Here is a 122,513-nt window from a genome sequence, read left to right as displayed (position 1 = left end):
ACCTGTCTTATGTCTTATAAAAGAACTTGCCTTACACTGTCAGGCCACCCTTCAGGGTTTGTGCTCTGCTGAGTAACTACCAAGGTCATCTAAGACCATCACCAAGTAGCACGTTTACATTTTAAGATAGGTCTTTGACACCTCAGCTTAAAGGAGCATACAATGTGAAAATTTTGAGTCGGGCAGCCGGGGTGGTTCAGTGGTTTAGCGCTGTCTTTAGCCCAGGGTGTGATCCTGAAGACCAAGGATGGAGTCCCATGTCAGGCTCCTTGCATGGAGCCTGCTTCTCCCTCTAACTGTGTCTCTGCCTCTTTCTCTCTGTGTGTCTCTCATGAATAAGTAAAATCTTTAAAAAAATTTTTTTGAGTGGCATTTTTGGGGTAGGAGACTCAATATATTAAGTCTCTTCTTGTGCCTCTTCCCTCCCCATCCCACACACAGTAATAGTAATATGATGATTTATATTCCCATCTATTTAATAATTTGGACCAAAACTTTCCCACTTGATAAAAAAGTTTTAAAATTCCATTCATTCTGGTGAACTGTGTTCAGATATAACTAATATCTCCAAAGGTGACCGAAAATATAATTGTTGGCAACAATAGAGAAGGGAAGTCTTGTGATTTAACATCAGGGATGTGACTGTCACGACCCTATAGGATAGCTCCAGAACATTCCTCAAAACAGGCCAGGCTTAATAAGGAAGAATGACCAGAGGTTGTCAGAGCACACAACTTCTCTCTCCACAGATATTGTGGAGGATACAAGAAAACAATTCATACCATCAGGTCACTTAAAATATACTAGGGGAAGTAAGACCTACATACAAATTAAATATGTAGCCAAATAATATTTCTTCCTTTTCCTCTCTGTAGGGCTCATTCTATTCCTTCCATCCTGGTAGGCTCCAGACTTATTGCCTAGGGGGAAGGATGTGTAGCAAGGGAGAAAAGACAAAACAGTTTGAAAGTAATGTTGCTCCTCCTTCCAAAAGATTAAGCCCTTAGGGAATCCTTGGGGTGGGGCATTGTGGGGGAGATTAAAGAGAGTCTGTGTCATCCCCAGACTGGAAAGGTTTCTTTGTAGGTGGGAGTAAAGGGGCAAAAATAAGAGTTCATGGATTCCACACAACTGACAAGAAAGCAGAAAGGACCTATGTCTGGCTTTGCAAAATAGTTACTACTAAGGAAAGAAAATCCCAGAGAAAATGGCTGTGTCCAGGCAGGCAGGATCAAAGGCAGCCCTGCCGGAGACTCCTTTATCCCCGTCACATCAGAAAAGCAGCAGAAAGCTGGAGGACCTACAGGGAACATATGGAGAAGGGATGACAAGTCTTGGCAGTAGCTGTGTGGACCAAGCCCAGAGGACCGTCCCCACCCCACCCTCAAGCCACACCACTCAACATCTTGGCACTGGGGAGGCTCCTGGAAACCCAGAAAGATGTGAGGCTGTTTTTTCCATCAGCTCAGTGGAACAAGGCTCAAGGTGAGAAAGCAAACTGAGTTATAGAGAAGAAAAGCATATTTTACACAGACCTGAGTTTATGTCCTTGATTCAAGGCAGAGAAGGAGGTGAGTGGCCTGAGGGAGAAGGCTGTGTGACTGGTCCCAGGGCTAGGGGAGATTAGAGTCTTGGCCATGGAGAACAGAGTTTGAATTCTCCTCAATTACCAAACTTCCACAGCAGAGAGGGCGTTAAGGAGCTGGTTCCCTCCTGAGCAAAAGCTGTGTGTTCTGATGATGAAGTTAAATGAGGGATTGCTGATCAATGAGATAGTAACAATTAAGCACTTTGCTAACACCTTCAAGTATGCTTGTTGATGTGGTGAATCCTTTAATAAGAATCACTAAGATACAGCCTTTATTTACTGAATACACTGAGGGAGATTTGGAACCTTTCCTATAAGGCTGAGATTGACTTCACCAAAGTAGATTGATTAATGTTCGTGATTGTCAACCTAATGAGAAAGCTTATTTTGGCAACAGGTGCGAGACATTCTATTGCTCTCATTTTGTTCTTTTATGCCCTTGCAAAATAAACAATGCACCTTTATGCAAAGTAAATGAAGAACCAAAAGCATGTTTTAGCCTGATTTGTGTTGGATGATTCAAGATTTCCCCAAGAATGTACCTACCATGCGGCAACCTCCTCTTCCACCCATTTGCTTTTTATCTTTAGTTAATACACTGTAATTTGGCGGGCAGTTTTAGGTTTTCAGAAAAATTGAGTGGAAAGTAGAATTTTCCCATATACAGGCATACCTCCTTTTATTGAGCTTCACTTTACTGAGCTTTGCAAATATTGTTTTTCATCAGTTGAAGGTTTGTGGCAACCCTGAGCAAGTCTATTGGTGCCATTTTTCCAACAACACTTGCTCACTTTGTGTCTCTGTGTCACATTTTGTTAATATTCACAATATTTCAAACTTTTTCATTATTATTAAATTTGCTATGGATGATTTGTGATCAATTATCTTTGATGTCACTATTATAATTGCTCCAGGCACCATGAACCACGCCCATATACATAGGATGGCAAACTTAACCAAAAATGTTGGTGTGTCCTGACTGTTCTACCTACCAGCCATTCCCCAGTTTCTCTCCCTCCCCTCAGGCTTCCTTATTCCCTGAGACACAACAATAATGAAATTAGGTCTATTAACAACCCTATAATGGCTTTGAAGCATTCAAGAGAAAGAAGAGTCACGTATCTCTCACTTTAAATCAAAAGCTAGGAATGATTAAGCTTAGTAAGGACTGTGTGTGGAAAGTCAATAGGCCAAAAGTTAGGCCTCTTTCACCAGTCAAGTTGTGAATGCAAAGAAAAAGTTTTTTGTTTTTTTTGTTTTTTTTTTGCAAAGAAAAAGTTCTTGAAGGGAATTAAAATGTTACTCCAGTGAACACACAACTGACAAGAAAGCAAAATAGCCTTATTGCTGGTATGGAGAAAGTGTGAGTGGTCTGGACAGAAGATCAAACCGACCACAACATTCCCTTAAACCAAAGCCTAATCCAGAGTGTGGCCCTGACTCTTGTCAATTCTATGAAGCCTGAGAGAGGTGGAGAAGCCACAGAAGAAAAATTTGAAGGTAGTAGAGGTTGATTCGTGAAGTTTAAAGAAAGAAGCAGTTTTTAGGGACCCTGGGTAGCGCTCAGTTAAGCATCTGCCTTCAACTTGGGTCATGATCCCAGGGTCCTTGGATGGAGCCCCACATCAGGCTCCCTGCTCAGTCAGGAGTCTGCTTCTCCCACTGCCCTTCACCTTGCTTGTGCTGTCTTTCACTCTCTCTGTCTCAAATAAATAAAAATCTTAAAGAAATAAATAAGCTGTTTGTATAATAAAAAGTTCAAGGTGAAGCAGCAAGTGCTGATATAGAAACTGTAGCTAGTTACCTAGAAGATCCAGCTAAGAGAGTGAATGAAGGTGGCTAGAATAAACAACAGATTATTGATGTAGATGAAACAACCTTATATTGGAAGAAGATGTTATCTAGGATTTACTAGTCAAAGAGGAGAAGTCAATGCCTGGCTTCAAAGCTTCAAAGAACTGGCTTTTGTTGGGGGCTAATGTAGCTGATAGCTTTAAATTGAAGCCAATGCTCACTTACCATTTCAAAAGTTCTAGGGCCTTTAAGAATTATACTGAATTGGGATGCCTGGGTGGCTCAATGGTTGAGCATCTGCCTTTGGCTTGGGTCGTGATCCCAGGGTCCTGGGATCTGGTACTGCGTCAGGCTCCCTGCAGGGAACCTGCTTCTCCCTCTGCCTGTGTCCCTGCCTCTCTCTCTGTCTCTCATGAATAAATAAAATCTTTAAAAAATAAAAAGAATTATACTAAATCAACTTGGCCTGTGCTCTATAAATGGAACAGCAAAGCTTGGATGACAGCACACCTGTTTCCAACATGGTTTACTGAATATTTAAGCCCCCTGTTGAGACCTAATGATCAGAAAAAGAGATTCCTTTGAAAATATTACTGCTTATTGACAATACATCTGGTCACCCAAGAGCTCTGATGAAGATGGACAATGAGATTAATGTTGTTTTCATGCCTGCTAACACAACATCCATTCGTGAGCCCATGGATCTAGGAGTCATTGTGAGTCTTATTTCAAGTCTTATTGCTGAAGAAATGCATTTCATAAGGCTATAGCAGTCACAGATAGTGATTCATCTGATGGATCTAGGCAAATTGAAAACCTCTGGAAAGGATTCTCCATTCTAGATGCCATTAAGAACATTTGTGATTCATGGGCAGAGGTCCAAATATCAACCTGAGTAGGAGTTTGGAAGAAGTTGATTCTGACCTTCATGGAGGGCTTTGAGGGGTTCAAGACTTCAGTGGAGGAAATAACTGCAGATGTGGTGGGAATAACAAGAGAACTAGAATGAGAAGTGGGGCCTAAGATGGGACTGAATTGCTGCAATCTCATGACAAAACATGAACAGATGAGGGGTTGCTTCTCATGAATGAACAAAGAAAGTGGTATCTTGAGAGGGAATCTTCTCTTGGTGAAGATACTGTGAAGACTGTTGAAATGACAGTAAAGGATTTAGGATATTACATAAACTTAGAAAGCAGCAGCAGGGTTTGAGAGGATTGATTCCAATGTTGAGAGAAGTTCTACTATGAGTAAAATGCTATCAAACAGCATCATGTGCTACAGATAAATCATTTGTAAAAGGAAGGCAATTGATGTAGCAACTTCATCATTTTCTTATTTTAAGCAATTGCCACAGCCACCCCAAACTTCAGCAACCCAAACCCCCATCAGTCAGTAGCACTCAACATTAAGGCAAAACCTCCACAGCAGAAAGATTGTAACTCACTGAAAGCTGAGAAGATGCTTAATATTTTTTAGCAATAATTTTTAATAAAGTTTTGTTTTGTTTTGTTTTTTAAGTAGGCTCCACATCCACATGGAACCCAATGTGGGAGTTGAACTCACAAGCCTCGGATCAAGACCCAAGCAGATGGGGCACCTGGGTGGTTCAATGGCTGAGCGTCTGCCTTTGGCTCAAGTGGTGATCCCTGGTCCTGGGATCGAGTCCCACATCGGGCTCCATGCATGGAGCCTGCTTCTCCCTCTGCCTGTGTCTCTGCCTCTCTCTCTCTGTGTCTCTCATGAATGAATGAATGAATGAATGAATGAATAAATAAATAAAATCTTAAAAAAAAAAAAGATATGTACAGTGTAGGAGTGCTTGGGCGGCTCAGTCCGTTAGGCTGCCTTTGGCTCAGGTCATGATCCCAGGGTCCTGGGATCAAGCCCCAAGTTGCTGTTGGGCTCCCTGCTCAGCAGGGAGTCTGCTTCTCCCTCTGCCTCTGACTCTCCCCCACCACCCCACTCATGCTCTCTCTCTTGCTCTCAAGGAAATAAATAAAATCTTAAAAAAAAATAGATACAGTGATTTTTAGACATAAATGCTATTGCACAGTTAATAGATACAGTTTGGTATAAACCTAACTTTTATGTGTACTGGGAAACTAAAAAAAAATTGTCTCTTTTTATTGCAATATTCACTTTATTTGGGGGGGGGGGTCCAGAACCAAAGCGACAATATCTCTGAGGTGTGCCTATATCCCAACACAGTTTAGTTTGTACATTAACATGGCTTTTACTATGCTGCTACCTTCAATAATATAGCTTTAGGAAACTCTTGCCTAAAACGATGAAGTTGCAAATAACTTTGTTATTGACCTGAAAGTATTCCACTAGTCTCATCAATTCTCAAAGGCTCTTTCAGAAATTCTTGCCTTGCATGGGTCTATTGATCCATTGCCCAATCCTAATGGATCCCAAAACTCATGAATACCTCATCGCCGCCCTTTCCTTACTAGATGCTGCTAACATTCTATGAAGGCAGCGATCTCCCTTATCTTACGTAAGCTATAAATTCAGCTTTGCTTTGTTCACAAGCTCTCTGGTGGTGCTTTGGGTGGAAATATTTGACTGTACTAATCCTTACCCCCATTTTACAAGTGAGGAAATTGAGACCCAGGGAGGTTAGTTATTTTATCCAAAGACACAGAGCTAGTAAGGGGTGGGTCCAGGGTTTATAAATCCTGCCATTCTTCTTCCGGAAAGTACACTCCCAGCCACAAGTCTATACTTCCTCCCTGTGTATTTGAAATCATATGATACAGTCACTGATTCTTTCTCCACCAGTGGTCAACCATGTGGTAAAGATCCCAAAGAAGCCAGAACTCAAAATGATTTCCTGAGTGAGGCTGTGCTTTAAGCTTGCTGGAGCCGGGACTGTGGTGCTTTTATACTCTCTAAACCCTGAGGCACCCCCACCTGCTTAAATCGTTCCACAAATAACTGGGGTCCATTATTGCTTTGCCTTGATGTCCGCCTGCCCTGAGCCACAGCCACTCTGACCCTTTACTCAGAGTGGCTGCCTGACTGCCACCATTGTGTCCCTGGTATCCTGGGGTGACTTTGCTCCCCGCTTGACTTCTTTCTGCTCCCTTACTTCACACAACCACCATTCTCCGTCCCCAGTCTTATGCCTGCCCTGTCTTGCAATCCAGCCCAGGATGCTCAACTTCCTGGAAGTTCTAGCAGGCCGCACCTTGGCAACAGAGGGCCAGAGAGCCGCAGATGCGTGCTGCTACGCGGTCATTTTGAGTTCTGGCTTCTTTGGGATCTTTACCACATGGTTGACCACTGACTGTGGAGAAGGAATCAGTGACTGTATCGTATGATTTCCAGTACACAGGGACGAAGTATAGACTTGTTGGTTGGGAGTGTACTTTCTGGAAGAAGAATGGCAGGATTTAAACCCTGGACCCGCCACTTACTAGCTCTCTGAATAAAATAACTTTGGGGTGGAGGAGTTTCCCATCTGGCAGCTCCACCCACAAGGAAAAGAAAAACCAGCGCAAATCAGGAAAGAACATGTATCCTCAGGCTCCATCTGTCTCCTCACTGCCTGTGGTATGTCTCTGCTGCTGAGGGAGGCCATGGGCCAGGACCTCCTCAGCTAGGTCTTGGGAGGCAAAACCCTCCTGACGGAGAAGTGGGGAATTAAGTAAGGTGGGATTACGTCAGCAACCAACACACCGCTCTGCCTCAGTTCACACAGGTTCCTCCCGGCCAACTGCGGGGCACCCAAGCTCAGGTCCGCTGTGGGTTGCAGGTCATCACACAAGCTGATCAAGAGGCTCAGAACATCTGAGGGAGAAACGTCTGCCTGCGCATTAGCATAAACAAGAGCAAGGACATGCTCCCGAACCTGGGGCAATCAGCCAGCTGCAGTGCGAACCCCTTGGCCCTCCCCACCCCCTTGGCGCCAGTCTGATGCTCCAACAGCTTATTACCTGCTTCAGTTAACCATTGCTGAATAACAAACCGACCCAAAACATAGTTGTTTTAAAACAATAACCTTTTTTTTTTCCTTTCTGACAATTCTGTAGATTTGCCGAGCAGTTCTCCCGCTGGGCCCCCTGGCTGCCTCACGTGGGTGCACTCAGCAGAGGGTGAGCGGGAGGAGGCCCAGAGGCGAGGCCTGACAGGGCTGAGGCTCCCCGGCGGGTCTCTCAGGGAGGCTGGGTTTCTTCCCAGGCAGTCCCAGGGCAGCGTCCAAGATGGCAGGTGTGGGAAGTCACAAGACTTCTGGAGGCCTGGGCTTGGAAGTCCTACCATGTCACCTCTGCCTCATTTGCTGGCTCTAAGCAAGTCACAGGCCAGCCCGGACTCCAGGGGAGGGGAAGCAGCCTCCACCTCTCAAGAGGACTGCGTTTCACTGCACTATCCAGGAAGACAGGAGAAGCTTCTTAATACCCGCTACTAAGGGGCACCGGGGTGGCTCAGTGATTGAGCATCTGCCTTTGGCTCAGGTCGTGATCCCAGGTCCCCGGATCGAGTCCCACATCCGGCTTCCCTCAGGGAGCCTACTTCTCCCTCTGCCTACGTCTCTGCCTCTCTCTGTGTGTCTCTCATGAATAAATAAAATCTTTAAAAAAAAGAAAAAAATCCATTAATAATGGTTAAGAAAACAAAACGCATTTCCTATGTACTGGATCAGTACTTCACAAGAACCCAATGAGGTGGGTGTTACAGATGAACATTTCTTTCCCAGTGCTCCTGCTTCCATGTGGAGGCAAAATTCTCCAGAAAAGAACTCCCCCTGCTTCTGCCCTCACCCAGCCCTATTTCCTCCTACCTGTGTGAATCTAGGAGAAGGAGTGCATTTCTTCCTTCTTGAGACCTCAGAGCCATAGGCATGGTACATTCTGTCTGGTTCTGGGGGACAGGGTTACCCTGTGGAGGGTTTTCAATTCAATTCAGAAGAAGGGGTATATTAGCAAAGCCATTTGGTTTACCAAAATCATCTCCAAATGGCTTTATCCTTGGTAAATGAATTATTTTGAACTCCATCTGCCTGGGTTTCTCAATGGTTTCTGAACTAAGGGAGGGAAGGGAAGGGTGTAATTTATTGGAAACTTTCAAATCCTAACAGTAAACACTATTAGCCCCTTGTCAAGGAAAAGCTAAATAATTTGTACCAGGTTGCATAGCTACTATTTGGTGAAGCCTCCTTCCTGGGCCTCCTCCACCCCCTCTCTCCCTGACTGCTGGAAGAAATTTAACATTTATGTCACCATTTTCCTTCCTTCAACCAAGTCCAGGTTAACGAACAAGTCTTTAATTTCTTCCCACTTAGTTTTTTTTCTCCTCCCCACTTACGCACGTCTCAAGCGTCAAGCCTTTGTAACCCAGAGGTCAACAGAAGCATGCTGACCTTTGAACATTCAAAGAGAACTAACTTGAAAACCCTATGGTACCCTTAGTGTGGTGAAAGTCCTGAGTCCCTCCCATTCCCCTGGATTTGGGTGAGAGTACCAGTTTGTCTTATATTACCTTATTCCTCGTGGGTTGTAAGCCCACAGTCCTACTGCCACCAAATTATAAATTAACTCACCATTTTGTTCATGCTATTTCTCCACACTGTGCCTAGATGTGGGATACAGACAAGTTGCATTGATTTCCCCCTTTAAACAGCCTTTACACGGAACCTTTGTGGGTTTGCTTGTTTTGTTTTGTTTTTAATTTTTAAATTTTATTTAAATTCAGTTAATTAACATATAGTGTATTATTAGTTTCAGAGGTAGAAGTCGGTGATTCGTCAGTCTTATATGACACCCAGTGCTCGTCACATCCCATGCCCTCCTTCATGCCCATCCCCCAGTGGCCCCATTCCCCCCATCACCTCCCCTCCGGCGACCCTCAGTTTGTTTCCTGTGATTAAGAGTCTCCTTTTTTTTGTATATTTTTTTTTATTGAAGTTCAATTTGCCAACATATAGCATAACACCCAGTGCTCATCCCATCCAGTGCCCCCCCAATGCCCATCACCCAGCCACCCCAACCCCTCGCCCACCTCCCCCACTACCACCCTCTGTTCGTTTCCCAGGGTTAGGTGTCTCTCATGTACACTGAACCTTTGGAAACAAAGCGGACCTGACTGAAAGTACTGTGTTGGGGAAGCTTTGCATTGTCCAGCATCCTGCTCCCCAGCCTTTGCTGAGACCTGTAACTGTCCATCTCTGTTCCCCTTCCACTTTGCACTTTATTATGGAAAGCTTGAGGCACATCAAATAGAAATGAGAATACTATAATGAACCCTATGTTCCTATCACTTAGTTTCAACCATCAACTCACACTCGCATCCACTCCCTTGTTGGGATTATTTCAAAGCAAACTCCAAATACCCCACAATACACAAGTATTTCAGCACGCACCTCTAAAAGAGCTGCTTTTGAAAGCAAAACCCTCATACCAATACCCTCCTAAGTGTAATTAATAGCAATCCCTTAATATCAGCAAATATCAAGTCGGTTTTCACACCTTCTTGGTCCCTCTTCTCTCACGCCCCACCCCTGGGTTTTAATCACACCTGACAGAGATGACTTGCAAGTGTTAATCTTCAGCAGACAGGTCTACTCGCAGCAACACAGATCCATATATGGATTACCTACCTGAACAGGGCCAGCTGTCTTACTGGACAACGTAGGTAGGCCCAATGCCTACAGCTCATTGTATTTTTAGGAGCTCACAAAAATGCTGTAGTTTTAAATGAGAAGGGAAAATCAAATTTTAGTTAAAAATATTTTAATACATGATATTAATATGTCCATCTTTATACCAAAGCAGTCATAAAATGTAATTTTTAATATTATTTTAAGGAAGAACCCAGAAAGGCAAAAGTGCCTAGGAGCCATGCAAGTCATAATATAGCCCTGCACCTGGCATCTCCTTTGAGCTATCTCAAAGGTATCCTCTAATCTAAGTGTCCAGAACAGAACACATGCTGCTCTACTCTCCTCTTCTGGTCCTCTCCAGTGAAGGGATAAATTGTGGAAATAAAGATTACCCAAATGAGGACACACCAGGCTATTTATTTAGAGCTTCTATTGTGAGTCAGCCATCATTACTTGCGGTTGGCAGAGACTCAAAGGCAGAGGAGTGTTAAATCTTTAGAGCAGACATGGAGGAAGCTTTGGGTATGCTCTGATTAAAGACTGCTGGCAAAAAAAAAAAAAAAGACTGCTGGCACGGGGCAGTTGGAGATGTGCTAACTAGAAATAGGGCATCCTGTGTGACTGGCTTAGGGAGTATATTTGGCTTTCTCTGGCTGGCCCTGACTTGGAAGTGGGGGCAAAAATAGGTACCAGTAAGGACCACTGACCAGATCCTAACCCTTCTGGGCTAATTGCTACAGAGGTTATGGTTTAGATTCCTGACCTGGCAGTCATTGTAAAGGTTGTGAGTCAGAGTTCTGTCATCATATATGGCCAGGCCATTGTCCATTTTTATAGTCAGACTCTTCTTATTTCTTAATTTAGAAATCCAGGAATTATCTTAAATGCTTCCCTCTTTCCCACACCACATCCAACCCATCAACAAATTTTATAAAAATTCACTTCCTCAAATCTCTCTCAAGTTTGCCACTTTTTTTTTTTTTTTAAGATTTTATTTGTTCTCTGTGAGAGACACAGAGAGAGGGGCAGAGACATAGGCAGAGGGAGACGCAGGCTCCCTGTGGGAAGTCCAATGCAGGACTCAATCCCAGGACCCTGGGATCACTCAAGGGCCCCTTGTCACTTCTTTCTATTTGCACTATGGTACCACAAAACTATTTTCATCTTGTGTCTGATCTATTAAATAGCCTCCTAACCTAGTTTATCTACTTCTATTGTCTCCTCCCCAATTTATTTGTCAAGGACATTTTTTTCAAAAGGCAATCCTGATTACATTATCCCTATCCTTAAATTACTCTGACAACTTTCATGGGTTTTAGGATAAAGACTAAAGTCTTCAACATGACCTCCAGGGCCCTGTATGGTCTGGCTCCCATCCTTCTGCTTCCTCTTGCATCATGTAACCCCTTTTTACCTCTCTTTTTGAGCCAAACTTTTTTTTTTTTTTCAGTCCCCAACACATCTGTCCACCTGCCATAGGAGCCATAGGATTTACTAGAAGGCTGTGGGCAGCTCCTGAGTCAAAGGAATAGGTGAAGGGCTAGAGTAGCTCCAGGGATACAGGTGGCTAGGTGAAAAATGAAGTCCCATCAGGGCACAACTGCTTAGCAATATTGGCTCCAACTATACCTCCAACCTCCTGCACCACTCTGCATAAGATCCAAAGCCCCAGGGGCACTTAGGTCACTCAGTTGGTTAAGTGTCTGCCTTCTGCTCAGGTTATGATCTCAGGGTCCATGGGATGGAGTCCTGTATTGGGCTCCCTGCTCAGTGGGGAGTCTGCTTCTCCCTCTCCCTCTGCTTTTTACCCACTCCTTGTGTGGACTCTCTCTCTCTCAAATCAGTAAATAAAATCTTTAAAAAAAAATACCAATCAAGCTCTAAGTAAGAAAGACCAAGTAATTCTCAAAAAGAAAATTAGGAGTTCTTATAAGAAGGAGGGGAAATGGATGCAAGATGGCCCTCAAATCAACCAATGTTCACTAAACACATGTTCCCACTACCTAGACTGACTTTCCATCCATTTGGTTAGTTAACCCTACTCAGTTTTTATTTTATTTATTTATTTTTAAGATTTTAACTACTCAATCATGAGAGATACAGAGAGAGAGGCAGAGGCACAGGCAGAGGGAGAAGCAGGCTCCATGCAGGGAGCCCGACGTGGGACTCAATACTGGGTCTCCAGGATCACGCCCTGGGCTGAAGGCAGTGCTAAACTGCTGAGCCCCCCGGGCTGCCCCCTACTCCATTTTTAGATTCTAGCCCAATAGTCCCTTCATTAAATAAGTCTTCCTTTGCCTTCCCAAGGGAGTCAAAATTCTCTATACTGTTATTTCATAGCACTTTAACCTCTCTGTCATGGCACTTTGCCACCGTTGTAATTTTATATTTATTTGTGAAAGTTTGAATTACATCCATCTCTTCCATTGGCTGAATAGTCCATGAGAGCACAGCCCATATCTGTTTGGGTTAGTATGATTATCTCCGATGCCTGGCACAGTGCCTGGCAAAGCAAAAACACTCAACAAACATTCATTTAATGTATGAATCAAGCCATAAAGATCTTTATTTTCTCACTGATATGAACTATGCTACACCCTCCTTAGAAGCAAAGGAACTACATTTTTTAAAAAGATTTTATTTATTTATTTATTTATTTATTTATTTATTTATTTATTTATTTATGAGAGACACAGAGAGAGAGAGAGGCAGAGACACAGGCAGAGGGAGAAGCAGGCTTCATGCAGGGAGCCTGATGTGGGACTCAATCCCGGGACTCCAGGATCACACCCTAGGCCAAAGGCAGGCACTAAACCGCTGAGCCACCCAGGGATCCCCAGGAACTACATTTTTAAACAAATTTTTCTAATTCATACTTTATTACACAATTTTATTTTTTTTAAGGATTTATTTATTTCTAGAGGGGGGGAGGGGCAGAGAGAGAATCCGAAACAGACTCCCCACTGAGTACAGAGAGGGACTTCCAACTCCATCTCAACCCTGAGATCATGACCTCAGTCGAAATCACAAGTGGATGCCTAACTCACTGAGCCACCCAGGTACCCCTGGAATTTTATTTAATCTTTATAATAACACAGCAGGAACCCATTTTACACGTAAAGAAACAGTCACAGGGTGGAGGAGGGGAGGGTGAGAAAATTTGTTCAAAATCACATACCTGGCAAATGATCCATGAGGGAGACTAAGCCAGGTCTGCCTGATGCCAAAACACAGGCTCAAAACTACTATATAATATTGCCTCTCCATAACACTAATTATCTCCTTAATACAAAGCATTGGAGATAGAACTTATCCATCTGTAAAACTGGCTTTCAGATAAGTTCATTTTCATGTAAATCTAGATATGTCATAAAAGTTTCATTTGTAAAATACTGATCCGTGGAGAGAATAAAACAACTAAATTTGAAAAACTCTGAGCAGATGCAATTTGACAGAGAATTATAATGCTTACCAAATGCCTCACTTTTTCTGTCACTCATGATAAATGACCCAATGTGAGTGAAGGGACAGAGATTGGTGCAGAGGTGATTATTTAAAGTAACCTGTTCTCTAAATTTAATCTAAAGATTATAAAAAGCATTTCAAGTTATCCCAAAAGGCTTCACCATTTCGATGTTATTTCTCAGTTAGGGAGGGGGGGTTGGAAAAGTAACACAAAGAATTACTTCAATTCTCAGGACTTATTAGAGCAGGGACTGAGCAGAGACCAGCTGCTGGGGAATATAGATCTCTCCAGGAAAAGAAAAAGAAGCCCAGCAAACATAAGGAAGAGTGTTTCTTCAGGTCAGTCAGAGCAATGAGATGGTCTCGATGCTCATGGGGAGAGATAGTAAGGAAAAGTCAGGCCCCCTCAGTTTCATTTTATTACATGCTCGAGTCCCCAAACCTTGCTAAGGACATGACTACAGGTAATAGCAGGAACTGGTGTTTCCTGGGGGCCTCATACGGGTTTTGGAGAGATAGGGGAATACAGAGTGATGGGACCAGTATAGGGAACTAAGTCACCTAATGTTTTCTAGATATATAACTAGAGTCTGACTGATGTGGCTTTCTGTTTTTAACGCACAATAGGTTCTGCCAATTCTTGGATCCTTGGAGTACACTGTGTTTTCAAAGCAGCTGGCTTGACTTTAAAGACATCTGGATCGTAGTATACAATATGCACAGGAGACCTGAAATGGGGAGAAAAGAATGCGACCTGAAAACAGATGAACAGAAAATGGAACTAACATTTTTCTCAACCATCCACTCTGTGTTAGGCTGTAGGATATTATTCTGTGTTGGTTTTTCATAAGCCCCCCATGAAACAGACGTTATGTCTCCCACTGTACAGATAAGGACATGAAGGCTCAGAGAAGTTATAAAAATGACCTGTAGTCAAATCCAGATTTGTGTATCCATCAGATTCCAAAACCTTTGCTCTTTCCACTGAAAGTTAATTCTGGAAAATTTTTTCAATAATTTGGCAATGTTAAAACACACCCAGTAGTCCTCTGGGGGACTTAAATCAAAATTTTGAAGTTTCCACTCTTAGCATCTTACCACCAAATAATAACTTTGCCACTGGTGTAGACCCTGAGTACTTGATCTTACTTTTTCCCTTTCCTTTGTCAATGAACAGAGAATGAGCTTCAGTTCACTGCTGTTGAACTTTCTTTTAAAGGCAAACACATCATAAACATTTAAAAATATTTTATTATATAAAAATGAACATATTTCCCTGTTCCCTGAGCTGAAGATTTCTATGACTTTTCCAGGTCTCTCCTAGGTTTTCCTTTTTTTTTTTAAGTAAACCTACTTTTAATTTTTTTTTAATTATTTTATTTATTTATGATAGTCACACAGAGAGAGAGAGAGGCAGAGACACAGGCAGAGGGAGAAGCAGCCTCCATGCACCGGGAGCCCGATGTGGGATTCGATCCTGGGTCTCCAGGATCGCGCCCTGGGCCAAAGGCAGGCGCCAAACCGCTGTGCCACCCAGGGATACCCTCTCCTAGGTTTTCCTAATGATGCTTAAAAAGGGGGATTAGGCATTATCTCAAGAAGGAAACAAAATGACCTGGTGTTCAGGCAGGTTAAGAAATCTTCTAAAAAGTAAACAGGAATTAGAAGCCATTTCTTCTTTGTTGAATGTATTATTTATTTCAAATAGATAATGCATGTACATGATGCAAAAACATGGAAAAATACAAAAGCATATTTAGAAAAAAAATAAATCTTCTTCCCATTCCAGTTCCCTCAGGCCTCCAAAAGTAAGCATTGTTACTACCTTCTTGCATAGTCTTCTGAAATATTATAGGCACGTGCAAGCAAATATATGGCACCTATCTATTTTCTTACATAAACTAGAACAGGTTTTATGCTCTTACGTAATTTGTTTCACTTTACAATATGTTAAATAATCCTATATCCATCCTTACAAGGTTGTTTCCTAGATCTAAGTTTCAAAACTAGTCCACTAACCCTTTAACTGCTGCCTTATATTTGTGTTAAGTCCATAGATTTATTACAAGTAATGTTACAAATGAGATGTTTTTGAAAATTTCTTGTATTTCTATAATTCTTTTCATTGGTCTTACTAGGTTAATTTTTCCCTCTCCCTAGCACCCCTAGCTTTCCTGTCCCAATCTTAGCCATAAATTGACATACCTTGTATTTGGATTAGCTAGTTCTTGAATTCTAGGAGATATTTTGCAATGGATAGCAGCATAAGATACTGGCCAGTGGGCATCACGGATAGGTAGATAATCTTGATGAAGAGGCTTGGCCTTAGCTAGAGCTATTATTCGAGGGCTAGGTTTGCATAGCAAGGCAGCGTGGGATATCTATAGTGGAAACAAAAAGATGCAAAAATATATCCCAATTTTCACATCTCCCTCTCTACAACTATGGCCTAATTGAATCACTATGGAACACGGATCCTCTTCTGGATTACTGCAGCAGACTCCTCACTGGTCTCTCTGCTTCCATTTTTGCTCTGTACAATCTAGCCTTCATATACCAATTACTGGAGGAGAGAATGAGTATTTTAATGAGTGTATTCCATGAGCCAGACAGTGTTCTAAGTGGGGCACCTAAATTATTCCCACCTAATCATCATAATAACCCTATGAGGCATGTACTTTCTGAAGTCCAAGTCAGATTATATCACTCTTGGAGTTTAAAACCTTCTAGAGGTTTTCCCATTTGGCTATGAATAACATTTAGACTCCTTACTATGGCCTAGAAGGCGCTACATGATCTGACTGCTATCCTATTCCTCTGACCTCATCTCCCTCCCTTCCTCACCTTGATCACGATGATCCTTGCTACATAAGGTCCTTCTGGCCCAGCTCTTTCCACCTTGGGACATTTTTACCTGCTATTTCTGCTTAAAATCCTCTTTCCTCAACCTTGTCATGGCTGCCTCTTCATGATTCAAGTCTCTAGACTCAAATATCACATTCTCAAGGACATCATCCCTCACCATCCAAGATACATCATTCTTTCTAATAACCCCCCTACTTATTTAATCTTCTTTTAGCACTTACCAACACCTCACTTTGCTCACTTATCTCTTTGTTGGTGTGTTTATTGTCTGCTTCTCCCCATTAGAATACGAACTTCTTGAAAGAAGTACATGTTTGCCAAAAGCTAGAATAAGTGCACAACTGGTGCTGAACATATGTTGATTGACTGATCAACTTCCCCTTGTCTTACTTTGAAAATCGCATCTGCCAGGTTGCCTTTGTTGGTAAAACTGGAAGGATGACATATAGCTCCTGTTCTCTCTCTTAAATTCTCACTCAAAAGAACCACAATGGATAATAAACACCCCTCGGTAGCCCTGAAAGTACTATTTTGCACTGGTATAGACCTGTTTTGGGTTCTAAGAGTACGATTTTCTGCAGTGGTATCACTTTTTTAAAAGATTTTTTTATAAATTCCCAAACAATTCTAGCAACTAAAGAAAGGTAACTAATCCCCATTTTATATACAAAAAAAAAACGGAAAATAAAGTGATTTGTCCACAGGTCACAAGGCAAGTCATTTTAGCAAACTCAAAATGCTCTCCTGAGGGGTTGTGATTCCCAGACTAGTTTTCTTTCCTAACAGAATTCCATATCATATCCTCAGTTTTTAGAAACAGGGTAAAATTTATTCAGCCTCCTTGGCAACATGGTCATTAAATATTTATTGAAAACCCAGCTGGGATTGAGCACTACAATGAATGGAAGGGAATGTCAAGGAGGAAGAGAGAGGGAAGCCACAGAATTTGCCAGGCTCTGTGCTGAGCACCAAAGTCTTATCTATTATTTCAAATCACAACAGTCCTCTAAGTGGGAACTGTTAACTTTATCATCTCTTTGTTCACCTTGTTCCACCCAACTTCAAGGCCATCTCTTCTTTAAGACTTCTTTTCTCAGGATCTCTCTTAGCTAATTCCTCTTGTCACTCAGATTTCATACCAAATATCCCTTCCTTAGAGAGGTTTTCCCTGACTACTATATACAATGTAGCTTATTCTCCACCCTCACCCATAGTCAATCATTTCCTTTTTTATTTTCTTCATAGCACTTATTCCTACCTAACATGATCTTATCTGTTTACTTATTTTTTGTCTTCATCTTGTTTACTGGAAATGGTATCTGGCACACAGTGGGCATTCAAATACTTGAATAAATAAATAAGCAGAAACATTCACAACATCACAGAGCTACTGGTAAGGCTGGAATTTGAACCCAGCTCTTACTGATTCCAAAGCCCATATTCTTCGCCTTCTATCCCCAGTCTCTCTACATATCTAGGTCTTCCTTCATGCCACTGACCACTCTTCCAAGATTATCTTTCCCAGTGACTTTGACCTGTGCCCTATAGCAGCAAAATAGCACCCTAGGAACAACTAGAAAGTGAAGTGAAGGATGCCAAGGCAATGGTGGCTTACAGGACGGATGGGCAGTTCACTTCTTTCTCTTTCAAAGCATAGACCCTCTATCTTGATCCTTGGATGAGCAAGGTCTACAATTCTTGGAGTTGCAACAGCAGTCAGGGCAGAAACTGAAATCTTGGTTTCAATCTAGGGGAGAAAAATAAAATAGTATCTGTAATATCAAATAATAAACATCATCTCCATCAAGATTATGAAGAACTGTCTGACCTCTGGACCAGACTTCTCAGCAAATCAAGCAGAAAGAATGAGAATCTTCAGTAACCCATGATCATGGCCGAAAGGATCAATTTCCATCTTTCTTTAACTGTTAAACTAAAGATGGGGAGGAACATGAGAACACTATAAAGGGGAGAGCTCTGCTTTGTTCTTAACTAGTTTGGCCCTTTGGAAACTGGGACTCATGTTATCACAGATCTAACGTGGTTCTCTTCTAACTGGAACAGATAAGAAAAAGAAATCAAAGCCAAGAAGAAGAAAGACAGAAAGAACCACATTCTCCATAGACAATGCTGTCCTAATCCCCCAAGTCATTCCTTACTATCTTAATTATGGAAGTGTGTTCAAATTACATGGACTTCTATTTAAATTACTAGTATTCAAACTCAAAACTTACCACAAGACTTCGAGAGGGAATATAGTCAATAATTGGAAACAAAATAAGGTTTTAACTGTGGGCAGAAAAGGAATACATGAGGTATGTTCCAAATCCCATGAAGGTGCTTCTGTGAATATTCCCAAATGAGTCTAGCCTTTAGGTCATATCAGCCAAGGTACCACATACAGATGTTGTTATGGATAGACTATTTATGTTCCCCTCAAATTCATATGTTGAAGTCCTAACCCTCAATGTGATAATATCAGGAGGTGGGGCCTTTGGGAGGTAATTAGGTTTGGATGAGGTCTTGAGGGTAGAACCCTCATAGTGGGATTGATGCCCTTATAAGAAGAGAGATAAGAACTCCTCTGTGCACACCCAAAGAAGAAGGCATGTGAGCACACAGCAAGACGATGGCTGTCTGCAAGATGAAGGAAGAGAACCTTCATCAAGAAAAGAGTCTGGTGGTACCCTGATCTTGGACTTCTCAGTCTCCAGAATTGTGAAGAATAAATGTCTTTCAAGCCACCCAGTCTCAGGCATTTTGTTACAGCAGCTCTGGCTCACTAAGGTATAAAGGAACTTTCAACCCCCTACCATTTCAGACAGACAAGTAATTAGAGATATCTCAGCTGAGAGTTCTAACTCTTAAATGCTTGAGTATAATGAAATGCTTGTTGTTTTATACTACTAAGTTTGAGGTATCTGTTGCTTTGGTATGAAGCAACAGATAACCAAATTGCCACTTTAAGAATTGATTCTCTGTATTGGTTCTAGATTACCTGGAATTTGTTTTCTGAGCCAATTGGATTTAAAGGTATTAATGATTCCTATTGGCAGTAACTAAAAAGAAAAACACTACTGGTAGTCCATAGTATGCAGTGGCAAAACAGAAAGCAAGACTTTGGTGACCAAGCAGCTGCTGCCAGAAATTATTTTAGTGAAATAAAGAGGTATAATGGGATTAGTTGTTTTTTTCTAAGTGCACTAGAGAAAGTGAGTTAAGAAATGACTGGCTCAGGCCTTTAAATTTCCACCTTAGTATCTGAGTAAGGAAGGGACAAGAAAGTTTTCTGTAATGTCCCTAAAATAAATCCTTATATTCTATGGTTATAGTGCTGAATATTCTGAAAACCAAATTCACAATCTAATTCTGTTCATGGGTAAATTACAGTGCAAATGGAATTACCAAATTTGTTAATTAGAGCAATTTTAAAGTTAGAACAATGATTGGGAAGGAATAGGACCTTGAAAATTGGAATGGGGATATATGCGCAGATTCAAACAAAGCTGGGGACTTTAAACCCTTAAATACTGCTGAGCCTTCCTTACCAATACAATCAGCCCTTCCCGAACCCTCTTAAACTGTTGGTGGTAATGCAAGCTGGTACAGCCATTTTGGAAAACAATATGGAGGTTCCTCAAGAAGTTAAAAATAAAGTTATCATACGACCCAGGAATTGCACTACTGGGTATTTATCCCAAAGATACAGATATAGTAAAACAAAGGAGCACCTGCACCCCAATGTTCATAGCAGCAATGTCCACAATAGCCAAACTGTGGAAGGAGCTGAGATGTCCTTCAACAGATGAATGGATAAAGATGTGATACACACACACACACACACACACACACACACACACACACACACAATGGAATATTACTCAGCCATCAGAAAGGATGAGTACCTACCATTCACATCGACGTGGGTGGAACTGGAAAGTATAATGCTAAGTGAAATAAGTCAATCAAAGAATGACAATTATCACACGGTTTTACACATATGTAGAATATAAGAAATAGTGAAAAGGACCATAAGGGAAGGAGGGGGAACTGAACGGGGAAAAATCAGAGAGGAAGACAAACCTTGAGAGACTCTTAACTCTGGGAAACAAACTGAGAGTTGCTGAAGGGGAAGCAAGGGAGGATAACCTAGCTGGGTGATGGGAGCTCTTAACAGGAGAGCATGTGATATGATGAGTACTGGGTATTATACCATATGTTGGTAAATGAAATGAAATGAAATTTAAAAAAAATAAATGAAAAAAACAACCTCCTGCTTGAGGAGGTTAGAGTTCTCTTGCCTGAAGAACCTGTAATACGTTTCCCTGAAGTAGATACCTTCCAGGTAACTGCTGACCTACCCTTACTATCTCTCATTGCTTCTAGATTTATAACCAGACCCAAGTTCCAACTGCCAAAACAGCCTTCCATGAACTTCTCTATCAGCTTCCATAATTGCTTAAGGTCTAATTCTACATTGTTGTTCTGCTTCTCTGATCAAATCCTAGGTGACACAGTAGGCATAGAGCAGGTAGTCAAAAAAGTTCATTTGATGAAAGGGGAAAATAAATAGGGAGAAAAAGGAAAATACACCCAGAAATAAAAGGAAAGTATGTTACACTTATAAACATGTTGCTACAAAATCAATCAGGAACTGTTTCTTTCACATAGACCCACTTACCCTTTTTGGAGGAACATAGTTTGGATTTGTGGCTTTGGCTATTGAGAGTTGTAATATCCGGGGAGAAGGATCAGAGCTTTGAAGAGCATCTCTTGATAAGTACTCACTGTAGGACCTATATGCAAATAGAACATGAAATATTATAATTATTGGAGGAAAAAGAACCATACTTTTTCATTGTTATATTCAATCTCTGATCAATTATGTATATTTCTTCCTATCTTAGAAAACTCTTTTCCCAGAATCATTAGTGTTTTTTCCACCAGATTGGTATTTCCAAAAAAATTTTTTACTATGATTCATGGTAAGAAGTTATATTGTGATACAGTATATGTAAATCTGTGAGTGTGTGTGTGTGTGTGCGTCTGTGTATGTTGTCTGAAACAAAATTATCATGAAACAATGCTTGCCCTGAGCAAGGCATTCTGGTTTTTAAAATTCCATTTGATTTCATTAAAAAAAAAAAAAAAAACAAACCTAGAATCAATTTCATGATCCACTGACAGGCTGAGATTTGCAGTTTAAAAAGCATTTCACAGGCAGCCTGAGTGGCTCAGCAGTTTAGCGCTGAAGGCGGCCTTCAGTCCAGGGCAAGATCCTGGAGAACCCGGATTGAGTGCCATGTCGGGCTCCCTGCATGAAGCCTGCTTCTCCCTCTGCCTGTGTCTCTCTGCCTCTCTTTCTCTCTGTGTCTCTCATGAATAAATAAATAAAATCTTAAATAGATAGATAGATAGATAGATAGATAGATAGATAGATAATAAATAAATAAATAAATAAATAAATAAATAAATAAGTAGCTAGCTAGCTAGCTAGCACTTCACTTCCTACCTAAACCTTATATGAAATCTCTGAGATAAAAATTCCAGTCACTACCAAGGACCCCTCTGTGATAGCCAGTTTCCTCTGCAATGCAGTTTGAGATAGTGCTGGTCATAATTCCCAGCAATTTGGCCAATTTTCATAGGCTGTTCCCCACATATTCCTTTCCTGGTACAAAAACCTATCAACCAACAAACCTACAAACCTAATATGAAAAAAAAATTTCACAAATAAATATATGATTACCCTCTAAGGGTAGTCTGTTAGTTTTTAAAAATTGTTACACAATTGGGGTGCCTGCATGGCTCAGTTGGTTAAGCATCTGCCTTTAGCTCAGGTCATGATCCCCAGGATTAAGCTCCATGTCAGGTTCTCTGCTCCAGGGGGAGCCTGCTTCTCCCTCTCCCTCTGCCTACTGTCCCCCTGCTTGTGCTCTCTCTCTGTAAAATAAATAAATAAAAATTTTAAGTAAAATACAATAGATACACAACTAGCCACAGAATTAATGTATATAATTTTAAAGTGTACAATTCAGGGGTTTTGGCATATTCACAAGGTTGTATAGCTACTGTCACTATCTAAATTCAGAATGTTTTCATCATCCTGAAGAGAAACCCCATACTGATTAATAGTCCCTCTCTATTTCTTCATTCCCCCACCTTGTGCCCCCAGAACCACTAATCTACTTTCTGTCTCTATGAATTTGTATATTCTGAAATTTTCAAATAAATGGAGTCATATAAATATGTAACCTTTTGTGTCTGGCTTCCTTCACTTAGCATATTTTCAAGATTCATGTATCAGCACATCATTCTTTTTTATGGCTGAATAATATCCCATCATATGATTTACTGTATTTTGTTTATCCATTCATCCATGATGAACATTTGCATTGTTTCCACTTTTTGGCAATTATGAAATGCTGCTATGAATATTCATGTACAAGTTTTTGTGTGATCGTATGCTTTTAATTCTCTTGAGTACATGCCTAGAAGTAGAATGCTGATCATATAACTCTATTCTTAACATTCAAGGAGCTAAAAAGTGGTTTTCCAATTAAGCTGCACCATTATATTCCAACCAGCAATAGATGAGGGTTTCAATTTCTCCACATCCTTCCTCACTCTCTTCTCTAAGCTAAACATGTCATTTCTCTTAATTATTTTTCATGTAACATAGTTTACAGAGGCCTCATCATTTCATTCAGCTCCTTCTGAATAGTATCAAGTTTATTATCAGTTTCTTTTTTTTAAATATTTTATTTATTTATTTATCAGAGAGAGAGAGAGACAGAGACACAGGCAGAGGGAGAGAAGCAGGCTCCATGCAGGGAGCCCGACATGGGACTCAATCCTGGGTCTCCAGGATCACGCCCTGGGCTGAAGGTGGCGCTAAACCACCTAGCCACGAGGGCTGCCCTATTATCAGTTTCTTAAGGTATAACATCCATAAGTGGACACATACACTTAATGTGTCTTGACTAAAGTACTATACAGTAGTACTATCATCTCCCTATAATTGTACATGATACATATTCCATTAATGCACTTAACATTTTTCCAAGAATCACATCACAATTTTGGTTCCATGTGGAAGTATCACCTAGGCTGTCCTTTGAAGACAAAGAGAAATTCAGCATTCAAAGCAAAAGGAAAAACATTTGGAAAGTCATAGAAACCGAAGAGAAACATCAAGTTCTACAAATTGCAAAAACTTGTAATGTTTCATTTTCGTATTTCCTTTTAATTGGCTGACAATGGTAAGTTCAGTGTGAATTTTAGCTTCACCACAGTTTGAATCAAATATAATTACAGGGGATCCCTGGGTGGCGCAGCGGTTTAGCGCCTGCCTTTGGCCCAGGGCCCGATCCTGGAGACCTGGGATCGAGTCCCGCGTCAGGCTCCCGGTGCATGGAGCCTGTTTCTCCCTCTGCCTATGTCTCTGCCTCTCTCTCTCTCTCTCTCTCTCTCTCTCTCTCTCTGTGACTATCATAAATAAATAAAAATTTAAAAAAATATATAATTACAGGTGGGGTACCCGGGTGGCTCAGTTGGTTAACATCCAACTCTTGATTTCAGCTCAGGTCATGAACTCAGGGTCATAAGACTGAGCCCTGAGTCAGGCTCATGGAGCCTGCATGAGATTCTCTCTCCTTCTTCCTCTGTCCTGCCCTCCCTGCTCATGCATGCTGTCTCTCTCTCTCTCTAAACAAACAAACCCCCCAAAATGTAATTACTGGTGATAACCCTCTGATTACTTACAATTACTGCATACATTTGAGTTTTGACTCCTGATCCTTTGAAACACAAGTGAACTTCTAGTTTATGAAACTGTATACACTAAAATAAGAAAAATATTGTGAGATTTAACCAAATTAGGTTAGAATTTATAGATTACCTATTTATTAGATATTCTTTCTTGAATCTGTTGGGCAGTGCCAGCTTCTGGATCCTTTTGGAAGGTTGGCTAAACAGTGCAGGAGAAGGGATCTCCCAGATTACAGAGTCTCTACCACAGCTGTAGTAATATTGAGCCCTGCAAGTCATAGAAGAGAAAAAGAACGAAGTAAAATGAGTATGAATTCCAAAGATTGTAATTTCCAACGCTGACCCCCAGCTCTAGGCCTAGAGGAGGTATGACAGTTTACCCCTTTGCTGCTGAGCTATGGGGAGAAATCAGAAATGGTTGCAGCCATCAAGTTTCAGCTGGCTTCTAACATCCTATTCCAAAACATTAGTTTTCTGTAATAAATTGCATTCTTTTAAATAGACCAAAAAATGACTAATGCAAAGGGAAAACTTGCTGTTTTTAAAACCAAATACTTTCTTAGTCTCTCAGATACAATCACTAGCGCTTTCACAGATATTAAAAGGAAAATAAAAGGCTATATGAACAACTTCATGCCAATAAATTTTAAAATTTAGGTGAAATAGATAAATAGTTTGAAGGACACACACTACCAGTGCTCATTCAGAAAGATATAATCTGAATAGCCCTTGTCAAGAGTTTACTAAGTATTCCATGGTCTTGCTGCCTCAGCACCCATTTTTTTTGACCAAGCAGCCTCCAGGGACCTTTAAACTGACCTTAGCCCATCTCACAAGCACATGCCCTAGATAACAGTCCACAGAGTCATAAGTAAATGTACATTCCTGATATGAATTTGCCAATAGCCCTGTAACCAACAGTCTCCTGACTCCCAATGCCTTCCTTTCCTTATGTATCCTTTAGATATGAGTCCCAAGGAGCTTACCAAAACTCTGCTCTTTTGTTTGAATTGGCCAATCTGGCCTTGGTCTCCACCTGCAGATCCTAATAAGAAATGTGCCGCAGTTCCTGTCTCTCTTTGCACTCATCTTTAACCTCCACATGTGACTCCTTGAGACATGCCAGGTACTTCTACAATCTATGAGTAATAAACTTCTCTCTTTCAATTTCTGTTATGGTCTATTGTTGAACTGTGGGCCCATGCTCCACTTAACAAGTGTTATTTTGACAAATTCATAACAGCCCTATATCTATTAAATTGAATTTATAGTTAAAAACCTAAACTAGGGATCCCTGGGTGGCTCAGCGGTTTTGCGCCTGCCTTTGGCCCAGGGTCGGACTCCCGGCACGGAGCCTGCTTCTCCCTCCTCCTGTGTCTCTGCCTCTCTCTGTCTCTCTCTGTCTATCATAAATAAATAAATAAATCTTAAAAAAACCCCACTAAACTAGAGGGTATTATGCTAGATGAAATAAGTCAGTCACAGAAAAACAAATACTGTATGATTTCACCCATATGTGGAATTTAAGAAACAAAACATAGGGGAAGAGAAGGAAAAATAAAATAAGAGGAAAACAGAGAGGGAGGCAAACCATAAGAGACTCTTAACTACAGGAAACAAACTGAGAGTGGGTGGGTGAGGTATAATTGGGTGATGGGCAGTAAGGGGGGAACTTGAAGTAATGAGCACTGAGTGTTATACGTAACTGAAGAATCACTAAGTTCTACCTCTGAAACTAACAATATAGTATATGTTAATTAAATAGAATTAAAAGGGGCAGCCTGGGTGGCCCAGCAGTTTAGTACCGCCTTCAGCTCAGGGTGTGATCCTGGAGACTCGAGATCGAGATCGAGTCCCATGTCTGGCTCCCCGCATGGAGCCTGCTTCTCCCTCTGCCTGTGTCTCTGCCTCTCTCTGTGTCTCTCATGAATAAATTTTTAAAAAAATCTTAAAAAAAAAATCATAGGTAAATAATTAATTAATGGAATTGAAATAAAAAATTTAAAAAGAAACAAAACAAAACCTTCCCATCAAAAACTCCAGACCCAGATGACTTCATTGTGGATTCTATGAAATACATAAACAAGAAATGCCAATTCTATATATTTTCCAATTGATTCCATGATAACAGCATTACCAAAAGCAAGTAAAGACATTACAAGAAACAAAGACATTGCCACAAAGACACCATTGTAAACAATCCAGACTAATACCCCTCATAAAAATAGATGAAAAAATTCTAAAGTTTTATTGGAACACAGACACAATGAGTTTTCAGAACGTCTATGGCTGCTTCCTGCCACAATAGTGGAGTTGTGTTGTTGCAAACGGAGACTTTGTGGTAAATTTTACTATCTACCCACTTCCTGAAAAGTTTGTTGATTTTTGACTGAAGTCGTATATCAAAAAGAGATCGAGAGATGGCCATCTAAATTATCTTGGAAACCAAACTTCAGATAAATAATGGCATCTGTGCCTTTTTCTTGTTACTTTAACCTCCTTCACTACTTGTGCTCATCCCCTTCCCCCCCTCCACAGTGTTTCCTCAAAGAACCAACCAGCAGAAAGCCTAGTCATTCAACAAACATGCACTAAAAGCAAATTGGCAATGGGTATCAAAAGTCTTAACAGTATTTTTTTTGTCTTAACAATATTTTTACCTTTACATGTAGTAATTAACTCATGCTAAGCCCATGGTGATATACAAAATCCACGAGAAGGTGCATGCATAAATAGTTCATGCACAGCAATGTTATGTATGGCACATAACCCAGTGTAATACTGCCGCTTTGTTAAAAATTCAGTGAGCACCTGGTGACTCAGTCAGTTGAGTGCCCAACTCTTGATTTTGGCTCCAGTCATGATCTCAGGCCATGGGATCAAACCCCATATGGAGCTCTGTGCTCAGCATTGAGATTCTCTCTTTCCCTCTCCCTCTGCCCCTCTCCCTACTTGCTCTCACTCTCTAATAAATAAATAAAATCTTTTTTAAAAAAACCCTCAAAATCCTAGTAAGCCAAAACATTGTAAGATATAAAACAAATTTGCAATTGCTAAATAGTAATTTTTCTCCGGAAAAATTTTATTGTAGTATCAGGTTAGGAAATATATGGAATCGCTAATCCTCAATAATTTTTTACTACAGATTGGATCATTTATGGCTTTGAGATAAAAGTGTTGGGTTCTGTGTTCATTTTCCCTAGGGATTCCTAATAATGTAACCTGATAACATGCAAACACTAACCTGTTAGGTACATATCGGTGGGAGATTTCTTTGGGATGGGCAAGGTCCTCAAGTCTTTTGGTCAGGTGAGCCTTCAAAGCAATATGGGCGATAGGGCAAATAGGATCTTGATTCCCCCAAAACAGTCTTCTGTTAAAAAGCAGAAAAATCAAATGGTAAGGAATTCACTACTAATGGACATCTTAGAAATGGATCTTGATGGCGTCCACATTGATTTTACTTCACTTCCAGAGCTATCTCTATTACAGAATTTAACAATTTCCAGTCATCAGAAAGAGATCAACTACTTATGTAGTTAAGATAAAAATAAAAGGACTGTTTTACCTACTGTCCTAAAACATGGTGATCAAAAATGAATCTATTAGAGTTCTGTTTCTGACATTGTATAATTAGCACTATAATTTATAACCAGCTCAACATAAAACAGGCATGCCATGTACCTGGCACTGAGCTCCTGTTGTGGGTGAAGCCCTGTACCAGGGGGTCAGAAAATAAAATAGTATCAGGGTAAAATTAATAGCTCCCATTAGTGAAATATTGTGAGCCAGCCACTGGGCTAAGTGCTTAGTGACATCAGATCTTTTAGTCTGTAAAATAGGCATGATCACTGAGCAGAGGGTGAAGAGAAAAGGAGAATCAGTGTGGGATTCACTTGAAAGTCTTCACAGAAGAAAGTGAAAGGCACAGACTGCCAGAAATAAGGTACATTCCATGTTGGGGTAACCGTGAGAAAAGAGAATAATCAAGTATTGATCAAGGCATGTTTGGACAGAAGCATGTTGGGAAATAAGTAGGTAACATTGCTACAATGCGTAGGAAAGGCGAAAGGAGTCAGAAGAAGGTACATCGGTACCAGTCAGAAGAAGGTACATCGGTACCTAACTTTGTATATAACTGAAATTGTTAATTTGTTGAGCTTAACTGTTTAAAAGGCACTGTTTTTTAAACTTTGTTTATATTTTTGTATGCATTTATTTCTCTACTTTGCAACCATCAGCCAGAGTCACCATTAGAAAGATTAATTAATGAATTAATATTCCCATCCTCTACATTCTGCTGATTCCATTTCCTAAATATGGCTTAAATTTGTCCACTTCTCCCTATGCCTGTTGTTACTTTCCTTGTCCAGATCTCATCATCCTCATCCTTTGTCCACAACACTGACAGAGTGATCTTTCTAAACTCCAATCTGATCAAAAGAATCTTGCTTAAAAAAAAAAACAAAAACAAAAACAAAAACAAAAACAACAACAAAAAAAAGAATCTTGCTTAATACTCTTTAAAGATTTCCATTGGCTTTTTAATGGAGTCCCAACTCCTTACTGTAGCTTATAAGCTCCTCCACAATTTTTTTTAAAGATTTTATTTATTTATTCATGAGAGACACAGAGAGGGAGAGAGGCAGAGACACAGGCAGAGGGAGAAGCAGGCTCCATGCAGGGAGCCAGACGCAGGACTCAATCCCGGTCTCCAGGACCATGCCCCGGGCCGAAGGCAGGCGCCAAACCACTGAGCCACCCGGGCTGCCCAAGATCCTTCACAGTTTTTACAAGAAGCACCTGCAACTCCAGCCTGTAAGTTCATCCACGGGAAGGAGCATGACTTAATCTTTTGAAGATTTCTCACTAGGATAGTTTAGTGCTTTACATGACAGGTACTCCATCACAATCTGATGAATGAAAAAAGGGTGAAAACTGGGGACTCACCTGATGGTGATGTAAAACAGAGTAGAAGAGAGGAGAGTATGACCACAGGGAAAAGAAGAGGCTGCAGCAAAAAAATTAAGGTCTCAGGTGATGAATGACAGAGTGGGAGTGAGATTGGGGGAAGATAGTAACTGTTTCCAAAAGAGAAGACTGTCAATAGAGGTAGGAACACCATGGAATGGGAGAAGAAGATTTCAAAACAAGATGCATTAAATATATCAGAAAGCATCAATTATAACTTAGACATCAAGAATGGAAACTGAAAAAAACAAAAGATGATGGGACTTGGCCAAGAAAATATCAGTGGTAATAGAAAAACACCACCAATAGAAGTGTAGAGCTTCTTAAGGTAAATACTAAAACTCTGGTGGAGAAAGGCTAAGGGAGTCAGGGATTAGGAAGCAGAGGTGACATATATACAGCTGACTCTTAAACAATGAGGAGTTAGGGGCACTGACCCCATGCAGTTGAAAATCTGCATATAACTTTTGACTCCCCAAAAACTTAACTATTAAAAACCTGTTGATCAGAAGCCTTACTCAGTCAATGAACACTTATTTTTGTATATGTATTATATGCTGTATTCTTACAATAAAATAATCCAGAGCAAAGAAAATGTTATTAAGAATCACAAGGAAGAGAAAATACTTTTAAGTACTGTACTCTATTTATTAAAAAAAAATATCTGGGTATAAACGGACCTGTGCAGTTCAAATTTAAGTTGTTAAACATTCAACCAATGTATATTTGTTTTGTATTTATTGCTGCAAATGCAAAACAAAAGGTACTTTAGACACAGTAATTATATCAGTCCATAATATATGGTCCTGATGAGGAACTGAACCCTTATGAGATGGTCCTGATTAGAGACTGAACCCTCATGGGATCATTATCCACTTGAAAATCTTGGCCATAAAAACTAGAAAATACATAATATAAACTAAAAGTATTGGGAACTATGTAAAAGAAAGGAGAGCCAGCTCAAAGTAAGTTAGAAGGAAAGGATCAGTGGGGATGAGAAAAAGCAGAGATTATACAGTCGAGAAAAGTAATGTTCATCAGAAAGTCAGGAAACTAACCGACATGTCAAAGTAACATATTATGCAGATGACTCTTCACTCTACTCTGACAGCATTGAAAAATCACCTATGTTTAGCTGTTATATAGCTAACAATATCAGGGAAATAAATATTTAATCTTCTATGGTCCATAATGAGGATTTGACCCCAAAGCATACAGTTTTTACCCATATTATACCTGTTTAATGGATCTGTGAGATATAACAATGTCTGACACAATCACACTCCTAGAATTCTAGAATAAGGGACCTAGTAAAGTTCTTGAGAGTTGTGTGTTCAGTCCCTTTTCTGAACAGTGAAGTCCCTAGTCTTACGTATTTCCAGAACCAGAAAACAAAAAACAGCTTTCATTAGTCTATTTCCAGAGTGTTATTGTTCTGAAATTCTTACACCTTCTCCTATTATAACATTTATTTAGCTTTCATTTCTATAAGCTGCTTTATGTACTTGAAGATTTTTGAGGCAGTCTTTAATCTTGCTTTGTCAGTCTGGCCAACTACAGATTCTTTGAATGTATCCTCATAGGTTCCCTTTTTCTTTCTTTGTCTTCCTTTGTCTTTCTTTCTTTCTTCCTTTCTTTCTTTCTCTCACTCTCTTTCTTTATTTATTTTTTCATTTGAGATAGAGAGAATGTACGCACAAGCCAGGAGGGGCAAACGGAGAGGAAGAAAGAATCTGAATGAGACCCTGTACTGAGCACAGGGGCCCAACCCAGGGCTCAATCCCTCAACCTTGAGATCATGACCTGAACTAAAACCAAGAGTCAGATGTTCAAACAACTGTGCCACCCTTGCCGCCCCTCCATTTTTCTTTTAATAATTTTCTTCCTTGGCTTTCCTGGTTCTCTCTCTCATTCATGCTCTCTCTCTCTCCCTCTCTCCTTCCCTCCCCCCACTCTCTCTTTTCGTTTTACTGAGAAATAATTGGTATACATCACTATGTCAGATTAAGGCATACAGCATGATGATTTGATTTACATATATTGTGAAATGATCACAATAAGTTCAGCTAACATCTATCTTCTTCTATTCTCTCTTGCTTACTCCTCAGTTTCCTTAGGTAGTGTCTCTTTTATATCTTAAACAGTGGCATGTGCCAAAAGTTTCCCTATTCCTCGAGATTTTTTTTCTTAATTATCACCAAAGGGGCACCTGGGTGGCTCAGTGGGTTAAATGTCTGACTCTTGATTTCAGCTCAAGTCATGATCTCAGGGCCATGGAATTGAGCCCATGCTGGTCTCCAAACTCAGTGGAGAGTCTGCTTGGGATTCCCTCCTCCCTCTGCACCTCCCCCTCATGCTTTCTTTCTCTCTAAAATAAACAAATCTTAAAAAAAAAAAAATACTAAATACTGATGTTTCCAAAATAGTATCTCCAAGAATTCTCAATCATCTCCTGACTTAAATTTATATTTCCAAATTCTAGATGTCTCAAAAACATCTCACATGACCAAATGTACCTTCCTCCCAAACCTTTCCCCCTCTTGCATTTCTTTTGGCAGTTATAATAACATTTTCCACCTTATTTCTAAAAAGCAGAAACCTAAAAATCAATTTGACTCCTCCTCTTCCTCAGGCTCTACATTTGTCACTAAGTTCTATCTATCTCTATCTTGACCCTAACCTTTCTTAGAACCCTGAAAGCCACTCTCCTGGGACAAAGACTTCATTATTTCTCTCCTGCATTATTGTAATAGCCCCAAACCAACCTTCTTGACTCTAATTCTCCATGCCATCAAAGGGACCATGCCTTTCTAAGAGAGCCATTGTGATATAATTTAAGGGCTATTACAACAATGCAGGAAAGAAATAATGTTATTATATTATATTATAAAATTAACTTGAAATGTATCATAGATCTAAATGCAAAATTATGCAACTTCCAGAAGGTAACATAAAGAAACTCTAGGTGACCTCCAATTTAGCAATTCATTTTTAAATATGACCAAAGTATGATCCAGGAAAGAAAAAATCAATAAGTTGAATTTCATTAAAATTAAAACTTTTGCTCTGCAAAAGAAACTGCTAAGAGAATGAAAAAATGAGTCACAGACTAGGAGAAAATATTTGCAAGACACATATCTGATGCCTAATAATCTTATAATATTGTAAGGTTACAATACTAATACCATAGATAGGATGTCTTATAAACAACAAAAACCTATTTCTCACAATTCTGGGAGTTGGGAAGTCCAAGATCAAAGTGTCAGTGGATTTGGTGCCTAGTGAGAACTTGCTCTCTGGCTCATAGTCAGGCATCTTCTTGCTGTGTTCCCACATTGCTGAGGAGCAAGGGAGTTCTCTGAGGTCTCTTTCATAAGGACATTAATCCCATTCATGGGAGCTCCATCCTCATGACTTAATCACATCCCAAAGGCCTTACTTCCTAATACCATCATATTGGGAATTAGGTTTCAATGTATTAATTTTAAGGGGATATAAACAGTCTATAGCATCTGATAAAAGATTGGTATTCAAAATATACAAAGAACACTTCCATTTCAACAGTAAAAAACAAACACCCAAACAAAAAGTGGGCGAAAGAGATGAACACACATTTCACCAAAAAAGATATGCAGATGGTATATAAGCATATGAAATATGCTCAGCATCATGTCATTAGAGAATTACAAATTAAAACAATGAGAGATACCATTATACATCTTTAGAATGGCTAAAATATAAAACACCAAATGCTGGTGAGGATGTAGAACAATAGGACCTACTTTATTCATTGATGGTGGGATTGTTGGACACTTTAGAAGATGTTTAGCAATTTCTTACAAAGCTAAACAGATTCTTACCATGTGATCCAGAAATTGCATTCCTGGGTATCTACCCAAATAGGTTGAAAACTTTTATCTACATGAAAACCTGCACATCAATGTTTATACCATTTTTATTCATAATTTCCAAAAAGTGGAAGCAAACAATATACCCTTCAATAGATGAATGGATAAGCAAACTGTGGTACAACCAGACAATGGAATATTAGTCGGTGCTAAAAAGAATGAGCTCCCAAACAATGAAAAGACATGGAGGAACCTTAAATGTATATTGTTAAATCAAAGAAGCTGATATGAAAAGGCTATATACTATATCATTTTAACTATATGACATTCTGGAAAAGGCAAAACTGTAGATATAATAAAAAGATCAATGGTTTCCAGGGTTTGGAGATGTGAGCACAGAGAGAAAGAGATGAATCGATAGAGCACAGGTAATTTTTAGGGCAGTGAAACTATTTGACATAATACTATAATGGCAAACACATGACAAGAATTTGTCAAAATCCATAGAGTTAACAACACAAAAAGTGAACTCTAATGTAAACTACAGACTTTAGTGAATAAAGTGTCAATATTTCTTCATGAATTGTAACAGATATATCACACTAATACAAGATGTTAAGATTGGGGTAAGCAATAGGAGTGGGTAGTGATACAGAAATTTTGTACTTCTGGCCAGTTTTTCTGTAAGCCTAAAACTTTTTTAAAAATAAAGTGTAAGGACACTTGGGTGGCTCAGCGGTTAAGCGTCTGCCTTAGGCTCAGGATGTGATCCTGGAATCCTGGGATTGAGTCCCACATTGGGCTCTCTGCATGGAGCCTGCTTCTCCCTCTGTCTCTATCTCTGCCATCTCTCTCTCTCTCTCTCTCTCATGACTAAATAATTAATCTTTAAAAAAATAAAAATTAAAGTATTTTTTAAAGCAATAGGGTGTCAGAGAAAAAGGAAAAAATTAAGGCTCTATTCAGAAGCCAAAGAAGGAAAGGGGGGTTCTGTGGCCAAGGATGGTCAGTGTGTCCTACTGGTTGGAGATCCAGAGAACAGGTGTGCTTTAGGCAGAGGTTTAGAGACAGTACATTAGGAGCAACAAAGTTGAACTCTAAGGATAGACAGAAGAGTTTCAAAGTAGTTTTCAAATCTGTCTACTTTTTAGAATTATCTGGGGAACTTTTAAAACTCCTAAAGTCTAGACTGGACTCCAGACCAAATAAATCAGGATTTCTGGGGATGGGGTTCAGGTCTCAGTGTTTTATAGGTCTCCAGGTGATTCCATTGCAGACTAATTTGAGAACTACTGACTTAGGGTTAGTCTTCCATGTGTTGACTTAACTGAGGGGACAATATTGATTCCGTGGATTCAGTTGAGCAAAGAGTGGATAAACCTGAGATGCAAGGTTAGTGGACAAGTTAGAATAATACTTACCTATTTAATTTAAGGAACATTATCCTCACAAAGAAGACTGTAATGTTGCCTTACCTATCTGGGGCTCCCCATTGTTTTTTAGGCCTAGAAAGATCTCGGATTCTCTTCCTAGAAAAAAAACTAACAAAAACCAGCTGATTAATTCAGAGAGAATGTTTAACAAGTATGGTTATATTTGGATAGCTCTTACTCAAACAAATCCCATCTTGGGAAGCGGGGACACAAAGCTCTGTTTGATAGGATTTGAAGAGTACTAAAAGCGCAAAGTATTCAAAAATATTGCGGACCCAAAATTCTCACTTCTAGAATCATGAATAATATAGAACATAGTGAAACAAAGACAATAAATATGCAATAAAACCAAGAGCAACTTGTCTCCAGAAGACCCCAGATAAAATGCACAGTTAATGGGTAAAATTCTCATTTCTCATATTAAGTGAATTTGTAAATGGCCTGATGGCACTGGATTCTGAAGCAACTGCACAGATAAATTTCAGACAGTTGGTTTTAGGAAAACTATGAAATAGACAAAATATGCTTTGAGTACCACTCAATCCCTTTCTTCCCTACTTTGCTCCTTTGAACCTTCTCTGATTGTTCTGAACCTACCTATAGCAGACAGTTTGCACTCACCAGGTGTCTATGTGTTGTGTTCCTCCACATTTCCAAGCCTCCTTTCAGTTCTTTTTTTTTTTTTTAACTTATTTATTTAGAGAGGGAGAAGGGAGGAGCAGAGGGAGAGAGACAGAGAGAACTTAAGCAGGCTCCATGCCCCCATATGGGGCTCAATCTCACAAACCTGGGATCATGACCTGAGCTGAAATCAAGAGTCAGATACTTCATCAGCTGAGCCACCCTGGTGCCCATCCCTTCAGTTGTTTAGAGCCATGTGAATAGTTCTGTCTTACTTCAGCAGAAGTATTGAATATCACTTCCAGGGCAAGCTAAAAGCTTAAGAGCTAGTGTGCTTCCTCCATTTCCCTCTTCTCCTGTTGCAGTAACTCTGGAAGCCACATATTCCAGATGGCACAGCTAAAAGACAGAAGAGGCCAGCCATCTCACACTGGACTGTGACACAAGGGAAAAATAACCTTTTCTTGCATTAAGTCATTAAGAGTTTTGTATCTTATTTGTTACTGCAGCATTGCTTATCCTGTGCAGATTAATATGCCACCTGTATTACTATAATTTATATTGTAATTATATAGGTACTTGCTTGGATTGCTTGGAGTTTGAAGGGCCCAATAAATAACAACCCTTTATTGCCCACAGGTAGGAACTAACTGAAAAATAGGTACAGTAGTCAGATAAATTGAATAAAAATACTTTCTCGTATGTATGTAGGTATGTAATTATTTATTTATGAGAGACACACAGAGAGAGGCAGAGACACAGGGAGAGGGAGAAAAAGGCTCTCTTTTTAGGAGCCTGATGCAAAACTCAATCCTAGGATCATGACCTGAGCCAAAGGCAGATGCTCAACCACTGAGCCTACCCAGGTGCCCCTGGTGAAATGGTTTTGAAGAGACTAGTGTGGATTCCTGACATCCCTGAATTGAACTTGTCCCTCAAACGGCAAGCCTCCCCCTGCAAGGGCTAAGTTTGATATATAAAGAAAGCAGATCACAAAGATCATTCACTATAGATAGGCAGGTCTCAAAGAAATAGGACCTTCAAGGGGTCAGTTCTCTCTCCCAACTCCATCAAACAGAAGTCATTCCTACCCACCCCCCTTCATCCCGGAGTCTAATTAAGGGATAATAAGGCAAGAGGTCAGGAAAATTATTCAAGGTAAGTGCTTCTAGATACAAAAAGGAAAAGCATTCTCCCTAAAATTTGTCTGAACTCTTGATAGACTTTATTTTTTTTTTTTTAGTTTCAAGTTTTTATTTAAATTCGAGTTAGTTAACATGCAGTGCAATATTAGTTTCAGGTATAACATTTAGTGATTTATCACTTACATACAATAGCAGGGGCTCATCACAAGTGTACTCCCTAATCCTCATCACCTATTTAACTCATCCCCCACCCACCACCCCTCCAGCAACTCCATTTGCTCTCTATAATTAAGAGTGTTTTATGGTTTTCCTCTCTTTTTCCCCACTGTGTTCATTTGTCTTATTTCTCAAATTCCACATATGAGGAAAATCATATGGTATTTGTCTTTCCCTGACTGACTTATTTTGCTTAGCATAATACTCTCTAGCTCCAACTATATCATTGCAAATGGCAAGCTTTCATTCTTTTTATATTTTGCAAGTTTCATTATGGTATGTCTTGGTTGCCTGCTTTTGTTGATTTTTGGTATGTCTTGGTTGCCTGCTTTTGTTGATTTTGAGTCTCTTGGACTTGAATGCCTGTTTCCTTCCCCAGACTGGGAAGTCATCAGCTATACCATGTTTAAATAGGCCTTCTGTCCCTTTTTCCTACTCTTCTTCTGGGACTCCTACAATACAAATATTATTGCACTTTATGGAATTACTGAGTTTCCGAAGTCTATATTCATGATTTAATAGTATCCTTTCCCTCTTCTTTTCAGCTTATTTTCCATAATTTTATCTTCTATACCACCCATTCATTCCTCTGTTTCTTCCATCTTCATTGTGATTACATCCAGACAGTTTTGCATCTCAGTTATAGTATTTTTTATTCCAGCCTGACTAGTCTCTGACACACGGTTTCTCTGGTGTCTTCTATGCTTCTTTCAAGTCCATTCTTATGACTGCTGTCCTAAATTCTTATTCAGGTATATTACTTATATCTGTTTTGAGCAAATACCTGCTAAAATTTCTTCTTGTCTTTTTTGAGAGAGAATTCCTCTGTCTTGTCATTTTATCTGTTTCTGTCTTTTGGATCTTATGAAAGCTTGTTATGTTTCCTGCTCCCAAGAGCAAAGCTATATTAAGAAGGGGTCATACACTATCCAGGGCCTGGCACTTCAGGAAGTGTTTCTGGTGCATGCTGTGTACACTCTGCTGTTGCATTTTGCCTGCTCTTTCCCACGGACCAGTGCTTTGCAAAGTTCCTCCTTGCTTGCCAAGGGGAGTTTTTGGAACTTTAACTAGGTGTGCTTTGATCTGTTTGTTAAAATGAGCCTGATTTAAAAAATAATAATAAAATAAAATAAAATATGAAAAACCTGATCCAAGAAAAGAGTAAAGGAAAAGGAACAAAAAAGCAAACAAAAAACTATAAACTTGATTCCAAAGAAAAAAGAAAGAAGGAAAAAAGAAAAATAAAGGAGGCTGATCCAAAAAATGAGAAAAGAAAAGAAAAAAAAATGAGAAAAGGAAACAACAAATGAACAAAAAACTATAGGCCTAATTTCAAAGAAAAAAGAGGGGGGAGAAAGGCCTGGTGCTATTTCCACCAGAACTGAAGCTGACACTTTGGAGTAACTCTGATCAGTAGCCTCAGTAGATGGTGAGGCGGATGGGGTGCCGTGTTGCTCCTCTAGGGGAAAAGTCCACTACACTGGCTCATAGTCGGACCTGTCCTAGGAAAAGTGTCCCTGAAGGGTGCAGTTTGATGTGAGCAGCTCCAGCCTCCACTGGGAGCACTGTGTTGCTCACTGAAGTCCAATCATGCCAGTGGGCAGAGGTGGAAGATGGCATCTCCCCACCCTTTTATCCCTCTCATCTCATGGGAACTGGTGCCCAAGGCTGTTCAGGGGGTCCTTACAAGAAAAGTGAATAATCTCCCCTCCTATGTCCCAGGCTTCCATCAGATTCCTATGCTCAACCTGTCTGCCTGGGCTCCTGGCACACTCAGCACCACAGTTCTCCTGGGTTTATCTCTGGCCTGCAGCTAGGATTCAAAATTCCAAATCTTAAAGGACACAGCAAGGAGCAGACCTGCTCCCCTCCCCCAGAGAAGAGCTTCTTGGTGCTGTGCCCAGCACCACTCTGTCCCAGAAAATCAGTTGCACAGCTGCACAGGTGCCTGGAGTTAATGGTGAAGCACAGTGAAAAGCTGGGACCAGGTTATCTGCTCTCTGCCCACACCTCTGTGCCCTACTGTTGAACAGCCAATCAGTGGTGCCCACTGGGTCTTTTGTCCTTGCAGAGGCAATATACTCTCTTCTAAATGTACTCCAGGAAAAGGAGCATTCTCTGCCAGTGTGACCCAGGAGATCCCCACACCATGATGTCTTGTGCAAGCCCTACGTGCTGCTCTCTCATTTCCTCTCTCCCTGTCTTCTCTCCAAGAAAAGGGTTTCCTTCCCTCTGTGGCACTGCAGCTTTTCTTTCTCCCAATTCATGACTCCAAATCTCACATTTGCTACGTTCCCTCCCTCTAATTATGTGATTATCTTAATCCTTAGATCAGTTTCCTAGTTGTTCAAAATGATATGATGTTGATCTAGCTGTATTCAAAGGATGAGGCAAACCCAGGGTCCCCCTACTACTCCATCATCTTAACTCTCCTCTCCTCCCAAGATTTCATTCTTTTTGATGGCTGAGTAATATTCTGATATATATATATATATATATATATTATTTATACACATACCATATCTTCTTTACCCATTCATCAGTGGATGGACATTTGTGTTCTCTCCATAATTTGGCTATTGTAGATAATGCTGCAGCAAACATCAGGGGGCATGTATCCCTTTGAGTCAGTATTTTTGTATCCTTTAGGTAAATATCTAGTAGTACAATTGCTGGTAATGGAGTAGTTCTATTTTTAACTTTTTGAGGAACCTCTATGCTGGTTTCCAGAGTGGCTGCACCAGTTTGCATTCCCACCAACAGTGCAAGAGAGTTCCCCTTTCTCTGCATCCTCACCAACATCTGTTGTTTCCTGAGTTGTTATTTTTAGCCATTCTGACTGGTGTGAGGTGATATCTCATTGTAGTTTTAATTTGTATTTCCCTGATGGTGAGTGATGTTGAGCATCTTTTCATGTGTCTGTTAGCCATCTGTATGTCTTCTTTGGAAAAATTGTCCATTCATTATTTCTGCCCATTTTTTTAACTGGGTTATTTGTTTTTGAGTGTTGAGTTTGGTAAGTTCTTTATAGATTTTATATATTAACTCTATATTAAATATGTCATTTGCAAAAATATCTTCTCCCATTCTGAAAGTTGCCTTTTAGTTTTGTTTCCTTCACCGTTCAGAAGCTTTTTATCTTGATGAAGTCCCAATAATTCATTTTTGCTTTTGTTTCCCTTGCCTCAGAAGACAGATTTAGTAAGAAGTTGTTACAGCTGATGTCAAAGAGGTTACTGCTTGTGTTATCCTCTAGGATTTTGATGGTTTTCTGACCCACAGTTAGGCCTTTAATCCATTTTGAATTTATTTTTGTGTATGATGTAAGAAAGTGGTCCAGTTTTATTCTTCTGCATGTTGCTGTCCAGTTTGCCCGACACCATTTATTGAAGAGATTGTCTTTTTTCCACTGGATATTCTTTCCTGCTTTGTTGAAGATTAGTTGACCACAGAGTTCTGGGTCCACTTCTGGGTTCTCTATTCTGTACCATTGATCTATGTGTCTATTTTTGTTCCAGTACCATATTCTCTTGATCACTACAGCTTTGTAATATAACTTGAAGTCTGTAATTATGATGCTTCCACCTTTGCTTTGCTTTTTCTAGATTGCTTTGGCTATTCGGAATCTTTTGTGTTTCCATATACATTTTAGGATTATTTGTTCTAGCTCTGTGAAAAATGCTGGTGGTATTTTGATAGAGATTGCATTAAATTTGTAATTGCTTTAGGTAGTATAGACATTTTAACAATATTTGTTCTTCCAATCCATGAGCATGAAATCTTTTTCCTTTTCCTTGAGTCATCTTCAATTTCTTTCACAAGTGTTTTATCGTTTGCAGAGTACAGACTTTTACCTGTTTGGTTAGGTTTATTGCTAGGTATCTTATGGTTTTCAGTGCAATTGTGGGATCAATTCCTTGATTTTTCTTTCTGCTGCTTCATTATTGGTGTATAGAAATGCAATAGATTTCTGTATGTTGATTTTATATCCTATAACTTTGCTGAATTCATATATTGGTTCTAGCAGTTCTTTGGTGGAGTCTTTCAGGTTTTCTACCTGGGTATCATATCATCTGCAAATAGTGAAAAGTTTGACTTCTTCCTTGCTGATCTGGATGTCTTTTCTTTTTGATATCTGATTGCTGAGGCTAGGACTTCCAGTACCATGTTAAATACCAGTGTTGAGAATTAACATCCCAGTCCTCTTCCTGACTGTGGATCTTACATTAATGTGGTGTATCATGTTGATTGATTTGTGAATATTAAACCACCCTTGAAGCCCAGGAATAAATCCCACTTGATTGTGGTGAACGAATCTTTTAATGTGTTGTTGGATTCCATTTGCTAGTATATTATTGGGAATTTTTGCATCCATGTTCATCAGGGATATCAGCCTGTAGTTCTCTTTTTTAGTGGGGTCCTTGCTTTAAAATAAGCCCTGGCCTTGGTGTCAGGTAGGATTCAGGTCTGACACAGCATGGGGCAAATCCTTATGTAAAAGACATGGCTTCCCTAATTAAATAGCAACTGATACCTCATGAAGCTCCTTTGAGAAAAGTGGGAGGAGGCAAGTAGGATAAAATCCTTCAATCAGATTATTTATTTATGTTCCTCTGTCTAATGCATTTGCTCTGCTTCAGCCTTTAGGCTACAACTTACTTGCCCCTTAATGCCGTGCCTTAGCTAAGCTAGGGGAGTAATGTAAGTAGGGATTCTATGTACACAAGCCAGGCCACGGTGTTAACAGAGGGACAGGTCCCCTGAGGACAGTGTGGTGCTGGTAGCAACCAATATTGGGGATGTGGACCCTAGGTCCAACAATTCTGCTCATCTAAGAAATGATTATCCCAGCAACAACACTGGAGATTCTGGGGTTTTATTATTTTAAAATGAAGAGCCATTTTCTTATATTTGGGCAAGTTACTTAATTCTCTGAGTTTTAAGGAGTATGGGGTGGGGAAAGGGTTGCAATTTTAAGTAGAGTGGTCAAAGAAGGCATTGCTGGTCAGGTTATATTTGAACAATGACTAGCTATACAGATTTTTCAAGGGAAGATCTTTCCATTCCAATGATTAATTAGAAGAGCAAAGGCCCTGGGACAGAAGTGTGCCCCAGAAAAATAACAGGAGGCCAGAGTGTTTAGCCTCATCTATAAACGAAAATAACTCTAACCATCTCAAACGGTTGCATGCCTACCAACTTCTAACTAGGGAGTGGGTATTCAATAAATGTTAGTTCCGTTTTCTTTTCCCACCCACAACACCTAGTATGACACCTTGTATGTAGTAAAAGCTCAGCAAATGCTAACTGATATGAATTGAATTGGTATTTAATTGTTTAAAATATAAACTTAGGGGCACCTGGGTGGTTCAGTCACATGAGCTTCTGACACTTGGTTTGGCTCAGGTTATGATCTAATGGGTCAGGAGATTGAGTCCTGTGTAGTGCTCCATGCTGAGGGGAATCTACTTCAAGATTATCCCCCTCTGTCCGCGCCCCATGTGTGCAGGTGTGCAGACACAGGTACTCTCTCTAAAATAAATAAATCTTTAAAAACTAAATAAAATAAAATAAAATCTTAGTTTAAGTGTCTTATAAAGGAAAATCATGGAATTATTGGTAATCCTTTATCACTTGAATAGGTTTCTAGATAAAATACAGGTTTAAAATTACTAAGAGAGGTACCTCACCTCCATGCTCCTTTTTCCCCAATGTCTAATACTCTGGAGTCTTCTAATTTCCCCTTTTACTATTGCAGTTAACCTATCTGCGTTTTGTCCCTCAGGACTCTGCTGGCTGCTTAATTCACAAGTTCCCAGCCCGAAGTTCTCAAACTCTTAAGGGATCAACGAAGAAAATACTGGGAGTCCACAACCTTTAGAATATTTCAAAAGGTCAAATGGCATCCACATTCAGGCTGTAGAGGCTACCCCAAATACCAACTTTGTTTCTGAATTATATAATCTCTATGTGACTTCATACTGATAAGAAACTCTGATTAATACATAGATCTACCTTTAATTTTTAAAAAATGAAAAAAAAAAAGAACAAATGTCATTTGTTTTGTGAACAACAACAACAAAATCTTTCAAAACATGAGATTGTGGTTGTGGGTAGAGATATCAAAATATTTTTTGGTGGTAAAATATTTGGGATCAGTCACATAATTGATATGATGCAACCCCCAAGTTATGCCTGTTAATATCTAGAAATAATGAAGATATTGTTCACCGGCAAAACAAAACAAAACAACCCACCTACATCCTTATTCAATAGAAGAAGGGCTTCATCATGTAAGCACCACATGAGCCCTGCCGAGAGAGCCTGAGCCAGCTTTCTGGGGAGGATGGCTATGTGGAGGAAAAAGAAAGCCAGAGCTACGGACAAAACATCTTATATACATTAATCTTTTAAAACAAGGGAACTTCTGGCTTCTGTCATCACTTCCGAGCCAACGTTTTCCTTGCTACGTTTTCTTCACTGGGTAAATGTTTTTTTAATATATCATTTTATAAACCAATGACAGTTTCTTAGTTATTTCCTGTAGACACTTTATTTGGGTTGTTATTTCAGTTGGAAATAATCTCATTAACATTTGCTAATTCTGTGTGGAAGTCTGACTAACACCTGTCCTCTTAACTCACATCTTGTACATTATGTCACCACAGCTACATCTCCATTCTATCCCTTTGTCTTAACACAGTCTTCCCCCTTCTTTCAAGCCTTGCATTACCTCACAATGTGTAGTCATGGTCCTATGCAGAAACAAAAGAATGTGGCTGAAGGATTTTCACTCTTGAAAGCACATTTTTTTTAAAAATGAGGATTACATTGTTCTCCCATGGGTTCATTGATTATTAGTCTCCTATAGTTCACCAATAGCTCAGAAAGTTTTTAAAATCCTTACCTTGGATGCAGAACAATAAATATACCTTCATATAGCAATAATTTGGAAACAATTGCATGTCTGAACTGATGGGGGAAAACAAACAATTCTCTCCTTCAGTCACAATGCTCTTTTGCATATAACTATGTTGTTTATATTCAGAAAATATTTTCTTTCATAACAATCAGGCACAGCATATTTTTTTAATGAGAATTTTTTGACGATGGGGACAGGGATAAATAATAGATAGCACAGTTTCCTCATCGAATCAAGCCAAATTAACCAGCCAAACAAGAGCAAGGGTGCAAAGAAGAGCAAAAATATTTTCTTAAAAACCATTCTCTTCACAGTCTTTTCTTAAAGTATAAAAGCGTATTGGGTATAAGCTATTTCACTGTCTATTTAGCCATGGGAGAGTTTGCTCACCCAGCATACATTTATTTGAAGTGATGTGGTATTTTAAGCGGGTACTTGGTAATACTCAGTAAATGTTAGTTCTACCAATTCTCAGCCACCACACAACCCTGGGAAAGTGTCATGATTTCCCTGAATTTCATTTTTTTCTCAGTAAAATCTCGTTGATTATATCTGCCCTATCAACTCCTCAGGAGTCTTATAAGAGAAAAGAAAATTTTTTTGACTGCAAAGTATTACATAAAGATAAGGTGGTAGTATTTAAGGGGAGGTGGGTGGGGGTGACTGGGTGACTGGCACTGAGGTGGGCACTTGACAGGATGAGCACTGGGTGTTATTCTATATGTTGGCAAATTGAACACCAATAAAAAATAAATTTATATTTAAAAAAAAAGGTGGTAGTATTTACTGCCTGAAAGCGTTGAGGGGAAAACAAAAAAACTAGAAAGAGTAGCAAATAAGAAATCCAAAAAACTCTAGCCTGGTGGCTCAGTCAGTTGAGCACTGGATTCTTGGTTTCGGCTCAGGTAACAATCTCATGGTCTTTGGATTAAGGCCAGTATGGGGTTCCAAGCTCAGCAGGGAGTTTGCTTGAGATTCTCTCTCTCTCCTTCTGTCCCTCCCCACCACTCACTCTCTCTCTCCCTCTCTCTCAAATAAATATATCTTTCAAAATGAGAAAGAGATCTCTCCCTATCTCAAGGATAGGGAAAATTAACCAAAAAAAAAAGTCCAAAAAACTCTAAATAATAGCAATAAACACAAATGTTAAATAGTAACAATAAATATGAATGATTTAACCTTTTATTAAAAGAATGTATACAAATAAAATTATTATTATTTACTTCCCATCTATATGAGCCATTGATATTAATCTTTGGTATTTCTGTTTAATGATTCTACTCTGTTACTTCTTCTAACTCTATCTTAGCCAAACAAAGAGAAAGAAACAATTTTCTATTTTGTGTACTGTATATACAGTTCTTTTTTCCATAGAGACCACTTTCTTGAAACTTCATTAGCTACTGTACTTGAAATAGAGATGAGGGGAGATTGGGATATATTGACCTGGAGTTTCACACAATCTGTGACATGAGATTGTCAACACAGCATCCCAAATCCCTTAAAGGTTCAGACCTAGCATGTAGCATACACCTAGTATTTAACAAATAAATAAAACACTGAGTGAATCTAAGGAGAGTTCTAAATCTCAATCTTCTTCCCCCATCTCACTTCTTAGTCACTTTATTTCTCGTTTCCTATTTACGTAGGAACTGCCATTAGAAAACAGCTTTATGACCAAGGAACCCCCACGATAGGCTTTCCTTTCAGATGCCCCAGATTGAATCTACCCCATCAGCTAGTTAGAGCCTGGGAGAATAGTATTTTATCTATAGTCTTACCATTTTGTTGTAATGCCATAGGGAAAAGGATCTATAAAAAGAAAAGTAAAAGCAAACATTAGATTCAATAAGAATCAAAGATATAATGAAGATTGAATCACAAATCAATATAAAAAGAGACTGAAAAATAACTATCTAGGGGAATGGCTAAATTACATATGTCACATCATGTACCAAAATAAATCACAGGTATATCGAGGAGTTAAATATTTTTTAATTAAATTAAAAGAAAAATAAGAAAATACCTACTTAAATATATTTTAGTCTGACTTAAAGGTGACAAAAGATATACAGGAAAAATATAAATAGATTAAAAGATTTAAAGCTTAAAACCTCTATGTGCCCAAAATTAAAACTTGAAGAGGAAATGAAAATATCTGGCAACAAACATGACAAAGGGTTAATAGTCTTAATACTTGAAGATTATAAAAGTATAGATGAATAAGAAAAACACCAAGGTATGTGTCAAAAGTTAAAAGGACAAAGGACAGAAACTGAATTCATATATGAAGATATAGAGACTTATAAAAATACATGCATATATAAATTAAAGGAAAAATTTGCGCTTGCTTATAATCAAAACTAATGTAAGTAAAGAATGACTTTTTTAAAAAAATAAAATTAGCAAAAATATTTTGCAGAGGACAATGAAATTAGACAGGTAAGATAAGATGAGTACTCTTGTGTACTGCTGGTGGAAATCTAAACTGGTACGCCTTTTGAAAAATAATTTGGCAGTAGAAATCAGCAAGGCTTAGATTCCCTAATCTAATTCTACTTGTAGAAATGTACCCCAAAGAAATTATTCCAAGCATAGGCAAAAATATAGGCACAAAAATGTTCATTGCAGTATCAATGGGAAATTGGATATACCTGAAATGTCCAAAACAGAAGAAATGATTAAGCAAATTAAAAATCATGTTTTGGGGGTGCCTGGGTGGCTCAGTCAGTTGAGCATCTGACTTCAGCTCTGATCATGATCTCAGGGTCCTGGGATCCAGCCCTGTGTCAGGCTTCCCACTCAGTGTCCCTGCTCATGTACGTGCTCCCTCTCTCAAATAAATAAATGAAATCTTTTAAAAAAAAATCATGTTTCAAGGTGTCCGGGTGGCTCAGTCAGCGAGGTGTCCATCTCTTAATCTTGGCTCAGGTCTTAATCTCAGGATTGTGAGTTCAGGCCCCCCATGGACTCCACACTGGATGTGGAGCCTGCATTAAAAAAAAATCATGTTTAGTTTCTTTGCTAAATGTGGGAAAATGCAGGAGATCATACAAACCATGTTATGAAAAGGCCTATTAAAATAGACCTCATAAGAACAGATTGATTCAGGTTTTTCTTGAGAGTTTTTAATCACATCTGAGAGTTCTGAAGTACCATTTCCTACCCTCTGAAGTATTTTGGGTAAAGGAAAGTGGGTGTGTTCTGGCATCAGACAGACATGGCTCAAACCCCAGTTCTGTTACTCAGCCATACCACCTTGGGCAAACTGCTTAACTTCTCTGAGACTCAGTTTCCCTTCTCAGATAGGAGGGTAATAGGTATGTCTGTATAAAGATTAGTGACATATATATAAAGTACCCTGCATATAGTAGATGAATGATAATCAGAATTATTAGTACAACTTTTAATGTATCAACGTGGGAGCAATGCACGAAACACAGCAACCCAGTATTGATTGTGTTTCTACTCCGTGCAGCATGGAGCATATCTCTCCAGCATTGAGAGAACAAAAATGAGTAAGACATATTCACTTCTCAAGGAATTTATAGCATAGTAGGAGATAGGTTACAAAGTTAAAAAAAAAAAAAGTAGCAAATGGAATTTTTGAATTGGGATATTTTCTATTACTCTACTTTTTAAAAAGATGGATTTTAGAGACAGAGAGAACATGAGTGGGTGGAGGGGCAGAGAGAGAGAGAGAGAGAAGCAGACTCACTGCTGAGCACAGAGCCCAATGTGGAGCCCTATATGGAGCCTGATCTCATGACCCTAAGATCATGACCTGGGCTGAAATCAAGAGTTGGATGCCCAACTGACTGGGCCACCCAGGCGCCCCATCTATTACTCTACTTTTTAAGGCTAAACTGACTCAGACCCATGGAAGAGTGGGGAGTAGGCTACAAATAAGCCCCTTGTGCCCAGCATGCCATCACCCATGACAGATGAAGCACTTATTCTGTGGACTTTTCATGTATCACCAAGCTTGGTTCCCAGTCTTGTATACACAGGTCAGAAAGTCAGTATAATATTGAACCAATTCTAAAAACACTTCTACAAATACTGATAATATGAATGAATAACACTTTTCCTATTGCCCTTTCATGGTAGTTTCTGCCACAAGTAGGGCTTGCACTCTTTTTTTTTTTTTTTTTTTTAAGAGAGGGAGAAGGGAGAAGTCAAAGGGAGAGAGAGAGAGAGAGAATCTTAAGCAGGCTCCATCTCATGATCCTGAGATCATGACCTGAGCCAAAATCAAGAGCCAGACATTTAACATACTGAACCACCTAGGCAGCCCTTGCACTCTTTTATTTTAGAAATGCTTTTGATGTTATCTTACCAATTGGTGGGATAGAATAGTTCTCAGGTGGCTATTGTTAGCTAATGTCCCAAGCAAAGCACGGTTACAATGGTTTCCAAACTTGTCTGCACATTAGAATCACCTGTGGATCTTTTAAAAAAAATTATGGGGCCCAGGTCACACCTTAGGCCAATTAAATCCACACTCTTTGGAGGTGGAACACGGGCATTGGTATTTTTCAAAGCAGACAAGTTTGGGCTCTACCACAATATTATTTAATGGGTAAGACTTCTAGCTCTGGAATCAGGCTGAAACCAAATCCTGGCTGTAACCAGGAGAGAGAGGAAAAGCATTTCAGGCAGAGGAGAGGGCAAGTGTAAAGGCCCTGAAGTGAAATCAAGCAAAAGACAAAGGAAAACAGTTGGTCAGGGTGGCTGGAGGGAAGGGAACAAGGGAGAAGGCAACAGGATTTATGATTGGGCCAGATCCCATTGAACCCAGGAGGAGTTTGACTTTTATTTAAAGGCTACCAGGAGGAAGCCCTTAAAGAATTTTCAGCATAATGATGAACACCAGCTCCCTCTAAGAGATAATCAGAATGTTTTGGCTACAGTAAACCCTATAAATGTATTTTATTCTGTAGCACACAAGCCACATCACTCAGGTTGCCACCTACAGCTAAAAAAAAAAAAAAAAAAAAAAAAGGTCGGGCGGGGGGGGGGGGGGGCGGGGCGGGGGTGATGATCCAAGCCATTTGATGGAGAAGGCTGCCATCTGCTGGGAGAGAGCATGATTAAACCTGTTCTTCCCTGATGGCAGTGATGAGCATTGTTCACTGGGAGTCCCCCTGCAAGCACACGTAAAGCGTTTTATTTTGTAACATGACAAGGATGAAATGTCCAAGTATAACTGTTCTCCACTTCGCCCTTTACCCTGACTCCTCAGAAGCCCATGTTTAAGATGTTCAGCCTCTAGTCCTGGATTGTACTAAATGGGGTACCACTGAGCTACAAAGAAAAGGCAGGGAGCAGTTCTCAGAATAGCTCTAGAAGCACAAGAAGGGAGGGTAAGAGAGAGGCAAGCTGGGGCTTGAGAGAAATAGGAAAGGTATTTTTGGAGATTAGCAGTCATGGGGATTGGGACTTAGCAAGAGCATTTCCTCAAGAGCATTTTTAGCAGGTTTTGCTCTGTTAGATGGTATAGTTCCCTGTAGGATACTTCAGTAAAATCTACTTTAAGCCTTTTTGAAGTAAAATTTGTGCTTGTTGTATGTGCACTGTTGTTTTGGAGATTGGTCATGAAGCAGTCTATTTCTATATTGGGTATGATATGTAAACAAACAGTGAGATGTTTTTTGATATGATGTAATAATGTGTGTATGTGTAATAATGTGATCCATTACTACTGTTCATTCTTCTTGTTCCTCTCCTAGGCATGCCTCCCTTGCAATGTGCTCCTCACTGCCTTAGCTCAGGGTCATCGGTCAAGAGATAGAAGAGCATGGGAAATGGTTTTGCTTGAGGTTGAGAAGGTAGAGGCATAAAAAGGACAAGTCCCGCTCAATTGGTTAAATAACAACAACAACAGAAATCAGGGACTTCTGTGCAAACTAGAGCTCAAAACCATTACATCCTCAAGCTAACTATTAAGCTGTGCCTCTTCTCACACCTACACTCTTGTGACCCTTTTTCTCAAGTTTCAAATCTATTTTTCATGTTTCTTTTTAGCCGATTTCATCTATGTGAAGACAGCACTGGCAGCTTGGATAGACAACTGCTAAGAAAGCTGGGTTTATAACTCTCACCCAACATCAGGATGAATTCTTACCAGATCAAAGATTTAAATGTTTTTTAAAAATTATAAAAGAAAATACAAAAGTAATTCTTTCATAACCTAGAAGTGGAAGAAGGCCTTTCTAATTATGATTTCATACAAGAATCCATAAAAAAACAATTGAGATACATTTTACTATAAAAATATTTTTGTGGCAAAACAAAATGAAGCAAAAACAAGCAAAGACAAGGAGACCACCCACAAAACAGAAAAAAAAAAAAAAAAACAGGTCAAACATATCCCAAAGGGCTAATCTCCTTGTAAGTAAAAAAATACCTAGCAAATCAAAAGGAAAATAGAAAAGGAGATGAAAAAATAAAAATCTAAAAAGATGTTTAATGTCATTAATAAGATAAATGCAAATTAAAAGTTAATGACATACTAGTTTTTCATCAATTAGATTTTCAAAAAGCCAGAAGTTCAACTATACACTATAATAATGAGGCTGTGAGAACAGACATTTCCATTGCCACTTTCATTGGGAGTACAAAATGCATCAACTTCCAAAGAAGTTAAATAGAAAGCCATTTTGTTAAATCAAAGTTCTAGATGTGTTTGCCCTCCAGTATCCCACGTCTGGAAATTTATTCCACAGATATAGCTGTATGACATGTACTAAACGACACCATGTACAGGTTTATCTATTACAGCATTGCTTGTAGCAGCAATGAAAGCAAATGAGGTGTTAAACTAGTAGCAGCACAATTATGTAATAAAACATGAGGCATCTGCTTTTAAAAAAATGAGGAAACCCTTTATGCAGTTATATGAGAAGATATACCATCAAGTGAAGAATGAAGAGAAGTATAGCATGTGCTACTCTTTCTTAAGAGGAAGACACACATAAGCTTGTGTAGTATTTTCTCGTATTTATATAAAGATGCATAAAAATGAATAAAAGTGGTTACTTGTAAAAGGGAAAGAGGGGACAGGGTGGGAAGGTGACATTTCTTTGTAGTCTTTTAAGATTGTTTTGGTTTTTTAATCATGTAAATGTCTTAAAGATTTCAAAAAAGTTTTAACTTTAAAAAAGTTTACTCAATATAATTTCCCTCCATACTCCCACACTTGCCTGAGAGTCTTTCTTTTAAATCACTTCCCTAATCCCTTACAAATAAATCCAAATTAAGGGGCACCAGGGTGGCTCAGTCAGTTAAGCACATCTTGATCTCAGCCCAGGTCTTGATCTAAGGGTCATGAATTCAAGCCCTGCATTGGGCTCCACACTGGGCGTGGAGCCCAATCAAGCAAGCAATCAATTGATAAAATCCGAATTAAGTACTCTGAGCTCTGTATATTTTAGATTAAATATTTAATCTCTATTTCATCCTATTTTAGTTAAGTGATTAAATTATTACTTTGGTCCTACTTTTTTCTGAGCCTTTCTTCTCCATTGAAAATAGAGGTTACTATTGCCATTCGACTCAGAAAAATGATGCGACTGTCCTGTGGGATACTCCAATCCACTTTACTTTGTACGCTCTATGGATATGTTATTGTTAGGGATGTATTCAGCCTCCCAACCACACTGACAGTCCTTTAAGGATGGGATCCTTGTCTTACTCATCTATGGTTCATAGTCTACACCCAGAACATAGTAAGTGCTCAATAAATTTTAACAGCGACACCAGTGATTAGGTGATGATACATTAGTAAGGAGATAGATGATAGGCTCCATTCTCTAAGTTTTAAAACTATGCACACAACCTGACCACCATGTCTCAGTCATCTTTACAGCCCCACAAGACACAATGAGTGCCTTAGTAGATGCTCAGCAAATGTTTGTTGGATAAAGGAATCTTACTAAGTGAACAGAAGCATGGTGACATGCTGACTAAATATTTCCCAATATTTACATTATTTTATGTAAATATTATATAAATATGCTGGCTGCGTATTAAGCTTTACTAGGGGAAGTAATGTAAAGATAGGATTTTTAACAAGGAAAATATAAAATCTAGAAAATAAATTGAGAAGATAAGTTTTTTAAAAAAGATTTTATTTATTCATAGAGACAGAGAGAGAGAGAGAGAGAGAGAGAGAGAGGCAGAGAAGCAGGCTCCATACAGGAAGCCTGATGCGGGACTCCATCCTGGGTCCCCAGGATCACACCCCAGTCTGTAGGCGGCGCTAAACCGCTGCGCCACCAGGGCTGCCCAGATAAGAAGCTTTAAGTAGTATTCTTTAAAGCAGAGTCTGAGAACTTTTGAGAGAGTCTCATCATCAAGCTACTTCGGCGGCGGGGGGGGGGGGGGGGGGGGGGGGGGGGGGGGGGGGGGCGGGGGGGGGGCAGGGGGGTACTTTAGGCATCATGGACAGGGAAGGGTCCCTAAGATCTGGGCTTTCCCACCTTTTAAAAATGTGGACTGGCAGCAAAAAACAAATACCATATTTCACTCCTATGTGGAATTTGAGAAACAAAACAAATGAACATGGAGTGGAGAGAGAGAGGAAAACCATAAAACAGACTCTTAGCTATAAAGAACAAACTGGAGGGGAGGTGGGCAGGAGACAAGTTAAATAGGTGATAGGGATTAAGGAGAGCACTTGTGATGAGCACCTGGTGTATGTATGTAATAATGAATCACTAAATTCTACACCTGCAACTAATATTACACTGTATGTTAACTAACTGGAGTTTATTTTTTTAAGATTAAAGAAAATTTAAGTAATCTCTACACCCAATGTGGGGCTCAAACTCACAACCCAGAGATCAAGAGTCATATGCTCCACCAACTGAGCCAGCCAGGTTCCCCATAACTAACGAATTTATTTTTTTTTTAAGATTTTATTTATTTATTCATGAGAGACACACACAGAGAGAGAGAGGCAGAGACACAGGCAGAGGGAGAAGCAGGCTCCATGCAGGGAGCCTGATGTGGGACTCGATCCGGGGTCTTCAGGATCACGCCCTGGGCCAAAGGCGGCGCTAAGCCGCTGAGCCACCGGGCTGCCCTAACGAATTTAAACAAAAACTTGGAAAGATGATAGATATTTAAAAAGAAAAAACAAAACAAAATTAAATAAAAATCTAGACTGTGACCTGAATAGGAATTAATCACGAGACAATCCCAGAAAATAATAAGCATCTAAGGAGAGGAAACCACAAACACGGGTTGTGAAGCAGGGGCAAGTAGGAGATTGGCCTTTTAGAGAACAGAAAGAAGCCAGTACGATGGGGACAGAGTAAGCAGGAGGGAGTGGAAGGGAGTGAGGTCAGAGGGCCCATGGAACTTTAGAGGCCTCTGCAAAGGTTTGGTTTATCCTAAGAGGAATGGGAAGCCACAGGCAAGATTAAATATTAAGGGTGGCATCCTTACTTTATGAAATAGTGTCCAGTTTGATCAAGCCAAAGAAAAACTACTATTTCTCCCTGACTCCTCTTCCTTCACCTTCAAATGAAATGCATCCAATGCAAGCTATTAGTTTTTCTATCTCCTGAATTTATTTATTTCCATTGCTACACCCTCATCCCAATTATGGCCATTTCTCACCTGGATTTCTACATGAGCTGCTCAAGTAGTCTCCCTGCTTCTACCCTTGTTTCCCCTGTAATCTGTTTGCTATTTTCTGGAAACATTCAGTTGGAGGAGGGAGGGAGGAACAAGACTGGGAGAAAAAAAAATCAAGACTTCTATATCAAAGTATATTATATTTGTGATGCCTATGATATATATCCAAACGGAGATGTCCAGTACGCAGTTCAATACATGAGTGTGGGACTCAGGAAAGAGAGTAGGGCTGGAATATATAAATTTAGGAGGCAGCAGTATAGACATGCTATTTAAAGCCATAAGTGTACATATCACAGCCTGGGAGGGAAAAGGAAGGAAAAAAAAAGAAATGAAAATGGGTCAGGTTGGAGGTCTTTAGAGTTCAGGAAAATAGGGAGGGCTCAGCAAATGAGCCCAAGAGCAAGCAGTCACATAGGTGATAAAATGGAGGATTGTGGTGTCACAGAGGCCAAGAGAAAGACATATATGTTTCAAGAAGGGTGTGGTCAATTGTATTAAATGCTGCCCACTGGTCAAATAAGATAATACTAACATCACTACTAATAATGGCTAACATCTACTAAATACTAGTACCACAATCTGCTCTAAATGCTTTATAGATATTAACTCAATTTTCTTAACAACCCTAAGGATAGAGAAGGAATCACTGGACTTGGTGATACAGAGGCTGAATGAAGAAATCTTTCATTCAACAATAATTGCTAAGTCCAAACTTGCTCTAGGCACTTCTTGAGGCACTGAGGATGAAACAGTAGCTAAGACAAAGGTTTTGCCCTCTGAGAGCTTAATATAAACAGCAAATAAATAGACACAAAGTATTGTACAGTCAATAAGACAAGTACTTGAAAGCAAATAAGCAGGCCAAAGAGTTCTTTTTGACAGAGTGATCTCTTCATAAGATGATAAACACTTGAGGGAAGTGTGTCCTGGCAGAGGAAAAGTCAAATGAAATGACTGTGAGGTGGGCCTACACGGTTGGAGAACAGAGATGGTGGGATATTTGGTTGGGGAGGCAGGTGGGAGCCAGATCATGTAGGGCCTTGCAGGCCTGCTAAGTACTTTAGATTACAAACTATGTGAGATGAGAAACCCCTCTGGAGAGATGAGAGGAGAGTTGAGTAAAATTTAAGTTCTCAGACCCATGACCACTATATGAACAATAAACTGGGAGTGGGGGAGAGGAATGGGGCAAGAGTGGAACAAAGAGCAAGATGAAAGCTACTGTAGTGGATCAAGGAAGAGATGATAGTGGCTTACAAAGATGATGAAGATGTTAAATGGTCAGTCATGATATATCTCAAAATTGAGGTTTGCCAATGGTTTGGAGGCTGAGTGTAAGAGAAAAACAGGTGTCAAGAATGACTTCAAGGTTTTTGATCCTAGCACTAGATGAATGAGTGGTGGTACCATTTGCAGAAATGAAAACAATGAAGGAAGAGCAAATTTGAGTGTGGAAATAAGAGTTCAGTTATGAATACCTTCAATTTTACATGCCTACTAGATACTCAAGTAGAGATATTAAATAGACAATTGATGATAAAACTCTAGAACTCAAAGGAGAAATTTGAGAAAATAGCAGCATTCAGTTAAATCCATGTAACTGATGACATTGCCCATGTAACAAGGAAAGTTCTAATGAATCTGAGAAAACAGTCATCACTCATTTCAACCTAGAGGCTGAGAAGAGAAGAAGGATCTAGCTAAGAAAACTGAGCTGGGAACAAATGATGAGATAGGATGACGATGAAGGCAAGTAAAGAAGGACTTCCAAGAAAAAGCGACCATGAATGTGTCAAATGAGTAAGATGAGGATGAAGAATTAACCATTGACTTTGGCAAGGCAGAGGTCATTATGACCTCAACAAAAGCAACTCCATCCAACTAGAGGAGATGAATGTTTACATTGGTTCTAAAGAGAATGAGAAGTGAAGCTATGGAGATAACTGTTTGGAGGAATTTTTCTTTAAGGAGTAACAGAGAAATAGGACTGGTACCTGGAGGGGTACATAGGATTAAGGGAGAGTTTTTTTTTTTTTTTTTTATGATGGAAGTTATTGCTGCATGTTCATGTGATGAGTCATCCAACAGAATAAAATGAAGCAAGAGAGAGAGGGAATAATTTTAGAAGAGCTTAAAGTTAGATAGGATGGGATCCAACACACAGGTTGAGAGAATGGCATTTAATAGGAATAAAGACAGTTCATCCATTATTAACAGGAGAAAAGGCAACATATATATGTACAGATGCTAGTAATTTAGTAGATTCCATGTTGGAAAATGAATTGACAGGGGAAATGTAGTATGTTTGCCAAGCAGCATTAAGAGCCCACTTGAATTTCAAGATCATTAATTTAAAATCAGTCAGCAGAGTTGTTTGTTTTTCTCATCATTATTTTTCAAGTGAAGGCAAGAACTGGACTTAACTGGCAAGAATGGTAGAGGAGGAAGCAAGGGAAGTAAGGATATTTGCAAGGGAAGTGATTCCATTAGCAGACCGTGGACTATCAAGTAAATAAAGGGAGACAGAGAACAAAGGTAGTGATATAGGGGCACTTGAGTGTCTCAGTCAGTTAAGGGTCTTGCCTTCAGTTCAGATCATTATCCCAGTGCCCTGGAAAGAGCCCTGCATTGGGCTCCCTGTTCAGCGGGGTATCTGTTTTTCCCTCTCCCTCTACTCCTTCCTTCTGCTCTCTCTCACTCTCAAATAAATAGTTTTTTTTAAAAAAAGGTAATGATATATAATGAAAGGTTAATAACCTCAGTAGGTTAGAGGTCCTTTTGATGCTGAAGAATTGATAAAGGGGATACAAGGGGGAATGGGTGAGCCTGAAAGATATGACATGGTTAGAGATTAGAGTGCTTGATATAGAAATTTTGGAAATGGTACAGCAATTGACATTACAAAGGTTAGAGAAGTAAATGCCTAAGATGGGGTGAAGGATGCCATTATTCAAAGTGAGGAGGTCAAAGAACCGGGAAGCCAAGTGAATCATCCAATGGATACTGAAATCCCCATGCATGGTAACAGAGTTGGCAGTAGACAGAAAGGCAGTAAATTATAGGAGTTTCAGTGGAGTGGAGGGAAAAGAAGCCTAACTAGGTGGGTTGAGGAGAGAACAATGAGTGGGAAAATGGAGTCAGTGAGTATAGACAACTTTTTGGACAAGTTCTGCAATGAAAGGAGAACAGAAAAATGATAGCTATGGTGGGAAAAGGAGGGGTCTGAAGAAGGCATGGGGTTAAGGCTTTTCTCAAGATGAAAGGTTCTTGAGTATATGTTCATAGATATATGTGATCATTTATGGGACTGATTTATTAGAAACGGAGAAATTAGGGCACCGGAGTGCCTCAGTGGTTGAGCATCTGCCTTTGGCTCAGGTCGTGATCCTGGAATCCTGGGATTAAATCTCACATTGGGCTCCCCGCAGGGAGCCAGCTTCTCCCTCTGCCTGTTTCTTGCCTCTGTGTGTGTGTGTCTCTCATGAATAAATAAATAAAACCTTGGGAAAAAAAGAAATGGAAAATTAATTCTGTAGGAGAGAGGGGGGATTATGGCAAGAACAAAATTCTTTGGGAGACAAGAGGAGAATCCAAAGCACAAGTGGAGGATTTTGCTTTTCATAGAGAAAGGCACAATTCTTTGAAATATGGAAAAAGAATCCACAGGTATAGTTTGGGTAAGGCAATAGATTAGTGGTAAGAAAAAAGATAGCTCGTGAGTGGTGGCTTCTATTTGCTCAATAAAGTGTGAGACAAAGTCTTCAGCTGTTTAGGAGTCAAAAGTGTAACATTTAGAGGAGGGAAAAGAGGACAGTCATTTTCTCAGAGATTAAGAGAACTAACTTAAAGTGAGCTTGCTAGGAAGTATCAAGCGACAAATTAAAATGTGTGATCATGAAATTGAAATAAAAGAAACCATATGATTGTGTGATATTGTACAGCAAGAGTCAGCTGCTCAGGTGTAGGCAGAGGATGGATGGTTAAGTTAACCAGCGTTGGTGTTTTAAAAGCTTGGGGAAGTTTGGTGGATAGCCAAAGAGTCAACAGGGTGGTGGAAAATGTAAGTGAGCCACTGACAAACCATAGAACGGAAGCTGATAAAGAGGAGTCAAGGAGAACATGAGATTAAAAGTGGTCAGCTGAGGGACTGGAAGCCTAACGTGGACAAATAATTGTTTTGAGTAGGGTCATCAATGAAAAGTCGTAAGTGAACCAGTGTGATTAGGGCAAGGGGTGTTTATACCCAAGACCCATTAGCCCTATAAGGTACCTTGTAAACTTGGTGAGGACTGCAAACATTTAGTAAAGTGTACACTTTGAATTCCTGCTCAATTAATATTTTGTTACTACCACTTTAATAATGTAATAGCTAGCATTTATTGGGTGCCACCATGTGCCAAACACTGACAAAGATATCCTCCCTTCAAGGATCTCTCCCTTGAATTAGGGAGAGAGATAATGATGTAATACATCTTAAGTGTTATAATAGAGGTACTGTTCAGTGGCAGCCCAGAGAAAATGCAATGACTGTAGAGAAGAATTAAGAAGAGCTTCAAGGGGCGTCCCTAGACAGCTCAGTGGGTTAAGGGGGTCAGACTCTTCAATTTGGCTGAGGTCATGATCTCCCAGTTGTGAGGTAGAGCCACATATCCGGCTCTGTGCTCAATATGAAGTCTGCTTCAGATTCTCTCTGCCTTTCCCCCACACTCTCACTCTCAAATAAATAAAATTTAAAAAAAGAAAGAAAGAAAAAGCAAGCTTCAAAAAGGAGTTACAGTGGGGGTGCCTGGGTTGGGCCTCTGACTCTTGATTTCAGCTCAGGTCATGATCTCAGGGTGGTGGGATCCAGACTCGTCAGGGCTCCATGCTGGGGGTGAAAGTCTGGTTGAGATTCTCTCCCTCTCCCCTGCTCATTCTAATTAATTAGTTAATCAATCTATCTTTTTAAAAAAGTTACAATGAGGGATCCCTGGGTGGCGCAGCGGATTGGCGCCTGCCTTTGGCCCAGGGCGCGATCCTGGAGACCCGGGATCGAATCCCACGTCGGGCTCCCGGTGCATGGAGCCTGCTTCTCCCTCTGCCTGTGTCTCTGCCTCTCTCTCTCTCTCTGTGACTATCATAAATAAATAAAAAATTTAAATAAATAAATAAATAATAAAAAGTTACAATGAATAATCAAAGACAGCTAGGAGGTCATCAGGTAAAGGGAGGAGAGAGTGAAGATATTCAGTTTCACTGTCAGAGTCCCACACGGTCCAAAGATAGATGACTACAAAGCAGCAGGTAAATGACACAAAAATTACCCTTCTTTAAAACAAAGGGAGCTCTTGCATGCACCATTCACATTAGGACCCTCAGTGCCTTGGGAAGGGCCCCGACACCTACCGCTCGGGGAATATCGCAGAACCCGTGGCGGGAACCTGGTCACCAGAGAAGGCGAGACCACCACGGCAGCGCCGGGAAGCAGCTCGGCTCCACTGGGCTTGCGGGACTCGTGGGGAGCCTGGGGCTCTCTGGGTTTACGCGGCTGGCGGGGTGCATGGGGCTCGTAGGCTTTGTGGGACTCCGGGAGCTCATAGGGCTCGTGGGACTGAGAGGCCTTGTGGGGCTTATAGCGCTTGCAGGGCTCATAAGGCTTGTGGGGCTCACAGGGACGGTGCAGTTCAGATGTCTCCTTGGACTCCTCACACTCGTTGTATCGGTCTCCCTGGCTCTGCTTGCGGGCCTCCTCCTCCGGCTCCTCGGGCCCCTCAGACTTGCTGTGCACGTCTAGGAGCCTGAGCACAAAGGGCTTCTGAAGGGGTTCGGAGGCAGTGGATATTTCCGACGTGTCATGCCCATCTGAAAACGCAGATGAGCCTGAAAATTGTTTCTCCATTGACGTCCCAGAAGCTCCCGCTGCGCGCTGCGCGGATCCTCGTGCGGGGCAGGCTCGCTGCGAGCCGTCTGCTGGACCGGGGGCGGGGGGTGCTTGGCTGCGCGCGCCCCGCCCCATAGCCCCGCCCCCCCCCGCCCCCCGCGGCCCCGCCCCCGCGGCCCCGCCCCCGCCCCGAAGCCCCGCCCCCAGCCTCGCTGCGCTTCCTCTGTTGCTAAGGCGACGCGCGCCCGCGGGCGGAGAGAAGCTGGCGGGCCCCTGACCAGCTGCTCCTTCAGCGGAGGGCGAGGACCCCGGAGTGCTTTCCGCTGCGGAGGCCTTGGGGACAACAGCAGTTTCCATTCTAGTTACGGCACCACTGGGACAGCCGTGCCAGGTCCATGATAGGTTCAGAGGCTCTGTGGCGCGGGTTCTCCACGGGCCTTTGTTTCCCAATCATACTGCGAGGGATAATATTCTAAGGCCTCCGTCACTAAGATTGATTTCCATCAGTTTCTAGTAAATGCACAGCAGTCATAAGGTGCGTGTGCGAGATGGGCGACACCAGTGTGTCAGTTGGGCCCAATCTAATATTTTTTAAAAATCTCGAATTTAGATTTTTTAAAAAATTTATTTATTAATGAGAGACAGAGAAAGGCAGAGACACAGGCAGGGGAAGAAGCAGGCTCCTTGCAGGGAGCCTGACATGGGACTCGATTCCAGGTCTCCAGGATCAGGCCCTGGGCCGAAGGCAGGCGCTCAACCGCTGAGCCACCCGGGCTGCCCCTGAATTTAGATTTTTTTAAAAGTTTTCTTCACACGAAGTTCTACACACAGTGACAGACACAGGATTACAAGAATAATTCATCTACAACCTGTGTCTTGTTACAGGGCACACTGTCTACTGAAGTGCGCTGTAAATCATTGTGCTCTATAAGTGATTTTATAAACCCTGTAATTATCTTGTGAACAGCACAACTCTTGGTACCATATGTGTGTGTGTTGAGAACATTAATTTGTTACATGTGATATTTATAAGGATTTTATTTATTCATGAGAGACACAGAGAGAGAGGCAGAGACATAGGCAGAGAGAGAAACAGGCTCCATGCGGGGAGCCCGATGTGGGACTCTATCCCTGGACTCCAGAACTACGCCCTGGGCCAAAGGCAGATGCTTAACCGCTGAGCCATCCAGGGATCCCCCATGTGATATCTTTAAAATACAATATACCAGAACTTTTATAGCCTTGTTTTTGACAACCCCTTCCCTCTTCTGTCTTATGGAAATTGGATCATACAGTATTTCAGGATTGTTAGAAACCCCGGATTTCAGCCTCTGCCCTAAAGATCACCAAATAATGACCTTTGGACAAATCCCTTAACCACATGGTATCTTACTTGGTCTTCACTCTGGAAAAAGATTAAATCAAATGCAGACTACTTCCAGCCCTAAACTCTGATTCTGTCTTTTCCTTGTTTTCTAAGGTAGTCAGGGATATATATTATTTCCTGGACACCTACTTCAGAAGTGATGCCAAAAGCTTTTAGGATCAGGAATGATAACTCTATTCAGTCTTGTTTTTCTCACATTCTGATTCTAGCTTCTGCATTTTGATAGTAAGTGTTGTGGCTGGAGATTTTCCCTCAGTGAAGAGCTGTTGAGTGCCAACATCATGGTGGCTGCTTGATACTGGGGATAATTAAAGCTGGGACTTGAGATGCTCTCAGGCTAGTAAGGGACGTACATGTCACAGGGGTTTCTAATGAAATGGCACTCAGCCAAGACAGGTTGGCGTGTTGTCAAACAGGCTGCCTGGCTGCCAGCCTTCCCAAGAAGCCTCATAGGTGGCATTCATTACCCTAGAATAGTGACCGCTGCCAGCATTCCAGGCTCAGAAATTTTGTTAGCACATGGAGTGGATCTGTCTCTTCAATTATTAAGTCAACATTTGTTGAGCACCAACTATGTACCAGAACTCTTGCAGTTAAAAATGATAGAAATTGAACTTAAATTTGTGTGTGCCCAAAAAGGGCATTGAGGGGTTGGAGGACTCATTATACTGGGAAATCTAGGCATGGGCAGATTTCAGGAGTTCAAGGACAACAAGGATGTCTCTCCATCTCTTGGTCCTGCTAGCCTCTGTTAGGTTTGGATTTGTCCAAAGGCCATTATTTGGCAATTTTTAGGGCAGAGGCTAAAATCCAGGGTTTCTGACAATCCTGAAATATTGTATGATTCAATTTCCATAAGACAGATAAAAGAAGGTCTGACTGACATTAGAACCCCAAGTGGCTGTTGTGATATGATACTGTTCAACATTATTCTGCAGCTCTGAACGTGAGAAAGCCAGCAACCTTCAAGTATCACACTCTAACATCTCATCTCTCGGAGGGCAATTAACATTTTGCACATGTATGCCTAAGTTCAAGCATACTCCATTTCAACCCACTACTTGATAGTTGAGGCTATGTGCTAACATTCAAAGGGGCTAATCATCCTCACTAATTTTTTTTTTATTTTGCCACAGATGCCAAATTATAAAAGGGAGGATTTGCAGAACAGATCCTCCTTTCAAATCTTTTTTTTAAAACTCAGTATGCTTAGGTGTTTTTTTCTAATATAGATTATTTTTACTTATTTTAATTTTTTTGGTTACTAAAAGTTGTTATTGCTAAATTGAATATATTTATACAACTTCAATGCAATATTTTAACACATAATATAAATGGTTCACTTAAGTTTAACACACAAATAATATTTACAAAACACTGTATGGGGGGACGCCTGATGGCTCAGTGGTTAAGTGTCTGCCTTCAGCTTAGGGCGTGATCCTAGAGTCCCAGGATCAAGTCCCACATCGGGCTCCCTGCATGGAGTCTGATTCTCCCTCTGCCTATGTCTCTGGCTTTCTTTCTGTGTCTCTCACGAATAAATAGAGTCTTTAAACACACACACACACACACACACACACACACACACACAAAACCCAAACTCCAAAACACTGTAGGAAAAGGTAGGTTCATGAAAATTCAATTTAAGTAAAAGATTAGTCTCATTATCACTACTAATAGGAGGAAACCCAAACCTTAAGTAATGAGAAAGAAAGTTCCAAATTTCTTGGTGTCCCAATATTCTTTAGATTGGAGGAATCATCAGTGCAGGAGCTGACTGTGTCCAGCATGTCAAGGTGGAGGAAATCCTGCCAAGGAGGGGGCTCCCCTAACTCCATTCCACTGACCACACTGACCCTCTAATGGATCACATGGGTGTATACAGCCTGTCAGGTGGGAGGCCTCAGTTTAGGGGAGGGAACAGCCCTGCTTTAGGACCTGGTCCACTCCTGGGGAAGGATCCATCAGGCCTGGCTTTTGGCAACCTGGAAGTTGGAAAGCTCCTTGTGATGTGCTGATTCTCATTATTGGTCCTAGGCACTTAAGCAATTTTATCATCTCTCCTCACTTCCTTCTTGTCCTGGAAGGCTGGAGCTCTCCCCCTTCAATTCTTGAAACAGGAAAGTAAATTCCTGCATTAATATCATGTTGGTCCTCTTCCCTTTCCTATAATATAGATTATTTTTTAAAAGATTTTATTTATTCATGAGAGACACAGAGAGAGAGGCAGAGACATAGGAAGAGGGAGAAGCAGGCTCCCAGCAGGTCCTCCTATGTGAGACTCAATTGGAGGACCCCAGGATCATGACCTGAGCCAAAGGCAGACGCTCAACCACTGGGCCATCCAGGTACCCAATATAGACTATTTTTAAAGCAGTTGTAGGTTCACAGCAAAATTGAGCAGAACATAGAGAGAATCCCTATATATCCCCATTTGCACATAACCTCCCTCATTATCAGTATCCCCTGGTACAATGGGATATTTTTTCCCATTGATGAACCTACACTGACACATTATCACTCGAAGTCCATAGTTTACATTAGAGTTCCCTCTTGCTGTTGTATATTCATTCCATGGGTTTAGACAAATGTATAATGACATATATTCATCATTATTATGTCACACAAAGTGGTTTCACTGTCATAAAAATCTTCTGTGCTCCACCCATTCATCCTCTCCCCTCCCCCATCTGGCAACCACTGATCTTACTGTCTCCATGGTTTTGCTTTTCCTAGAATGTCATATAGTTGGAATCATACAACGTATAGTCAGTCCTTTTGGATTAGCATCTTTCATTTAGTAATATGCATTTAAGGTTCCTCAATATCTTTTCATCACTGAATAGTTCATTTCTTTTCAGCTCTGAATAACATTCCATTGTTTGGATGCACCACAGTTTATTTATCCATTCACCTACTGAAGGACATTTTGGTTGCTTCCAGGTTTTAGTAATTATGAATAAAACTTCTATAAACATCCATATGAAGGTATTTATGTGAACATAAATTCTCAACTCCTTTGGATAGATGCCAAGGAGTGTAATCATGTGGTAAGAATATGTTTAGTTTTGTAAGAAACTGCCAAATTGTCTTCCAAAGTAGTTGTACCATTCTGTATTCTCACCAACAATGAATGGAGAATTCCTGTTACTCCACATCCCCCATCAGCATTTGACATTGTCAGTGTTCTGGATGTTGGCCATTCTAATAGGTGTATGGTTGTATTCGACTATTGTTTTAACTTGCATTTCCCTAACAGAATATGATGTGGAGCATCTTCTCATGTGCTTATTTGCCATCTGTGTATCTTCTTTGGTGAGGTGTCTGTTAAGGTCTTTGGCCCATTTTTTAATTGGGTTGTTTGTGTTATGATTGTTGAGTCTGAAGAGTTCTCTGAATATTTTTTTAAAGATTTATTTATTTATGATAGACACACACACACACACACACACACACACACAGAGACGCACACAGGCAGAGGGAGAAGCAGGCTCCATGCCGGGAGCCTGATGTGGGACTCAATCCCGGGACTCCAGGATTGCGCCCTGGGCCAAAGGCAGGCACCAAACTGCTGAGCCACCCAGGGATCCCGAATATTTTGGATAATAGTCCTTTATCAGATGTTTCTTGTGTAAATATATTCTCCCAGTCTGTGGCTTGTCCTCTCATTCTCTTGATAGTGTCTTTTGCAGAGCAGAAAGTTTTAATTTTAATGAAGCTCAGCTTTTGTGCTCGCTTCGGCAGCACATATACTAAAATTGAAGCTCAGCTTTTCAATTTTGTTTTTCATGGATTGTACCTTTGGTGTTGTATTTAGAAAGTCACCACCATAACAAAGACCATCTAAGGATTCTCCTTGTTATTTTCTAGGAGTTTTATAGTTTTGCATTTTACACTTAGGTCTGTAATCCATTTTGAGTTAATTTTTGTCAAGGTCATAAGCTCTGAGCCTAAATTCATTTTTTGGATATGTTTGTCCAGTGATTCTAGTACCATTTGTTGAAAAGGCCACGTTTGCTCTGCTGTATTGCCTTTGATTCTTTGTCAAGGATCAGTTGACTATATTTATAGGGGTATATTTCTGGGTTCTCTGTTCTGGTTCATTGATCTATTTGTCTATCTGTCACTAATATTGCACTGTCCTGATTACAATAGCTTTATGGTAAGTTTCAAAGTCAGTGGCATCTGTCCTTTAACTTTATTCTACTTCAATATCATGTTGACATTTCTAGGTCTTTTGCCTCTCCATATAAACTTTAGAATTGGTTTGTCTATATCCATAAAATAACGTGCTGGGACTTTAATTGGGATTGCAATGAATCAATAGATCAAGTTGGGAAGAACTGACATTTTGACAACATTGATTCATCCTATTCATGAACATGGAATATCTCTATTTATTTAGTTCTTCTTTGATATCATTCATTGAAGTTTTGTAGCTTTCCTCACATAGATCTTGTAAATATTTTGTCAGATTTAATACCTATGTATTTCATTTTTGAGGGGGTGCTAATACAAATGGTATTGCATTTTTTAAAAAGATTTTATTTATTCATGAGAGAAACAGAGAGAGAAGCAGAGACACAGGCAGAGGGAGAAGCAGGCTCCATGTAGGGAGCCTGACGTGGGATTCGATCCCGGGTTTCCAGGATCACACCCTGGGCTGAAGGCGGTGCTAAACCACTGAACCACCCGGGCTGCCCTGGTATTGCATTTCTAATTTCAAATTCTACTAATTCATTACTGATATATAGGGAAGCAATTGACTTATGTGTGTTAACCTTGTATCTGGCAACCCTGATATGATTGCTCATGAGATCCAGAAGTTATTTTGCTGATTCCAATTTTTTTAAAGATTTTTATTTATTTATTCATGAGAGGCATAGAGAGAGAGAGGCAGAGACATAGGCAGAGGGAGAAGCAGGTTCAATGCAGGGAACCCAATGTGGGACTCAATCCCGGGACTCCAGGATCACGTCCTGAGCCGAAGGTAGGTGCTTAACTGCTGAGCCACCCAGGCATCCCTGATTCCAAGGTTTTATGTAGATGATCATGTCATTTGTAAACAAAGACAATTTTATATTCTTCTCAATCTGTATACCTTTTATTTACTCTTCTTGTCTTATTGCATTAGTTAGGACTTCCAGTATGATGTTGAAAAGCAGTGTTGAGGGGAACATCTTTGCTTTGTTCCTGATCTTAGTGGGAGAGCTTCAAGTTTCTCAGCAATAGGTATGATGTTAGCTATAGCTTTTCATAGATTTTTTAATTTTTATCAAGTTACAGAAATTCCCCTATTTTCCTAGTTTACTAGGAGTTTTCATTGTGAGTGTTGAATTTTGTCAAATGCTTTCTCTGCCTCTATTGATAGTGTATTGATTTTTTTTTCTTTTTTAGAGTATTGATGTGATGGATTGTATGAATTGAATTAAATGTTTTTAAATATATATTTTATTTATTTATTTGAGACAGAGAGAGAGAGACACGATGAGCAGAGGGAGGGGCAGAGGGAGATGCAAACTCCCCATTGAGCAGGGAGCCCAATTTGGGGCTTGATCCCAGGACTCTGGGATCATGACCTGAGCCAAAGGAAGACACTTAACCAACTCAGCCAGCCAGGAACCCCTGATATTTAAATGTTAAACCACCTTTGCATACTTGGAATGATTCCCACTTGGTTGTGGTGTATAACTATACTTACACATTGCTGGATTAAACTTGCTAATATTTTGTAGACCACTTTTGTATCTATTGGTTTGTGGTTTTCTTGTAATGTCTTTGTTTTGGTATTAGGGTAATGCTGGCCTCACAAAACGAGTTAGGTAGTATTACTTCTGTAGAGAACTGATATAATTTCTTCCTTAAACTTTTTGTAGAATTCACCTGTGAACCCATATGGGCTTTGTACTTTCTGTTTTGGAAGGTCATTAATTGTTGAATTAATTTCTTAAATAGGTATAGATCTATTCAGATTGTCTATTTCTTCATGTGTAAGTTTGGGGAGATTGTCTCTTCCAAGGAATTGATCCACTTTTCCCTAGGTTGTCAGATTGTGAGCATAAAGTTGTTAATAGTATTCCTTTATTATCCTTTTAATATTTGTGAGATCTGTAATGATGTCCCTCTTACATTTATGTTATTACTTATGTGTCCCTTCTCTTTTTTCTTAACCTGGCTATAGACTTGTCAATTTTATATATCTTTTTAAAAAACCAACTTTGGTTTTCTTTTATCTATCTTTTTAAAGTAGGCTCCATGCTCAGCATGGAGTCCAATATGGGGCTTGAACTCATGACCCTGAGATCAAGACCTGAGCTAAGATCAAGACCTGAGATAAGAGTTGGAGTTAAGTTGGCTTAACCAACTGAGCCACCCAAGTGCCCCTCTTTAATTTTATCTATTAATTTTCTGTTTTCAATTTCGTTGATTTCTGCTGTTGCTTATATTGTTTTTCTTCTGCTTACTTTGGGTTCAATTTGCTTTTCTAGTTTCTTAAGGTGAAAATTTAGATGATTGATTTTAGAACTTTCTTCTTTTTTAATCTATGCATTCAATGCAAAAAATTCCTTCTAAGCACTACTTTTGCTGCATCCCACTAGTTTTGATAACCTGTGTTTTTTTTTTTTTAGTTTTATTTATTTATTCATGATAGACATAGAGAGAGAGAGAGAGAGAGGCAGAGACACAGACAGAGGGAGAAGCAGGCTCCATGCCAGGAGCCCGATGCGGGACTCGATCCTGGGACTCCAGGATCAGGCACTGGGCCAAAGGCAGGCGCTGAACCGCTGAGCCATCCAGGGATCCCCAATAACCTGTGTTTTCATTTTCATTTAGTTCAAAATACTCTAAAATTTCTCTTGAGAGTTTTTCTTTGACCCATGTGTTATTTAGAATTGTGTTGTTTAATCTCTAAGTATTTGGGGGATTTTCCAGCTATCTTCATTATTGATTTCTAACTTAATTCCACTGTGGCCTAAAACTAGATATGGTTAAAAAATTTTTTTTTAAAGTTTGCTAAAGAGTGTTTTATGGCCCACAATGTGGTTTACCTTGGAGAATATTCCATGTGAGTTTGAGAAAATGTGTATGCTGTTTTTGTTGGATAGAGTACTCTATAGTTATTCATTATATCCAGTTTATTGATGGTGTTGCTGATTTCAACTATGTCTTCATTAATTTTCTGCTCCCTGGATCTGTCCATTTCTGTTAGAAGGTGCTGAAGTCTCCAACTATAATAGCAGATTCATCAATTTTTCCTTGAAGTTCTGTTTTTGTCTCATGTACTTTGACACACTGTTGTTAAGTGCATACATATGAATTGTGATATCTTCTTGAAGAGTTGATCCCTTTGTCATTATATAATTTCCCTCTTTATCCTTGATATCTTTCCTCACTCTAAAATCTGCTCTAAGATTAATATAACTAGTCCTGCTTTCTTTCAATTGGTGTTAGCATGGTATATCATTCTTCATCCATTTGTTTTTAATCTGTATGTCCTTATATTTAAAGTAGGTTTATTATAGGCAACATATAGTTGGGTCTTGATTTTTGATCCACTCTGACAATATCTATCTTCTAACTGGTGCTTTTAGACCATTGACAGTCAAGTGATTATTGATATAATTGGATTAATAGCCACTATTATCTGTTAGTTTTCTATTTGTTGCCTTCTTTCTTTGTTTCTATTTTTGTCCTCCACTCTTTCTGCCTTTTGTGGTTTTAATTGAGCGTTTTACATGATTCCATTTTCTCTCCTTTCTTAGTACATCAGTTTACTTCTTTTACTTTTTTTAGTGGATGCTCTAGAGTTTGCAGTATACATTTACAGCCAATTCAAATCCACTTTTAAATAACAAACACTATATTGCTTCATAGGTAGTAGAAGTATCTTGTAACAAAATAATCCTAATTCTTCCTTTCCCACCCCTTGTATTATTGCTGTCATTCATTTTTTATATACATAAGTATAAATGTGGGATGCCTGGGTGGCTCAGTAGTTGAGCATCTGCCTTCGGCTCAGGGCGTGATCCCAGGATCCTGGGATCAAGTCCCACGTTGGGCTCCCTGCAGGAAGTCTGCTTCTCCCTCTGACTATGTCTCTCTCTCTCTCTGTGTGTGTTTCTCATGAATGAATAAATAAAATCTTTTTAAAAAGTATAAATATGCAACACATAAGAATCATACATTATATATGTATGTATTATACACATTTGTATGCATTACATATGTCTGCATGTGTTATATGTATATGTATAATATATGTGTATATTATGTGTTCTACATATGTATTCACTTATACATAAGTATATATATATATATACATATACACATAGTTGAAAATAGTTGCTATTATTATTCTGAAGAAACTGTTCTCTAGGAGATTAAGAATAAAAAAAATAGGAGCACCCGACTCAGCCTGTTAAGTGTCTGCCTTTGGCTCAGGTCATGATCCCAAAGTCCTGAGATTGAGCCCATAATCCTGAAATCCTGAGATAGGGCCCCATGTTGAGCTCCCTGTTCAGTGAGGAATCTCTTTCTCCCTTCCTCTGCCCCTCCCTCTGCTTGTGTTCTCTCTCCATCTCAAATAAATAAATCTTTAAAAAAGTTTAAAAATAAAAGTTTTAATTTTACCTTCACTTATTTCTTTTCCTATACTCTTCCTTTAAGTAGATCTGAATTTCTGACCTGTACAATTTTCCTTCTCTCTGAAGAACTTCTTTTAACATTTCTTGCAAGGCAAGTCTATTGGCAACAAATTCACTAGATTTTCATTTATATGAGAAAGTCTTTCTCCTTTACTTTTGAAGGATAATTTCATAAAGTACAGAATTCTAGGTTGGTGGGTTTTTCCTCTCAACATTTTAAATGTTTTACTCACTCTCTTCTTACTTGCGTGGTTACTGAGAAGTCAGATGTAATTCTTAATCTTTGTTTCTCTATAAGTAAGGTATTTTTTTCCTCTGACTTCTTTCAGGATTTTTTTTCATATCTTTAATTTTCTGTAACTCAAAAATGTTATGCCTATGTGTAGTTTTTTGACCATTTAACCTGATTGGTGGTCTCTGAGCTTCTGGAATCTGTGGTTTGGTATCTGACATTAATTTAGGGAAATCTGCAGAGTCATTATTTTTCCCAATATTTCTTCTATTTCTTTTTTTCCTGTCTTCTTCTTCTGGTATTCACATTACATGCATTTTACATCTTTTGTTGTTATCCTATGGTCCCTGGATATTCTGTTTTTTTTTTTTTTTTTTTTTTTTTTTTTTTTTCACCAGTCTAGTCTTGCTTTTCAGTTTTGGAAGTTTCTATGGAGATATCCTCAAACTCAGAGATTTTTTTCCTCAGATGTGTATAGTCTACTAATAAGCTCATCAAAGGTATTCTTGATCTCTGTTACAATGTTTTGTTTTTTTAATCTTTAGGATTTCCTGTTGGTTCTTTCTTAAAATTTTCATCTCTGCTTACATTGCCCATCTGATTTTGTATGCTATCTACTCTATCCATTAGAGCTCTTGGCACATTAATCACATTAATCATCAAGTTGTTTTAACTTCCTGTTTTGATAATCCCAACATCTCTGCATACTGGAGTATGGTTCTGATGCTGAATATGGTTCTGATGTCTGTGTGGTTGTTCTTTTGTTTGTGTTTTGTATTAAGTGGGCTGCATGCCCAGTGCAGAGCCCAACACGGGCCTTCATCTCACAACCACAAGATCAAGACCCAAGCTGAAATCAAGAGTCAGACACTCAACCAATTGAGCCACCCAGTGGCTTATAGTATGTCTTGTAATTTTCCTTGATAGCCAAAAATGATGTACTAAGGAAAAGAAACCGCTATAAACAGACCTTTAGTAATGTCATAAGGTGTGGGGGGAGAAGTGTTCTATAGTTCTATGATTGTTCTCAGTCTTTCAGTGAGCCTGTGCCTCTGGACTGTGAACTTCACATGCATGTTTTTGTTTATGTCTTTCCTTATGTGGGACAAGATGACTGGAATGGGCTGGAGTTGGGTATTTCTCTTCCCTAGGTTAGGGTTTGATAATACCCCAGCAGGTTAGGTTCTGGTTAACTAGTTTTCCCTGAAGGTAGGCCTTGTTAATAAAAACAGAGTGCTGGGCAGCCCAGGGTGTGATCCTGGATACCTGGGATCGAGTCCCGCGTCAGGCTCCCTGCATGGAGCCTGCTTCTCCCTCTGCCTGTGTCTCTGCCTCTCTCTCTGTGTGTGTATTCTCATGAATAAATAAAATCTTTAAACAAACAAAACAAAAAAACAGAATGCTTTAGTATATCTCAGAATGCTTCCCTTTTCCCTCCTCTGGAAGCACCAGGGGATTTCTCTCTGATATTTGCTGCAGGAATCTCATCAAGCTCCTGAAGATAAATATCACAAAATTGTAGGGACCCCACTATGACTGGATCCCCTGGGGTTTTTACGCAGTTATCCATCTGAGTCTCCAGCAATTTGTCAATTACAGTTCTGGTTTTCTTACCCTGGCACTGGTTCCTACAGTTGGTTTCCACTCATGAAGCTCTGTTCCAATAAGTTGTTATTCTCTGTATTCTCTTGTTGGTCTCTTCAATCTTGGGAGTAGCAGTTTGCCTTGTGTTCTCCTAGAAGAGTTGTTTATTTTTCAGTCTGTTTAGCTTTTCACTTGTCATCAGAATGGAGTGGCAGCTTCTGAGCTTCTTACATGTTGACTAGAAAATGAAGTCCTTTTGTTTGTTTTTTTATTTTATTTTTTTTAAGATTTTATTTATTTATTCATAGAGACACACACAGAGAAAAAGGCAGAAACACAGGCAGAGGGAGAAGCGGGCTCCATGCAGGGAGCCAGACGTGGGACTCCATCCCAGGTCTCCAGGATCATGTCCTGTGGCTGCAGGTGGCGCTAAACCGCTGCGCCACTGGGGCTGCCCTGTTTGTTTTTTAAATCAAGACAAGACGCTAAGGATAAAAGTTGAATTTTAATCATGTTTGTAGGTAAATAGAGTTATCATAAAATATTTCTGGTGGGGATGCCTGCGTGGCTCAGCAGTTGAGCGTCTGCCTTCGGCTCAGGATTTGATCCTGAAGTCCCAGGATCAAGTCCCACATTGGGCTCTTTGCGTGGAGCCTGCTTCTCTCTCTGCCTCTCTCTCTTTCTGTCATGAATAAATAAATAAAATCTTAAAAAGAAATAGATGAAATAAACAGTCATCTGCCTTATCTTTAAAAAAATTCTGGTGAAGAAAGCTTATCTTTGTATAAAAACAAAATGCCAAGTTTTTAAAAATAAAATCTCCAAGTGTTCCTATTCTAGTGTATCAGGCTCCTAAAAGAGAAGTCTTTCCTGTATCTAAATGCCATTAATTCATATTTCCATAATCGTCCGATACTGCTTACTTTTCTCATTGCTTTATCTTGATATTTCTTTCCTTACAGTGTTAAATAAATCTTAAGGAAGAACACCTAGATTTTTACTTGAAAAGAGGTAGTTTATTAAAATATTTTAATATAAATCTCATGTCATTGAAAAACTACAAATGCTTTGAATGCTTAATGTTCACTTTAATTTTGTTGATGAAAATTCAAATCCCCCAAATATATTATTTTACCAATATTTTTAAAGTTCAAAATCTGAACATAGGCTCTTAATCAATTAACATTATCTTTGTATATATGTCACGCATTAAGAAAATAGGAAATGGCTTATTTTTTATTTGACAGCAGAAACCTTTGGCTTCAAACCTGTAATTCAACACTCCCTGGTGACATTTAGATCAAGAACTGCACAGTGGGCCTGGGCTTGGTCACTGCATATCTGCAGCCAGGTGTGCAATCAAGTCTTTGGCATCTTGCATGACAGAAGGGATTTCTGAGCCATTCTCAGTCACTTGGGTTCCAAACAAGAACATCTTCCTGTCATTTCCGACCTCAGACAATGCCAAAGCTTCATGGATATCTGTAATACGATAGGCTGCTTCAAGATCCTTCACCCAGAATAGAAAAGGATAGGACAAAGCTGGTTATTTTGCAATCCTTTTGGATAGATATATTTTTTACTCTCATTTATTGCTCTCAATGATCCCACCTCCATTTTAATGTGGAGGATATTGTGACCCCATTATTATGACTCCAGTGGTCGTCTGAATATAAAAATTTTAATCAGAATTATACCAGCAATGGGGCACCTGGCTGGCTTAGTTGGTAGAGCATGCAACTCTTGATCTTGGGGTTGTGAGTTTGAGCCCCATATAGGGTATAGAACTTACAAAAGAAAAAGAAAAAGGGCAGCAGAATTATACCAGGAGTTATGAGCTGTCATCAAAAAAGAATTTTTGGAATGAATTTAATCCACTCTAATACCTTTTTTTTTTTTTTTTTTTTTTAAGATTTTTTTTTTATTTATTTATTCATGATAGTCACAGAGGAGAGAGAGAGAGAGGCAGAGACACAGGCAGAGGGAGAAGCAGGCTCCATGCACCGGGAGCCCGACGTGGGATTCGATCCCGGGTCTCCAGGATCACGCCCTGGGCCAAAGGCAGGCGCCAAACCGCTGCGCCACCCAGGGATCCCCACTCTAATACCTTAATTAGTTTTCTAAACACTGTAGTCAATCTGCTTCTGTTTTCATTTTTCCATTTCTATTTTATTTATCCAAAATCATATTCAGTAGGATTTTTTAAATGAAATATAGTTGACACACAATGTTACATTAGTTTTAGACATACAACATAATAATTTGACAACTCAATGTCATTCTATGCTCACCACAAGTGTAGTTACCATCTGTCACCATACAATGCTATTACAATACCAATGATTATATTCCCTGTGCTATACCTTTCATCCTTGTGACTATTCATTCCATAACTGGAAGCCTATATCTCCTATTCCCCCCTCACTCTTTTTTGCCCATTCCCTTACCACTCTCTTCTCTGGCAACCATCAATTTGTTCTCTATATTTATGGGTCTATTTCTGCTTTTTGTTTGTTCTTTTGTTATCTACATTCCATTTATATATGGAATCAGATGGTATTTGTCTTTGTCTGACTCATTTCACTTAGCATAATACCCTCTAGGTCCACCCATGTTGTCACAAATGGTAAGATCTCATTCTTTTTTTACGGTGAATAATATTCCAATATATGTAAATATACTACATCTTCTTTACCCAATTTATCTGTTAATGGGCTTTTGGGTTGCTTCCACATCTTGGCTATTGTAAATAATGCTGCAATAAACACAGGGGTGCATATGCCTTTTGAATTGGTGTTTTAGTTTTGAGTAAATACTCAGTAGTGGAATAACTGGATCACACACTATTTCTGTTTTTAATTTTGTGAGGACCCACCATACTGTTTTCCACAGTGCCTGTACCAATTTACTTTCCCACCAACAATGCACAAGTGTCCTGTTTTCACACCCTCACCAACACTTATTTCTTGTCTTTCTGATTCTAGCCATTTTGACAAGTGTGAGGTGACAGAGATCTCACTTTGGTTTTGATTTGCATTTTCCTGATGATTAGTGGTGTGTTGAGCATCTTTTTCATGTGTCTCTTGGCCATCTGTAAGCCTTCTTTGGAGAAATGTCTGGTCATGTCTTCTGCCTATTTTTAATTGGACTACTTGTTTTTTTAATGTTGAGTTGTGTAAGTTCCTTACATATTTTGGATATTAAGTCCTTATCAAATATATATCATTGCCGGATATCTTTTCCCAATCAGTATTTACCTTTTTTTAAAAAAGATTTTATTTGAGAGAGAGAGATAGTGAGAGAGATCATGAGCAGGGGGGAGGGGCAGAGAGAGAAGCAGGTTCTCTGCTCAGCAGGGAACCCAACATGCAGCTCAATCCCAGGACCCCAGGATCATGATCTGAGCCAAAGGCAGATGCTTAACCGACTGAGCCACCAAGGCATCCCTTGCCTTTTGGTTTTGTTGATGGATTCCTTTGCTGTGCAGTAGCTTTTTATTTTTATGTAGTCCCAATAGTTTATTTTTGTCTTGTTTCCCTTGCCTCAGACATATCTAGAAAAATGTTTCTGGTGGTATCTGGCTGCAGTTGATAATTCAAGGTGTTGGTCATCCCAATATATTGCCTAAGATCAGAATTCATTTACTCTTAGAGTCTACAGTGACTTTAAACAGTGTTAATGGATCCAGTAATATGTGGACAATGTCTGAAAGTAATAAATTCACTTATTGGAGAGGAAAAAAATGAGGAGAATGCTGGATAAAAAGAGAGGTTCCTTGTAGTGATAAAAGCACATTGGGGATAGAGGGGTCTGGCTGGCTCAGTCATAGAGGATGCAACCCTTGATCACAGGGTCATGAGTTTGAGCCCCGCATTGGGTAGAATTTACTTAAAAAAAAAAAGTAAAAGTCAATGTGGTTTTTAAAAAAAGCACATCATGTATAAATAGTATGTTTATCTCATATTTGCATATTGTGCATTTATAGAATAGAGGTCATCACTCCAACAAGAGTAAAAACAGTAAGATGACTTTTAAAAGCTATAAATGAGACACCAAATGGCTCTGTTTAATTAATATGAGGAAGATAAGAGATACAAATTACAATAGAAGGCACTGATAAAGTAGACTATTAAAAATGGAAAACTATACAGGTGAGAAAAATGTGCAAAATGAGATCAGATGTAGGGAACTCAGAGACTTCATCAAAGGTAATAACATTCACATTATAGGGATCTTATTAGAAGAAGCACATAGTGAAGAGAGGACAAAAAAATTTATTTAAAGAAATAACAGCTGAAGATTTCCCTAATTTAAGCCAGGAAACAGATAGCCAGATCTAGGAGGCACAGAGATCCCCCAACAAAATCAACCAAGAAACACAGTGATTGTTTTCTAGTGATGCAGAATTTTAAAAGCAGCAAGAGAAAAGAAGACAGTTACATACAAAAGAAATCTCATAAGGCTATCAGCAGAAACTTTGCAGGCCAGAAGAGAGTGGCAGGATATATTCAAAGGGCTGAAAGAAAAATATCTACAACCAAGAGTATTCTATCCAACAAACCTATCATTCAGAATAGAGCCCTACAAGAAATGTTAAAGGGGATTCTTTGAGTGGAAAGGAAAGTAAGTAAGAGTAAGATAAGCAGGAAGCACAAAAGAAATACAAATAAGTAGATTTGTAAAAATCAGTCAAGGGACTCACAAAATAAAAGGATGTAAAGTATGACACCATATACCTAAACGTGGATCCATGGGGGAGAGGAGGAAAGAATGGTTTCAAACTTAAGTAACCATCAATTTAATACAGACTGCTATGTGTAGATGCTATATACAAACCTAATTGTAACCACAAATCAAAAACCAGTAATAGATACTGCAAAAAAGGGGATCCCTGGGTGGCTCAGCGGTTTGGTGCCTGCCTTTGGCCCAGGGCACGATCCTGGGGTCCCGGGATCGAGTCCCGTGTCGGGCTCCCGGCATGGAGCCTGCTTCTCCCTCTACCTGTGTCTCTGCCTCTCTCTATATATGTCTATCATGAATAAATAAATAAAATAAAAAATAAAATCTTAGATACTGCAAAGAATACAGAGAAAGGAAAGGAAGTATATCACTAAAAAAAAAAAAGCCAGCAAACCATGTGAGAATAAGAGATCAGAGAACTACAAAAACAACCACAAAACAAGTAACAAAATGGCAAAAAATACATACCTATCATTACTTTGAACATAAATGGACTATATGCTCTGATCAAAAGACACAGAGTGGCAGAATGGATTAAAAAACAAGACCCATGCACGCCTGAGTAGCTCAGTTAAGCATCCAACTCTTGATTTTGGCTCAGGTCATGATCTCAGGGTTGAGAGAAGCAGCCCTGCATAGGGGTCCAGACTAGGCATGGAGCCTGCTTAAGATTCTTTCTCCTCCTGCCCCTCCTCCCTTCCCTTTCAAAAAAACAAAAACAAAAACAAAAACCCCCAAACCAAAAAAGCCTGAGACCTATATATATGCTGCCTACAAGAGATTCATTTTAGGAATGCCTGGCTGGCTCAGTCAGTAGAGCATGCAATCTTTGATCTCAAGGTTGTGAGTTCAAACTTCACACGGGGTGTAAGGTTTACTTTTAAAAAAAATAAAATTACCCTATGACTAGTAATCATGCTACTGGGTATTTTCCAAAAGAATAAGAAAACACTAATTCAAAGGGACACATGCACCTTTATGTTTATTGAAGCATTATTTACAGTTGTCCAACTATGGAAGCAACCCAAGTATCCATCAAAAATGGTTAAAGATGTGGTCGGTGTGTGCGCACGTGCACACACACACACATACACACAGTCAGAGAAAGACAAATACCATATGATTTCACTCCATGGAAAATTTAAGATACAAAAGAAAACAAACAAACAAAAAAAAAAACAGAAAAAGAGACATACCAAAAAACAAACTCTTAATTATAAAGAACAAACAGTTACCAGATGGGAGGTGAGTGGGGAGGAATGGGTGAAATGGGTGAAAGGATTAAGAGTATACTTACCTTGACAAGCACTGAGTAATATATGGAACTACTGAATCACTATATTATATACATGAAAGTAATGTTAACTACACTGGAATTAAATAAAATTTTAAAAATGTGGTGTTTAAAAAAATAAATGGAAAGCTGTATATAAAGAAGAGAACCATAAGCAAAGTAAAATAATAGCCAACAAGTTGCTGAAGAAGATATTCGTAATGCATATAAACAACAAAGGATTATTTCTTTCAAAAGATAAAGACCTCTACAACTCAAATAGGAAAAAATAAACACTCTAAACGAAATTTGGGAAAAGATATTGAAAGACAATTCACAGGGGCACCTGGGTGGCTCAGTCAGTTGAGCAACTGACTCTTGATTTCTGCTCGGGTCATGCATGATCTTGTGGTTGTGGGATTGAGCCTGACATCAGGCTCTGCACTGGGCATGGAGCCTGCCTGAGATTCTCTCTCCCTCTCCCCTGCCCTTTCCTCCTCTCTCATGCTTCCTCTCTCATTCTAAAAATAAGTAAATAAATAAAAGATAATTCACAGATGTGGAAATTAGTTTCAAAGAAAGAAATGAATTTGAAACTAATAACCAATGCACACCTGAAAAAAGGTTTCCAGCTCACTAATAATTAAGGAAATGCAAATTAGAATAATGGGCTAAAATTTTAGCTCTATTAGATTGGCGAAAATGAAAAAGTTGGACAATATCAAGTATTGAGAAGGATGTGGAGCTGCAAAAATCTGTCATATTCGTTGGTGGAAAAATAAATTGGTGCAATATCTTTGGAAAGCAACTTAGTAAGATCTAGTAAAACTGAATATGTAGGGATCCCTGGGTGGCGCAGCGGTTTGGCGCCTGCCTTTGGCCCAGGGCGCGATCCTGGAGACCCGGGATCGAATCCCACATCAGGCTACCGGTGCATGGAGCCTGCTTCTCCCTCTGCCTTTGTCTCTGGCGCTCTCTGTCTCCCAGTCTTTCATGAATAAATAAATAAATAAAATCTTAAAAAAAAAAACAAATAAAATCTTTAAAAAAAAAAACTGAATATGTACAAATCTGAAAACCTAGCAATTCCTCTTTTAGATGTATGCACTAGAGAAATGTTGAGACACATCTACAAAGAGACACATACATGAAGGTTCACTGTAGCACTGTTTATGACAACAAACGATTGGAAATAATCCAAAATACCCAGCAAATCTCTCAATAGTAACTCTGAACGTGAACGGGCTTAATGACCCCATCAAAAGGCGCAGGGTTTCAGACTGGATAAAAAAGAAGGACCCATCCATTTGCTGTCTACAAGAGACTCATTTTAGACAGAAGGACGCCTACAACCTGAAAATAAAAGGTTGGAGAACCATTTACCATTTGAATGGTCCTCAAAAGAAAGCAGGGGTAGCCATCCTTATATCAGATAAACTAAAATTTACCCCGAAGACTGTAGTGAGAGATGAAGAGGGACACTATATCATACTTAAAGGATCTATCCAATAAGAGGACTTAACAATCCTCAATATATATGCCCCGAATGTGGGAACTGCCAAATATATAAATCAATTATTAACCAAAGTGAAGAAATACTTAGATAATAATACATTTATACTTGGTGACTTCAATCTAGCTCTTTCTATACTCGATAGGTCTTCTAAGCACAACATCTCCAAAGAAACGAGAGCTTTAAATGATACACTACACCAGATGGATTTCACAGATATCTACAGAACTTTACATCCAAACTCAACTGAATACACATTCTTCTCAAGCGCACATGGAACTTTCTCCAGAATAGGCCACATACTGGGACACAAATCAGGTCTGAACCGATACCAAAAGATTGGGATCGTCCCCTGCATATTCTCAGACCATAATGCCTTGAAATTAGAACTAAATCACAACAAGAAGTTTGGAAGGACCTCAAACACGTGGAGGTTAAGGACCATCCTGCTAAAAGATGAAAGGGTCAACCAGGAAATTAAGGAAGAATTAAAAAGATTCATGGAAACTAATGAGAATGAAGATACAACTATTCAAAATCTTTGGGATGCAGCAAAAGCAGTCCTAAGGGGGAAATACATCGCAATACAAGCATCCATTCAAAAACTGGAAAGAACTCAAATACAAAAGCTAACCTTACACATAAAGGAGCTAGAGAAAAAACAGAAAATAGATCCTACACCCAGGAGAAGAAGAGAGTTAATAAAGATTCGAGCAGAACTCAGCGAAATCGAGACCAGAAGAACTGTGGAACAGATCAACAGAACCAGGAGTTGGTTCTTTGAAAGAATTAATAAGATAGATAAACCATTAGCCAGCCTTATTAAAAAGAAGAGAGAGAAGACTCAAATTAATAAAATCATGAATGAGAAAGGAGAGATCACTACCAACACCAAGGAAATACAAACGATTTTAAAAACATATTATGAACAGCTATACGCCAATAAATTAGGCAATCTAGAAGAAATGGACGCATTCCTGGAAAGCCACAAACTACCAAAACTGGAACAGGAAGAAATAGAGAACCTGAACAGGCCAATAAACAGGGAGGAAATTGAAGCAGTCATCAAAAACTTCCCAAGACACAAAAGTCCAGGGCCAGATGGCTTCCCAGGGGAATTCTATCAAACGTTTAAAGAAGAGACCATACCTATTCTACTAAAGCTGTTTGGAAAGATAGAAAGAGATGGAGTACTTCCAAATTTGTTCTATGAGGCCAGCATCACCTTAATTCCAAAACCAGACAAAGACCTCACCAAAAAGGAGAATTACAGACCAATATCCCTGATGAACATGGATGCAAAAATTCTCAACAAGATACTGGCCAATAGGATCCAAAAGTACATTAAGAAAATTATTCACCATGACCAAGTAGGATTTATCCCTGGGACACAAGGCTGGTTCAACACCCGTAAAACAATCAATGTGATTCATCATATCAGCAAGAGAAAAACCAAGAACCATATGATCCTCTCATTAGATGCAGAGAAAGCATTTGACAAAATACAGCATCCATTTCTGATCAAAACTCTTCAGAGTGTAGGGATAGAGGGAACATTCCTCAACATCTTAAAAGCCATCTATGAAAAGCCCACAGCAAATATCCTTCTCAATGGGGAAGCACTGGGAGCCTTTCCCCTAAGATCAGGAATAAGACAGGGATGTCCACTCTCACCACTGCTATTCAACATAGTACTGGAAGTCCTAGCCTCAGCAATCAGACAACAAAAAGACATTAAAGGCATTCAAATTGGCAAAAAAGAAGTCAAACTCTCCCTCTTCGCCGATGACATGATACTCTACATAGAAAACCCAAAAGTCTCCACCCCAAGATTGCTAGAACTCATACAGCAATTTGGCAGCGTGGCAGGATACAAAATCAATGCCCAGAAGTCAGTGGCATTTCTATACACTAACAATGAGACTGAAGAAAGAGAAATTAAGGAGTCAATCCCATTTACAATTGCACGCAAAAGCATAAGATACCTAGGAATAAACCTAACCAAAGATGTAAAGGATCTATACGCTCAAAACTATAGAACACTTCTGAAAGAAATGGAGGAAGACACAAAGAGATGGAAAAATATTCCATGCTCATGGATTGGCATAATTAATATTGTGAAAATGTCAATGTTACCCAGGGCAATATACACGTTTAATGCAATCCCTATCAAAATACCATGGACTTTCTTCAGAGAGTTAGAACAAATTATTTTAAGATTTGTGTGGAATCAGAGAAAAGACCCCGAATAGCCAGGGGAATTTTAAAAAAGAAAACCATTATCTGGGGGCATCACAATGCCAGATTTCAGGTTGTACTACAAAGCTGTGGTCATCAAGACAGTGTGGTACTGGCACAAAAACAGACACATAGATCAATGGAACAGAAGAGAGAACCCAGAAGTGGACCCTGAACTTTATGGTCAACTAATAAAGACTATCCATTGGTACTGGCACAAAAACAGACACATAGATCAATGGAACAGAAGAGAGAACCCAGAAGTGGACCCTGAACTTTATGGTCAACTAATATTCGATAAAGGAGGAAAGACTATCCATTGGAAGAAAGACAGTCTCTTCAATAAATGGTGCTGGGAAAATTGGACATCCACATGCAGAAGAATGAAACTAGACCACTCTCTTTCACCATACACAAAGATACTCAAAATGGATGAAAGATCTAAATGTGAGACAAGATTCCATCAAAATCCTAGAGAAGAACACAGGCAACACCCTTTTTGAACTCGGCCACAGTAACTTCTTGCAAGATACATCCACGAAGGCAAAAGAAACAAAAGCAAAAATGAACTATTGGGACTTCATCAAAATAAGAAGCTTTTGCACAGCAAAGGATACAGTCAACAAAACTAAAAGACAACCTACAGAATGGGAGAAGATATTTGCAAATGACATATCAGATAAAGGGCTAGTTTCCAAGATCTATAAAGAACTTATTAAACTCAACACCAAAGAAACAATCCAATCATGAAATGGGCAAAAGACATGAAGAGAAATCTCACAGAGGAAGACATAGACATGGCCAACATGCATATGAGAAAATGCTCTGCATCACTTGCCATCAGGGAAATACAAATCAAAACCACAATGAGATACCACCTCACACCAGTGAGAATGAGGAAAATTAACAAGGCAGGAAACCACAAATGGTGGAGGGGATGCGGAGAAAAGGGAACCCTCTTACACTGTTGGTGGGAATGTGAACTGGTGCAGCCACTCTGGAAAACTGTGTGGAGGTTCCTCAAAGAGTTAAAAATAGACCTGCCCTACGACCCAGCAATTGCACTGTTGGGGATTTACCCCAAAGATACAGATGCAATGAAATGCCGGGACACCTGCACGCCGATGTTTATAGCAGCAATGTCCACAATAGCCAAACTGTGGAAGGAGCCCCGGTGTACATCGAAAGATGAATGGATAGAGAAGATGTGGTTTATGTATACAATGGGATATTACTCCGCTATTAGAAATGACAAATACCCACCATTTGCTTCAACGTGGATGGAACTGGAGGGTATTATGCTGAGTGAAGTAAGTCAGAGAAGGACAAACATTATATGTTCTCATTCATTTGGGGAATATAAATAATACTGAAAGGGAATATAAGGGAAGGGAGAAGAAATGTGTGGGAAATATCAGAAAGGGAGACAGAACGTAAAGACTGCTAACTCTGGGAAATGAAGTAGGGGTGGTAGAAGGGGAGGAGGGCAGGGGGTGGGAGTGAATGGGTGACGGGCACTGGGGGTTATTCTGTATGTTGGTAAATGGAACACCAATAAAAAATAAAAATAAATAAAAAAATACTAAATATTAAAAAAAAAAAAAACCAAAATACCCAGCAAGAAAACATTAAAATTGTGGTATATTCATGCAATGGAATACTATACAGCTCACTTACATGTACCATGGTCTTTGTAGTTTTTTGTATTTAAAATGTTCCAGTTTAAAACAAAACAAAAAACAAAACAAAAGCTCCAGCCCTTATTTTAAATATAATCTGCTCTGCTTCTCCCTCTGCCTCTCTCTCTCTCTCTGTGACTATCATAAATAAATAAAAGTTTAAAAAAAAAAAAAAAAGGGATCCCTGAGTGGCGCAGCGGTTTAGTGCCTGCCTTTGGCCCGGCATGATCCTGGAGACCCGGGATCGAATCCCACGTCGGGCTCCCGGTGCATGGAGCCTGCTTCTCCCTCTGCCTCTCTCTCTCTCTCTCTGTGACTATCATAAATAAATACAAGTTAAAAAAAATAAATATAATCTGCTGGACTAGCTTCTATTCTGGACTGTAATATACGCCCTCTTTTAAGTCATCATTTGTAATTACTTAATTTACAGCCATAAACATTCTCCCTTAGAAGTAGTGGAAGAATAAAGTTCCCTAATGATTGGCAATCTTAGCAACTGAAAGAGGGGCTTTAATATCACAATGTTATAAACGTTTTGTTTTTTTAATTTTTTATTGTGGCAAAATACACAAACAAAATTTACCACCTTAACCATGATGAGTGTACGGTTCAGTATATTCACATTATACATGAGTGTATGGTTCAGTATATTCACAGTATTGTGCAACCATCTACCTCCAGAAGTCTTCATCTTGCAAAACTGAAACTTTATACCAACAAAATAACTCCCATTTCTCCTTCCCCCAATTTTTTTTTTTTAAGGATTTTATTTATTTATTCACAAGAGACACAGAGAGAGAGAGAGCGGCAGAGACACAGGCAGAGGGAGAAGCAGGCTCTATGCAGGGAGCATGACGTGGGACTTGATCCTGGGTCTCCAGGATCATGCCCTGGGCTGAAGGTGGCCCTAAACCGCTGAGCCACCTGGGCTGCCCTCCTTCCCCCAAGGCAACCATCACCAATATAAACTTTGTACCCATTAAACAATGACTCCTCCTTCTCCTCTCCTTCCATTCCCTGGTAACCTCTAATTCACTGTCTCTATGAATTTGACTACTCCAGTACCTCATAAATGTAGAATCATACAATACTTGTTATTTCATTACTGGCTTATTTCACTTAGCATAATGTCCTCAAGGTTATCCATATTATAAGCATGTGTCAGAATGTCCTTTTTTAAGGCTGAATGATATCCCATGGTATGTATATATCATGTTTTGTTTATCCATTCATCCATGGAGGGACACTTGGGTTGCTTCTACCTTGTGGCTATCATGAATAATTCTACTGTGAACATGGATGTAGGAGTATCAATATGAGTTCCTGCTTTCAAATCTGTTGAGTATATACCTAGACGTGGAATTGCTGGATCATATGGGAGTTCTAATTTTAGTTTTTTAAGGAACTGCCATACTGTCTTCTAAAGTGGCTGCACCATTATACATTCCCAATGACACTACAGGTTCCAATTTCTCCATGGTTGTTTAATATTGTTTATGTGTGTGAAATAAATTCAGGTCAGGTTAACTGATCTAAAACAAACTATTTCTTTACATATGGTAGACACTCAAATATTTTATTGAAATCAATTCAACCATCAGTAAATGTTTATTGAATTAAATTCAACATGTATTTGTTGAATTTCTACTATGCTGGTTCAGTATACCAGGTATTATAAGGGACACAAAGATGAATAATGGTCTTTATTCTCAGGGAGTTTATAATTCAGTAGATCTAACAAGTATAAACTAAACTGAATGTATTGCATATTGTTAAATATCTAGGTATTAGAGGTAGACATTTCTTTATTAATTATAAAACTATTGAGTACAACTTATATTTGCACAGATTTTTACCTGTTTGTTTGCAAACACAACCAGAGGAAGGATTGGGTTTGTTCCAATTAATTGATGAAGGTGTTTCTTAGCTTCAGGCAATCTGTTGTGATCTGCTGAATCCACCACAAAGATCAGCAGCAATCCTCTGGACAGGTACATTTCCCAATAAGAACGGAAAGGTTCACTGCCACCAACTACAGAGAAGAGTAGAGAAAGAAGACACCAAAAACATTGTAGAAGCATCCACTAAGGAGGCAGGAAAGGCACTTTTAGATAACTTCCAAACACCGGACAGGTGTTCTGGTAAAATACCACTGTGTTAGAGTGTATCCAATTCTGAGAATGACTGGAGACATGCTACTGGGGAAATTGGCTGGCAGAAATATCTACCCTCCGTAAGTGGTGTAATCATTCTGGAACACAAAGGATCAGCATAAAGACACTAGACACTCACCTTCTGGTCTGTAACACACATTGGCCATGTGGGCCGCTGTCTATCCATTAAGCTCAGAAAATGGGAGTAGGTTACTAAAATAATTCAAGGTGGTGGGTTAAAACACATCTTTCTCTAAAATAAATTTGAAATGGACTGAATTCACTGGCCAGCCTCACTTGCACAAGTCGTTTTCCTTTGTCAAAATCCCAGAACTAATTTATCCTGTTAACATTGCACTAAGAGTTAATATGATCCTGTAGGCATTAAGGAATACTTGCCTCAGAAAAAAATGCCTTTAGGTTATTTCATTTTGCTGATTCTTCCCAGAAGAAACTTACTGGCAATGATAATAACATATACACAATGAACTGAGTTTTTATTTTTCTCCTAGACCAGAGGTTGGTAACCCATGGCCCACAGTCTAAATCTGGCCCGCTGCCTGTTTTTGTAGCCCATGGACAAAGAATGGATTTTTCAGGGAAAAAAGAAAGAGTAAATTCCATGGCATGTGAACATCATATTGCATTTGGATTTCAGTGTCTACAACATAAAGTTTTATCAGAACACAGACATATGGACTTGTTCGCATATTGTCTATGGCCACTTCCATATTACAACAGAGTTTAGTAGTTGCATAGAGACCATGTGGTCCCCAAAGCCTAAATTAGTGCTACCTAACCCTTTACAGAAAATTTTCAAGACCACTATTTTAGGAATTTAAACAAAACATTTAAAATACTACCAGGAAAGGGTCTTGATTTGCCTGTCCTTTGTTTCCTTTTTACAGAACTAGGCTAATTCCCTAAAAAGTATTTTGTGTTATTAACTTTTTAAAAGAATGTTGTATAATCTAAGTCATATAGTTTTAATATATTTAGTTTAAGGATGAATGAACATTTGAGTTGTTCCTCATTTTTTTTGTGACACATGACATTTCACTCATATAGGGGTTTTTACCTTTTTGTTATTAACTTCTAACTTAACTACAATGTAGTCAAACAACATGGTTTGTATGATGCCCCTTCTCTAAAAAATTGAAGACTTGGTGTATGGTCCACTAGGTGGTCATTTTTGGTAAGTGTTCCATGAGTATTTGAGAACACATGTATTTTAGCTTTGGGATGTAACTAAAATTGTCTAAGAGGGTAATCTTATATTGTCCACTGGGTGAAACTTGTTGCTTTTGTTCAGATTCTGTGTATCTTTGCTGATTTTTTTCCTCTTTGATTCTATTAATAATTGACAATATGTTGAAATCTCTCACTCCAATGGTAGATATGTCCATTTGTTTCCCCAAGCTGGATTCTTCCTTTCTTTTCATTCCTTCATTCCTTCCTTCTTTTCTTTTCACTTTTTATATTTTGAGACTATTTTCTTAGCTATTTGGTTAAAATTATTATTTATTCTACATCTTCTGAACAAATTAAAACCTCTATTCCTAATAATGTTGTTAGCTGAAAGATTTGCCTACACATTTACCAAATTATCTGCCCATATTTTCTTTTTTTAATTGGATGAAAGCAAAAATAAAAAGGTGATTGCAGTAATCTAAGTGAGAGATGGTATAGGTTTTAACTCAAATAGGTACAGTATATAAGAATATAATTAATGAATCTAAGATTTGTTTTAGAGGTAGAAAAATTCATAGTGTTTTGTTTGTGTAGTGGAGGTGGGGGTGCAAAAGAAGAAATCAAGGGTGACTCATAGTTTTCTGGCTTGAGTAACATGAGGAGCCCTTTACTGACCAGTAGATTATAGGGAAAGGAACAGATATGGAGATAAATGAAACATTTTGAGTATTTTAGGTTTGAGAGGCCAATTAGATACCCAGATGAAGATGTCAGCTGATATTTGGCTGGACAGATAAATTTGGAAGTCATTAGCATATTGATGGTATTTAAGGCCAATAAGGATCGATAAAATCATCCAAGGAGAGAGTGTAAAGAGAACAGAATCTAATGCAACTTTGGGGAAGAGCAGTATTTAGAAAGATGACAACTCCAGAATTACTTTAGTGTAGAGACGTCTGGGCTGCCCTCTGGTTACAAAAAGAGGTTTGGGGCTTATTTATAGAAATATGCTGTATTTACTTAGATTGAATGTTTATTGGAGGTAGTAAGGGAAGAGAGAGGCTATTATAGGTGGGAGTGCTTACAGCCTTTCTTGCAGCTAGCTCCCTTTTATGCCAGCACTGTAAAAAGGAGGAAATAAGAATAGAGGGTTATTTCCTCCACACTGCTCTATTAAACTATATATGCATTCAAAAGTGTAGGGAAACCTGACTCAGTGTCACTTTGTCATAAGGGTGCAATGTTGCTAATAGTATTTCTGCATTATGGTATAACAAGATGAGCCCCTCTCCTGTTACTAATGAGAAGGAGGGCTTACTCTCCAGGAACTCCATTTGGCTATCTTCAGTGTTAATGCATACTGCGTTGAAACCTTGGGTGGGTGCCACACTGTGCTGGACTCTGTTTAAAGCTAGAGAGTGGAGAACACTGGTCTTTCCTGCTCCATCCAGGCCCAACACAAGGATCTGCTTATTCTTCTCCTGTGAAAACAAAAGGCAAATCAATAAACCTATGCAACCAGGGCCTTGTTTTCCTGGCTTCTGGCTCCTGGCAGTGGGCTTGCCTGTGTTAGGACACAATAATAATTGTGGAATTGTAAACCAGAGCAAAACTTCACAAAACCAGAGCAAAACTTCATGAGATATTTAACATGTCTAGGGGCACCTGGCTAGCTCAGTTAGTAGAGCATGGGACTCTTGCTTTTGGGGTCATGAGTTCAAGCCCCACATTGGGCATAGAGCTCACTTAAAAAAAACTTAATAGATCCAGTTTGTATTTTATAATCAACCATTAGTTATGTGGTATTAATCATACCGCACCCCTCCATCCTCCAACTAGAGAGGTGATAATCAGTCAAATATAGGCTTTATATATAGTCTATATATATATGTCATAGGAGGTACCATAGATTACAGGATCAATTTTCAGACTTCACTTTGCTTCTTGAGTTTATATCCACTGGGGATTGCACCAGAATTTAGTTTTTTGTTTGGGATCTTGGGACTTCTAAGGTTCAAGTACTAACTATGCCATTCAGCATGTAAGCATCTAAGGTCTCATATTATTGATCTGTTTTCTTTTGCCAATTAGATCACTAACTAGATTAAAAGATTTTAGGGCAAGATTCCCCTTGTATATTTTTTAATATAAATATCATGATTAAATGAAAAGGGCTAAGGTTACAGAAATTGTTAAATCGGTTCCAATCACAAATGAACACTTATTTTAGAACCTGATGTTAAATCTGTTGAACTTGACATAAGCTTTAAAAAGAAGCATTCCATCAACATACTAGAACTAGAAATTTTTATGACAGGTGATTGAGAGACAAGAAAGCTGGGCTGGTATGAAAAGTTCAGAGTACTCAGAAAGGTGGCTTTTAGTGTGCAAAATTTAATATGAACAGTAACAAATGACCAACAATACATTAGTCAGGTTTGCCACAGGAATTAAATTCTACTGCCCGGGAACCTGGGTGGCTTAGTTGTTGAGCGTCTGCCTTTGGCTTGGATTGTGATCCCAGAGTCCCTGTATCAAGTCCCACATCGGGCTCCCCATGGGAAACCTGCTTCTCCCTCTGCTTATGTCTCTGCCTCTCTCTCTGTGTATCTCATGAATGAATAAATAAAATCTTTTAAAAAAGAATTCTACTTCCCAAACTGCCTATTGAAGATGTTTCTCATGCACAAAACACAATTGTCTTCGACATTGGTTTAGAAATAACAATAATCATTTACATTTATACTTGAACACTAAATGCTGACATGAGACTTAGACTGGGTTTCTGGCAAAAAATGAATTTTTTTTCACTGTCCCACATTTTCTTTTTTTGAAAATAAGATCTAGCGCAGCCCTGGTGGTGCAGTGGTTTAGCACCACCTGCAGCCCAGGGCGTGATCCTGGAGACCTGGGATGGAGTCCCACATCAGGCTCCCTGCATGGTGCCTGCTTCTCCCTCTGCCTGGGTCTCTGCCTCTCTTTCTCTAGCTGTGTCTCTATGAATAAACAAATAAAATCTTAAAAAAAAAAAAAAAAAAGAAAAGAAAAGAAGATCTATGTGAAAGTAAGACGTTTGAAGGTCTGGTCTAATAGGGTCTTATATAGAGAATGTGATTTATGAAAACTGTTTCATGAATAACAGAATTAGAAAAAGTACATGTTTGTTTTGGGAGTTCTTAATGCCTCTTAAACCAAATGGTAGTTCTATAGTTATTTCCTATCTCCATCCCCATGTCCTCCCATCTGCATCTAGATGTTATAGTGTCCTTCTGGGAGTGTGATGGTGAGGAAGAGTAACTTGATGGACAGAGAATACTTCATAGAATGACTTAAAATGGCTGTAAGGTCCACGTCTTATCCCCTCCTTACTGTCTCCACCAATGGCTCCACTCAAGGCTACCCCAACATATTTCATCAACTCCAAGATGCACTCCTCCCCCTATTTTAACATCTCTGAAATGAGGATTTTACAATTCATGGTGCGTCATTTTTGAGAGAGAGAGAGAGAGAGAGAGAGAGAGACAATGCACTTGTGAGAGCAAGGGTGGAGGGAGTGGCAGAGGGAGAGGGAGAGAGAATCTCAAGCAGACTCCCCTTGAGCTGGGAGCCCCAGGTGGACTTGATCTCAGAATCCTGAGATCATGACCCAAGCCAAAATTAAGAGTCAGATGCTTAACCGACTGAGCTACCCAAGTATGTCATAGTTTGATTGGCAGCCTGTTTTTTTCTCAGTGGTAATAAAATAATGGTATCTAAGATCCTATGAAATATGAGTAAAAACCGTTCCTTACTCTTTCCAACCACATGGCTGTCCCTACTCTAGCCTATATAGAAATTCCACAGTCACTGATGTTTGTCATTTTACTTAATTTTTTTAGCAACACGCAGGCTAAAATACATTTTCTCATCTCTTAAGAAAAACTAGGATTATGGTTAAGCCAAAAGTCCTGACACAATTTGTGATTTTGAACACCAATGTTCCCTGTCAAAAGTCATTCTTTTAATGATACCTGGATCTATAATAATCTGTGTTTTATCAGAGATCAAATAGGAGTTAATAATTCAAATTGTTTAGAACCTGAAAGCAGCTGTGAGCTCAGGAACACCAGGAGCAAGAAGCCTATTAAGTTGATCCAAACAATGTCCGTTTTTTCCCTTTTTATCCTTCACCCCCTCAATTTTTTAACTCTGGTAAAATACACATAGTATAAAATTTACTATCTTACTCATTATTAAGCATACAATTCAGTGGTATTAGATACATTCACAACGCTGTGCAACCACCACCCCCATCCATCTCCACGACTTTTCATCTTGTAAGAAACTCTGTAGTCACTAATTCCCCCATTCTCCCCACCCCCACCCCACCCTCAGCCTCCAGCAACCACCAGTTCTACTCCACGCGATTCTGACCGCTCTGGGCACCTCGTGTAAGTAGTACAATAGGTATCTTTTTGTGATCGCGGGGCCTGGTTTCCGAGGCGTCTCCGCTATAACCTGGCGACCACTCCTCTGGGCGCTGCTGGTCCGATAAACAATGGAAGCAGTGACCCCGGAGGAGGTCCGGCCCCAAAACACAGCGCACGAACCCCGGAACCCTGCCGGTCGTGCCCCGGGACGCAGTGTCGGGAAGGGGCTCAGACCGAGCAGGCGTGCGCCTCGGGCTGCGGGGGGCGCCTCGGGGCGGGCGGGGGGCGCGGGGTGAGGGCAGGGCGGGGGGCCGGGGAAGGCGCTGGCGCGGGTCCCGCCGAGCTGGCCGAGCTGGCCGGGCACCGCCGCTGCCATCCTCCGGGGACACCGCTTCCCTCCCGCGCGGCCGGCGCCGGTCCCTTACCGGCGGCTCCAGCGGGGGCCTCGCCAAGGCGCCGTTGTCCTTCTCGGTCTCCTCTGTTGTCCCCTTAGGATGCTCCTTCTCTTTCACCGTCTCCCGCTCTTTCCTCTTTTCCTCCTCTTTACCGTTACTTTTCTCCCCCTTCCCTTTGTCTCTCCCCCTTTCCTTTTCTTTTCCCTTCACTTTCTCCTTCTCCACCTCCTTCTTTTTCTCCTCCTTTCCTTTTTCCCGAATTTTCTCTTTCTCCGGCTCCTTCCCCTTCTTCTTCCCCTTCTCCATCCTTACCGCCCTAACTCCCTTCCCTCCGAGGGCGCGCCCGCGCGCGGGGGACGGGCCCTGGGTCCCGGCAGGTGTGACCCCGCGGCGGACGCGGGCGGAGACGTAGGGCCCCGCGGCGCAGACAGGCCCGCGGTCACTAGGCGGCGAGGCCCCTCCCAGGGCTGCCGCCGGGCATCTCCCGCCCGCTAGCGGGGGCTGCGGCGCCGCAGGCTCGCCGAATCCGGGGCGGGGGCGGGGCGGGGCTAGAGGAAGCGCCGACCCCGGGAATGGCGGGGGGCAGCCGCCGGGGAGGCGGGAGAGCCCCGCGGGGCTCACCTCCCGGGCCGGGAAAAGCGCCCAAGGCGACACTTCCTCGGGAGGTCGCACTACGGCACGATCCCCTGGGGTCGGTCGCGGTGTCTCAGGCCTCCGAGGCCGGCCCAGGTCCTGGCGGCTCACCTCTCCCACATCATCCCAAAGCCGCCGGCCCACCTGCCTCCCACGGGAAGAACCCTTGAGCCAAGGTCCAGGGCGTCCCCCGTCCTCTGGGATCCCGCAACACGGACCCCCGCCTCTCCCGGCCAGTAGCGTTGGCTATCCTCCCGCCCTCCGTCTAGTGTTAACGCATTAGGAGAGCCTAGAGGCTGTTATCCAGGAGCCTTAAGGAAAGAGAAAACTGGAACGGTTGCCTTATCTTAAATTCCCGCTACATGTAGCTTAAACAAAGATTACCTGGAGATTAAATCAGCAGTCGACCCGTAACACGGATCCTAGTAATGCTGGGTATTAAAACTACAGCTAAACAAAATGGTCACCACCCAATGTTCTCATGTCAGGTACCCACGGAGCTTTTCAAAGGTGGTGTGACACTTCTTAAACTGGTTAAGTGTATGGATGTTTATTTTTATTGTTATGGATAATTCTTTTTATTATTTTGTTAAACTGCACTCAAGAATATATTTCACAATCTAAGGAAATTATCTTAATGCAATAAACAGACTTTCCTCATCAGATCCACTGTTCAAATAGACTTTCGAGTGATCTAAGTTTACAAGCAGCCTTGAAAATGCTGTGCTTATACTAACTTAAAAATTGTTTACTCCTCAATTTGTTTATAGACACATATAAACATCACGAATTGTCAGTGAAATTACAACTAATTTCTCTTAGTCCCATCAGATTAGTTTTGTAGCTCTGCAGGAGGGGCAAGAAGCAATTTTAGATATTCCGCCTAAAAAATTCTTAGGTATACCAAGTAAGTCCCCAGTAAGATGCCAACACCCAAAACACCTTAATCCATACTCACTGCTAGAATATTTTATTTTAAAATGTACCACAGTGAATAGATGTATCCATATTGGCTTTTATAAATGTACCACACACACACACACACACACACACACACACACACACACACACACAGTATATATGTCATTGATTAAAGATCTGTCCAAAAGAAATAGTTACTAGAAAATTAATGTAGATGTTTATACTTCATTTGACAATTATGACTTAAACTGAGGTCTCAGTTGCTTAGTAATGACTGGTAATAACAATGGCTAGCAATTACAATGACCAAATAGAGAAATGTATTTCACTCTTGGTGCCTTGGGTCAAAGTTTTCAATGATGGGTAACTTTCACCAAAATTCTATAGCTCAGTTAACCCAAAAATGATTATCCTTCACCACAGAAATTTAATGGAATCTTGAATAACAAATTTATGAACAATTATTCCTGTAATGGGGTATATATTCAGAAGGATTAAGTATATCACTCTTACCAAAAGATAATTCTCAAAAAGTATTATGCCATAATAAACCATTCATATCTGAGGGTCTCATTTATATGTTACTGCAGATTCTGATTATGCTCAACAGAAAGGCAGCACCACATTTCCTACTCTTGTAAAGGAAGAAAGCTTTTTAAAATATATCTTTGAAGAAGTTTCGATAGATATGTTCAGAGTCCAACACAGCAGCACTTTATTAACAAGGATGAAGTAATATGATCACAAGGAAATACTTAAAGTCTAAATTCAATGCTATCTTGGGCAGTACAAAATGAATACTAACAAGGGTGGGCATCCCAGCATGTCTGTCTCAGAGCTGTTCAATGGGAAAGTGGCTTGCAAGCAAGAAGACCAGAGCAACACTGACACCAGACTGAATGTACAATACTTCATTACTTTGAGAAGGGTAATGAATAGTTGTACCCCAAATGATGAAGGCGAGTCATTTTAGTATCTGTTAATGGGGCCAAACAGTTCTGTTAAGTTCTAATAATGCCCACTATTGAACTCTGGAGGGTTTCCCCTCTACCTCAGAAGTCAATGTTCATGCTCTTGACAGGGCCATGAAATCTTTCTGATTGAGACACTCCAAACCCATCTGACCTCAGAACACTGGGTCTCAGAGTCAACTTCTTGCAACACTGCTACATTTTCCTTGAGTTCTTTAATGCTAAATCAGCATAATGTTATCATAATCTGAAAACAAAACGGGGTGCAGAGGAGTCCTAATTCATATATATGTGTATATGTGTGTATATATGACACACACACATTTCATTACTATTTATATAGTATGTGTATTCGGTATCCCATACTCCAGGATCACATGACAGGATGTATGGTTAAAACTGATGACATTTACTTTAGTTTTCCTGTGGTCATTCATGTAATGAAGTGAAGAACACCAGCGTGTAATAAGGTCCCTTTTTATCACATGATATCTCTAAGCAGCTATTTGGAATGCTCAGAAGATTCCACTTTCAGTCTCCTAAGGCCTCCTAAGACATAATTTAAAGTGGGATTTGATATGAACAAGTATCTTCAGACTCTAGTTGAAACCGAAGTAGTTTCTGTTTAGATCCTAGGAAACTCTGGATAACATGCATTGTTTGTGAAACTGAAAAAAAAACACCAGATCACAGCACACAAAGAGAAAGAATGCAACAGAGATCAAGGTGGAAAAATGCCCAATTTTGAGTCCTTATCATTTGTGCAAAGCTGGATGGTAAAGTAGGCCAAGTCTGACTAGACAGAGTTTGAGGAAGATGTTTTCCTGGGGGATGTGCAAGAAAATAATTTCATGAAAACGGGGGGATGGGAGAGGGGAGTAGCTCTGTGCTTCTTACTGTGTTACCTTTATTGTGTTCCTAGTGTCAGCGAGACTAAAAATAGCCTGAAAACAAGAATGCTTTAATCACCAGCCACCTTTTCCACCTTTCTTCTTTTTCTGTTGCTGTTTCTTTTTTGTTGCTGGAGCCCCTGCAGGTTTCTGGTGTCTTGGGGGTATGATATTACTTGTAGATGCAGATGCTGTTGCTGCACTGCCAGGTCTTGGGGAGGTCGGTGGGCTGCTCACAGTTTTACTGGCATCCCTGAAACCATCAGATCAGGAAAGTGTTGGTCATTCATATATTCAACAAAGGAAAAGGCTATAAAAACGTATATATGTGGCTTTCACTTCCTACTCCTAACAATCTCCCACACATACTCTATTTCTTTTAAAGTGGGCTCTTCGACTTGCTATCAATTTTTTCTTTTGAATACAATTTTAACTGCTTTATAATTAAGGAAATAGTAATATATGGTTCATGCCAATTTTTAGAAAGCATAGGAAAAAAATTTAAATGATTTAGAATCCTATAATGTAAAAATGACTTCAGTAACATCTTTAATACTTCTTTCTCGTCATCTTATAGTATGTTTATCTGTTTATTCTGTTGAATGACTCCGTGTATTTAGCTTCCTTTTGAAGACTAATTATATTCTAATACCTAGTATTAACAATATAATCAAACCAGAAACACATTTTCTTTTACATAAGCATTGCAAAACATTTGTTAAAGATATCTGACTATAAAAAAAAAAAGATATCTGACTATATTCCTTACAGCTAAAATACATTTTAAAAATTCTTACTAATGATCCTGAGTCCATCTGAGAAAGAATTGACCTATGCTCCCGAGGGACTGCATTTGAGGAGCAATGACTTACAGTTCAGATGAAGCTCCTGCAGTTGCTCCCTGGGTCCCTTTTCCAATCTGATCCTTCTTTTTTCCCTTCTTTCTTCCCCGGTAGTAAGAACGTTCTCGCATTGGTAGCCATCTTTCTGGATCTGGGGTCACCTTTGGGTCATAATTTTTAGGTAGTTTTCCTGTGTAACAAGCAATAAAGAAATGAGATAACGTTTTCAAGATAGTTTGCTTAAAAAATGTGTCCAGGACTGCGAATAAGTAACATTAAAACTGAAATAAGTTCATCTGAGAATGTTTTATTTGTATAATATAGCCAGGAAAAGGCCTTATTAATAAGCATGATACAAAATTCAGAAGCCATAAAGGAAGACTTTACAGATGTATCTATTAAAAAAAAAACTGGGGGGAGGGCGGGGTGTGGTGGCTGGGTAGTTCAGTCAGTTAAGTGTCTGCCCAGGTCATGATCCCAAGGTCTTGGGACTGAGTCCTGCATCAGGCTACCTGCTCAGTGGGGAATCTGCTGCTCCTCCACACCCACCCACCCACTCATCACTCAGGCACTTTTTCTCAAATAAATAAAATCTTAAAAAAAAAAAAAAAAACCTTTTTAAAGTTTCATTTATTTTTAAGTAATCTCTGCACTTAAAGTGAGGCCCAAACTCACAACCCTAAGATCAAGAGTCATATGCTCTTCTGAGTCAGTCAGGTGTCCCTATATAAAAAATGTTTAATATCATTTGATAAGAGATACATTTTTAAGAGAAATAACAAAAAATATTTGCACACTATGTAATCGGGTGGACTGCTATTCTTAATATAGAAGGAGATCTTGAAAATCAATAGATAAATAATGCAAAGGAAAATGGGCATTGCTGTAATTAGGGTAAGCCAGGAGAAACAGAAGTCCTTAATCATGTGAAAAAATGTTCCACCTCACTAATTAGAAATGAAAAAGGTAATAAAATTCTATCAAGCTAACAAATATTAAAAGCAGTAATAGTATTGATGGGATAGTGAGAAACACTCAAACACTATGGCAGAGGTGTAACGTACAGCCTTTGTAGAGAGCAATTTGACAGTTCATTCAAAATTTATACCTTCAGAAATTTATCCTGCAGATATCTATAAGACACAAAGTTACATATAAGGTGGCTCAGGCGGTTGAGTGTCCAACTCTTGATGTTGGCTCAGGTCATGATTTAAAGGTCATGGGATTGAGCCCTGAATCAGGTTCCATGCAGAGTGGGGAGTCTGCTTCTCTGTCTCTCTCTGCCCCTCCCCCTACTCATGCACTAAAATAATTTTTTTTTTTTTAAGATTTTATTTATTTATTCATGACAGACACAGAGAGAGAGAGGCAGAGGCACAGGTAGAGGGAGAAGCAGGCTCCATGCAGGGAGCCTGATGTGGGACTCAATCCCGGAACTCCAGGATCACACCCTGGGCTGAAGGCAGGCGCTAAACCGCTGAGCCACCCAGGGATCCCCTCTAAAATAAATCTTTACAGTATGCCCACACTATAGGAAGCTATAGCTATAGGTTAAAAAGTACATCTATATTTAATAATTTGGAAAAATGTCTGTGCAATATGATCTAAAGTAGAAGATTAAAACAAATTATCCTGGAATGCCTGGGTGGCTTAGTGGTTGAGCATCTGCCTTCGGCTCAGGTCGTTATCCCAGGGTCCTGGGATCAAGTCCCACATTGGGCTCCCCGCAGGGGGCTTGCTTCTCCCTCTGCCTATGTCTCTGCCTCTCTCTCTGTGTCTCTCATGAATAAATAAGCAAAATCTTTTAAAATAAAATAAAACAAATTACCCTGAAGACACTGTTCATTCAATTTTGTAAAAACCTTTATTGACTGAGCATGTACATGTATAATAAATGTTTCTAGGGCAGCCTGGGTGGCTCAGCGGTTTAGCATTGCCTTCGGCCCAGGGTGTGATGATACTGGAGGCCCAGGATTGGATCCCACATCGGGCTCCCTGTATGAAGCCTGCTTCTCCCTCTGCCTGTGTCTCTGCCTCTCTCTGTCTCTCGTGAATAAATAAAATCTTTTTTTTAAAAAAAGTTTCTATATACAAAAAAGTTAAATTGTAATTCTCTGGGAGCATGAATTTTTGGGTAAGGAATTTTACATGCTTTATGCCATTTTATAGATATAGATTTTGTTTGTTTTTAGAATGAGCATGTATCACTTGTAAGTTTTAAAAAATACTCTTCTGGGGAAAAAAAGAAAGAAAAGAGTGATACTGCAGATTACTGCTACCTATAGTTAATAGCTGTTCCCTTGCAGTATTACTAATACATAAAACAACATAAAACAACTTAGCATGTGACTCAATCTCAGGTTTGTGAGTCTGAGCCCCATGTTGGGCATGCAGCCTACTTAAAAAAAGTAAAGGAAGGAAAGAAGGAAAGAGACAGGAAGAATGAATCTGATTTACACCACAGACTTCCCAGACTCAGGAACAGGTAGGTGGCTCCGGGGATAACTTCTGACTAGTTGAAGTCAAACACAGTAATCCTGCCCACTCTTGCCAGGAATTAAGAACACAGCCTAAGCTAATCAATGCATGGCATTCCCTTGGTTAATGGTTCACGTTGGACATTGACCTAATGACCTATGCTGGCCCATGAGATTATTGGGAAAGACATGACAACTGCAGAAAGGCCTTTTTTGAACTGTTGGATATAAATGACAAGCTCCAGGGGGACCTGGATGGTGCAGTTGACTGAGCATCCAACTTTTGGTTTCAGCGTGGGGTCTTGAGACTGAACCCTGTGTTGGGCTCCGCACTCAGCATGGAGTCTGCTTGGTACTCTGCCCTCTCCCTCCGATCCGACATCCCACCCACCATGTGCTCTCTAAAATAAATCTTAAAAAAAAAAAGCCCTGACCCTTTTAACAAACAATGATTCTAATGGGATTCAGTTTTGTAAACAGAAAAACAAAGACTACAACTTCTAGATCAGTTAACCTTTCCTCTACACTGCCATTTTCATAAATAACCAGTTTGATGGAGTTTAGTTTGTAGCTGAAAGCACCCTAACGTATAAAGGCTTAATGTGTGCTAGGCATCATTCTGAGATCTTTTTACATGCAGTATCTCATTTAATCCTATGAGGAATATAATAACACATTCCATTTTAAAAATGAAAAATTCAGGCAGGTATATTAAGTAATCTGTTCACAGTCACAGCAAAAGAGCAATGTAATTACAGCAACAATTTGAATTCAGGCAATCAGTCTCTAGAGTTGGACTCTTTAAAGTAAAAAAAAAAAAAAAACACCCTAAGTATTAGCTATAGTCAAGACAAAAGTCAGTATTCAAAGACAGAAAAGGAGCAGTATTTTTAGGTCTGAAGATTTTTATACTGGCCTAAACTCAAGCTTTTATCTTGTAAACTCTAAAGATAAAAAAAAGGAAAAAAATCTTTACCCTTCTTTTTTTTCTTCTTCTTTTTCAAATCTCCCTGTCTGCAAAAAAAAAAAAAAAAAAAAGAAAGAAAGAAAAAAAGAAAAATCATTACCATCATCATAAAATATTTATACAGCATTAAACATGTACAAAAGAATGAGCTGGGCACTTTATCATAAAGGCATTTAAGATTTGGCACTGTCTCACCGAAGTTAATAAACTTGCTGGGATATTAATACTGGTTAAGTTTAATCAAACTTCACAAACTACAGTTCTTGGAAAGTGGTTTAAAAAAAGACGGTTAGCTATGTTTTCAGAAAACAGATACCATTTACATGGCCACACATTAAGTCTATGTAAAAAGATAAGAAATCTGCACAAGCATGAAAATCTACAATACTACATTAAGTTACATGTTTGGCAAAACTAGAGAGCAGATAGCAAAGAGTATCTCTGGGACCATATGTGAGACAACATTGGTTGTGACCTTAGAGAGAGGAGAGCACACATGGATGGGAGGAAGCTTTAACTTTATAGGTTTTTATCTTTCAAATCTTAAACCTGGTGAGTTTACTGAACTTAAGTAAAATCTTTATTAAGTACACTAACAACAAAAGGAGGGGTGCCAAAAGGAGCATAAGAAATCAAGAAAACACTTCAAAATAATTAAGTACTCTGATGGCTATAAGACAAAGACCAAAAAAATATCTCTATACATAATCATACATGATATACCTCACCTCTATGGAAACTACAAGAAACAGCAAGCTAAAAAGATGAGAGCAACAATATCTGTCAAAAATTCATTCTACCAGGCAGCCCAGGTGGCTCAGTGGTTTAGCACCACCTTCAGCCCAGGGCCTGAACCTGGAGACCTGGAATCGAGTCCCAAGTCAGGCTCCCTGCATGGAGCCTGTTTCTCCCTCTGCCTGTGTCTCTGCCTCTCTCTCTCTCTCTCTCTCTGATGAATAAAGTCTTAAAAAAAAAAAAAAAATCTTAAAAAAAAAAATTCATTCTACTGAGTCATTCAATTGTGCAAGTTCTTTCAGGGTATCCTGAAGAGTAAGAGGCACAACACAAGTATCTAATTTTAGAGCTTCATCTTCCATCCAGATTATTCAATGATCTTCTAAATTGTCTCTCTACAAATCACTCTACAGCCACGTCTATAATTTCTCAAAGCTTCTTTGCCATTTCTTACTCCTTTGCCCTTGCTCACGCTTTGCCTAATTCATCCCTCTCAAGAGTCAACACTACCCCCTCCTCCATTCCTCCATGAGGTGATTTCCTACCCCTGACTGTCCTCAGGAAGGACTATGCTCTCTGGGGTACTCCTCTAGGCCCCACACAATCACAGAACACGCATCCTTTATTGCAATTACTACAATATTTCCTTCCGCTAGACTTAGGTTCTTTTAGCTAGACTTAGGTTCTTTAAAGGGCAAGGATCATGACTTATTTTTTGTCAGAGACACAGTGTATCTTCAAAAGAAACTAAACCTATGGGGTGCTTGGCTGGCTCAGTCATGTTACTCCTGATCTCAGCATTGTGAATTCAAGCCCCATGTTGGGTATAAAGATTACTTAAAATAAAATCTTAAAAAAAAAAAAAAAAAAACCCACAAAAACAAAAAAAACTAAGCCTTTGTATCCAAAAGTTATCATAAAAGGCTTTAATAATGCCTAATGAAAATAACATGCTGAAATTTAAAAGCCTAAAGGTCAATGCCTTAATAATTGGCTAATGAAAAAGAGAAGACTAAAAGATTAGAAAAGAACTATATTCTTACTAATTACTCAACTCTATTTTGGATAAGGAAAAAAATACTGAAAATATTTAAATAGGGAGTGCTTGGATGGTAATCAGTTAGGTACCCAACTCTTGGTCTTAGCTCAGGTCTTAAATTCAGGGTTATGAGTTCAAGTTCTATACTGGGCTCCATGCTGAGCGTGGAACCTACTTTTTTTTTTTTTTTTTTTAATTTTTATTTATTTATGATAATCACAGAGAGAGAGAGAGAGAGAGGCAGAGACACAGGCAGAGGGAGAAGCAGGCTCCATGCACCAGGAGCCTGACGTGGGATTCGATCCCAGGTCTCCAGGATCGCGCCCTGGGCTAAAGGCAGGCGCCAAACCGCTGCGCCACCCAGGGATCCCCGGAACCTACTTTCTAAGGAAGGAATGGAGTAAGGAAAGAAGGAAGAAGGAAGGAAAGAAGGGAAGGAAAAGAAAAGAAAGAAAAGAAAAGAAAAGAAAAGAAAAGAAAAGAAAAGAAAAGAAAAGAAAAGAAAGAAAAGAAAAGAAAGAAAAGAAAAAAGGAAATCTTTAAACAGGTATTATTTGAAAATCCCCTTAAGATTTGGCCTGAATTTTTCATTTTGGGTTTCTTGATAAGGCTTGAAGTGGGTGAGACTCATATGATGAAATGGAATTTGGAACAAGGTAGTATCTTTGAGACTCCAATTCTTCATTTAAAAATCTGTTATGATGATGACAATGTTTTTTGTTTTTTTTTTACCAGAGTTCATAATGAAGTTACTCATATACTATTGCTGGTATTTTTTTTTAAGTTAGGAAAAAATTTTACACTTCAAAAGGCATTCAAAAAAGGAGAAAATAGTGAAAAACCATAAAAACCACAAATTTGGGGAAGGGTTATATTTCTTCCATTCTCTATTCATCCCAAGTCTTTATTCATAGAATCTTAAACATTTCACTGAGTAGGCCTCCACTGTATTTCTAAGATGGCCAGGTGGGAGAATAAGAATCAGAATCTGACCTTTTTTTAAGTTAACGAAGGCAGTTAATCTTTCCTCCAAATCAGCAAACCTCATCTTAACTGGTATAGAATTACTAGATGATGTACTAAATGTACATAAACACTTACAGGTAAATAAAGCAGAGGACATTCAGCTAATGGAATACTATGCATAAAAAGAATGAAATCTGTCTATGCTAAGAATATGGAGAAGGGGCGCCTGGGTGGTTCAGTCTGTTAAGCATCTGCTTTCAACTCAGGTCATGATCCCAGGGCCCTGGGATAGAGCCTGGCATTGGGTTCAGTGGTGAGTTTGCTTCTCCCTCTACCCCTCCCCCTGTTCATGCTCACTCTCTCTCTCTAGTTAAGTTAAAATCTTTAAAAGAAAAAAAAAAAAAAAAAGAATATGGAGAAATCTCCACGACTTAGTAAATGAAAGCAAGGTGGATAAGTACAATATAACCCTCTTCTGCAAAAAAACAAAAAATACACCAATCCAAGGAAAATATTTCTAAATCACCTTTGTGTGTAATCACAAAGAAGATCCTGAAGGATATACACTCAATACCAAAGGTTAATTTGGTGTGGGATGGGGGGAGGTGGTAAACAGGATGAGGACTAACTGGGTTTAGCAAAAAAGAAGGGGAAAAGAAACAAGGGGGACTAAACTTTATTCACAAGGTATTTTCGGAGAATGTATTTTTCATTCCTTATGTAATTTGAAGTCCACATTAGTGAATGTTACAATGAAAATATTACCCTTGTTCCTTTGGTTGACTATCTCCAGCAACTTTTCCACCCTTTTTCCGAATGTAAGTAGCACCAGGAGAATTTTCAAGAGCCTCGACATCTACTTTTAGAGACATACTATCTGATGAGGGCAGGTGTTTACTAAGGCTGGGATCAAACAGGAGTTCAGGAACATAATATATACACACATATATGTCTGCCAAAAGAAAAACTCTTTATGTCTTTTGTCAAAAGTATAAAATTTTCTTAAATCTTCTATAGAATAACAAATCAGATGATAAAGTCAATTATATATTATATATCTAAATAAAGGAGCCATAATCTAATCATTTATTCCTTAAGTTGGTGCTGTGCTTTGAAATGGGGGCTTAATAAAATCTCTATTCCAAAACAACTATCAAACATAGATTTGCTCACTACAAAGGTTTTGACTTGTGGTTGCTTAACATCTACCACTCCATGTTGCATTTGGGAGCACACCCTGACTGAAGTAGCACATGATTCAAACTCAGCCAATCAGGACACTGAATCTCTTATTTTCAGTAAATGTTTGAGATGGGTATGCGACCTAAGAGAGTTCAATCAAAAAGACATTTCAGAATCTTTCACAACTACCCAAATAAAATATGCTTTTTTTCTTTTTTGCTGCTGTACTTGAACCTGATATAAGCTGCATCCTGTTGACCTCATTTTTGCTTCTGGAACAATCAAACTGTGCTCCAAGATGGATCTATTACTGTATTTTTCAGTCATGTTAATCAATAAATTCTCATTTTTGATCTTACTAGTTAGAAAAGTGTTCCGTCTGTTGAAATTTACAACAGAAAAAGCCGTGGCCAAAATAGGTATTGGAAGGGATCTAGCACACTACTTGGGAGCTGTCTGGAAGAATAATCAAAAGGATACGCTTTTGCCTTCTCAGGATCTACAAGTGAGTAAGCAGAAATAAGCTGCGCCAGGGTGTGAATATCTTTTGGATTTTGTCTAAAAAAAGAATGAAAGAAAGTTAATGAATGGTTTATAAAACTGGAAAAAGTAACATAAATAAGCAAAATAATTCCTTGTGTCAAATAACAGCAATAAATTTGCATTTTTACATCTCTACCTTTCAGAACTTACTTCCATAGCTGTTCTAGGTCACTAATTGCCTCTTTCTTCCGCCCATATTTGAGTTTGAAGTTTGCAGCTTCTCTTATCAAGGACAAATGAGCAGAAGATTTGGGCTAAAGGTTCAATAAAAGGAAAAAAAACCTTTAAGGTAGATATCTACCAAGTTCGTGAAGTTACCATATTCATTAGATCTTTAAGATGGCCCTATCCATTAAATTCCTCAAAGTTTTACTGAATGCATGAAACAATAAAAATCACAAAAACATACGGGGAGGGAGGTAGACAAATTATACAAATGATGACCAATTTATGAATTTGGAACACAATCTATCTCTTTTTAGATTATCTACAACTAGAAATATTTTTTCATAATCAAATCTTAAAGATATGTCACCATAGTTCTCAAAATCAATACAGTATGTCTCCAAACACTGATATCCCAACACTGCTAATAGTGCCAACAGTATAAATGCCACATATAGACCTTGAAACTAACAGTGGATTACTGTTGGATATTGCCAACTTATAAAGACCCATACTGGAAAAAATGAAGATGTTCCTATTCCATGGAAACATGAGATACAATTATTGCATGTATTTATTGTTCCACCACTTAGTACCATCCATGAGCTCTCTAGCCACTAAAGATGAGTACTCTTTTTAAAAATTTATTTATTCATTCAGAGAGAGAGAGAGAGAGGGGCGGGCTCCATGCAGGGTCTCCAGGATCACACCCCGGGCTGCAGGCGGCGCTAAATCACTGCGCCACCGGGGCTGCCCAAGATGAGTACTCCTATATGCACTCATGTATTATTATTTTTTGAGATTATACACCAACATAACAAACTAGAAAGGACTTCAAAACCATAACTGAGCTTTTTTTCCTCCATTTTAAAATAATTCTTATTTCTAATAAATTTACCTGGATCTGGTATACTATACTTTAAAGATTAATTTGACAATCCAACAGTATTCCATTCTTTAAACAGCAACTTGGAATACTTCAATTTTTGTAACTTGAGTTCACTACTGCAGTTTTTTATTTTCATGTAAAAACATGCCCTCATAACAATTTACTCCATTTGTTTACCTGATGGTTTTGATACCACTGGATAGCTTGTGTGAAGACCTCAATGGCACTATCAATATCCTCTTCATGGCTGTACATGGTCACTAATGCAGATACCTAACCAGCGAAAAGTATAAATTAATGAATAAAATTCCCCCTTTTCTCCCACAGTAAGTTTTTTGAAAATGAAAAAAACTGGAAAAAAAAAAAAAAGTATATAAAGGTTGTTAGGCTCTCTGCCAGTACCAAATTCATCATAAAATTTATTATCTTTCTAGACCATAATCACTAGAAAATACCATATACAACAGTGGTTCCCAAATACAAAGTGTAGTTATCTATAAAATATAACTTTCCTCTTAAACCAGTGCCAGTTGACCACTAGTGTGTAGCAAGGTAAGTATAATAGTTGAGAATGAGTGCTTAGAAAATTAGTTTATATACTAAAACACTGTTGCAACTTCCAATGTATGATCAGTGAGGTACACATCAGCATGGGTAAACTTCCATGATAAGTTCTATCTGGCCTGAGCTAAAAAAAGCCAGTGAAAGCCTTGGCTAGTGTGTTGGAAGGGCTGCAGGGAGACCCATGTGGCTAGAATGGAGTGAGAATGGGAGTAGCAACATGAGATGAGGACAGAAAGAAACAGAAACAAGAAGCTGGATCTTTGAGAAAAATCAATAAAACTGATGAATCTCTGGCTAAACTGATTAGAAAACAAAAAAGAAGCCCTGAATAAACAGTTTCATGAATGAGACAGGTTCTACAGATATTAAAGGGATAAACAGGACATACCTGAATAACTTTTATACCAATAAATTTAACACTGATGAAGTGAATAATTTTCTTGAAAGGTAATAAAAGGCCAGATATGAAATATCAGAAACATCTATATTTGATTCTAATACTGAAGAACTGTAGTCCAATCTTTAAATATGAAACTTCAAAAGAGAAAGCACTACCATAATACTGTTACACATTTACTAAGAGCCAACTGTAAATAAGCTGTGTTAGAGGATACAGACATGAATAAAAGTCCCTGTTCGATAAATGTAAATACCACCAACGACAGCATTAGCCTCTACTTAGAAATAGATGCTTTCATAGCTGTTATCAGTGGTCTAAACCTGCAAAGCTTGAATCATCACATAACAAAAACTAAATTGTTTGGCCACCACTATCACTAAACTATTTTAACTCAAGATACCACACTGAAGACATGATACAATAATTAAGATAAGAAATTCCCTATATAGGTCTTAGGTTATTTAAGGTTGGGTTTTAGTGATAATATGAGGCCTAAATAGTACTTGGTATATTTGCCTAAATAATGAATCAATGCAAAGCAGAACACAAAATGCCATTAAATGTAGAGCAGATAAGTAACCTATTTTACCTACTACTCCTATAGTATGAATTAAAAAGAAATTAAATACAAAGAAACATTAAACATACCAATAGACTGTTATTCTACTACTTTTTTAGTCTTAAAATATTTTGGTTATAAACTCACCATGCCTGGTTTATGCTTTAACTCTTCTATGCTTCTCAATATTAGACATGCTTTGGATATATTGCCTTGAGAGATTAAAAATATCATTATCACACAGAAGAAAGCATTATTATTATAAAAAAAATAAGAAATTTAAGTCACATTTTGTAATATCTCTAAATACCCAAACTTTGGGATCTTGGGGATAATGTGCTCTATTTATTCTTCTTACACATACATAAAGAAAATGAATCCTAAGAAACACTATATACCTTGCTTACACCCACAAAGAAAGTTAATGGCAGAGATGCTATAGGAAAGGAGTCTTGCAACTCCCACCAAGTCTGCTGAGTTCTATTTCAACATTTTTCAAATTCTAACTTAAAGGACATCCTATCCTAAAGACCTTGAAACATGTTACTACACATATGAGTGCAATGGAAAATTTCCTACTGTGTTAAAATACTTTCTACTCATTGTACATATCAGTAATGTAACCTTTCAGAATCTTTAAAAACAAAATAGAAATCAATGACAGCTCTTAGTAATTTTAGTATGATAAATAATCCTCTCAAAAATAAACTGAAAACTGGATAAGGAAAGAAAATAAGGGGAAAAGCAAGAAAAAGGAGAAGTGGGAAAAGGAAAAAGAAATAAGGGAGGAAGGTAAGGAAATGTGAGAATAGATAATGGGGAACAACAATGTTTCTTTCTTTCTTTTTTATTTAAGTTCTCTTTATGCTCTGGGGCTCAAACTCACAAACCTGAGATCAAGAGTTGCATGCTCTACCAACTAAGCCAGCCAGGTACCAAGACCAACAATGTTTCTCAACTTTGTTTTTATCACTAAACACTAAGGGAATCTTGTAAGACTTTTTTTTTCCCTCTAGTTGTCAACTATTCTCATCTTTACCCGTGGAATTTTCATTTTAGCCATCATAATATCTGTAATTTTTTTTGGCCACCCCCCAAACAAATGATCCCCATCCCACCCCTATATCGAGAATGCGTGGTCTATGCCAGAGACAGAACTTTTTATGATAAAAATGTCTTTATCTATGTTGTTCAACTAGCCACATGTGGTTATGAAGCCTCTGAAATGTGGCTACCACAAATGAAGAAATGATTTTTAAAATTTCATTTAATTTTAAACCTAAAATAGCTACATGTGAAAGTGGTACCAAATACAGACAACACAGCTCTAGATAATCATTCAAGGCTGGTTCAAATCATGGACAAAAAATACTAGTCAAGTTTTCTGTAGGATTAAAAAATGTCAGTTTTCCCTGCCTCTTCTCCGAGGATGTGGGTCATAAACTATAAACAAAGTATAATCGGCTAAGAAAACTAAATGCAAAGTAACCCTTCTTTCATGCAAATACTTTCAAGTGACAGATAATGAGCATTTCTACATTGAACATATCCACGAAGTTTAAGTATGGTCTTTTGAAACATAGGATTTCTTTGCTTCTAATTACTTTCAAGGCAGAGATTGAGAATTGTTCCAAAAATTTAAGAATAACCCGAGCAAAAGCTGTTTGAAACATCAATGATTATGCTTCATTATGCAAAATTTTTAAAACCACATAACTCACAACTACTTCAGAAACATTTCAACCATGTTTCCATTAAATATTTTAACCATGATGAAATAACTATTAATACCTTGGGAAATTTTCAGCTGTGCCATGGTCAGCTTAATTTCAGCTGCATTTTCTGGATGCTGATCTGAAAATTCCTAAAGTGTTTTTAGTTGGAGAAAAGAAAAATCTCAATTTACACAACTGCACACATTTCAATGATCATTTCTACATAAAATTTAAAATCCAGTTTTAAAAATTAAAGTTCTGGTTTCAGGTCTGGTTAAATTAAAGTTCTGGTTTCAGTTCTGGTAAAGGTCTGGTTTCAGGTCCAAAATTTCAATTCTGGAAAAATTGTATTGGATATCTACTTATTTGATATCCATTTTTTAAAATTATGCTCTGGAAGTGTAATAATATCAAGTTCCAGGAAGTCATTAATAGAGAAATAACAATTAATATTACACAGTTTTGTCTGTTTAAATAAGATACTCAGATGCTGCCTCCTTACTGAGAATTCTTGCTAGGCAACTTTGCCCTTCAGGATGGTTCTAATTTTATCATGTTCAACTTTCCAGAGTACAGTACCCTCAGGAATTTCAAACATGTAATGTAACAGCTGATTTAGGATAAAAACCAAGTCACTATCTCTGTAATTGAGGTTTTGGATTAGGATTCATTGGAAAATACATTATTGAAAAAAGAAGTTAAGCATATTCTGACATTATAAACCTAAAACAAACTAACTCATGCTAAATTGATCTCCAAGTGAAAAGCATTCTTCAGGGTTTATGGCAACCATTTACTAATCCAAACTTTTTTTTTTTAAAGTAGGCTCCAGGCACAATGTGGAGCCCAACACAGGGCCTGAACTCACCATCCTGAAATCAAGAACTGAGCTGAGATCAAGAGTTGAACACTCAACCGACTGAGCTACTCAGGCGCCCCATAATGCAAACTTACAAAAAACAAAGCTGTAGCTCAGGAATTAACCAAGTGACATTTGGAATTTGTCTAGTGGTATGTTACCTATTAGTTTTCCCGTTTATTTACAAGTTTGCAGGCTACTATAATGAAAATGAAACAAGGATGCTACATAACACTTCATGAAACATTCAAATAATTCCTTTACCTGAAGCAGTTCTATTGCTTTTGTGTGCTGCTTTTCACGGCAGAGCTGGGCAGCTTGGATTAATACAGGCAGGAGATGCTCAGGACTTTGGGACTGTAAACTGGCAGATATTTTGCGGCACTGTTCTGCCTAGAAAATAGCATTCCACCCGCCCCCCGACAACAAAAATAAGCTGGTTAATTAAATTAATGAAATGAAATGAAGTGAATGACCAAAAAGAAAAGGATGGGGGTGGAAAAGGAAGGAAACTCAGCTGAAAGACAATAGCAAGTGAAGAACTATCTGGGGTAAAAGAAGTGGTTTCTATGATCTATTCTCAATTTTTTTCCTATAAGAAAAGATTTTCATTTACTAAATTTAAGCTAGAAGTTACAAAAGCATTTAGGAAAGAACTAGTTCTCAGGGCAGGGTGAGGGAGTGTGCAGAAGATCAGAGAGAATCTTAAGCAGGCTCCATGCCCAGCTCGGAGCCTGACGCCCAACACTGGGCTCGATCTCACAACTCTGAGCTCATGACCTGAGCTGAAATTAAGAGTTGGACATGTAACCAATTCAGCATCCAGGCACCCTGGAAAGGACTAGTTCTAAATACTAATTTGGATGCTTATATTCCACAGTTTTGTTTAAAAAAAGAAAATACAAGTATCAGCCTGTGCTTAAAAGCAACAAAATGCATAGGTATTTCTTGCTAAAGTATTCAAAAATAACCTGGCTTAGTTCTAAATAATAAAAATGTTGCTGCCTTTCGCTCTCCCACTGAAAACCTCTGCTATGGAAGAGTTTGAAATCTTTATAGAATTAATGCATATTAGAATTAGAATTGACCTCTTTAGCATTTGTAACTTGAGTAATTATGTACAAACTAAAACGAAAGACAAATCTTAACCTATAATCACAGTCAACATCTTTGATCATTTCCACTTTAATTCAGAGACATTAGAAATATGATAATGAGAACAGTACCTCATTTACAAGTATGAATAGTATTCTCTTCCAGCTGTAGACTTTTACAAAGAATTGGGCAAATTGCTTGTTTAATAAATAAAATCTACGATATAGGACATTCTAAAAAATACACCGGTGTAAGACAAGAAGCATACATAGATTGTACTGATACTTCCATTATGCCTTATACCATACTCCAAAAGGTTTAGCTAGGGCAATGAGAGGTTTGTTACCTACCTGATTTGTGTACATAGCAAGTAAAGCTTTGTTAAATTCTATAGCTTGCAGTTGTTTCTTAGAAAGCTTAAACTCTACTCCTTCTGCGTTGGTTAATTTCACTTTCTTCTTGGAGTCAAAGACATTTTGGTCCTGACAAAGAAAAGTTCATCTGCTATTAACAACAATCTCAGACTTCAACTCTTAACACTTGAGGGCTTTATTCCTCTTCCATTTAGTTATTTTGTACACAAGAAAGCTTGGAAGATAATGCATCTACCTGGTTAGATTGTTTAAACCCCTGAGACGCATGTAAATTTGTCTTGGGTTCTTAGTTTTCTTTTGATTTATCCTTCCACTATTAACTACTTGTTTTGAGTTTTGAAGAAAAGTACTCACAGACAGAACGAATCTTACAGTGGAAATTAGGACTACAAAGATACAAAGAAATCTGCAATCTACAAACTATGCCCATTAAAATTCAGATGACAAATGAGGAAATTCTTTCCTTTTTCAAACAGTCATTATGTAAACAAATCATTAAAATTCAGAAATAAGTTCACAACTCTTTTGAAACCATTTTTAGTAAAAAATGCAAATGTAACATAGCTGTTTTTCTTTTATGTTTTTCTTTTCCTTAAGGTTCTTCTCACCTAAGCAGAAGCTCAATTTCTCAAACTTCTGTGTGCAGCAAACAGTGTTATCTGCCTTTAAAAAGTCTTGTTAGAATTATAGAACGTCACTTACTTTTCTAGGAAGACAAATTACATGCATCTTGAGGACAAAAGGAGCATCTGAATGTCTACTGTGTGCATAGCCTTCTAGCTTTGTTAAATACCATATTTATTTGCAAATAAGTGATACCCCATGCTTTTTAAACCAGGCCTTCTACTAGTTTGAAGACGAAGGAATCTAAAATAGGTATCACTTTTCCTGAGTGTGAAGCTCCAAACCAATGTAAATTTATTTTAATGTGCATGAGAAAACTGACTTTCATATAAATCAATTCTTAAGAAACCAGATTTCTAGTTGGTTCTCCTCTGTACTATTTTAATACTTCATCATCCATGCCACTACCAGACTTCTTTTAAACTTTGCTATCTTCTCTTAAACTTCAGCTTTTACTCAAAAATTTGATTTTTCAAGGCCTCCCATACCTTGGCATCATTTAATGTAACTTTAAAAAGTTTTTAAATAGCTAGCATATATGTATCCTCTAACTTCTATTTTCTCACTTTCTTTCCACAAGTCATAAGTATTTCTCCATATGTTCACTTGCTTATGCTGTTTATACCTTCAAACTGTAACCCTTCTTCAAGGGTGAGCTACAAATTTGCCAGCCCAGAGATCTTTTCTTTCATCAATAATGGCAGTTAAAAAGTAAAAAATTTAACCATGTAAATTTATTTGATTACTTATGTGATTTTTAAATGATGTAATGATTGAGTTTCACATTTCTTTTGATCTATTGCATTCAGCACTATTTTGAATAAAAAGTCCGTTAACTAAAAAAATTTCTGTATATAATTACAAAAGATTAAGATATTTTGTGTTTCACATGCTGTCCTTCATAATTTTATCAGGTAAAAAGAATTTATCCTCACTGGCATTTCAAATAATTCATTTTTTTTTAAAGATTTTATTTATTTATTCATAGAGACAGAGAGAGAGAGACAGAGACACAGGCAGAGGGAGAAGCAGACTCCATGCAGGGAGCCTGACGTGGGACTCCATCCAGGGTCTCCAGGATCACGCCCGGGGCTGCAGGTGGCGCTAAACCGTTGCGCCACGGGGGCTGCCCGCATTTCAAATAATTCATAAACACATGCAGGTATATAATGCTGCTAAGATTTAAACACCAGAATCAATTTTTGGAAAACTAAACTATGCCAATGGCCTGCAACATCCTATAACTACTAGTCTCTAATGCTATTATCTCATCTCTGGGGACCATCTGAATTTCTGCTGTAAGAGGAGAGAGGTGCCATGAAGGAGTCAGAGACTAGAATCTGAATCAAAGTTCTACGTCTAACAGGCTGTGACTTTATATAAATTACTTAACTCCTTCCAGCTTCAGATTATATTCCTACAAATTAGAGATAAGTACTACCACCTAAAAATATAATTCAGAAGATGAAATAAGATGGCACTTGAAAAATCAGACAGCTTATCAAAAGAAATCAAATGTTAACTTTTCTTATTTTCTACTGAATTGAATTTCAAATCTGAACTTCAGATGTTCTTCCATTAAAACAATGTTCTAAATGTTGGTTAATTTTACTAGTATAGTATTCTTTAGGATCATTTATATATACTTGTAATATTTTACATGTGGTTTGGAGGTGGGTAGAGAAAGAGAATCTGTCCATGTCTCCCCTCCCCCAAAATGAAAACCACTGGAAAGAAAAAAATTATATATAGGAAACTTGTATTCAGGATCACTAGGTGAAAAAGACATTTAAAACATACACATGCTTAGTTTAGAAGTCCACAAACAATTTATTTTTCAATATATAGATTCTCGATATTATCAGAAACTGGGAAAAGGGTAAGATAGTCCAGAGCCTGTAACTGCAAAAAAGTTTTATTACTTGAACATAGCTTACAGAATCATCATTATGAAAGTTAAATTGTGATTGTAATTTTGCTACAATTGGACTGTGTCAGGGAAAAAAGAAGTCAACCTAGAAAGAAACGGAGGTAATATGTTTTCAATGTAAAATGTAAGAAAGCCATGGATATCCCATACCTTGTTAATAGTAATGATGTTATTTGCAATCACTGCTAGCAATCCCACATCTGTTGGCCTGTGAACAATAAGCAACAGTCAAAAAGAAACAAACCTTTAAAAAGAGACTTCATCCCCTATAAAAGGCACTTCGTATTAATAACTTACTTTAGTTTTATTATCTGATTATAAAGTTGCAACGCCTCCTCTGTACGACCTTGAAGCTGCAGAATATAAGCCATCTGCCCATGAATGATGGCCAGTTCTGCCTGTGGGTCTTCCTCAGTCCCATCCTAAGTAGAAAAAGAAACTTTTTTCCCTTGTAAATGCTCCAAAAATTGATCTCCATATCTTTCAAGTATTCCAAACATTCCAAAGATACACAATCTTATAGACAACATAAATTTTCAGAAAACTTCCCTTAGAGTCAGTTTGTTAAAATTTGGGAATCAGATAAAGGTGATTCCAAAAGTAAATTACTGTGTAAACAGGTGTGAGCCAGAAAACAATAAAATATTGGTGAAAAGGGTAACAAGTATAAGGATTTTGTAATGACACTACTTCACAAGTGTCTTTAAGGCAATTGGAAATCAAGACTGCTGGATTATGTGGTTCATTTAAGAAATATGCATGAAATTCTATGAAAGGACCCATATTCAAAGACCTGAGCCGTACATCTAAATTAGAGAATAAATTTATATTAATATAAATTTAAAATAAAATGTATAAGGCATATAAAAATTCTGGTATTGTAATTTCCCAGCCTGAGACTCCATCAAATAAGGATCAAGAAGATTTTTACTATGATTTACATTTAATAAATCATCATCTATCTCAACAAGTCAATAAATAACACCCTATAAATTTATATTAGAAGTGTAAAATTTGGGTTTAACGACAGTAGAATACTTACAGAATCTTCTGATAATGAACGGCGGCAAAGATCTATAGGAAAAAATGATTTTAAAATTAATATTGCAGGGTAATTCCCATTTTTTTCACCATTCTGAGAAGTAAGAATTAAATTCTTGGGATGCCTGGGTGGCTCAGCAGTTTAGCGCCTGCCTTTGGCCCAGGGTGCAATCCTGGAGTCCCAGGATGGAGTCCCACACTGGGCTCCCAGCATGCAGCCTGCTTCTCCCTCTGCCTATGTCTCTGCCTCTGTATCTCTCATGAATAAAATCTTAAAAAAAAAAAAAAGAATTAAATTTTTAGGCAGAAGATCTCAAGATAATTTTAATAATAAGCAAATTTGGAAATTATTAGCATCAATTACGTTACATAAATACTTCCAGTCCCTGACCATTCTAGTTCTCTGGCATTTTTCTTTCATTTGTAATCTCTGCCTCTCTCATGAATGAATAAATAAAATAAAATGTTGATTGCAAAAACTCAATGACAAAAAAGTAGTAAAACAAAGACAATAATCCCACCATCAAGAGATAACCACTGTTAGCATTTCCATTATTATTATTCTTTTTTTTAAGATTTTATTTATTCATGAGAGGCAGAGAGAGAGAGAGAGGCAGAGACACAGGCAGAGGGAGAAGCAGGCTCCATGCACCGGGAGCCCGACGTGGGATTCGATCCCGGGGTCTCCAGGATCGCGCCCTGGGCCAAAGGCAGGCGCCAAACCGCTGCGCCACCCAGGGATCCCTCCATTACTATTTTTAAATGCAAATGCACACTTGCTTTAGAAATGAAAGTGCCATGAAGCCTCTCTTCTCCATTTAATATATTTTGGACATCTTAATGTTATAATAAATACAGATCTACATTATTATTATATTTTTAATCAAGGCTCTCTTTAAAAAAAAAGATTTATTTATTTCAGAAAGAGACAGGGAGGAAGGGAGGGAGGGAAGGAGAAAGGGAGGAGAGAAGCAGACTCCTCACTAGGCATGGAGTCCATGCAGGGAGGGAGGGAGGGAAGGAGAAAGGGAGGAGAGAAGCAGACTCCTCACTAGGCATGGAGTCCATGCAGGGCTGGATCCCACAAACCATGAGATCATGATCTGAGCCAAAACCAAGAATAGGACCCTTAACCAACTGAGCCACCTAGGAGCCCCTAGATCTACATTTTTATTTTAAATGACTGTATGGCAATCTATTTTGTGGTAATGGCAAAACTTAGCCAATCCTCTTATAGGGCAGAAACTCATGTTTCCATTTTTTTCTTATGACCATCCCTTTAATTACCATTCATAAAAATATATATGAATTTAAGTATTTCCTTACAATTAATTTCATTTATCTAATTATTAATTACTTTATTTCCTTAAAATGAAATCCTTGGATCAAAGGGTATGCAAATTTTAAAATATGCCACACATCACCAAACTGCCCAATGTAAAGTTGGTATTACTTTTATACTCAAAACTTCTGTGTATAAGAGTGTCCTTTTCCATATTACTGTCAACACTGGGTATAATCAAGCTATTATAATTCTCAAACATATTTTTCTTCTCACAATGCTCTTTTCTTTTTTTAAAAAGATTTTTATTTATTTATTCACGAGACACACACACAGAGATAGAGAGAGAGAGGCAGAGAAACAGACAGAGGAAGAAGCAGGCTCCATGCAGGGAACCTGATGTGGGACTCGATCCTGAGTCTCCAGGATCACATCCTGCATGTGATCCTGGACTGAAGACGGCACTAAACCGCTGAGCCACCTGGGCTGCCCTAACTTGTTTTTATTTTAACCTTCAACATTTAGAATTGACCCTGCTTCACCTTTTTTTCCTCCTCACCATCACCACAGTCCCTATATCACTATATCCCTGTATTCCAGGAACATATGTATGCAGAAGAAAAGTTTATATGTTCTTAGAGTTAAAACCAGACATAAGCTAGTAAGACTAGTTTTCTTTTTTCTTAATTAAAAGCTTCAAAGCATGTAAATGTTGTATATGAAAACATACTATATGGAGTTAAACTGTGCTTGAATAGTGTTATCAATATAAATAATGTATGTGTATGCATGCACATACACACATAGGCACAGCAAATTATCACTATATTTGAGTACCAGTTTAATAATTACCAATATTTATTAGATGCTTATATTATATGCCCTGTACTGCTGTAAATGCTTGACATTAACTCAATTTACATTTAATATTCATAGCAACTTATTAAAAAGCCTTCAAAAAATTAAGGTCTGGTGTGGATGAAAATGGACAAGTACTCTGGCTTAGGGATTAGATAGAAATAGGGGAGAGACATGTTAAAATGCTAAGAGAAAGATGAGATGAATTGTGAGAAATTCCCACTGAATCAGTAATTTCTGTTAATAAACCTCACAAAAATCAAATGCAGTTTCTGGAAATACTGTTTTAAGCTATATGCACATTACAATTACACAGAATTTTAATAAACTTCCAACCTTCAGCTTTTTGTAGGATTTTCATTGCCTGGCTCAGCTGGCCTTGTCCTATCAGTGCACATGCAGCATTGTAGCATAGTTCATGTGTGCCTTCTTGGAGGCCCAAGTTTTCCTGTCATGGAGCAAAATACCAGTCAGACACTAGACAAGAATACTGTTTTATAGCTGTGCGGATATACAGAGATACTCACTGGAACCACTTTTTCCCAATTGCTTTGAGCTGCAACAACTGCTGAAAGGTTTGTCTTTCTCTCTTCATCATAATCATCTTGGGAGTTTCGGACGAGATCTCTATATACTGCTAAGCATTCATCATAGCGTTCTAACCGGTATAACTAGGGAGAAAGATAGCAAGTAAAAGATCAGAGGAGAAGACATCATACAAACCCTTTTTTGAATCACTAAGTAGGAAATCTAATTCAGCATGATATGGGCAATCAACAGGTTTTTCTTTACAAATTTTCAATTAGTTCTGTGTGCTACTAATACTTTCAAAAACTTGCAATAAATGAATCTCCACTAGATTTGTGGTCATGATTCAGATAGAAAAGTCATTGTATTTACCTCCTTTTTTAGGTTAGGTAAGTGCCTATGTGAGTTGTGAAAGAAAATCTTTCCAAAGAAATCATGCTGTTAGCTAAACCTGAGTTTTTTTTTTTGTTTTTGTTTTTTTTTTTAAAGATTTATTTATTTATTCATGAGAGACACAGAATGAGAGACAGGCAGAGACACAGGCAGAGGTAGAAGCAGGGATGGGTCTCCGGGATCACGCCCTGGTCTGAAGGCGGTGCTAAACATCTTAGCCACCTGGGCTGCCCTAAATCTGACTTACAATGAAAAAATTTTCCTATCCATAAAATGATTATTAAGCCCCAGTGAACGGGAACAAAACTAGATGTTAACAAAAGGACTTAATATTTCCTAGGAGTTTGCAGTATTTAATCTTATTTTCTCTTTCCCAGAAACCAGCTAGTATAGGGTTAGTGTCAAGTACACAAAACATAATTCCTGCTTATTTCATTCAAGTTGTTCTCAAAGGGCAGTAAGAACTGTCACTCTTGGTATATTATGTCAAGTCAGCTATATATGACAGGGACTGGTACCCTTCATCAATCTCAAAATTTGCCTTAAATTTGGAATTTACCCTAAATTTCCCAAGCTTACTTTAAAAGTTCTTTATAAACTTATAATCCATGAACTTGTTCAAATCTTTCTCCAACCAGTATGTATTGTTAAAACTCCTACTATCTCTTGAGAATACATTTAATTCATTAATTGCTCTTACTGACATTTTAAAAATCTTTGAGAGGGTTTTGCTAGTTCTAATAAAACATTTCTGTACTCTCATCATTAATAGCTCTATTTTTACCTTAGGCTTACTTATATGCCTCCAACTCTTTCAGAATAAAATATTTTTATGGATTTCAAAGTAGCTGAAGTCATCCAAATTCTTATCATTATTTACTTTATTTTAACCTTAAACAAAATGTGTTTAAAACTAGAAAGAAATACAATTTCAAAACTGTGTAAATATAACCCACTGGCCTTCATCTTTCCAACGAAAAAGTCAAAATTTCATAGGATGTTTTTAAGTTTCTAATTACCCTGAAGGAGTAATTTATTCATAGAATACTACATATGCAACTGTTTGTGTGAAGATCAAGAAGAGGGAATATGTTCAAACCTCAAGAATTGGTTTGGTGGCAAGTTTTGTGGAGCATCAGGATGGGCTGAGGTTCCTCATCCCTGCTCCTTATAGGTACAGTCATGCTCACCGAGGATGATTGTCAACAGGTATTTTAAAGCAGTAATTACCACTTGTCCATAAAGCTCCTTTAGTTTGTCTGTCTGCTGATTGGCACTTTCTATTGTCTTCAAGGCATTCTCAATTCTGTTCAGCCTGTACTCACAATATGCCTTCTCAAAAGAAAGCGAGTTACTGCAAAAGAAAAAAACCAGTATCTGATCATTAGCTAACACTGCAGAGCACACACTATATGCTGGATGCTGCTGTAAGCACCTGACTTATATTAAGTCATTTAACCTCCATTAACAACAGATAAGGAAACTGACAAAGTTTAGCAATGCCTGAAAATTAGTTCACAAGTGGCAGAGAAAATATTACATCCATTTCCCTTGTTTCTCTTGCTTTTGTGGATAGTCTTAAAATTACTGGACTTTTGAAACAAACATTTAAGAATGAAATAATGAATCAGCTAAATAACTAATTGTCTTAGATAGAAAAACAACCTGAACACTATTTTATTTTTTTCAAGGTTTTGTTTTTCAGTAATCTCCTCACCCAACGTGGGACTCGAACTCACAACCCCAAGATCAAGAGTTGTGTGCTTCACCGACTGAGCCAGCCAGACACTCCTGAACACTATTTTAAATGGGTTATTACAGAAGTTTCTTAAATCTACTAATTAAATAATAAGCCATATAAAGCTGCTTTAAATGTGTTCAAGAATCAAATGAATAGCAAAGAAAAGGTAACTAAGATCTTAAAAAAACATAGTACTTGAAACCAACCAAACTACTGGTAAACACACAACTACAAAATCACTACCTATTTATACTGACTTAACTCATCTACATTAATGTGACAGTTGATACTCATTTTGGAGTTTTAACCATAATTCATGAGGAAAATATTTATCAAGCAAAATGACAATACCTTTTATTTACTAGCCTAAAAATTATTTGCAAATCTACCTATGTCACAAAATGACCAAAATTCAACATATGGTAGTATAAATATGTTTACTAGAAAGCAGAATCCCTTTTACTTCTTTTATTTTTAGTAAAGTGGGTTTGTTAAAAAATATTTTATTTATTTGAGAGAGAAAGAGAGAAAGCACACATGCACACAAGCAGAAGGAGGGGCAGAAAGAGACCTAGGGGCAGACTCCCCACCTGGCAGGGAGCTCGACAGGGAGACTTGATTCTAGGACCCTGGGAACATGACCTGAGCAGAAGGCAGATACTAACAGACTGAGCCACCCAGGTATCCCTTTTCAGTAAAGGTTTAAATGATTTTCAATCTATCTGTATAAATATGGCTCAAACTACTCCAAAATCAAAAAGACCTAGAACTCTAAGTTTTACTCCCATTGTTATTCACATCTACCCCACTCCCCTTTACCTCCTACAAATGACTATTTTTATTCAGTTTCTCCAGCTAATGTTTATTTTTGCAAATACAGGAAAATACACATATAAATTTTTTTAAAGATTTTATTTATTTATTCATGAGAGAGACAGGGAAAGAGGCAGAGGCACAGGCAGAGGGAGAAGCAGGCTCCCTGCAGGGAGCCTGATGCGGCACTCAATCCCAGGATCCTGGGATCACCACCTGAGCCAAAGGCAGATGCTCAACCACAGAGCTACCCAGGTGCCCCCACATATAAATTCTTATATCCTCCTTTTCTTATACAAAAAGCATACTATATAGTTGTTGACCTGTGAGCATGGATTTGAACTGCATGAGTCCACTTGTATGTAGTTTTTTTAATATGATATACTATCTTAGATGTATTTTCTCTTTCTTATGATTTTCTTAGTATCATTTTCTTTCCTCTAGCTTACTTTAATACAGTACATAATGCATATAGAAATATGTTTATGTCATCTGTCAGGCCTCCAGTCAATAGTAGGCTCCCAGTACAGTTTCTGAGGAGTTGAAACTTATACAGAGATTTTCGACTGTGTGGAGGATTGGTGCCCCTAACTCCTGAGATGTTCAATGGTCAACTGTACACTGCTTTATAAACCAGAATTTCACAAAAGAGTAAATATGCTGCAAAAAAACTTTATTTTATACACATTTCTTCGGGGGTTTAGGCATGACTGTAAAGAAAAATCAAATTACAGTAACAATTTAGAATATAAATTCACATTTCATGAAATAATAAATGAAATAAGTGAAAAAGATGAACAACAACAAATGTTATATATTCTAAAGACTGCTAAAGAACTCTGACACTGAACAATCTTGGCCTAAAATCCTACCTCAACAATTCTCAAAGGAGGTAGGCACAGAGATCAGGCTAAGATTGCCACACCATCCTAAAGGTTCTACTTATATATCCCTACCCTACATGTTCTAGTCCCTCTGCCTTTTTACTTTTCTTTTTAAATTAAGCTTCTGAGTTGTTCTTATGGCCTCCAAGAATTCATTATGCCCCATATCCTTCAGTAGTTTACCTGCTTCTTAGTGGTTCCAAGGAAAGACAGATAAAGAAAAAGGCTCCCTAAGGCAGAAAAGAACAAAGATACTATTGCTAAGCAAAAATGGAAAAAAAGTGATTAAAAAATCACTGAATAGTGAAGGGAAAAAAACATGGAAATGGTTATAGCGATGGTAGCCATATTTCTAATAACTGCACAAACAACTAACTAAATCACTTACTTGGCCAACACTTTAGTATGAGTATTGATGACATTCAAGGCTTCCTTGAAACTTCCATTTTGGATAAGGCATACCACTTTACAGTGTAAGGCAGTTACATCATCCTTGTTGATCTGCAGTACTAGAGAACAAGAAGGGACATTTACATTTTATTGCAGCAACAACAATTAGTTGAAATGTTAAAAAAAAAAAAAGACTGATCTTCATTTTTAACTTAAGAAGTGGCAAAAAGACAGTTACAAATTAGTAAGATTTCCAATGAGATAGATTCCCTAGATGCATGTACCAAAAAAACCAAACAAACAAAAACTTTTTTTTTTTTAAGATTTTATTTATTTATTCATGAGGGGGGGGGGAGAGAGAGAGGCAGAGACACAGGCAGAGGGAGAAGCAGGCTCCATGCAGGGAACCCGACGCGAGGCTCAATCCTGGGACTCCAGGATCACGCCCTGAACAGCTGAGCCACCCAGGGATTCCCCCACCCCCAATTTTTTTAAAATAATGAAATAAAGAAAAGAGAAGCTATTTTATCCAGCTTTTCCACCTTAGGACACATGCTACATCCTACATTATTTCATTAGTTCACAGAGAAAAAAAAAATTCACGTAGAATTTGGAAGCAAATGACTTAGGTTTGAGCATAAGCTTGTCATTACTGTCTTTAGGTCTCGGGCAAATCATTTCACTGCCAAATGTCAGTTTTTTGATCTGCAAAACGAGTATGAAAGTTATTAAGATTAAATAAGAATACTTTAGAAAAATCCATAAGCTGTGAAGTATACGAATGCAACTTATCTTGCTGGCAGTATTTTCAAAAACCATTCAAAATTTCCCCTTTCATCTAAGACAACCGTCAGAAGACAGGGAAGGACTCAGGCGGCAAAGTTTCAAAGCTAAACAGCTGTTCAGTGTCAAAATGACCACAATCATTCCCTTTACCCCTGGGGAACATTAGGAACCCAATTCTATGTAAGAGTCATAATGAATCTTTCCCAATTAAGAAAATATATATTGATAAATCGGGGGAAAAAAAGTGCTGATTAAATAATTCCTGCAAGGGATCCCTGGGTGGCGCAGCGGTTTAGCGCCTGCCTTTGGCCCAGGGCGCGATCCTGGAGACCCGGGATCGAATCCCACGTCGGGCTCCCGGTGCATGGAGCCTGCTTCTCCCTCTGCCTGTGTCTCTGCCTCTCTCTCTCATAAATTAAAAAAAAAAACAATAATTAAAAATAAATAAATAAATAAATACATAATTCCTGCAAAATACTTACTACACTGCTACTGAATGATACTGGTTGCAGGTTTAGCTAAAGGCTAAAAGTTAATTCAAAACAAGTTTAGGAATCAAATGAACTCCAGTAAGTAGCTATTTTCCTTAATGTCTGAAATCACCCAAGTGCACTGTGGCACAATCACTACTTCTTTACGTGAACAATAGGATACTGAAAATTATTTATACAATCCTGTATGCTACTGACACACTTTGTATGTTATTACTGCCTTAAACAGCCAAACCCGGTCTCGGTAATCACTTTTTCGAATCTACCAAATATAGGCTGCATGTTCGGTAAAGAAGAATTCGGCAGGACAGAGAGCACTAAAGAGCATGGCCCTATGGCAGTTACACAGTAAAGGATAAATGAATGCAAGGAGTAAACTTCACACCAAAGGCAGTTGACTCGAGATTATCAGGGGTCAAAACCAAACCAAACCAAACCAAACCAGGCCAAACTTTTCTTGCCACGTTATTGCGAATGTCACTGCTTTCACACACACACACACACACACACACACACACACACACACACATCTTCTGATCTGATGACACCGGAGAGAGAGTGTATCTATGAGAGTGACAGGCCTAACATCCGGATCCAGCCCCTTCCCCTCTCCCCGGAGTCTACACAGCAGCTTCCACCTCGTTAGCATCAGCTTCTCAACTACGTGTCCCTAAGCAGGTTCCTCCCTCCGAGGCGGCCGAAGAGAAAAAGCTCCCTCAGCAACACTGTCTTGATCACTCCTCTAAAAGGAAAAGAGAAGAGGCGGCGACGTGAGATATCCGCGAAATAAGGAGTAAAAACGGAGGAGACGAGAAAACAGTTTGAAAGAGGCGCAGGGGGTTGCGGTCTCTTTAAATTCCACCGTCGCTTCCCGCGGTGGGTAAAGAGGGAAGTACACGTGGCTCTAGGCAGCCCTGGCCCCAGGCCCGGTCAGGTGGAGCGGAGGGGCTGCGGCTCACGCGCGCCGTGTGTTCGGGCCCCGGTGCCGGCGGGCGGCGGGATCTTCCACCCCCGCGTCTACTCGGCGGTGGTCGCGCGCGCCCCGAGGCGGCCGCATCCTTCCTGCGGCCGGGGGCCGCCCCAGCGCCCGCCTCGACACTTACTCTTGTTGACCGTCTTGAGAGCGCGCGTGAAGTCGCCGTTCTGGCCATAACGGTTCACTTCACTCCAGAGCGCAGGCACCGACACCCCCCCGCTGCCGCCGCTCGCCATCTTGGAGGAGACGCGGGGAGGGGCGGGACGACCTCTGCCCCGGAAGAGGATCCCGGCGGCGGCCCAGCGGCGGAGGAAGCCCGTGGTTGCTAAGCGTTTTCGAGTCGGAAGCGCCCTCGTCCCTCAAGTGGTGTCGGAGCTTGCGGTCTTAGTTTCTTTCCTCGAAGTTTGCATGGATAGAGGCGATACGTCTTACCCCAGCCGATCTGAAGGAACGAGGTGTAGGACTACGGCAAGGGGCCGAGAAGGGGTTCACCAAACGGTTTTGGCTCAAAGCCGCCTGCGTTTCCGGGACTAGCCCTGCCGGCGAAGCAGCACCCTCGTCCCACGAGGCGGAGCTGACCGGCGGTCTGTGGGATGGTACAATACTAACTGGAAACCTGAGGGAGGCCTGTGAAGCAGTACGGAGAGAGACGGCTTCTCTTGGCTGCTGGAGAATACTTCCTAAAGGAATTGTATTTGAAAAGGATCTTGAAAGATGATTAGAAAGACCTGGGATTGGGTCTGAGGAAAATTCTGGCAGAGAAGATAAAAAGAACCCACAAGTGCAAAACACGTT

At 39.1% G+C, this 122,513-nt stretch overlaps 3 protein-coding genes across 5 annotated transcripts; all 3 read right to left on the bottom strand.

The window, feature by feature from the left end:
• Positions 1-13,018: 13,018 nt before the first annotated feature.
• Positions 13,019-59,168, bottom strand: THEGL (theg spermatid protein like). 2 transcript variants are annotated; one of them, XM_038556178.1, is made up of 10 exons: positions 59,032-59,168; positions 58,279-58,734; positions 45,027-45,057; positions 34,384-34,437; positions 27,334-27,462; positions 24,220-24,357; positions 21,001-21,115; positions 17,935-18,066; positions 15,660-15,835; positions 13,019-14,182 (listed from the first exon to the last, which is right to left on the bottom strand). In XM_038556178.1, exons 1-10 carry the CDS (start codon positions 59,108-59,110, stop codon positions 14,068-14,070), a joined length of 1,425 nt encoding a protein of 474 aa, XP_038412106.1. In that variant the 5' UTR covers positions 59,111-59,168; the 3' UTR covers positions 13,019-14,067. The 2 variants fall into 2 exon arrangements, with proteins under 2 accessions (XP_038412106.1, XP_038412105.1); XM_038556177.1 differs by having other exon boundaries at positions 13,021-14,182; positions 34,384-34,449; positions 59,032-59,166.
• Positions 59,169-71,668: 12,500 nt separating this feature from the next.
• ARL9 (ADP ribosylation factor like GTPase 9) lies at positions 71,669-90,592 on the bottom strand. Of its 2 annotated transcripts, none has more exons than XM_038556175.1 (4): positions 90,226-90,592; positions 86,710-86,872; positions 83,904-84,079; positions 71,669-72,111 (listed from the first exon to the last, which is right to left on the bottom strand). In XM_038556175.1, the coding sequence occupies exons 1-4, from the start codon at positions 90,499-90,501 to the stop codon at positions 71,932-71,934; spliced, it is 795 nt and encodes a 264-aa protein (XP_038412103.1). In that variant the 5' UTR covers positions 90,502-90,592; the 3' UTR covers positions 71,669-71,931. The 2 variants fall into 2 exon arrangements, with proteins under 2 accessions (XP_038412103.1, XP_038412104.1); XM_038556176.1 differs by lacking the exon at positions 90,226-90,592 and adding an exon at positions 89,817-89,967.
• Positions 90,593-92,440: 1,848 nt separating this feature from the next.
• SRP72 (signal recognition particle 72) lies at positions 92,441-121,972 on the bottom strand. The gene is given in 19 exon segments (NM_001003264.1): positions 92,441-93,863; positions 94,483-94,642; positions 97,906-97,943; positions 101,402-101,539; positions 102,299-102,376; positions 102,512-102,615; positions 103,593-103,688; positions 105,086-105,150; positions 106,730-106,802; positions 107,777-107,905; positions 108,958-109,089; positions 111,686-111,743; positions 111,833-111,957; positions 112,578-112,609; positions 115,053-115,164; positions 115,244-115,387; positions 116,868-116,991; positions 119,464-119,584; positions 121,846-121,972. Coding segments are annotated over 19 exon segments (2,016 nt in total). The 5' UTR covers positions 121,955-121,972; the 3' UTR covers positions 92,441-93,685.
• Positions 121,973-122,513: the final 541 nt, after the last annotated feature.

Source organism: Canis lupus, chromosome 13 (assembly GCF_011100685.1).
Source record: "Canis lupus familiaris isolate Mischka breed German Shepherd chromosome 13, alternate assembly UU_Cfam_GSD_1.0, whole genome shotgun sequence".
Classification (NCBI taxonomy): Eukaryota; Metazoa; Chordata; class Mammalia; order Carnivora; family Canidae; genus Canis; species Canis lupus.
The sequence above is the reverse complement of the archived record's forward strand: the minus strand, read 5'-3'. Positions and strand labels throughout refer to the sequence as shown.

Excerpts from the sequence above, each read along its gene's own strand:
- THEGL (XM_038556177.1), bottom strand. The coding sequence starts at position 59,110 with ATGGAAACTGCTGTTGTCCCCAAGGCCTCCGCAGCGGAAAGCACTCCG. Across the intron at positions 27,463-34,383 it reads CAATGGGGAGCCCCAGATAG|AAGACTGTTTTGGGGGAATC; the intron begins GTAAGGCAACAT and ends GCTTTTTAACAG. Across the intron at positions 14,183-15,659 it reads CTAGCTAATCCAAATACAAG|GTCTCCTGTGCATATTGTAT; the intron begins GTATGTCAATTT and ends TCCCCATTTCAG.
- ARL9 (XM_038556175.1), bottom strand. The coding sequence starts at position 90,501 with ATGGAGAAGGGGAAGAAGAAGGGGAAGGAGCCGGAGAAAGAGAAAATT. Across the intron at positions 86,873-90,225 it reads GGCCCCCGCTGGAGCCGCCG|GAGAAGAATAAGCAGATCCT; the intron begins GTAAGGGACCGG and ends TTGTTTTCACAG. Across the intron at positions 84,080-86,709 it reads CCAAATGGAGTTCCTGGAGA|TTGGTGGCAGTGAACCTTTC; the intron begins GTAAGCCCTCCT and ends TCTTCTCTGTAG.